General features: G+C 40.5%; 1 protein-coding gene across 2 annotated transcripts; it reads right to left on the reverse strand.

Moving 5' to 3' along the window:
• Positions 1-45,957: 45,957 nt before the first annotated feature.
• LOC121294429 (NT-3 growth factor receptor-like) lies at positions 45,958-120,599 on the reverse strand. 2 transcript variants are annotated; one of them, XM_041218109.1, is made up of 18 exons: positions 119,965-120,599; positions 109,810-109,884; positions 109,587-109,658; positions 95,351-95,419; positions 92,749-92,906; positions 92,113-92,255; positions 91,825-91,966; positions 90,648-90,944; positions 89,940-89,954; positions 88,623-88,687; positions 87,941-88,043; positions 68,801-68,989; positions 61,157-61,287; positions 60,507-60,563; positions 57,643-57,815; positions 55,700-55,943; positions 48,180-48,338; positions 45,958-46,661 (listed from the first exon to the last, which is right to left on the reverse strand). In XM_041218109.1, the coding sequence occupies exons 1-18, from the start codon at positions 120,204-120,206 to the stop codon at positions 46,476-46,478; spliced, it is 2,520 nt and encodes an 839-aa protein (XP_041074043.1). In that variant the 5' UTR covers positions 120,207-120,599; the 3' UTR covers positions 45,958-46,475. The 2 variants fall into 2 exon arrangements, with proteins under 2 accessions (XP_041074043.1, XP_041074044.1); XM_041218110.1 differs by lacking the exon at positions 60,507-60,563.
• Between the last annotated feature and the right edge of the window lie 23,580 nt (positions 120,600-144,179).

Consider the following 144,179-nt stretch of genomic DNA (forward strand, 5'->3'; position numbering starts at 1 on the left):
TTCAGTCGCTGTCCCCGCTGGCCTGCACTGGACAGGTTCACTATCCTTGACGTTCAGCTTTACCCTCATCTCGCAACAATTCATTGTGGGGATCGAGGATTAAGGATTTTTTTTTTTATTGGTCTAGAAGACAGATCACCCCCATTTAATTTGTCTCTGACCTTTGAATTGCTCACTTCTTTTTTCTGATTGAATTAATCACAAGTGCCTTGAACTTTGCAAATCAGGCAGGCTTGGCAAGGTGTGGGCAGGCAGGCCTGTGTTATATGCAGGCACTCTCTCTCTCTGTATGCAGGCAGTATCTCTCTCTTGCATGGGATTTACTCAGCACAGCTCATCTCACACTAGCACACAGGTCAATGGGTATAAACGGGGTGCTGGAGAAACCTGCCAAGAGGTTAAGAAGCAAACAGACTAAACTAAAAAAAAAACATCAATGAAGTGATCTATGGAATAGAAATGTCTATTAATTTAAGAACATGTGCATTATATACTCCCACATAACTGTAACATGTGACAAAATGTTATATGTGTTAAATCATCATCGAGAGATGATTCAGTGTATTATGTCATAAACAACATTCCACCCCCAGAGAAACAGCTCATGTATCTGTGTTTGTATCATAGTTACCATTAGAACTTGGAAGAAGAAACTAGCTAACTCTTGATTACCTATATTTTTACAAAAAAGTCAATTTCAATGTAAATTATTAATATTATGATACATTTAAATGTACAGAAAAGAGAAAGTTACACAGCTTTAAAACTTATTAAAAGATTAATACTGCAGATGAAACAGCTCTCTTACTAAACAATTGGGCTTTGAAACGTAACACTCTGCACTTTCCTACACTTTTCAAAGTAATCTCATTATGAATGGTAGTTAATTACCATCTGAATACTAGGTGGGGAGCTGCAATCTTTTAATGCATCACTTCTAGTTACCTTGCAGCGCTGTCAAAAAGGTTTTGTGTTTCAAATGCAATCTGCAAGTACAAATGGCATTTGCATTTACAGAGATTGTATTTAAGCTTTACACTTCAATTAAGATTTGAAATAGTTTCTTCACCTAGCTGAATCAACTTAAAGCCACATAACAAACTGTATTTCATACATCTTGTAATCATCTCATCATAGGTTAAATGATGTATCATTAAATAATAATTATGTGCTATGGTGTATTTACTTATATATATTATCTATTATATATCGATTCTGTTTGCATGAAGTAATTTGCCCTTTTTAGTGCTTTTTTGATATATACATATATATATATAGAGAGAGAGGGAGAGAGGGAGAGAGGGAGAAAGAGAGAGAGAGAGGAGAGAGAGAGAGAGAGAGAGAGAGAGAGAGAGAGAGAGAGAGAGAGAGGGAGAGAGAGAGAGAGAGAGAGAGAGAGAGAGAGAGAGAGAGAGAGAGAGAGAGAGAGAGAGAGAGAGAGAGAGAGAGAGAGAGAGAGAGAGAGGGAGAGACTTTTGACTTTTAAGATCCTTTATTTAAATATTCCAAATAAAATCCATTAAAATTCAAATAAAGGTAAAACACAACAAAAGTTAAGATTCCTACTGCCTGAGCAAAATTTAAAAAATCCTAAAATATATCGTGTTCTCCTTAAAAACAGATTTTAAACAAAATAAAAGGATCATTAAAAAATCAATATTAAACAGTGTTTTTTTCTTTGTTGAAAACAGATAAAAGCCAAAAATAAAACACTGTAAAACAAAAATTAAATAAAATTAGAACAAAAACTGGAGCTCCCCCTCCTCACTCACAGCACACAAGGCGTCTCCCACACACCACCTCTCCTGAAAGTCCTCCAGGTTACTGACCAGTTTAAAATACTCAAACTCTACTCTGATCTGGCTGACCACGAGCACCCTGAACTGAACCACTAAACTGGTCAGTCCAGAACCAGAGAGTTGATTTTTCCTTGTCTTTAAAATAGCCAATTTTGCCTGTCCAAATAAAAAATTAATAAGAACACACCTGTTTTTCATTTTAAAATTGTATAGAACCCCAAAAATAAAAAGCTCCTTACTAAAAACGACTCCTAAATTATTCAGGATTCCCTGCAGTAAATTAAAAAGTGGCCGCAGCCTCTCACACTCACTGTAGGCATGAAAGAGAGTTTCCTCTGCTGAGCAAAAAGCGCACTGCTCACTGATGCTGGGGTCCACTCTATGGAGAAACCTGCCTGTGGACACAATGCAGTGTAGAATCTTCCACTGCAGGTCCCCCACTCTCTTGGCGAGAGGCGGTTTGTACAGCACCCTCCACACCGGCCTGTGCCCCTCCTCTACAGCCAAGTAAGCTCGCCACTTAGAGTCTACCAGACCCCTTAGCCTACTATACTCTGTGGCTTTAACACACAATTTGTATATCTGTTTTCCATTCATTGTGTGAAAGATAATTTCCTCCACATTCTGCAATTTAAGCAAAGTCCCTCCATTCTCTCCACCGCCCTCACCTTCCTCACCTACTGCTGGTGACACGATCATCCCTGGAAATAAGGAAAGCTGTCTCTGCTCTGTGCCTCTGGACAACTCCTCCCTCAGGACTGCCTTGAGCCGCGGGGAGAGGCAGCCCCTCAACTCACCCATCAGTCTTTCTGCAAGCCTCTCTGAGTGCCAGCCTAGCTGTGCAGTTAGCTGGGAGGCAGTTAGCCAGCAGGAGAGCTCAAGGTTTAACAGGTGGACCATCCTGGTTACACCTGCTTTTAAAAAACTGGCACAGAGCGTCATCGACTGGAGGAACTTAACTGGAAAGAGTGGATTAAAAAATAGGGGCTCCTCAAACAGGTCCTGCCCTGTCAAGGACTCCACATCCCTTTCCACCCTCACCAGCTGCCAGGCTTTTAAAATACTTTGATAAAAAGGAGGAAGTCCTGCTTTACTAAAACTGGTGTTCTCAATTAAAAACAGGTGTTTTCCTAACCCCAGCCCCCCAAATCTATTAAGAAGGAAACAGGCCAGCCTCTTCCAATGAGCCTCCTCCTCAGTGTACAGGAGTCTCTGAACCGCCTGCAGTCTGAAGGCTGCCACCCTGCTGGCAATGCTGACTAGCCCCTGCCCCCCCTCATCACTAGGGAGGTAGAGGACTGCCGGCCTCAAACTGTGTCTCCCGCTCCAAAAGAACTCCAGCAACACTCTCTGGATCTCCTTCACCAGGCCCTGGGGTGGGTCCAAGCATACCAGCTTGTGCCACAAGCTAGAGGCCACCAGATTATTAATAACAAGCACCCGGCCCTTGAAGGACAGTTGAGCCAGCAGTCCCTTCCACCTCTGCAGCCGCCCCCTCACCCTATCCAACAAACCCTCCCAGTTCTTTTTCATGTAGTTTTCTGTTCCGAGGTACACCCCCAACACTTTAATACCTGTTCTGTTCCATTTCAGCCCCTCAGGCAGGAAAGGAGGGGTGCCCTCATCCCAGCCGCCTGACAGGAAGGTGTCACATTTTGCCCAGTTTACTCTGGCAGAAGATGCTCTCTGGAACTCATTTAGAGTCTGCTGCAGTGCTTGGACATCTGCATCCCCACTCACAAACACAGTCACATTGTCTGCGTAGGCAGACACCTTCACTGTGGCAGAGGAGGGTGTGGAGGGCGAGGAGGGCACTGTCCATCCAGCTAGCCTGACCCTCAGCAGGTGCAGCAGGGGCTCTATAACCAGTGAATACAGCATACCAGACAGGGCACAGCCCTGCCTTATACCCCTGCACACTGGGAAGGGCTGACTCAGCCCATTGTTGATCTTTAAAATACTAAAAATGTTGGAATATAAAAGCCGAATATAAGAAATAAAACCAGGACCGAACCCGAAGGCTTCCAGTGTATGAAAGAGGTAGGTGTGGTCGACTCTGTCGAAAGCCTTCTCTTGATCCAGGGAGACCATTCCTACATTAAAATCACAAATATCACTTACAGTTAAAAAATCTCGAATAAAAAACAAGTTATCAAAAATAGAGCGACCCGGTATACAATATGTTTGATCCATATGTATTACAGTTCCAATAACACTTTTTAATCTATTAGCGATTGTTTTGGATAAAATCTTTAAATCAGAACATAAAATTGACACAGGTCTCCAATTTTTAAGCTGGCATAGGTCTCCCTTCTTGGGCAGCAGTGTAACCACTGCCCTACGGCAGCTAAGAGGCAGTTCCCTGTGGCTGAGGCTCTCTCTCAGAACCTGGAGCAAATCCTCCCCCATTATATCCCAGAAATTATTATAAAATTCTGCTGGCAGTCCATCGATCCCGGGAACCTTTCCGCTGGAGAGCTGCTTGACAGCGGCGGTCATCTCCTGGTGGGTCAGCGGTGCGTCCAGCTGAATCTGCTCCTTCTCACTGAGGCTGGGTAACCCCTGGAGCAGCCGCTCAGTGTCCTCTATGTTGCACAGTTCTTTATTATAAAGTTCCTTGTAAAAACGCACCGCCTCTCTGCTGATTTCCTCCCGGGTGTGCAGTTCTTTCCCACCAGGAGTCCTGATACAACACAGCTGTCTACTGTCCGCTCTCTTCCTCTCCAGGTTGAAGAAGAAACTAGTGGGGGCATCCATGTCTCTCAACTCCATGAATCTGGAACGCACAATCGCCCCCTTCACTCTTTCCTTCAGCAAGCTCCCCAGCGCGATTTTCTGCTCCTTTAGGTTCTCCAGGGTCTGTTCTTTAAATTCTGAATTTAAACTTTCCTCTAGGAGGAGGATTTTGGACTCCAGTTCTCTCACGGCTGTGTTCAGTGACCTGGTTGCATTTATAGTATATTGTTGACAAAAACATTTAATTTGTATTTTGCCAATGTCCCACCACTGTCTTAAATCTTTATATTGTGCTTTTTCTTTTTTCCAAATTATCCAAAAAAGTTTGAATTGTTGCTTAAATTTTACATCTTGTAATAATTTTACATTGAAATGCCAGTAAGATGCTCTGTGGGGTTCTGATTGAATTAATACTGTAATTAATAGACAGTGGTGGTCAGAGAGACTACTGGGGATGATTCTTGCTTTGATAAATTTATTTAAATCGTTTTTTGAAGTATAAAACCGGTCTAGTCTTGCTCTATATACACAGTCTGTGTGATACTGAGACCAGGTGTATTGTCTTGAACTGGGGTGCAGGCATCTCCATATGTCAACCAGGTCACTGGACTCTAACAATGCAGCCAACTCTCTGGAGGACTGAGGGTGTGGTTCATCATTATTTCTATCAATATTAAAATTAACAGTACAATTAAAATCTCCTCCTACTACCACCACATCATTATTATTAATATTAAAAAGAGCTTGCTTTAATTTCTTAAAAAATAAAATTCGTTCGCCCCCTCTATTGGGGGCATAAATATTAATAAAAACATACACTGTACTGCCCAGCCTAGCTCTTACTTTTAAAATCCTCCCTTTCTCGATTTCATCTATATCTAGTAAAACTGCCCCCAGGCTGGGTTTAAAAAGCACGGCTACTCCTGCACTGGTACTAGCGCCGTGACTCATCACGCACAGCCCCTTCCACTCCGCTCGCCACGCCTCCTCATTCTCCTGATCCGAGTGCGTTTCCTGCAGAAACACCACCCCCGCCTGCTTCTGCTCTAAAAACCCGACTAGCTGCGCCCTCTTAAAAGACTGTCTGCAGCCGTTTAGATTAAAAGAAATAAAAACGCACCTTTCCATCATAGCTAAAAAAACTAACACACTAAAACAAGTAATAAAAGACGTTTCATAAAACACAGCCATTTTTAAACAAGAGATTTTGAACCACTTTTAAGATCCTTTTTAATTTTCTGAACAATTTTTTTTAATCTATAACGTTTTGGCTGATCAAATTCTTCTATTGTGGCTTTCCTTGTTATAACGTGAGCGGAGTGGAGAAATAACCTTAGATCAGGGAAAAAACTCTCTATTTCTACTCCCCTTTTCCCTTTTGTTTCTATCATAAAATCATTTACCTGCTCAAGTGTGTATAACTTTTTCTTACTGACGGGTTGGCTATCAGGGATGTCTGAGATAAGCGAGGAGTCAGAGAGCTCCCCCTCCATCTCATCCGCGCTGTCCTCTCGCTCGCCCCCGAGAATCCGTTCCTCCGCAGCTCCCTCCGACTCCCCGACACCGGTCTCTGCTACAGCCGGCACCATTTCAGGCGGCTGAGATTCAGCAAGCGGAGAGTCTTGCACCGCGCCTGGCTCACCCTGCGCTGTGCTCTCTTCCTCCGCGTTGGGAGGGACTGACGCCCCGCCTGGAGCCCGCAGTCTCCCTGTCTGCACGGGTTCGGAGTTCTGCACTGGCTGCGCTCTGCCATCCGGCAGCTCTGCAGCCTTCCGCTGAATTCGTGTCTTTTTCGCTACTACCTTGAATGATTCTTCACCATTCTCAGTAGTAGCGGTATTATCCTCCGAACCCGTCAGTGACAGGCTGCGGCTGGGTCTCTTTGTGCGAGGCCGTGGTGTTGGTGGTTCTGCTCCGGTTTCCTTCTGGATCGCCCCCTCCTCGGTCAGCACGGGCTCGCTCTGCGGCTGCGCTGGGGGAGCCGACTCTTCCTCCCGCTCACCCCCAACACCCCCGACTTCCTCCCCGCCAGCATCGCCCTGATCCTGCCCTGTCTCCGCTCTAGCCTCTTTTCTCGGGCAGGCTTTTCTCTGGTGTCCCTGTTCTCCACAGTAAAAACATCTCATTGTTTCGGAACTGACAAAAACTACACAATTCATCCCTTCCACGTTAAAATTCCAGGCAACATTAATGACTTGGTTAGGATCATTTAGTAAGACAAACGCCTGCCTTCTAAACGACATGACGTGCCTAACACTGTTATTTTTGCACCCCAGCGGGATTCCCTTAATCGGGGACACCAGTTTACCAAAACGAGCTAAATTCTTTTCTAATTGCTCATTTTTTAAAAACGGAGGCACGTTAGAAATAATAACTTTCGTAACCGGGGTTACTAGAGGGGAAACCTGAACAAATTCACCTTTCACTGTAAATCCTTCCTCTACCAGCTTGTGTACCAGAGACACCTCCACTAAAAATATTACTAGCGCTTTATTCATTCTTGACGCCGACATAATATTTTCAAACCCCACCACCTCTCCTACTGCCAGCAGGCACTCCTCCACCGAAACCCCGGGGTCAGGCAGGCAACGGACCCCGTGTCGGCGGGTGAGAGCCCCCAGCCCTCCTGAACGAGACCCCATAACGGGATCTCCAAACACCCTACAAACAAACAAACACACACACACACACACCACTAACCTACGAACAAACAAACACAAAAAAAAAACAACTAAGTAACTATCAAACAAACTAAATAAATAAATAAATAAATAAATAAATAGATAAATAAATAAAGTTTTAAATTTCCCGGTCCTACCGCACCGGCGTTCCACCTCTCTGCAAGCCCTTCCCACAATCCTCCACGAGAGAGAGAGAGAGAGAGAGAGAGAGAGAGAGAGAGAGAGAGAGGAGAGAGGGAGAGAGAGAGAGAGAGAGAGAGAGAGAGAGAGAGAGAGAGGGAGAGGGAGAGAGGGAGAGAGAGAGAGAGAGAGAGAGAGAGAGAGAGAGAGAGAGAGAGAGAGAGAGAGAGAGAGGGAGAGAGAGAGAGAGAGAGAGAGAGAGAGAGAGAGAGAGAGAGAGAGAGAGAGAGAGAGAGAGAGAGGCAGTGCTGCTAATGTCTTCTCTTGCTTCCCATTGACTCAAAGCACTGGCCAATGATAAGGAGTATGGATTGGTAAGAGCAGGATAAACACTGCACAGCATACAGGGGAGCTTACCAGTGCTGTCAGGGTGCAGCAGCCAACAAGTGTACCTTTCTTTTCATTTCTTAGATCTCTATCGAACATCTTCAGGCAAGAGATTACAAATAAAAGGGAGGGGCTCCTGTACTGCAGGCTGCTGTCCCCACACACATGCTGGTAAGTTGAATTGCACACTGGGAAATCAATTGTCTTATTGATCCGTCACTAATGAAAATGAAAGTTTAAAAATGATTTGCATGAAACCAACATTAATATGCTGGGCAGAGTGGGTTCGCGAGTGTTCATTTCTAAATGACTGGAGCCTTTAATAGAACTGAATCTTTTACAAAGGTTTCTGCTGGCGGCGATAGAGAGGAATGAACGTTTCAAACAACCTTTTTGAAGGTGCTTCGAATGCCAGACAGTGTCGACCTCAAAGGAAGAGAATTGTATGAATTAACCTTTGAAAATCCTCTCAGTTTCACCAGATAAGTTCTATACACTAAATACCATCAGATGAGCCGAGACAAGTTAAAAGCAACTTAAGCAAAGCATTGAAGACACATTTGATAGTTACATCAATAAATGTTGTAGATTGAAATGAACAGTGCGAAATCAGCTCTAGTGTAAATACTAGAACCATTATATCTGCTAAATTATGAAAGCATTTCATCAGTATTATACAATGCACATGCACTTATCCCAGAAAGCCATCACAAAGGTTCACTACTATGTTAACTAACACAAGCACAATCCATTCACATATATATATATATATATATATATATATATATATATATATATATATATATATATATATTATATATAATTTTCAAACATATTATGGGCCATACAGGATCAAACTGAATATTTTCAAGTTTATCACTCAGTAAAGACATAGACAGACAGACAGAAATAACTGGAACTTGAAATTTATTTAGGAGCCAAACAGAGAAACAGCTCAATTTAGTTGAGACAATCTCTGAGTGACTCTGTGGTCTGTATTGAAGTACTGCCATGCCTTTGTGCTTCAAATGAACAGTACTTACTTGATTTTTTTCAAGCACTTTAATGGTTTCTGATTTTATTATCTTTTTTTCAACATAAATGATGTTCAGTTTTAATTATATCATTATACAAAGTAAAACTTATTTTCTCCCAAGTAATTGCCCAGTGGACAATTGGAATCATTCAAATAATGAAGTAACCTGGAGCCGAGAGAGTAACAATGCAGGAAACTGCTGTAAGTGAAAATAATCACTCACCTTTAGAGGGGCCCAATCACAATTACAAATTACAATGGGTTTGATGACTTCCACTCCAAAAGTGCCACGTTAGAAAAAAGAAACCCCACGTTAAAGAGACACGTTCACAAACCCCATTTTAAAGAGACATGTTCAGAAACATAAGAACATAAGAACATAAGAACATAAGAAAGTTTACAAACGAGAGGAGGCCATTCGGCCCATCTTGCTCGTTTGGTTGTTAGTAGCTTATTGATCCCAAAATCTTGATCCCTTTTTCTAAACTCCATTTGTGACCCCTGGTCCTTGTTTCTTTTTTCAGGCTGAAAAAGTCCCTTGGGTCGACACTGTCAATACCTTTTAGAATTTTGAATGCTTGAATTAGGTCGCCACGTAGTCTTCTTTGTTCAAGACTGAACAGATTCAATTCTTTTAGCCTGTTTGCAATTGACATGCCTTTTAAGCCCGGAATAATTATGGTCGCTCTTCTTTGCACTCTTTCTAGAGCAGCAATATCTTTTTTATAGCGAGGTGACCAGAACTGCACACAATATTCAAGATGAGGTCTTACAAGTGCATTGTACAGTTTTAACATTACTTCCCTTGATTTAAATTCAACACTTTTCACAATGTATCCGAGCATCTTGTTAGCCTTTTTTATAGCTTCCCCACATTGTCTAGATGAAGACATTTCTGAGTCAACAAAAACTCCTAGGTCTTTTTCATAGATTCCTTCTCCAATTTCAATATCTCCCATATGATATTTATAATGTACATTTTTATTTCCTGCGTGCAGTACCTTACACTTTTCTCCATTAAATGTCATTTGCCATGTGTCTGCCCAGTTCTGAATCTTGTCTAGATCATTTTGAATGACCTTTGCTGCTGCAACAGTGTTTGCCACTCCTCCTACTTTTGTGTCGTCTGCAAATTTAACAAGTTTGCTTACTATACCAGAATCTAAATCATTAATGTAGATTAGGAATAGCAGAGGACCTAATACTGATCCCTGTGGTACACCGCTGGTTACCACACTCCATTCTGAGGTTTTTCCTCTAATCAGTACTTTCTGTTTTCTACATGTTAACCACTCCCTAATCCATGTACATGTGTTTCCTTGAATTCCAACTGCGTTCAGTTTGAGAATTAATCTTTTGTGCGGGACTTTGTCAAAAGCTTTCTGGAAATCTAAATAAACCATGTCATATGCTTTGCAATTATCCATTATCGATGTTGCATCCTCAAAAAAATCAAGCAAGTTAGTTAGACACGATCTCCCTTTCCTAAAACCATGTTGACTGTCTCCCAGTACCCTGTTACCATATAGGTAATTTTCCATTTTGGATCTTATTATAGTTTCCATAAGTTTGCATATAATAGAAGTCAGGCTTACTGGTCTGTAGTTACCTGGTTCAGTTTTGTTTCCCTTTTTGTGGATCGGTATTACGTTTGCAATTTTCCAGTCTGTCGGTACCACCCCTGTGTCAAGAGACTGCTGCATGATCTTGGTTAGCGGTTTGTAAATTACTTCTTTCATTTCTTTGAGTACTACTGGGAGGATCTCATCCGGCCCAGGGGATTTGTTTATTTTAAGAGCTCCTAGTCCCTTTAACACTTCTGCCTCAGTTATGCTAAAGTTATTTAAAACTGGATAGGAACTGGATGACATGTGGGGCATGTTGTCAGTATCTTCCTTTGTAAAAACTTGTGAAAAGTAATCATTTAACATATTTGCTATTTTTTTTTCTTCCTCTACGATTTTGCCATTTGTATCTCTTAAACATTTAATGTCCTCTTTGAATGTTCTCTTGCTGTTTGTAATATTGGAAAAACATTTTGGAATTGGTTTTAGCTCCCTTAGCAATGTTCATTTCTATTTCTCTCTTGGCCTTTCTAACTTCCTTTTTGACTTGCATTTGCAGTTCCGTGTACTCTTTCTGCGTACTTTCTTTTTGGTCCTTTTTTAATGCTCTGTAAAGTGCCTTTTTTCGCTGAATATTTTTTTTAATTGATCTATTAAACCATTTTGGCAATTTAGTTTTACATTTAGATTTGTCTACTTTAGGGATGTAATTGTTTTGCGCCTCTAGTACTACATTTTTGAAGAACAACCATCCTTCTTCTGTGGGTGTTTTCTCTATTTTACTCCAATCTACTTCTGTTAGTCTCTGTTTCATACCTTCATAGTTTGCTTTTCTAAAATTGTAAACCTTAACTTTAGTCTTTACTTTTGGGGAATTTAAAAAACACTTCAAATGAGACCATGTTGTGGTCTGAGTTTGCCAGTGGTTCTCTGACCTCTGTTTTAGTTATTCTATCTTCGTTATTTGAAAAGACTAAATCAAGGCATGCCTCCCCTCTAGTCGGTGCCTTCACAAATTGTGTTAGGAAGCAGTCATTTGTCATTTCCACCATTTCTATTTCATCCTTCGCGCTACCCACCGGGTTTTCCCATTTTATTTGGGGGAAGTTGAAATCCCCCATTAGTATGGCTTCTCCTTTGCTACACACATTTCTAATGTCATTGTATAACAGATTATTGTGCTCACCGTCTGAATCTGGCGGTCTATAGCATGCTCCTATTATTATGCCTTTTGAATTTTTGTCTGTTATTCTGACCCATATTGATTCGGTTTTATTTTCTTTGTCCAGGTTTAACACCTGGGCTTCAAGACTGTTTCTTATGTATAGCGCTACCCCTCCTCCTCTTCTGTCCTGCCTGTCTTTCCTATACAGTGTATACCCACAAATATTATATTCGTCCCCATCACTCTCAGATAACCACGTTTCTGTAACACCTATCACATCATAGTTACCTGTTAGTGCAGTAGCTTCAAGTTCTAGAATTTTGTTTCTGATACTTCTAGCATTTAGATAAATACATTTAATGGTTGTCTTACCTGAGTTGTTGTTCTTGTTTTGATGCGGTCTCCCTTCTGTTTTTTTGTTGATTTCTCCCCCCTTCCTTTCTAGTTTAAATGCTTCCGAACCTGCTCGAGGATCTTTTCTCCAAGTAGACTAGTTCCCTTGTTATTTAAATGCAGTCCATCCCGTCTATACAGATAGTCCTCGTTGTAGAATGTGGTCCAATGATCAAGATAGGTGAAGCCTTCCCGTGTGCACCACGTCTTCAGCCATTCGTTTTGATTAATTATTTCCAGCTGTCCATATGGTCCTTTGCAAGGTGCGGGTAGTATACCAGAAAATACCACAGTTTTGGTTTTCTCTTTTAATTTCCTTCCTAGCTCTCTGAATTTATTTTGCAGGGATTTTGGTCTGTCTCTTCCAATGTTGTTTGTACCGATGTGGACGACTACTACCGGGTCGTCTCCTGTTCGTTCTAGGAGCCTGTCCACGTTCTCAGTGATGTGCTTGACCGAGGCTCCCGGAAGGCAGCACACTGTTGTAGTAAGGGGGTCCAAACTGCGAACTGAACTTGCTGTGTTTCTCAATATGGAGTCCCCAACAATCATGACCTCCCTTCTTTTTGCTGTCTGGTCACCACTGTCAATAGGGTCCTGGATGTTGTTCCTTTCATTCTCTTGTTGTTGGTTCTGCTCATCACAATTCTGAAGTGACTCAAATCTGTTGGTTGTTTTGATTTCTGGTGGTGGTGTTTGACGAAGTTTCTTTTTTTCCCTGCTTCTGCCTACCTGAACCCAGCTGTTCTGACCTTCTATCTCCCTGGTGGCTTTCAGTCTGTTAGGGGTGATGCAGACTTCCATGAATTGTGGGTGTGCCAGTTCCTCAAGATCCTGTTGCTGTCTCACTTCTTCCAGCTCCATTTCTAGCATACTTACTAGTTTATGCAAATCCTGGATCGCGCGGCACTTTACGCACACTTGGTTTAGCTCCGCTGGGTTTTCTCGGATTTCCCACATCAAGCAGGTGTCACAGATTACAGGCTTGAAGACCATGTTGAGGTTTTTTTTTTTTGAAGTTTAGTTTCTTCTGCAGCTGTCAACCCGCTTTCAAACTGCTTCGAAACTGCTCTGTACTTTTCCACGCCTGTACTTCTCCCACTCGCTGTCGCTGGGAAGACTGCCTCGTTTAACTGCGTTGTTCTGCTGTGCTGTCGGCTCCTCCCCTCGCCCGTGTCTCAAAACGGCGCTGAATTTGAATCAGCTGCTCCGAGTTTCAGCTTGTTTGTTATCAGAAAAACACACGCGGCTGTTTGACTTTGAGCTGCTGCTGTGTTTCCCCAATGTCCTCTGTTTTCTGATTAAAGCAATTCAAGATGCAATTTCTCCTTTCTGCTTCGAAACTGCTCTGTACTTTTCCACGCCTGTACTTGTCCCACTCGCTGTCGCTTCCACTCGCTGTCGCTGGGAAGACCCCACATTGGGAAGACCCCACATTAAAGAGACACGTTCACAAACCCCAGTTTAAAGAGACATGTTCAGAAACCCCATTTTAAAGAGACACGTTCAGAAACCCCATTTTAAAGAGACATGTTCAGAAACCCCATTTTAAAGAGACACGTTCACAAACCCCATTTTAAAGAGACACGTTCACAAACCCCATTTTAAAGAGACAGGTTCAGAAACGTCATTTTAAAGAGACACGTTCACAAACCCCATTTTAAAGAGACAGGTTCAGAAACGTCATTTTAAAGAGACACGTTCACAAACCCCATTTTAAAGAGACGGGTTCAGAAACCCCATTTTAAAGAGACACGTTCACAAACCCCATTTTAAAGAGACGGGTTCAGAAACCCCATTTTAAAGAGACACGTTAAGAAACCAATTTTAAAGAGACACGTTCAGAAATCCCATTTTAAAGAGACACGTTCAGAAACCCCATTTTAAAGAGACACGTTCAGAAACCCCATTTTAAAGAGACACGTTCAGAAACCAATTTTAAAGAGACGGGTTCAGAAATCCCATTTTAAGGAGACACGTTCAGAAACCCCATTTTAAAGAGACGGGTTCAGAAACCCCATTTTAAAGAAACACATTCACAAACCCCATTTTAAAGAGACAAGTTCACAAACCCCATTTTAAAGTTACAATACAGCAATACTTTGTTAAAAGAACATACATGTAAGAAAAGGAATCTATACGAAGCTGTCGTGTTACTTAACATGTCCTGAAGCTTCACACCAGCTAAAATGTTTTTGGATTAAACCGTTGCTATCTTCTAATAATTGTCCAACCTGCATTATAAATGACCCTGTGGCAGAGCAAAGCTCTGCCCTTTTTAAATTGGCAGGGATGGGGTTTATTATGTTCAGGTGGCTGGAGTTGATCAGTTGATTAGATGATTAACTTAATTAATGATCAATCAGTGCCTAGCCACCTGACATAAAAGGAGGCCTCTGCTTCTCATTTGAGAGGAGGGAGCTGAGGAAGCAGGTTGGTTGTGGTTGTGGTTGTGGTTGTGGTTGTGGTTGTGGTTGTGGTTGTGGTTGTGGTTGTGGTTGTGGTTGTGGTTGTGGTTTCTGAATTTTGATAAATCCAGTGAAGGCATTGCCCAGCCTGAAAACCTTATTTTTGTAAGTTTTGTTTTGTTTCTTTCTATTTGTGTTTAAAGATCTTTATTTTGCCCTTGTGCACTTTATTTTTGTGTTTATTTATAATAAAATTGTTATTTTTTTGAACTGCAGACTGCCTCTGGGCCTCTATCCACTCACTAGCCTGCCACAGACCCTTAAACTAAAGTGGGAGAGAACTAAGGCTACACTAGCAACAGCATCCATGCACATGTTTGTGTCTGTAAACTGCCAAGATCTGAGAAGCAGAAGCCCCCAGATTAACAATAGTCAGGTGCTCTTCATACAACTTTACACCAATCGCTGACATTGAGGCATAACTCATTCGTAAAGAATTAGTGGCCCAACAAAACTGTTCCCATTCTGTGTGCTTGTACAGGTTGTCATGTATTATGTGTAAATCAATTTAAAAATATTTTAGCTACTATATCCAGAAAATAACCTTTTTGAATGACGCATATGCCAAATAATGAGGACGCATGAAGTTTGCTTTTGATCAGTTGAAAGTACAGCATTAATATATACTTGCAAGAGATTCCAGTGACGAACAGGCACAGTAACACAGATTAGACATATTTAGTCAGGCGGAATGTGTTCTGATCTTGCAGTAGTGGAAGGTTTGATCACAGGCAAGCCTGTTAGTGTATATTTGTGACAATTACTGAATGATCATTTTATTTGAACACTACAGTGCATTTGCTTTCACTATGTCTGAACAATGATACAACACATTAAAACACAGCTATTATTAGGTTAAATCAGCCTCCTAATTAATTACACGAAGATTAGTATAACAAGAATAATAATAATCTCATCATCTACATAAACACTGCAACTGTGTTTAATGAAAGGGTAGCCTGGAACAAACTGTTTATCAGATCAATACAGATTGTATCCTCAATAAATCTAATGAAAGAACAGGGAAAGGTTTTATTTTCCACCAGCCACTGCAGTCTCCTCTGCTTTTGTAGTATCTCTCTAATAGATCTAGTTAATGCACATTTTATTTAAAGCTTGCAGCACTCCACTAGGGATTAGCCCTTTAGGCGGCATGATAATAGCTATGAATCCTCCTTCATAAAAAAGGAAGAACAAATTGTCTTTTCGAAATTGACTTAAGATACTGTGAAACATGATGTTCTTCAAAAAGTACTTCTGTAAAAAAACATTTGTATATATATATATATATATATATATATATATATATATATATATATATATATATATATATATATATATATATATTTATGTGTGTGTGTGTGTGTGTGTATGTGTGTGTGTGTGTGTATATTATATATATATATATATATATATATATATATATATATATATATAATTTTGTCTTCGCCTTGAGTGGGTGTGTTTGTCAAAGGGGGCTTATTGAATGAATCTTTAAATGCAAGGTTTAGGATTAGTATTCAATCCACGCTGTTTCTCAGCGACATTTGCCACTTTCACTTTCCTGTATTTCTCTTCATCTCTTTGCTCCAATGTACATGGAGACATTTTCTTTGATCTTTAAAAAAAGAAAAAGAAACAATCTCCTTGCCATCTCCTGCCTCCTAGCTCCTAACTACCCTGATTGTGGAAGCCGGCACCAGAGATTTGCATCTTTCATCTGGTGTCCGCACTCCTGTGCTCTGCCTGCTCAACTCTTCTTCAGAAAGGCCCACAGGTTGCCTCCTCTGAACATGTTAGGGGGTTTTGAGAAAGAAGACTAAAGGTACATTTCTGACAGTAAATCAATAGGTTGACATACTGATACACTCAACACCTTTCAATGCTCTTATGTTTGCGAAGTAAAAAGGGAATAAAACCAGGTTCCTATAACAACAACCCAGCACCCAACGTGAGTGCCAGACTGTACTGGGTGCCCATGTGTTCCTACGTACAGTAATGGTACAATACAATCTCACTTTAACTTGATCTAGCATGGAAAATTCAAGGCTGGAGGATCTTCACACTCCAAACTAGAATTTACAGAAGGGCACTGTTAGCACATTCTCTCTCATTAGGAACTGTATGGTGCTGTCATTCCACATGGAACAACTGCAGATAGAATTATGGGTAAAATGTTTTCAATATTTAGTTCTATAAAGCCTGACAGGACTACAATGTTGCCTTGTCAAGAAAAAAAAAAAACTTTTAAGTTGCTTCTAATTTATTTAGTTGGATCACTGTTGACAAATGTAGCTCCAGTATTTGTGAAATGTTATTTTAACCATTGACAAAGTTTCTGGTATTCAGCCCCTCAAAGGATCAAATAATAAACTGAAGTAAGATGAACATGCAACCCCAATTTCAGAGTCAACCTGTCCATCACTGAAACACAGAAGGGCTTAAAATCAGCAGATCTACAGAACAATGATACAAGACTGTGTGGATCAGACACTTTAAAGATAGTAGAAATAAACACAGACAGCACTCCCTTAGATCTTACACAGATAGTAATCGATGTCCTGTACAATGATTCAATGGCAGGCTTTCTATTTAGAAAATCTCCCTCTGAACTCATTTCATTAACTTTAGTCCTCATCAGCTTGAAAATCTCTGTGTACATTGGAGCAAAGAGATGGAGAGGAATACAGGAGCCCTGTGATACACCGTCCCGATCGACTGCATCTCTCAGTCATACAGTAGATTTGGCTCAGGGACCCCCAGCTGGATCATCACCACATCATTATTTCATTCTGTTTCAATTATTTTTATAGACACATAAAAATACCGGCAAGACCTTTGAAAAATATAATTGCACACTCATCATTCGAACACTGATTCAGATCTGTACAGAGCCTCCATCATCCCAGCAGTATCCTGTAACTGCTGGTATGCAGCTCAGGGAAACAAGTACCATTGCATACTTCATGTATGTCTCAATTCCATGATAACCCATTGTAATGAATTGGCATCTCAGCCCAATGCATTGAATGAAAAGGCAAGAGCTAGACTCGAACCGTGCAACAGAAGATCATTTATTTTATTAAAGGCAATCATATTTCAAAAGGACACTCTCACAATCTCCTGATTAAACACTGAGTGATCAGGTTATTACACACATCACTTAGCCAATGCTGTTTTCAATACATATTGCACCTAGGCTACTCCTACAGCACATGAAAATAGTATCCTCTGGAAACAGTGTAATACACGGGCAAGAACGTTTTCAGAATGATTAATGAAAAGAAATCTCTAGGTTTGAATACAGGCTTGCCTTCCACAATATTCACAATAAATAACAGTACAGCATATCAACAAAAACAGAATGCTTATAGCTCTTTCTAATTTACAGTCTTCATCCCTTCTTTTTACATACACTGCTAAAACAGATGAGGGAGAGGTTGTAGAAACAAGCTTTGCTGAAACTAGAATGAAACATAACTCAGGACCAGTGGGGTCACGTCAGTGTCTGCCTGGGTCCTGGGTTCAGTTTCAGTCCCTTTATCATGGCACAAGACCGGTGGGGTCACGTCAGTGTCTGCCTGGGTCCTGGGTCCAGTTTCAGCCCCTTTACAGAGCCCTGCAGAAAAATATATCGAGACAACCGCTGCAGGTCAAAAAGGGCTGATTCACTCCTCTCTTGTGAAAGGAACAGAGCTCCACACTGTCTCCACCACTCCGGGAACAGGAAGAGGGATACTGGGGCATTTATTACTGTAGGAGGGACAGGTGTTCAAGTAAACCAATGGAAAACTGCCAGCCAGAATGAACTGTGAAGAACAATAAAAAATAGGAGACAAATACTGATCACTTTCAAGATGAGGGGTGAAAATATACTACATGCTAACTATTTTGGGGGATGACAAATTGAATTTTGCAATCACATAAGACAATAAAGAAATGTTACATACCAGTAAATAAAACATGTAACCCTAATCTTCCAACAAACCTTTTAATTCCCTTCATTGTACCTCAAAGCAGTTTATTTTTCATGCTGTGACCTGTGCTGTTAATAATTTAAGAAATAGTGAACAAAGCTCAGATTTCATACAAAGAGGATAAAACCATTATGGATTATGGAAGCTGTGAGAATGTATCACACTTTGATAAGTGGTCATATACCGAGCATCAAAAGAAACTGATCACTATTATTACAAATTTATTTAAAAAAAAAATAAATAAATAAGGTATATAAATGATGGACATTGACAATTTTTTTTTTGTTTCTTTTTAATCACTCGATCATTCATCCTTGACCATAACACGCTTGAGTGACTATGACTGAAGCATATGAACTTAATTAGTGAGACACTTGATTGGACACTGGATATGGAGTGATTTCAGCTGTTGAATTGCAAGCTTGAATAAAAGCAATAAAAAAAAATCACAGAAAGAAAACAATATGCCACATCTGTCAAGAGAGCAGCGCCTTCATACAATCGGCATGTTGGAGGCTGGACTAGGGCAGCGTACTGTGGCTCACAGTCTTGGGTGCTCATAGCCAGCAATTTCAAACCTGGTGAGACGGTATAACCAGACACACTCTGTCAATGACAGGCCATGAACTGGGAGACCAAGAATCATATCATTTTGCAGCATCTTCGTGATGTTAGTTGTTAATCAGCACAATAAAAAGTCACTGCACCTGCTCTAAATGTCATTTTTTCAATCTAGTAAATGTTATCCATATATAAGTGATACGTTTCTTTTGATGCTCAAATATAAGTGATAAGTTTCTTTTGATGCTGAGTATAGTAAGATTTCTATAAGAATGACCATTGACCATCTGTTACTAAACATGGCAATAGTTTAAGAGAACTATGGGGATTTGTATTTTATTGGTATGATATACTTTCTATAAATCAGCCTCAGGTCAACTCCTGGAATATCTCCCAGCCCCCTATTTGGCTGTTCATAACAGTTCCCACTCAATGGTTTTGTTGTAAATTGCTTCCACGTTTTAACTTCACTTTGTGTTCTGCACTTTGTGTTGATCACATTAATTTGTTTAAACAGTTTAATAGCTTTATGAATACATATGCAAATATGTGAAGTGCCTCAATGTTTAATGAAGTAACACCGATTGTTATTTAATCTTTTATTTTGCCTTCCTTGATATGTCAATCATTAAATAATTAATTAATCTAGTCCTGTGGATGAGGAGTAAGAAACAGTGAAAGCTTGTTTGAGATGAAAACCACACAATATTCTCATTGCAATTTAACATCCCTTCACTGGAACTGCATGCTGTCTGTACTGAACAGATGCAATTTAACATCCCTCCACTAGAACTGCATGCTGTCTGTACTGAATAGATGCAATTTAACATCCCTTCACTGGAACTGCATGCTGTCTGTACTGAACAGATGCAATTTAACATCCCTCCACTGGAACAGCATGCTGTCTATACTGAACAGATGCAATTTAACATCCCTCCACTGGAACTGCATGCTGTCTGTACTGAATAGATGCAATTTAACATCCCTTCACTAGAACTGCATGCTGTCTGTACTGAATAGATGCAATTTAACATCCCTTCACTAGAACTGCATGCTGTCTGTACTGAACAGATGCAATTTAACATCCCTTCACTGGAACTGCATGCTGTCTATACTGAACAGATGCAATTTAACATCCCTTCACTAGAACTGCATGCTGTCTGTACTGAATAGATGCAATTTAACATCCCTTCACTAGAACTGCATGCTGTCTGTACTGAATAGATGCAATTTAACATCCCTTCACTAGCACTGCATGCTGTCTGTACTGAATAGATGCAATTTAACATCCCTTCACTGGAACTGCATGCTGTCTATACTGAACAGATGCAATTTAACATCCCTTCACTAGAACTGCATGCTGTCTTCACTGAACAGATGCAATTTAACATCCCTTCACTGGAACTGCATGCTGTCTACACTGAACAGATGCAATTTAACATCCCTTCACTACTGCATGCTGTCTGTACTGAATAGATGCAATTTAACATCCCTCCACTGGAACAGCATGCTGTCTATACTGAACAGATGCAATTTAACATCCCTCCACTGGAACTGCATGCTGTCTGAACAGAACAGATGCAATTTAACATCCCTCCACTGGAATTGCATGCTGTCGGTACTGAACAGATGCAATTTAACATCCCTCCACTGGAACAGCATGCTGTCTATACTGAACAGATGCAATTTAACATCCCTTCACTGGAACTGCATGCTGTCTGAACAGAACAGATGCAATTTAACATCCCTCCACTGGAACTGCATGCTGTCTGTACTGAACAGATGCAATTTAACATCCCTCCACTGGAACTGCATGCTGTCTGTACTGAACAGATGCAATTTAAAGTTAGTTAAAAAAACAAACAAAACCACATTTGATTGGTGGGAATTTAGAGGGAAGTTGTAGTAAGTGACTAAATGAATGTAACTTCACTTACAAGCAGAGTTTAGTGCAGTTCAATTGCAGTTAGTCTAGCTGTCTGTATTTCAGACCTTATGGCTATTCTATAATCCGTTATTTGTTTTCTATCCCTTTCTGTTCATTTTTCACGCCTATTTATTTTGATATCATGCTTGTGCATGCCATAACATCTTGAATTATTTGAACTAATCTTTGTTTCTTGTTGGTGGTGTCGTACTTGATTTAGAGCATGTAGTACAGCAGCACATGGGAATCTCCAGGATGGATCTAATCAGGTTAGATTTGTTATGAACTGCACAGCCAGCATTAAAACAACAAACTGCTCTCATTAAAAATAAATTATAAAACCTTAATGTGCAAAAAAAAAAAAATACCCCACCCACAATATTAAGTATAACAACTTGAATAGCCACGCACTGTAATCACATGGTAATGACTGTGTGAACCTTCTAGGGTCTGTTATAAATATATGACAACCTAGAAGCACTTATATATATGTAGAACAATTATAAATAATGAAATTAAATACAATATTCGGAGTATCCAGTCATATACATGGGAAGGGGGCCTCACTGGCTGCTTTGCAGTAGAACAAGTTACTGAAACTTCATTCAAATCAATTGTCAGCAAGGAAACAAGGGTTCAAATGTTTAAGGAGTAAAATACCCAAATAATAACTCCCTGTTGCAATGAAAGTGAAATATTAGCATTGGTAACAGTGCATGTGTTTACTCATATGTGGGTGTATCCAGAAGCTATTTTGTATTGGAACACAATGCAGTCTCTGAACACCTTGAACAGATAGAAGCAACTGCATATTTCTAAACGATATCTGTAAATTATTAATTACATTTCTTTCGCATTTTTATTCACATTTAATCCATGCATCTGAAAAATAAACACATTGCATTTACGCCACTTCTTCAAATACATTATCACATTGAACATAAGGGATAGCACTATATAAACTACATTCTGCAGAGCAATTTGCATCTCAGGTTTGTCACAACCTTTCTACAGAGTTTAGTGAATGCATGTTTGTGGGCTGTTTTTATCGTGCAGCCAGATGTGTAAATGCCATTGGGAACTTTAATGGCATAATTTGGGATTCAGAGTCGTAGAGTAGAGCATGTACATACTGTACAGAGAAGAACCTGACCTGAAAGAACACCACATGGTTATTTACAGTGCATTTAGTTTAATATCTGTATTACTGGCTTAAAGGCTGAATTCAGAATTCACCATTATTACCATAGTATCTGCATATGAATGTCACAAGTGCATGCTGCAAAATGCATTGATAAACAGCCTGAAAGATGCTCCAGCAGCAGGGTTGCAGCTACATATTTATGTGGAGAAAATTACTTTTCTTCTTGTTGCAATCTTCAGACTGCAAACTGAGAGCCTCTGTGTGTGTGTGTGTGTGTGTGTGTGTGTGTGTGTGTGTGTGTGTGTGTGTGTGTGTGTGTGTGTGTGTGTGTGTGTGTGTGTGTGTGTGTGTGTGTGACGGACGAGAGATCACTTATTGGCATTGGCTGAGAAAGACAACACAGTAAAATATATTAGTAAGGAGATGCATTTGTGATGAGCACTTCACATCCAGCATGCCTTGTGTCCCGGAATGAATTAGTGATGAAGATGTTCCTGCTTTAATACAACACACAATAAAAAAATCAAAAAATACTCTTCTAATTATGTTATTTTTCCAGACTGGCACAGTTCATACAGTACATTGATGTTTTTGAAGGTTCTGCCCCTTGAAGAAGCCATTTGTTAAAATTCAATGAAACTTTTTGATTCAGGTCATCACAAAGGAAAAGAGCAGCGCTCTTTATTGCAACTCTTAAGACTTACCTGATCTTTTCCTTACAGCAAACCCAACTTAACTCCCTTACAGGGAACTCTTTCACTGCTGATCCTTGTGCACTTGAAAAGGGCTGCATTCATTATTCTCTTTAAAACATGGATCTGGTGAAAATTTCAAAACTGTATGAAAGATATTTTTGAATACCACTGATGACCTGTTCAATCAAGCACAATCTATCTGGAACTGCTGTACTGCAGTCTGGATACTTTCTGCTGCTACAATAAAGAAAAGTAAAAACATTATCAATAGTTCTAATAGCTAGGCAGACAGATGAATAAATACATAGCCCCCAGTGCCTTCTAATCCAGTAATCTAACTATACCTAATATACACTCATTGGCAACACCTTTGTCTGCCCCATGGGGATAATCTATAATAATCAGATTTCCATCTTTAACCGAGCTGCTATCTCATTGCACTGCTATCTCTCGCGGCTATCGTCTCCAGACGTTTTGACATTTTGCTCATATAGTGCGTGAGCAATCTCTGCAGTGGCAGGTGGCTTGTGGTGTGTTGCTGTATGTAATTACAGTGATAAAACACTATGACAGGATAGGGCTGCTGTAACAGAAATGGCTCGGCTGAATTGTGTGACAGTGCAATAGTTTCATGGGTAAGATAAATCACCAGTACAATGTGTTCTAAACGCAGGAGTCATATCCCAAGCCGGAGACGGCTTCATATTGACGTTTCATGACCAGTAGAAAACAGGCACTATATGGTGGTGTGCACAAGAGCCAGCAGGCATATCTTTACTGTACAGCAGACCAAACAGCAGACGGCATTTCTGTTTTCAGCATGAGACACATGAGAGTCTTACCATGGAAATGTAATCATTGGAGTAACTGGTGATGACTGCAGAGAGTCACTTTGCTGGGGTTGCACACTGTTGAAGTGTTGCTTGATGTAATAACTGTGTCGTCACCACCTTGTGTGATCCCTGGTTACCATCTACAGCTTTATTGTACTCGTCTGAAATGATTGTAAAGCAGTTCATATCAAAAATCTCTATTTAGCAGAGTTTTGCCAAAGCTCTGTTCATAAGTCTGTACTAAGATTCACAGGCTCAAACAGGAATACATACATACATGAAAAACAAACACTGGATTGCATTGAGAGAACATGAGTGAGAGTTGGAGTGACTAACTCTAAATTGAAATTCACAGGCTTGCAGCCCGGCTTGATTCAATGGTGTACATGCAGGGGAACCTGTGTGGTTCTGTGTGTGGATGAAATGGCTGGAACTGCATCATTATTAACTGTCAGGGAGGCTGAGAAGGCAGGTCTCCATATTGAACTGCTCTGTTAACTTTTAATTATGGAAAAAATCGCTGATATCATTTTAAATCATGTACACCTTTAGAAAAGAACTTAGACGGGAAATGCTTGCTGCATATTCTTGTCTATTTGATCATTAAACCATTTGTTTAATTTTAACATAATTTACTAAGTTTTGAAGCTCATATTCTATGCACTGTCAAATCATCTTTAGACAAACTGTGGTGCCCATATCCCATTTACTGGATGATCCTTCCTGTATGCAGCGATCCCTTTTCTCTTCTGAAATACAATTGTTTGATCTAAATGCTACAAAGGTGACTATTTAGATGACCGTTTTGCCAACAATTTATCAAGGTCCTGCTAGTCCCATCTGCAGGTGGGGTTTCCTGTGCTCCGCCCTAATGTGACTCTGACAGGCAGTGGCTTGGCTGAGCTCCCTCGATGACATAATATCTGCAGTGTGGGCTGCTCATTGGAGGACCCCCTTCCACCCCAGATCAATTTCACTCAACTCTTATCAAGATTTGAATATGATTCCCCCAGTTTCCCCTATGTGTAATCGATTGAGAATTGTCTGAAGGAACTGTGGTTCTTCGGTTACATACCACGGTATTTAGAGAGCAGCGCTAAACCCTTTAATTAATAGATCTAGTAACCATGCGCTGAACACATGTAGGATCACTGGACATTTTATGTAGCCTTTTACTAATTTGGTTCCGTCATTCTTTTAGTTACTTTATCTACCTTATGTAGTACACACAGTAAGTTTTCATCACAAAGCAAAAAACAGTGCAGGAATTATGAGAAAAGAGAGTCTCCCTAACCCCTGCCCCAGCCCCTCCAGAGACTCATGAGTAAACATTGGGGTCTGCTTCAGGCTTATCACCTCACAGGCTTCATTCTCTTTCTTAGTTTTTGAGATCAAGGGCACCAGCAGTAGATTTTACATGGACCAACTCCCTAATTAATGCAATTGAAACAATCAGCTTTGAAGTGCTGAGAACAAACCAAAAACATAATTCTCAAGAGCAGGTCTGGTTTGATATGCTAATGAGGACAATCTGGAGTTACAGCAAAGGCAAGCTAAAGTAATTGACTCTTTCGAGATCAAGATCGCATACGGGACCAGACCATACCTTACTATCAATGGTCTAAAAAGACAACACCCTTGAATGTATGTCTTGGGGAACTAGTGTAAAAAGACAGAGTTTATGCATACTCACTAAGGTATTATTCTGGATTTCAGAGTCAGTTCAAGTAATGCTTTTCAGATATATAGTATTACATTATCCTTTCCCTTTTGAGGCCTGGGTTTGAATCCGACAAAGGTCACTTGTGAAATGACGTTGATGGATTCAGCTTTAGCTGATATAACGAAACCAGCACACAGTCCAACACAATTCCACAGTTTCTGCATGAGAGAACCCCAGGAATGAACAGTGGGGTGCCACAGCCCTTCACATTCCATGAACGCTAATATTAACATGTCTCAGGAAAAAAAAAAAATCCTTGACAGTGAATTCTTTTCATGAAGAAAAATGTTAACATGCTGAAGCAGGCAGGTAAAATAAGTTTTGTTTTCACCGAGTGTCCTTGGGAGTGCAATTCAAGGGTGGCATTTATTCTCATACCGTACAGGACAATACATTCAAAAAGTGATCTTCAGAAACACGCTGCTAACAGTGGATTCAGAACCAATTTGTATCTGAAGAGTGACAGAAGTGTCTGTGATAAACGCAGACGGAAAGCCATTGCACCGCAGTGCTCTGTCTGCATGGATATTAGCTATTCGCTCAGGGTAACGACACTGCTGCTCTGAAATGCTTTGTAAGAAAAATGAGTAGTCCAGTCAAAACAAAAAGGAAACCGTTTCTTCAAGATACTTGTACAGACAGTGCACCCTGAACCACAGCTATTGCATTCTCCCTGTGGCTCTGCAGCATATTACTGTTAGCTGATATTTGAAGGGAGGTGAGCTGGTGCTGAGTGTTATCGAGTTTACAAACCTCCCACAATGCATAGCTCTCCCTGCAGGGTTTCAGTGGCAGGACAATTCACATGGAAGGACATTTATTATTATTATATTATTATTATTATTAATAATAAACCCCATAATCTATTAATTATTATTATAATAATTAGGGCGTGATACTTTTAAAATTGAACAACTTGCTTTGAACACGTGTGTTTCACACAAATTAGAAATCATTTTTAAGTACTTTTTATCATTATTATTATTATTAATTAATATTATTAATAATAATAATAATAATAATTATATAATAATAATATATATATATATAATAATATATATATATATAGGTGTCTGAGTGCAGCAGCAGTGAATAAGGCAGGATGATCTGACCGGAGGTGTCTGAGTGCAGCAGCAGTGAATAAGGCAGGATGATCTGACCGGAGGTGCCTGAGTGCAGCAGCAGTGAATAAGGCAGGATGATGACCGGAGGTGTCTGAATGCAGCAGCAGTGAATAAGGCAGGATGATCTGACCGGAGGTGTCTGAGTGCAGCAGCAGTGAATAAGGCAGGATGATCTGACCGGAGGTGCCTGATGCAGCAGCAGTGAATAAGGCAGGATGATCTGACCGGAGGTGTCTGAATGCAGCAGCAGTGAATAAGAGGATATATGACCGGATGTCTGAGTGCAGCAGCATGAATAAGGCAGGATGATCTGATCGGAGGTGTCTGAGTGCAGCAGCAGTGAATAAGGCAGGATGATCTGACTGGAGGTGTCTGAGTGCAGCAGCAGTGAATAAGGCAGGATGATCTGACCGGAGGTGTCTGAGTGCAGCAGCAGTGAATAAGGCAGGATGATCTGATCGGAGGTGTCTGAGTGCAGCAGCTGTGAATAAGGCAGGATGATCTGACCGGAGGTGTCTGAGTGCAGCAGCAGTGAATAAGGCAGGATGATCTGACTGGAGGTGCCTGAATGCAGCAGCAGTGAATGAGGCAGTTCGTCTCCATTGTGCTGCTTGGCACCGCTACTTGTTAGGGGGCAGATCTGATGAAAAGGGGAGCAGAAACATTACACAAGAGGCTCGTCATATCCAAGAACATCTGCTGCTCGCTGACTGTATTATTGGTTAATCCTCTGAAATGTCAGGTGTCGGGATGTAAAGCTGTGTATCCAAGGCAATATGGACCTTGCATACTAAGAGCCTTCACAGCAGCTAGAGGGGACTGCCCTTGAAAGCAATGTGTGGTCCAAGAAAGGAATCACTATGCAAAAAAAAACCCTTAAAGAGCCCCTGGTGTTCCAGTCATGGAGCGAGCTATCAGAGCTCCTCTGTGTCATAAGTGCTACGGAACACTGGGCTTGTTCGCTTGACACTTTGTACCAATAATAATAGAAAAGCTCAACCAATGTAATACTGTATTTAAACTCTTAAAACTCTTCCTATTCAATAACTCCAGTAACTTTCTCCAAAGACTATGCAAGCTTCATACTGACCATTATATTGTGTCTCATGGCAGTTGAATGCACAGTATTTACTGGTCTTGTGCTTTGGCTCAATCTTCTGCTAACACACCTTGCACTGCTCTAACCTTGGAAAGACCTCTCCTGGTGGCAGGAATGGATTCTACCGTCTGCTCATTTCAATGATATCATTGCACACAATGTACCCCCATGAACAGCATGTGGGAATGACGCACATTGTGCTGTAATTGTATTAACTTTGACAATTTGTTTCTCTTTTTCGTTATCACATTCTGCTACAGGAGACATGTCCCAGCTAATTCATACAGAATCACTTTCTGATAAGGGAGACATGTCCCAGCTAATTTATACAGAATCACATTCTGCTACAGGAGACATGTCCCAGCTAATTCATACATAATCACTTTCTGATACAGGAGACATGTCCCAGCTAATTTACACAGAATCACTTTCTGATACAGGAGACACATCCCAGCTAATTCATGACCCCAGATATGCAAACACAAATATTGAAACGTGATCATGTTAAAAGAAACTGGTATTATATAGAGCTGTGATTCCAAAGATATCACCCTGTCATTCCTTTTCTACCTAACCCACTCCCTTTCTTCTGTGAACATCCCAACATACAGGGAGTCTAATTTCCCAGGGTCTCTCTGTCCTGTGTGAGGGCTTCAAAACCAGGCAGGAGAAACCTGTACACTCTATAACCTGCACCATTTCAGACAGAATAACTGTGAAATTCCTATTTGTTTAACAGATAGCTTTTTAGCCCTTGACTTGAGCAGAGAAGACTGCTAGAGGAGGTGTTCACTCATCAATTAGTAAAGCCACACAGCTAGCCAATGGACTGTTGAGCAAATCTGGTGTGCAGCCACAGAAAAGCAATTGATATGCTACAGCGATCCAAACTGGCATGTCATTATAATGTAAAAGGGAGCCAGGCTTCCCAAAGCTGCAGAGGCAATCAGTACTAATCAGGTTGCGGTCTTGCACCTGCAGTGAATGGAGACTGAACAGCGACACCCCCCTGCCTGCACATGAAGGGTGCTGGGACACTGCAGTGCTGCCTGTCACAGACAGGGGGAGCTCCTCTTAAGAGGTCCCAGGGCACTGCTCAATGACATAACACTGATTATTAATGAACATACTATAGGGACATCACTGGTGAGGGCTTGGAATAACCCTGGCATATTCATGACAGACAGCTAATAATAATAATAATAATAATAATAATAATAATAATAATAATAATAATACATTATCATGATGATAATAATAATGTACTCAAACTAATAATGAATGGCAGAGCCAGACTGCGTGCTGATGTGGATAATGTTGCTGTAATAACCAACGAGATTAGCCTCCATCTCACTGCCTCTGTCGCTGTTAGCACTGCCTTGGTTAGTTAAATATTCCTGTGTGAGATGTCTTAATGGATATGGACAGCATCATTGTGAGTACACCAGAGTACAAATACTTCATAGAAAGTATTTAAAAGTAAGTGAAATGCTTTGGAAACATATCTGTAAGAACTAACCTCTCAATTCCCTCAGTCCTGCTGCAGTGGAGAGAGGGGCCCTCAGAAGCACCAGCCCTTAGAGACATTTCTGCTGAGCCCAGGCTCACTGCTCTTGCCATGCAGCTCGGGGATAGATAACAGATACACCCCACCCCCCTTCTAGGTCAATTCAGTTAAAGGCACACTAAACACTTCAGGATGGCTGCTTCCTGGGGTCCTGTTCCTTGCATGCAGTGCTCAGATAGAAGAAGCAGCTATAATTTTATTACCTAGATGCTATGTACCTGGAGACCGATCTTTAATAACTCTGCTCTGTGTCAGCATGCTTTTATTTTTATCTATTTTCTGCTCCACTTTCCAATCCCTGCGGGAGGCTTTTCTGTAAAAAGAAAAAAAAAAACTTCAACTGAGCAAGGAAGAGAAAGATTGAGAGTGCTTCTGTTTATTTATTATGTACTTATTTATTTATTTAGATTTTGTTTTGTTTTTAATGGAAATTAAGTACCAGTTCCATGTTTATAGACCCCAGCACAGTGTGAGAGTACTGTGCTGTGCTGTGCTGTGATGTGCTCTGCTGAGCTGTGCTGTGATGTGCTCTGCTGTGCTCTGCTGTGATGTGCTCTACTGTGCGGTGATGTGCTCTGCTGTGCTGTGCGGTACTGTGATCTGCTGTACAGCTCTGTGCTGTGCTATGCTGTGTTGTGCTGTGATGTGATGTGTTGTGCTATCTTGTGCTGAGCTGTGATGTGATGTGATGTGATGTGTTGTGCTGTTCTGTGCTATTCTGTGCTGTGCTGTGCTCTGCTAGGCTGTGTTATCACACAGTATTTGCTCCCAATGCTTTGTGTGGCATTGCTGGGAAATGGAATAGCCTTCCACGTTATGTTTTTCAGCTTGTCTGTTAGAAAAGCGCAAGCAATATTGAAGGTACTGTTTCAACAAAGTATATTTTACCATGTGCTTGTTTTTCTTGTTTACTCCTCGCTATTAAGTTGGTTGTATATAATTCTCTGTTGCAGTTTCTTTTACACTCATTATTGGTCATGCTTTATAATCATTGAGATGCATTGTTTATTTGTCCACAAAGAGTATATTTACAAGCAGAATTTACAACATGGACTGTTGTATGCTACCCTAATGCCTCTGCTGCCCTTGATTTGAGGAGAGCATTGTTCTCTTTCTATTATTTCACTGCTTCCTGCTGCATTTAAATTACACTCATCAAGATAAATAAAGTCAGAAACAATGAGATTGAATAAATGAACAAAAAAGGCAAACAAGTACTAATTGGTGAGGATCTGCACAGCTCTATTCTATATGCCAACACCTGACAAACAACAGCCCATCCTAACTGTGAGGATTGTAGTGAGGGATTGGGTTTGATCTTTTAAGTGACAGTGCCATTCCATGTGCTGAAAACTGCTTCTAACACCATTGACTTCTTCTTTTGTATTGATGACACAAGAACAATATTGCTCTAATGTAAGCATGTCGTCAATCATCTTTCAATACTTTACAGTCTAATAAAACAGTCCCAAGCCATTAGTATTGACCCAGCTCGCTCCTACACATTCCTTGGTATCATCTTACAAATCCCATTCCGTTTACCTGCTATCCATCACATATATGTGTTGTGGAATCGGAATTTTAGACAAGCTCTAAGTGTAAAGAATGCTGATATCAATTCCATGCACACACAGAGCACAACCCAGGGTCATTTTAAATGAACCCAAAGATGACAAAATAGATCTAATGTTGTATTGCTTCCATTCACTGGGGGCAGAGTTTGGGCATTCAGAATGCAGAGGACTGGATGGTGTTTCTACTGATCAGCACTGTGAGCTGATAAGGACCCCTTATGCAGTTTCCCAAAATAATGGCTAAAAAAGAAATACGTTTGGTAAGATAATGAAGCAGACTATTACCTAGCTGTATCCACTAGTATGCACAGGAAATGTTTTATGGATTGTACTGTAATTGCATATTATTGCCTAAACCCTAAGTATTGATTTATTCCCTGTTAATTAGGTTAGATTATTTGATAGGGCATGCTTACAAGCAATTTGATGTAAACATGATACAGTCTTGTGTTAGAAAACTTGAACATTGTAGTGAATGAGCATCTTGATGACACTTTGTCCCTTACATGTTCTTTATAGTTTAGTGATTCACAGCACAGCATGCATGGGATTTTATATCTCACCAGTAGAAACTTGAGATGAAAACATTCTGTACGCAGGAGTTGTTCTAAGAGGCAGCAGAAGAGAATGCTCCAGTAAGCTGCTTTAACACAGACCACAATCCCACTGCTCTGAAGGGATTGAGTTGAGACAAGGGGGGGAGGGGTATGTGTGAAGCTTTGAGTCCTAATAGAAACTTTGGTAGAAATGAAACGGAAAAAAAAACAATTGGGTATAACTAAAGAAATCGGAGTCCTTTACCAAGATACCATGCGAGTCTGCTGGATCGGAGTCCTTTACCAAGATACCATGCGAGTCTGCTGGATCGGAGTCCTGCTCCGGCCTGGGACACGGAAGCTGTGGATCACATGCACTTTTTAGAGTCTTTTTGGGTCAGTGTCTTTAACCAGGATTATTATCCAGTCTGTGCTTTAATCTTTTGTATCTTCTCCCAGTCCTGTGGCTGTTTTCTGCTGTATGATAATGTGACTATTGGGGCGGTGTCTTTTCATTTCTGTATTACATCAAACCCCTCACCTGCCCTGTCATACTACAATGAAGCACGAGATGTCTTATTGAATGCTGCATTTCATTCCATGCACAGTTGCTGCATTTATTCCGTTTGAAATGGCTTCTGGGACTATAAATAAAATGAAATCTCTTTTCTTCTCATTCTTTTTGTTTGCCCAATTCAATTTCCCATCTCAATATGAATTTGTAATAAATGCATAGCTTTTTTTAAAAATCTTTTACAACGTTATTGATTTTATACAGGCAGAATTTTCATGACAACATGCTCCCAGTCTGCTCCAAGTTTAACGCATGACTTGTAACACGATGTGTCTTTTTCATATATAACTGGATTATTTATCGGATGCAATACTAATGATCAACCTCAGTAGTGGTAATAATAATTTTGAAAAATACACAAAAGTAATAAAATGAATAAATACATACTAATGTACCAAAGCATTCCATGCAGTGATCGTTTTGTACAGAATACCCCCAATTACCCCCCCTGCTGCATCAGGGATTGTCTACTTCCCATGCAGGATTAAAAAAACTTCATAAGCACTAAGTAATGTGCTCTGTCATTAATCTGTATAAAACGACAGGTGCAGTCTTTGCAGATTGATGTATCATTGAATAAAGCATTTACCCTCACTCTGTTCTTTAACTGCTGTATGATTTTTTTGAATGTATTGTTCTGCTGTTAGGGTTTGGTTTGCTACATGCAATTGATGTATCAGTCGATCAATAAAGGAATGACTACATCCATGATCTTGTGGTTATGAACCAGCATGGCAGCTTGCTTTGACCAGCTTCCAGGCACTGTTCTTCTAACAGTGGTATGTCCTTGTCTTGATTGCCATGGGAACAACTTAGAACAGTATTCCTCCGACAACATGAATGTCGACATTATGCGCGTCTCCCAAAGCAGCAGCGGGGCTCCCAAGTGTATCCATGGGCCTGACTTCTCTGCTTCTTTTATTTGCTGTTTCTGATCTGAATTCAGATGAGCATTTGATGGATATAGAAGCATTAAAGAGAGGAGGGAATAGCTCAGACTTTGTGTTATCTTATAATAAATTATACTTTCTCTGTGACACTCCATGAAACAAGGGACCACAGGAGGAACAAATCTCAAGGGTATGTATGTATATATATATATATATATATATATTATATATATATATATATATATATATATATATTTATTTTTTGTGCATTTATTAAAGATGCTCAAGGGTCATTAGGCACACACACATGGTCTTTCTGTTTTGAAATGTACATTCAACAATAAAACACCCCACCTATTGTATACAGCAGGAACATTTACTTTAATTGATTATTCTTAGATCATTTTGAGCCATGTATTGTGTGTGTATAGTGTGTATAGTGTGTGTATAGAGTGTGTTTATAGTGTGTGTATAGAGTGTGTATAGAGTGTGTGTATAGAGTGTGTATAGAGTGTGTGTATATAGAGTGTGTATAGTGTGTGTGTGTATAGAGTGTGTGTATAGTGTGTATAGTGTGTGTATAGTGTGTGTATAGAGTTTGTGTATAGTGTGTATAGTGTGTGCATATAGTATGTATAGAGTGTGCATAGAGTGTGTTTAGTGTGCAGATAGAGTGTGTATATTGTGTGTATATAGTGCGCACCGTGTATTTCTAAATATATAGAAATACAGTATATGCAATGTCTATCTCTATTTGCACACAGTGGTTATCCATTACACGCTGGTAATCGTTATGTGTTATTACAGATTAAATGGACTGTTGCTTTCCATTAGTGATCTATGGCAGGGGAGGCAATGCAGCTAATACAACATGTCGATCAATACAGAGCCACAAACTCACTTACCACAAGGCATTGTAGAAACAGAGCCATCTTTGTCATTGACCTCAGCTGCATTTCATTTTCTAAAAATACAGCCTACAGGAGTCTTGTGTTCTTTTCAGAAGTATGGATGATTTCTGTTGCCACTTCAGAACAATGTGATCCAGTTTAAAGGAGACAGGTAGATGCTAGTAGTGTGTAAATGTGTTTGCTCATGATCTCCAATCCCCGGTAAGTGCTTTGAGACCAATGCGGGGTCCATTCCAGCAAAGCAGCGACCAGGACCACAGACATATATTATCTGCTGTCTTTTACCATCCTCATCCTTCACTGTGATGTTGTCTTTGGTCTTGAGTGTCTCTCACAGGGAGATTCTCTTCCCTTCATGCTCACATTGTTCTTTAGGGTTCATGTGCACTCTCCAAGAATAAAACACACACATTGGATTAACAACATAGTAGAATGCATGTGTCAATGGATATTTAAATTCATTTATTCTGCAAAGTAGAGTTAGTGAAAACCACACACTGTGCTCTCTGTGCAGCTGACACATCTGCTGATCACTAACTTATACAAAGGATAGAACGCTTCACTATGTCTATTTTTACTGTCATGACAGTCGTGTCATGTTGATTTGGGGAGTATATGTATATTGTATGATAATGAATGTTTTTTGCATACAACTCCTCCCTCCCATGTGTATGATGCGTATGATTCCTCCCATGTGTATGATGCGTATGACTCCTCCCATGTGTATGATGCGTATGACTCCTCCCATGTGTATGATGCGTATGATTCCTCCCATGTGTATGATGCGTATGACTCCTCCCATGTGTATGATGCGTATGACTCCTCCCATGTGTATGATGCGTATGACTCCTCCCATGTGTATGATGCGTATGACTCCTCCCATGTGTATGATGCGTATGATTCCTCCCATGTGTATGATGCGTATGACTCCTCCCATGTGTATGATGCGTATGATTCCTCCCATGTGTATGATGAGTATGACTCCTCCCATGTGTATGATGCGTATGACTCCTCCCATATGTATGATTCGTATGACTCCTCCCATGTGTATGATGCGTAAGATTCCTCCCATGTGTATGATGCGTATGACTCCTCCCATGTGTATGATGCGTATGACTCCTCCCATGTGTATAATGCATATGATTCCTCCCATCCCATGTGTATGATGCGTATGACTCCTCTCATGTGTATGATGCGTATGATTCCTCCCATGTGTATGATGAGTATGACTCCTCCCATGTGTATGATGAGTATGACTCCTCCCATGTGTATGATGCGTATGACTCCTCCCATGTGTATGATGCGTATGACTCCTCCCATGTGTATGATGCGTATGACTCCTCCCATGTGTATGATGCGTATGACTCCTCCCATGTGTATGATGCGTAAGATTCCTCCCATGTGTATGATGAGTATGACTCCTCCCATGTGTATGATGCGTATGACTCCTCCCATATGTATGATTCATTTGACTCCTCCCATGTGTATGATGCGTAAGATTCCTCCCATGTGTATGATGCGTATGACTCCTCCCATGTGTATGATGCGTATGACTCCTCCCATGTGTATGATGCGTATGACTCCTCCTATGTGTATGATGCGTATGACTCCTCCCATGTGTATGATGAGTATGACTCCTCCCATGTGTATGATGCGTAAGATTCCTCCCATGTGTATGATGAGTATGACTCCTCCCATGTGTATGATGCGTATGACTCCTCCCATATGTATGATTCATTTGACTCCTCCCATGTGTATGATGCGTAAGATTCCTCCCATGTGTATGATGCGTATGACTCCTCCCATGTGTATGATGAGTATGACTCCTCCCATGTGTATGATGCGTATGATTCCTCCCATGTGTATGATGCGTATGACTCCTCCCATGTGTATGATGCGTATGATTCCTCCCATGTGTATGATGCGTATGACTCCTCCCATGTGTATGATGCCTATGACTCCTCCCATGTTTATGATGAGTATGTGCCCCCTCCAGAGACAAGCGTCCCGCTAAACAGTTTCCAAATTCTGACAAGTATGGCACTCAATAAAACAAACACTGTTTTTGCCAGTAATGCCCTGGAGCTCCTTTCTAAGCCCAGCCTCTGGAACTGAGCACACAGACTCATTGTAACCTTTCATCGACACCTGCAGCACTGAAACCACATTAAACATGTCATTGATTAACCCTCCCATCAGAACCTGCAGCTTCCTCCGTCCTCCACCCCATCCACATTCTCCCATAGCAATGAACACGTCTTTAAATCAACACTCAAAATGAACTCTTTCTGAGTTCCATTAATATACACATTTAACAACCCAATGTAACCCTATTGAACACTAATCAAATAAAGCAAACCCATCTCAATAGGACTATATAGATAACAATGTTACTGGATGAACAGGGTGGAGCAATTCTGCTCATGTATACTGTAGAATATGGGAGTGAATGAAAAACAGGCACTGGAACAAAATAAGCTATTTACATAAATACACCACAACAATCTGTATTTCCATGTGAGGGATTTTCATCGTGTCACAAGCTGTTTGAAAGATGATGAAGTTTGTATTTGAATCTCGAGGCAGACAGACCTGGTTAATAATCATTGAACTCCAGGCAGCACTATGAGCATGCAAGCATATTTCTGTATTCATAGCACCCAGAGCAACAAGGCTGGACCTTTATTCTTGTGATAATGAATTTGGCATCAATTTCATTTTAATTAACTCTTGTCCTGTTTTCTACAGTTTATGTATTTCTTCATTATGAGGCATTTGTGAAAACTGCAAGAAAACTGTTGCACAATGAGCCATAAACCATTTGAATGCTATAAACCTGCTCTTTCTCAGTTTTGCAAGTGTGATACAAATGTGTACTAATAAATGCACAGCTGAACATACAGAAGAACTTTTGTTAAATGCATCAGCATGAAACTTGCTTTGCAAAATGATGCCTGCTTCGAGATGCTTCAGTGTTTGAAAAGTTCTCTCTATATATCTGCAATACAGAATTAAAGATCTCCAGATTCCCAGCACCTCCTCTGTTGTTTAAAGTTGACCTCACAGGACCTTCACTTTTCCTTTCCTGTGGTGTTTCGTGCTACTCACTCTGTCAGCACTGCATCATTACTCTCACAGTAATGGGGTTTGACTGTTGTATATCTCTACAGACACATTTATTAGTGCATGATACTGATTGTAGGACCAGGAACGATTCACAGTGAGGAATGTTATAAAACAGTCCATTGGACAGAGGAAAGTGCAGCATGCCTGCCTGGTTTACATTGAATTCTGCAGTGCCACATCCCGTACATGCAATTCAAACTAGATAGTTATGATGAATATGTTTAAAAACAGAATTGTTTTGATTTGTGGACTACTTTGATGTCATAACTTTACCTTAGAAGTTCCCTGTTCCAGTCAGGTTGTGATGGTTACAGGGTAATGCCAGTGTAGATACGTGATCAATCCTTACAGCAATGAGGTGATGCAGTACAAGAAGCTGCAGAAGTGCCACTGAAAGAAGTCAGGCTCTTGTATGCAGTGAAACCCCAAGACCTGTTTGAACCCAGGTACAATGCATTGAAAGGAAATGAGGACACAAAGCGGTAGTTTTTAGTTTATTTATAGAATAGGTCTACATAAATCATCATAGAATACATACATAATTACAGCTGTATTTAGTTTATAGATGAATAAGTTAAATAACCAAACACTGATTAAAGATGAAGAGTCATACACATAGGAACCATGAGTATTTGTCACCTTGTTCCCCCAGCACTAAAGAGAGATATGCACACACTGATAGGAATACTAGAAAGGACTGCAGAACTGTGTTCAGTTAGCACTTCTCAGGTGGTAATATACTTCAATGCCAGATTACACTACACTTCATATATTTCTTCATTTTCAAAACCACAGGAGCATTGTTAATGGGAATAGAAGGAATCTGCACTGCTTATACACAAGAGTTTAGAACATGTTGGGAATGAGAGAAAAAGAGGATAGGAGAGTAATCAGGTTTCAAGCAAGTTCAAAACATCCAGGTCTGTACATAGAGATGTGGGAGCTTGTATAGGCCTACCCCTTTTTATTTTATTCTTCAGTCTTATGAAGATAAAGCCCTGTTTTTCTAAAGACTGATGCTGTAGTCAGAAGCTGGCAGGGTCAGACTCAAACCACAGCCTGACTGCTGCCCAGTCTGAATCAGGTAACACCTGCTACAATCCTGACAGATCTATGAAAATGGAAATAGGTGTCAATTAGATGCTGTTCTGAGAGGCGTTGTCTGGACATGTTTTGGTGCTGCAGTGTAAGACATTTCATCTGCCATATACATAACCTTAAAAGCCAGCCTAATCTTTGAGGGATTTGCAAATGCTTTTAATATAAAAAGCTCAAAAGATAAGAAATGTTTGCAATGAGCAGTAAGCATGACGTGTAGAAGATGGCATGCACTTTGCATTAGGAGATTTACATTGTGCATAATATGGTACCCTTTGCTTTTAAACACCCATCACCTCCCACTTACACACACAAAGCATGCCATATGCTTTGTGTGTGTAATGGAAATGGATTCCTAGCTTACACAGGCCTGTCTGATTGAAAGCGATCCTGGAAGCTTTTACTCAATGTCTTGGCATCATGCTGGACCAGCGCTTGAAAATGTTTTAAACATTAAGAAATACATCTATTGTTAGCTTCAACAGAGACTGCTTTTGTTTTACAATAAATAAATACATTTACAAATAAATACATTTATAAATAAATAAATACATTCATTAATATATAAATATTTGTTTTGTACCTGGAGGTATTTGTGTCACCAAAGGAATTGGGATGAGGGATTGTGCATTCAGTTTTGTATGCTGTTACAGTTATAATGTTGCACTTCATGATTAAAGAAAGCTGCTTTGTGGTTTGGAAATGCATGTATGTGTCAGGAAAACAGAGAGCTGCAAAGGGATCTAACATTCCTGTCCTCAACCTTCTCTGAATTGGAACAAATACAAAATAAAAAGAAAGAAACACCCAGTGAGACACAATGAGGCCACTACGTCTCGACGTACAGGTGCCCCGTCTCTTTAGAAAGCAAATATGCCACGAACAGGGATTTCTGTATCGAGGCAGCGTCACTTCTGTCAGTGACTAATGGATGAGCTGTGCAAACACTGGAGATATGACATCTGAATATCCTTTCAGGTGCTGTGGCCAAGGAGAACTGACTAATAAGAGTCATGTCATCCAGTGCATTTGAACAGGGAGTCCATGTATACACCATAGTGGTGTTCTAAAAGAGGTGTAGGAGAGGGGAGAGGGGAGAGGGGAGAGGGGAGGTGGGGGTGGGGTAGACAAGAGTGACTTCCAGCCCTAGCTGTGTTTCCAGCGTCTGAACCAGGTGGAGGACCAGGCAGAGTTCAGATATCTGAACTGAGGCCCGTCATATACTGATATTTCCCCCGGTTCTCTACTTTTCTTTTTCATATAAAGACAATTAGATAACCCTGGCTGACCTGCCCAATTGGGATCTATGAACAGACAATTAGATAACCCTGGCTGACCTGCCCAATTGGGATCTATGAACAGACAATTAGATAACCCTGGCTGACCTGCCCATCTGGGATCTATGAACAGGCATTTCACGTCAACCCTACCGGAATGCAAATGGGGAATTCACTCTTTCAGTTTCCATCGGCTTTCAACTACTAGTGACAACCGACAAAGTGGGGCCAGATAACATACAAGCCTTTTCTTTTAAATTATAGCTCACACTACCACATGTCAATAATCGGGTTCACAGCATCAGCTTCATATACCCTACAAGGCTTTTTAACAACTGTGCTTACTTCTCATTACAAAACAACTCCTAAGAATTTTCACTCCTAACAACTTTCACAGCATTTAATATTCAGGTGGTATGCACTGAATATTCCATATGAAATGGATGAATAGAGTATGAGGTTGTTTAGTTCTGCAAATCATTTATATGAAAACAGAATTAAATTGAACGAGCGCATGGGAAAGCCCTCAAAGTACAGCACTTCATGTTATATAGTATCATGTTGTTTATTGGGATAATAACAGTATAATAAGTGTCTTATGCTTGTTGATCTCATAAAGCTGAAAGTGTTCACAATACAGGCTCACAGTCTCTTGGGTTAGGATGCCAAGGTGCAGAATGTTCAGAAACACTTGTCATGCTTTTCTCAAAGCTAACTCTCTTTGACTTTAATTGTTTACTCTCCTTGACTAAGAATTGCACTTTCTAACAGAACAGGCAATGCATTCAATCATTACAAACCCAGTTCAATTCATTAGAGTCAATTATGAGCTCATTACTTAGCCTATGAGTGCATGTGCTATGGGGGGTGCAGTTTAATGTGTGTGTTTTCTTTTTGTTTCAGTTAGCATTATGAATGTGCTTTTCAGATCCTTCTCTCACAGAACATGCATGTGACTCATTCAGAATAGACTGGTTTCCAGTGTACTATATTTCGAATCCTGTTATTTATTATATTAAATGTGTATTTATTGTGCCTGTTTAAGAGCATTTCCAATGGAAACTCTCAGAGAAGCTCAATTTGTAAAGATTGTCTAGTGCGTAGCCACATTAGCAATGTTTACAATAAAGGTCTATTAGAACTAATTTTTTCTCACAGATTTTATGTGACTGTACAGAGCACAATGTACCTGTAGTCATTGTCTTGTGTTTTTTTTTTTTTGTTCCAGTTAATAGTTCCAGTAGATATCGGCTCATCTACGTGTACTATAATATAACACAAGATAACTGCTGTTCTACTATGCCTCCAAGGTCTCCTGGATGTTTTATTACAGTTTCCCGGACCCACAATTCAGCATCTCAGAGAGCTGGGGTATAATCAGCCTGGTATCACTGCTGCATCAGCTTTTCTTATGGAAAAGTTCTGGTATCCATGACAACCCAACCTTTATGTCTGTTTGTGAACGAGACAGGCAAGCATGATGAGAATGATAGTACATTATTGATAACCGATACAAAAGGTCTCTGAAAGTTAGATATCTTATACAGTCGATTCCACTATGTAACACAATTTTTGTTTCTGGGTAGTAAGTCTTATTTCCTAATTGCTTATGTCTCAAAAATATATTAAATGGCTATTATTCCCCACAAACTTTGCTTTTGTGACCAGGACAGTGATATTTCATAATATCACTATTTCCAATGGGAAAACAGGTAAATACAGTATAATCGTAAATCTCGAAAAACTACTCACTTGTAAATCTTTTGTAGTCATTTTTGTATTACTTTAGTATAAATACATGTTAATTTGGATTCATATGTTGTTTTTTTCTGACTTTATGTGAACGAAAAAACACACATTTGCCCGTTTTCCCATTGGAAATAGTGATATTTTGAAATATCACTGTCCTGGTCACAAAAGCAAAGTTTGTGGGGAATAATAGCCATTTTCTATACTTTTGAGGCATAAGCAATTAGGAAATAACACCCAGGAACAAAAAAAAAAAAAATTGTTCTCATTGCAAGTCATTCCAATATGTATGTATACTGTCCATTACCATCCATTACAAGTATTCATATATTTTCTATACAAAACACTGGTTTATTAATATTAGTTTAAACTATTTTTTTCTAACTGTAATAAAAATGTAAAAAAATACTGCAAAATATAAATTTATTTCACATATCCCTATAACCCTCCCAATTGCCACCAAATACCTCGAGCCACGGGACAAGCCTTGTACAGCACTGTATATCCCTATAAGCCTGTATAGGCTTGCTTTCCTTTGTTCTATCCTGACATACTGCCCATCTTCAATGCTTTGCAGCTCTGGCTGTCCCTTTGCCTTCTCTGCTGATAACAATCACTCAGCTGCCAAGACAGAAACAGTCTACATCCGCAACGTATCTTAGGGAGGAAGGAAGGAATCAGAATCACACAAAACCAAACTACCCCAACAGCACACCATGCTTTCAGATGCCAGGAGACTGACAGCCAGTAAAGAGGGCAGGAGGCAGGAGGGTTCAGGACCCTGATTGGAGGAGAGATCTCTCTTGCATTTCAATGAGGCACTCTCTGAAACACTTGCAATGTGGAGGTTAATCTAGATGTCAATGTCTGCTGACAGCGCGAGAGATTGCTCCGGGGTGACAGCCTGTCTGAAGTCTTAATACTGCAGTCATCCATCCTGCCTTTGGGGAATGAAAAACTGTTGTGTGGAAATGCTTCAAAGCAATTTTTCCTTTGTTTTAAGTCCTGAAAAACAGCTGTGCCATTTCCCTCTATGGCAGAGCTTACCATTCTAGGGTAGCAAGCGAAGGCAGCTTCCAGTCCACTCCCAATCTTCTACAGCACTGGGCTGCATGAAACTTGTTATAACTGCGTCAGTGGCACAATACACAGATCCTTATGTAGGATGTTGTTTATTGCCTGGTGGTCTGATGTTCTTCAATACAGGGTTGACATGTGGTGCACATTACAAAAAGATTCAACTGTGCAGAGCAGCTTGACAAACAGGCACTAATACTATACAGACACAGAGCCCCTTGACAAATGCTGGTGGACCTGAAATAGGATGCAGTTCGACTGCACTGCCTGTGTATCCTGATATCAGATCACAGAGTGAGTATTGTGTATTGAGAAGCCTGGCTCACAGCTTTAAAGAGCTCACATAGCATTTCTTTGTGACGTTCTAGCTCTTTGCTTCTCACTTCCACCACTCTCCTGATGGTTAACTGTTGACTTGTGGCTGCACCTGACTTTGCTTTACTCAATATACCAACAGCCAGAGCTCCATTGTGAGAATGGGTAGCCTTCACTGAAAGCCCTGTTCGACCTTCAGCGATTAGCAAAGCAGCCCATCATATTTATAAGTCGTCCCGAGCTCTGAAAACTCATTTCGTAAGTAATTTCCATCCATTTTCGACAGGGGAAGTCATTAGAATCACTGCGATCTTCTGAGATGCTGCACTGACAGACTCTTGTCACACTCCCTCTCCTTTGATTATGTTGCCCGCGCCCTGAGTGACAATTATTTTATTTCTTTTCTTAGCTCCTGACCTAAAAGGTCAAGTCGAGTGTGCATGAAGATGCAGGATTTTTTATTTCTCTCGCCATCAATATAATATTCCTTATGGGTCAGTGAACACTGATTAGCTGTGGGGCAAATGGAGTGGAAATGTTAGGTTTTATAGGCCTTTCAGCAGTGCACACACACACGCTGTCATTTCAGAATTCTAATACTACAGTTCTGACTCTGAAAACAAATGGGATACAGGTTGGGGTGGGGTGGGGTTGTGCACATCATACAGACTCATACACTCCTATCCACACACAACCATGGTACTGCACAACACAAGAATACAGAGTTTGGACTTTTCACCATCATCATATACATGGACAGTAGGAGTCAAACCCTGTGCCTTCTACACTAAGAAATGCATCCTTACTTCTTCAGCTGTAAGAAATGTTTCACTCGGTTTGGTGAGCAGTTGGTCTCTTCTCCTGAACTTGGATCTTCATAGCAGATGAATGTCTTAAACTTGACCGTTTGTTCATGTCTGAAGTTTGATTGTTTTTTCCAGACTGATTTGTTCATTGAGATATGAAGCATAGTGGGCAGCAATTGCTTGCCAACCTTTTCCTTCTGCCAATTCCTCCCTCCTGTGATCATAAACAGTGATATCATTCCAGTGCTTCAGACCAGTAATGCAGACACAGTAAGATATCCACTGAGATGCATCTATTCCTTCTCATACAAAAGCTGGACCCTTTCATGTAAATGTAATCATCCAGTCCTAGTGATGAATGAGCACAAAGCCCAGTCAAAGAGCATTGATTTAGTAAGAAAAAGAGTGGAATTCGTCATACAGCAATGCAATATATAACTAAGACTAAAAAATTAACTGGTTTGACCAGTTTGTGACCAGACCGGAATTTCACAGTCTACTACACAATGGCTACAAGTGGTGTGCCAATGGTACAATGGCACACAGCTCTACTGAGCACTTCAGTGAAGCTCTGTGAGGGTTCAGCAGATCAAGGTAACGATAAAGGCCATTGAGATGCCTATAAGTTAACAGTAAGGTTTCAAAGTCAATTGTGTTGTACAGTTTACATTTGTAGAATACAAATGTTCTGCTATCCTCTTATGCAAAGATTTGTCTTAAGAAGTTTTCATGGTGACCAAACAAGACACCAGTCACCACAAGAGCTGCCCTGAATACAACAATGACCTCAAACAAATGAGATCATTTGGGAGATGCAGACAGGACCTCTAAGTGAAATTGATGTGCTCATATTATGAGATGAAGTGATGAAAGTGTGAAGAAATGGGTGCTCTAGGGAAATATGAGAAGATGCAAAAGACTAACTGGAAATCCAAGATGGACTGACCCTTGCAAAAGACATACTGTATGGATCTCAAGGGTTTTGTAAAGATGCATTAATGGCTGATGATATTCGAAACGAAAGATCTTCGGAATGATTAACTATTTCAACTGCTGTCTCTCTGCTGCTCCTCTAGTCATGTTGCTTCATAGAGACAACGGAAGTGACTGCAATATCCCATAATACACAGCACAAGAGAGTACACTGACCTCTGTTGCTCGGTTACTGTACACTGCTTGTCTGACATGTCCTACAAAGTTATGCACTTGAATTCTGAATAAATGAGTCTGGCTCAGTCACAGATACAGCAAACCCCATTGGAACAGTGTGGTCAATTTCTACAGCAACAACATCGCAAGATGCATAATGTTTTGAGTCTGGCTGGGGGCCCCAATCCATTCATTCTGAGTTAGTCACTCACTCTAGTTGCAAACTTTGCATTTAACCCTATGAATCCAATAGTGCATCTAGTTTCATATTGGTTCCATAGATAAATACACTGTAGACCAGATTACCATTCAGTCCAAAATATTCTACAGGTGAATGCCAAGATCACAAGGGTTTGGTTGTCAGCCTTTTCAAACGTGAACCCTCATTGTTATGTGGCTGTGTGATGTTTCCAGATGAAAGAGATTGCTACACCATCAGTAATCTTTGAAACAATGCTTCATGGCACAGTATATTACTATTTAGAACAATATTTACTTGATCCCACACCCCAGTATATTTGCCGTGCATCATATAGTATTCCGTCCAGTGTGATCAATAGCATTTCTACAATGTTCACTTTAATGGCTGCAAAAAGGCTCAGTCTATAGGCATTGATTAACAACCAACAGCCCACTTTGTTATTCTCAACTGTGTTCTGAAAGGTCCTGTGTTGTACTCTGGGGTCAGCAGAGATCTACACATGATTTAATAGAGAAACCATTAGGTAACATTTGTGTTACTTAACTCACCCATGTTTCTAGAATTGCTGTCAAGTTACCACTGCTTTACTTCTGAGAGTTGTTCAGCTTTGGATGTGTCCATCTACATACAATAAGTGTCTCTTCTAGGAAATGGTTTAGAAACAGAGCCTGGGATCATTGATCTGCACTGGAACAGGACCTGCAACACATACCTGCAACTCCCTCAGTCATGTCATAAAGAGACACTTATTATAAGTATTCTATCGTGTTTATATGTTAGACCCTTTCTGTGTGTGTGTGTGTGTGTGTGTGTGTGTGTGTGTGTGTGTGTGTGTGTGTGTCTGTGTGAGTGTGTGTGCGTGCGTGTGTGTAGGAGGAGGGGTGTGTGTGTGCGTGTGTGTAGGAGGAGGGTGTGTGTGTGTGTGTGTGTGTAGTAGGAGAGTGTGTGTGTGTGTGTGTGTGTGTGTGTGTGTGTGTGTGTGTAGGAGGAGGGGTGTGTGTGTGAGTGCGTGTGTAGGAGGAGGAGTGTGTGTGTGTGTGTGTTTGTGCATGTGTGTAAGAGGATTGTGTGTGTGTTTGTCTGTATGTGTGTGTGTAGGAGGAGGGTGTGTGTGTGTGTGTGTGTGTATAGGAGGAGTGTGTGTGTGTGTGTGTCAGTGTGTGTGTGTGTGTGTGCGTGCGTGTAGGAGTGTGTGTGTGTGTGTGTGTGTGTGTGTGTGTGTGTGTGTGTGTGTGTGTGTGTGTAGGAGGAGGGGTGTGTGTCTCACTCTGTCTTGCTCTGTTCTCTTTCTGACCATGTCTGACTTTCCCTTATACAGCATTAAAGTCTGGTTACATCATCTTAAGGTAGCCAAGTGCTCCAACAGTAGAACGTATATTCTCTGATGCGTACAAAAGTTGAAGGAGGTTCTTAAACATTTATAGAAATAACTCACCAGAACTGCACTCCAAGGAACTGAAGAAGCTAACTTGAAAAAAAAAACAAGTCCATATTCAGGAAATAAGTTAACATAATTCTGTGACAGCAATAGAAATTTACAGTATGTACATTCCATTATTAAATTAGGTTGTTTTATTGATTGGTGGCCGCCTCATTCCGAGGGCTCTTATTTTTATTTTCTCAACTTCTTTTTAATTATTTTTTTTTAATAGACCCCCCCACACACTCAGGATATCATCTTCTGCACCAAAAAGTGATCCAGGCTTCTGCAGGAAGTCTTGCCGCTGTGATGCTTTCCCAAACAAGAAGCTGCCGTTTCCGATTCGAGACACTCGCTTAGCAACCAATATGGTGGACATCCACACTTGGATGAAGAATAATAAATAAATTAAATAAAAAGCTATAAAATAAAAACAGTAGGGTAGTTAACTCTTCTGTTATGTTGTCTAAATACCAAATTTGACCAGTTGGTTTTTTTGTTTGTTTTCTTTTGATGGAGGTCATTTCCAAGGAAAAATTCCTCTTCATACAGTAGAGTTCAGTGCATTTCATGTGCAGGTAAACAAAAGCCCAAACTGCATTTCCCTTGGTGTAAAGAAAGGTTATCCAGTGTATTGAAAGGTGTAGCAGGCACTTAAGTCCATCCCCATCTCTTGGTGTTTGACTGTGGAGTAGTAGTACAGTAAGGTACATATTGTTGTTTGGTTATTCCTGGATCGTAGTTTGTTTCACGCAGGCAGACAGGCCTACGCTAGCCCAGAATGTCCAGGTAGACTGGCGTGGCCTTGCCCAACGCGTACAGGATCTTCTGGATGTCCTTGATGTTTAGTCGCTGCTGCGGTTCCCTCTGCCAGCACCCCAACATCAAGTCGTAAACCTCCTTTGGGCACATCCGAGGCCTCTCCAGCACCCGACCTTGCGTGATGCACTCGATTACCTGGGAAAGAAGAAAAACACATGGCCGATTATCTCTCTGAGCAACTGCTGGGTTGGAATTGTAGTCTGCCTCAAATCTGATTAACTCTTTTCTTTTCTAATTTTAAATGGACGTTTTCACTGGCTTTTTCATATTATTTCTGTAATTATTTTTGTGACATGTTTTGTTTTTTGAGGATTTTAACATAATACATTTTTCCCCAATTTCATGGCATATTATGCTCCATTTGAAGCATGCAAATGAAAGCACTACCCTTCAGATACTGAGTAGTCATTTGAAGAGGCTTATAAAATAGTTAGACATGTGAAGCTCATGAACACATAAGCAAGACCTATGAGTATTGCATTATTGAGAAGGAATGGTGCGAGGAATACATAATACATTTTCTTACAGATTTCCACATTTTGTCTAAAACTGGCTAAACTGCCTTGACATATCAGATGAACACATTTAGCATTCACAATAACATAGATATTGGACAGACAAATATTTACAGGGGGTAAAAATGTATCATTTTTTAACAATGTTTTGTATTTCCTTTTTGTATGTGCAGGTCTCTTCTCTCCTACGGATTGTAAAAAATAAACCACATGTCATCTAGTTATACATGCTATAGTTAGTGAACAATCTAGCATAACCAGTAGAAAACTACATAGCTAACTAACAATCTAACCCATTGAAAGGTTTTACCCTCGTTTTAATGCATACTCCCTAATATACATACACACACATATTACACTTAGACCCCAAGAATAGTTGTAATTTTACAGCACTGTAGGAAAAAATAAGTATTAATTAGTATTAATGTATCTAACTGTGCTTTAAAATAATCTTTTTCATCAAAATTTCTATTATCAAATATTGATGACAGCTATCAAAAAACAACAGGTGTGTTATACATAATTTCATAAATATGTCTCAATTTGAGACAGATCTAGGGCATTTTTAATCAAACACAACCGACTGCATTAAAAAAGGAATAGTTTGAAAGCATCAAGTCATGCTACTTCGGTGTCAACACCACTGAATTCATATTTTATTACAGCAGATTCTGGCTGCACGAGCTGAAGCTGGAATGCAATTTTCCTTCCATCAGATACAAATCAGCTGCAGTTTGGAGTCTAGTTTGAGTATGTTTCTGCAGGATATCATTCAGAGCATCTACGCTGCAACCTGAAACTGTAAAACAAAAGGACTACTTGAACCTCCCACACTATAGTCTAGGTCAAGGCTACTCAAACCCACTGCTTCAACACAACAGCCTTGCACTCTAATACCTTATACTGCAGACTGGTGTTCATAGCAACGAGCTACAGCACTCTCACTCACTACCGGCTATCTCTAACCCCTTACACTACAGTCTAGTGCTCATAGCAATGAAATACAGCACTCTCACTCCCTACCGGCTATCTCTAACCCCTTACACTGCAGTGTGCAAGTAAAGGAAGGCTGTGTGTTGTATCTGTGTTTCTTCTAGTGTTGTAAGTAAAGGAAGGCTGTGTGTTATATCTCTGTTACCTCGTTGTTAGCGAGTTGGAACCAGGGCTGCTTCCCATAGGTGAAAATCTCCCAGAGGATGACTCCGAAACTCCACACGTCGCTCTCTGTGGTGAACTTGCGGTACATGATGCTTTCTGGGGGCATCCAGCGGATTGGTAGCATTGTGTGGCCCCCCACCTAACAGTCAGGAAACAGAGAATATGTGTTCATTTCACTCCTGGTTCACCTTACCTAAGTTAACATCAGGAAGTCTATGATCTGTGCTAAACAGGGTCTGAGACACTCATCATAAACAAAACAAAACTGGTGCACATTTTGCTCTGAAATTAAATAACATGATTAACTGTTATAACATTTAGCATAGTATCATTTAGATACTCTACGTGCCAATGCACTCCTCAAGGAGCCTAACAAGTGACTGCAGAGCTCATCTTTATGGGCATCCTGGTCTTATTGCAACAGTTATAATTAGTAACCGGTACACAAGTTAAAATGACTTATTCAAGTTCAAATAACTTAAGAAATTGAAATGGGGTTAAGAGAAGAAAAAGAGGCTCAGATATCTGCTCTTGAAAAGGTTGAGAGAGCTGGAGGCAGTGGGGGGCCTATGGGTTTAGCTGAGTGGAGCGCTGGCTAAATATGAACTGAATAAGATTTGCATGTACCCAAAGGCTTGTGAGGAGACAGATCTTAAGCTCCCAGTCTGAATGTGGAAATCAATGTAGAGGAAGAATGCAGGGCATGAGGAACAGTCCTCAAAATCACATGACAGCTTTAAACTGAGCATGTGCTGAAATGCAGTCCCTTGCTTAGCCATTCACTGCCAGATATTAATCGACTAAACAGCAGCGCATTAATCATCCTAATGCTTAGCCTTCATTAGGTTAGATTGTTTTGAAATCTATTTTCTATTCATGTCAATTGTATTGTGTTTATCATATCTGCTCTGGGATGAACAGGACTGACATTTCAATGGGACCATGGATGTTGTAGCCTTCAACCCTAAGTGGCAGTTCCGTATAAACGACAGTGCTCATTAACTCCATGCACACTGAGGGTCAAGGCATTGATCAAGCTTCTGATTTCACTAAAGCATATATTAGCCTGCACGTTTATTGCTGCCATGACAGTGCTAACATGTAACAATGGCATCCCTTTCTCACAGTGTTTACAGTTCACTCCCATAGACGATGACAAGCATTACAGATTTGGTTTAATGTATTCATGCATCTTGACTGCCTGTCTCTTGACAACACAGCATCAAACTCATCTCAAGTATTCTTGGTTTTTAAACTGCTGCTGGTGTGCACACATCATTTTCAGTTCAGGGTGCAGACTTTGCTTTGAGATGTTTTAACTGCCCATATCCTCTATATCCCCTTGGATCCCCAGCCAAGATGTGTATGGCACTAAATACTCTGGGAGCAACCTTAGGTTAGCGAATCATGTGCTGAAAGAGGCTGCAGGAACATCCGTGACTCCTAGGGGTCTGACTCAAGCATTAGGTTGCTGTTTTGTTACTATTACCAATTTCTTTTAAAGCAGTATACATTTGCATTTGCTATTTAATTGTAATCCCTTGTCTAACAAAACATTGAAGGTTAGGGTCTGTGTCAGTTTGACTGGGGTTTCGTTGATTACCACGAGGGGTGGAAACATTGACATATTTATATTTTCCAGTTTAGAGAATTTAGAAGATTAGGTTAAGGAGATATGGAAGAGGAAGATATCCCAGGAGCTGCCTATACATTTGTTCCAGGTATTTTGCTAAAAGGGAGAATATGCCAGGAGCATCTTGAGGACAGAGAGATGCGTTTCTGCACAGAAGCGCTGTAGCTGTGCTCAGTTTGTCTGTAGATAACCCTGTAGTCTTTCACAGTGGACACATCAATACAAACTCTGAAAACATCTGTACAACAGAGAAGGGAGTTTCAGTTGTCCCACTGCAATGTGCAATGTGATGATGGTGATTTTAAGGTTAGGATTAAGTTAAAGGTTTTGGGTAGGGTTACCCTTTAACTGAGTTTCGTGTGTCTTACAGCTATGCCAGTCGCTTCTATTTCTGTTTAGCTATCGTTTCTGCAGATCAGTGATGTGAAGGCCGAATAGCTCAGGCTGCTGTAAAGACATTTTTTCTAATTGGAGAATGGCTGAAATGAAAGAATGTGTACAACAGCACCATGAGTTTAATAAATACAGGAAGCTAATGGACTGTCTTAACCAACATGTTTTATTTGATAATCCGGTTGATGTTTTCCACTACATGCGCAGTAATTCTCAGAAGCATCAGTGGCAGAAGCAATAGGAAACTCAAGTGCTTTTTGTATGGGAAAGATTTTATTATATATATATATAGTTCTTCCGATTTAGTGGCTCATTTCAATTATGTATTGCTTTTAATAATATAAAAAAAAAACTTCTCCTGCCTCAATTCAGAAACATAACATTACCCCCCCCCCCCATATTTACAAATACAACGATTCTCCTTTCTCCACTCTTTATTCATGGATATAATCATATAAGCCCAGAATTTGGCTGCTCTATTGTATTGGGATAAGAAGGGGAAAAACACACAATTTGGCTCAGTGCATCTCATCTTTCACACTTGCACACACACATCTCTCACAACTTAAACTCACATACACACACATCTCTCACATCTCAAACAGACAAACACATCTCTCACATCTCTCACACTCATTCTTGATTACAATGGGCAAACTATAAACATTTCAAAAGAGAAGAGAGACGTTTTTGTAAATTGCAGAAGGCCATCGCTCAAAACCTGTGAGAGAGGACCAATCTATCAGACTCCATTTAGACACATTCTAGGAGACAAGATGTGTGAGAGAGGACCAATCTATCAGACTCCATTTAGACACATTCTAGGAGACAAGATGTGTGAGAGAGGACCAATCTATCAGACTCCATTTAGACACATTCTAGGAGACAAGATGTGTGAGAGAGGACCAATCTATCAGACTCCATTTAGACACATTCTAGGAGGCAAGATGTCCCCGGCCAGGATTGAAAGGTCTCTTGCAAAACTAATGTTGTGTGAGAATCCATCACGGAGCCCGTCACACTCCCAGGAACACATATTTTGATAGATGTTCTCCCCATTATGACCAGAAATACTAATAGAAAAGAAAAGTTGTTGACTGCGGTGCACACTGCTGTTCTGATCACGGTATTAAATATTAATAACATGAATGTGACTTCTCAATGTAAATTCTCGATGTAAATAACATCAAGCCTCTCTTTAGTTCAGACACACAAATAGGCAGATGCATGTATATGAAGCATGTATGTGATTGGCTTGTTAAACACACGTATTGCTGCTATCAAGGGGACTCGGTCCAGCCCCTTCACATGCACTGTAAATGAGCTGAGATTTTTCTCAGCCAGACTCACTCCAGATCAGTGAGTAAAAAACCAAAGCCTGCAGCTGAACTCATGGATCACTGCAATCTGATGCCTGCCACAGCAGATTTAGGAACCTGCAGTCTAACTAGAATTGTTCCAAATGGGACAGCAAATTGCACATTTGGGTAGTTTAGTTGTTATTGGTCACAACATGATGATCTCTTGATGATATGGGACCTACAGTAACATCTACATTACAATGTACATCATGCTTCTCACTAATGGTTATTTGTCTCTGCTCCGGTGTTTGCCTGCTGCTCTATAGTAAAGCCCACTGGAACAGTTGTACTTTGTTGTTTTTCACTTCCCTGCTACAAGGCAGACTGTTCCAAAGCCTGCTCTGTTCAGTTCAGTGCTGGGCACTCCTCTGCAACCCATCTACTGCAGCAGTGCTTTGTAAATGAATGTGTTTCACATTGGGAGCAGTGAATTGCTCTGTATAGAAGCCCCTGCTGTGCATTCTGATAGTGGCATGGCAACCACACACTGTTTCTCAGAGAGATTGAGTTTAAATACAGCCCCCCCCCCCCAGGAGCAGCTTCTTCACTGTGCTCAGTTACTCCCCCCCACAGCAGGGCCCATTTGCCTCTCTCTGAATAAGCAAGGGATTGCAGCGTTGTACATTTCCACTGCTACCAGTTACACGTTTCTACACACTTCAATATTACGTATATATATATATATATATATATATATATATATATATATATATATATATATATATATATATATATATATATATATATATTCTGGTTGCAGTTGCAGTAAAAACATATTGAATCTTGGTTTGTAAATATGCTTATAAACACAGAGAGAGTAGAGGGTATCAAGGTACATACATGATCAATTTGCATTAATATACAACTAACTGTTAAGGTTACTGTGGCAGAGCTTTGTTTTGGCCCTTGTGCCCTTTTATTTTATTATAAATACACACAAATAAAAGGGCACAAGGGGCAAAACAAAGCGATTTAAACACAAAAAGAAAGACAAAAAGCAAAACTAACAAAAATAACAATTTCCAGGCTGGGCAATGCCTTCACTGGATTTATCAAAATTCAAAAAATCACACACCAAAAACCACCAACCTGCTTCCTCAGCTCCCTCCTCCCAAATGAGAAGCAGAGGCCTCCTTTTATGTCAGGTGGCTGGGTGCTGATTGATCGTTAATTAAGTTAATCATTTAATCAACTAATCAACCCCAGCCACCTGAACATAATAAACCCAGGCAGGTAGGGGAAATTAACCCCATCCCTGCCAATTTAAAAAGGGCAGAGCTTTGCTCTGCCACAGTTACATAAATATAAATAAAAGATTTAAAAAATCTACCTGTATATCTGCATACAAACACCTATCATTGTACACAGCCCCATCTATTTGCTTATGACAAGTGTACATTAGAGCTTTAGCAAGCACTCCTAACTCATCTCCATCTCACTGCTTCCTCCAGGGAGCCATGTATTCCATATTCATATTAAACATGCTGGAATTGTATTGATGTTATCCCCACGCTCCGTGCATTATTCAACTGGGAGCAGCTCCAGAAGCAATCTCAGAGAACACCTTGTTTTTGTCTGCTGGACCCCATGCAGGAATAGTGTGGATATAAAAAGTCAAGGGGTCAATCTGTGTCTATCATACAGTATCTGTTGTTATATACTGTATAGCTGGATATTATTATTGGAGAGGCACATTATCTTATAAATGAAAAAAAGATTTAAACAAATGTAAAAAAAAAAAAAAAAGAATGACTCTAAATAATTTTTCCCTGGTACATTCCGCCCACTTCTTTCAGCGGGTAAATTAGCGCTACCATCCTGCTAATTAGATGAAGCCCACTCTTAAACAGAATTAAACGGGCTAAGCAGCGAGGCAAATGTCATCACTATCACCTTGGACAGAATGGCAAAACATTTACAATTAGCAGACACTGAAAAAAATATCATAAAATAACAGACTGTAATCATCCACCTAATTCCATTTGATGTCATGGCTTCATCAGAAGCAACCCTGATAAGACAAATTAAAGAGCTTTTGGTTAAAAAATGAAGAGGATGACAGAGATGTGTTTTCCAGCTGGTTAGAGTAATGCTTAGATAAGTCTATGTGGAGATCACAAAGCTGACTTGAAGAGTCATTCAGAGCCCTCAGAGGGAATAGGCCATGTTGTTTAGTGGAGCGCTTGGCTGCAGCCACAGGGTATTTCCCAGATGTGGCTGCAGATGTCAATGTACACCTACTTCAAATCATGGAGGTTAATGCACATGGCTTTGCCAATATCACCTGTTGCCACAATACTGTCACAAACCTATTAAGAATAAACTGCTGAGACTGTAGGTGCACAGCAGTAAAGTGGGAGTAACAGTGAGTCTGCGTGTCTGTGGGTGTAACAATGGATCTAAATAAGCAGATCTCCCATCTAAATCAATCCCAGCATGGTGTGTGGGCCCTGAGACTGCTCCTCTACCACTGAGGGCATACAAATAACAGCAGCAGCAAGGCTTTCACGCTTAACACGACACATGATCCAATTAGGTAGGCTATAAAGCAGTGCTGCTCTGCATGCATCAACATGACAAGACCAATGTGAAATCCCTGGCAGGCAGGAGTGATATGAAGATGGACAGTAATCCCAGCTCCTGATTCCAATGCACACCTCTCCTGGTGTACAGAGGAGAACACACATCAATATTGGAGGTCAGCAACGCGAGTACAGGGCAGCTTCTCCCATCAATTTAAAAAAATGCTCTATAGAGAGAACACGTCCAATACTGTTTAAGATCATCTAATCTCTCGGCTCTGTCAATAGCAAGAGCAGGTAGTGAATCTGGCAAAGCCACTATCAGCCATCAAAGGCCCAGTGTGGGAATACTCAGCAGGCTTGCTTTGAAATGCTCTAACCTGGCAGCACCTGGCGACACAGGCTTGGGTTCACATGCATTGTATTATTTGATTAATAGGTTTAATGTTACATTTAACAATGGGGCAAAAATACACAATACAGAGGGAATGCAGGTTTGGATTTTATATTTTGCTGTTTTTCTTTGCTGGGGGGGGTTGTCATTTTTCTTCGTTGTCTTTGTGGTGTGTAGGGAGCATTTCTCCAGCTTCTCAAGTGCTATCAGGGAGGCTATCAGGGACCTGTTTTTAGTTAATGAGCTTTCAAGTTTTCCAGCGACTGACATAAAGAGCAAGCAAACCTAAGCCAGTCATAGGAGTAACAATGAGTGAAGGTTGTCAAGATATCAAGCAGTGATGTGGAGGATATCAATGCTATCATGACAGCAATGTAGAGGAAATCAAAGCTATCATGACAACAATGTGGAGGGTATCAATGCTATCATGTCAGCGATGTGGAGGATACCAATGCTATCATGACAGTGATGTGGAGGATATCAATGCTATCATGACAGCAATGTGGATGATATCAATGCTATCATGACAGCGATGTGGAGGATATCAATGCTATCATGACAGCAATGTGGAGGATATCAATGCTACCATGACAGCGATGTAAAGGATATCAATGCTATCATGACAGCAATGTAGAGGACATCAATGTTATCATGAGAGCAATGTGGAGGATATCAATGCTATCATGACAGTGAAGTGGAGGATATCAATGCTATCGTGAAGCTAAACACTGCCAGTGCAAGTTTTGAGATTCTGCTTAAGATAGTGCCCGCTCTATTGAGAAACTGAGTGACATGATGCATGGTTAAGTTCAAAGGCAACCATCTTGTGGACTAATTTTAATAAATCAGTGTGTTGTAAGTCTTTGCAGAGCTAAAAGAAAAAACATAAACACAGCAAACTCCTGATTCCTTTAATAAAATACTTTTTATCACTGCTCATGATGCCAACAGTCTTTTTGTTGAAGAGAAGTCAGACACTTGCATGGGTTTCTCACTGCAAGCAGGTAAGAGTGTGACCGTAGTCCTACCTGAAGGGCTTCGATTGTGCTGATAGACGTGAATGCTGATGGAATGGAATCAGCCAGTTAAGCTGAATTGTATTTTATTACCGCTGTGGAATGTGTAGTGTAGGTGTGCTTCCTATATGAGGTGCAGATTGTTCCTGTCTCGGTACACTGCAGTAAATAAAAGCCTCACCCTGTAGTAGTCGGTGCTGTAGATGTCCCGGGACATGCCGAAGTCCCCGATCTTCACCAGCAGGTTGTTGCCCACCAGACAGTTTCTGGTGGCCAAGTCACGGTGGACAAAGTGCTGGGAGGCCAGGTATACCATCCCTGAGGAGATCTGTGTGGCAACGTGCAGCATCTGAGACAAGCCCAGCTCTCCCTGAGCCTGGTGAGCCTGCCCATCCACCAGGATCATTGCGTCCGGCCCGTGGGCTCTGAGGACAAAATAATACAGAGCATCATGCTGTTAGGTGTGGAGGAGCTGGAGACAGAGCCAGCACATCCCCTGGGACCAGCCCTACCAAAAGAAACATACATTCTTAATATGATATTGTTTTAATCTTTTTAGTGCATGCAAACACTTTAGAGTATGTACAGTCAAGGCTCCTAATTGTGTATTTCCATGTAGCTTTGGAGAGGAGAATGAAAACAGAAAGAAAGGGAAGAATCCACCTGTCATAAACATGATACGGATTATAAACATGATTATTTATGATCGAGTGCTTCTCCCTGGTTTAATAGTATCTCATACAGACATTGCTCGGAAAACCTTGCAGTCCTGTAATACAACCCAAACACTACAGCCACTAAACTTACAACGTTTTAATAGAATCAATTCTAAACATTTCATTACAACACAACTTCTGCAGTGTGTTATTATATAGACCTCATCAATTGTTAAATTCTGGTAAAATGTCATTTGACGCAAGTAAAAGCAAAATATAAACTGACACTGATATGAAAAGATAATAAGGCTATTAAGTGCCTGTCAGTGTGAGCTGTACTCCAGTATCTCATCCTCCATAGCTCTCCGAGAATGGAAATTTGAGGCTATACTCAGAGCTGCTTTCATTTTCCTATTGTCGTCATGCCTTCTCAGCCATTGGCCCCTTTTTTGGAATACATGTCATGAAACTGCAACTTTCTAATTAAACTTTGAATGGATTGCTTTTCTTTCACTACCATGGGATTGTGCTTTTTAAGTAATATAATGTGTTACACTCGGTTCTAAATCAATAAGGAGGAGTTAAAAAGGGAGGTAAAGCTAAAAACATAACAATGAACAGTAACAGTTTAAATGACACATTTCTTTTGATAAGTCGTTCTATGGGTAAGGTCGGTGGCACATTGCGCCATTACCTCGGGTTAGAGTTAAGGACTTCGATTTTAAGCATAACAACATGTACTGCAATATCCAAATGCAACATACAGCATGCAAATAACAAAAAGGGCTGTTTCCTGCAGAAACCCAGGTGGTTTCAGGTGGTCTGGAGTGAGCTCAAACAACTCTGGCTGATGATGCTGTGTTTTTGACACTGTTAAATACTTGGGTGTGCTTTTATCAGACAACTGTTTCTGTAGGCTTCTGAAGGCTGGCACATGGAACACTTCACTGGGCTTCTGTGGTGTGTGTTCGGCATGTAAATCTCAGATTCTTTTTTTAAATCAAGCAGTTTTAACTGCCAAGTTCTCAAGTACTGTACATGACTTCTGTGAGTTGTAATTTGTGAGTTTTATTTCAGATTTAAGAATGGATTTCTGCAGGTTACTATACATTCAACTTGCTCAGAAATGACATAGAAGCTAGATGAAATAGTGCATAAAAAGCAGCATACAATGTCTGTCATAGTGTGCAGTGATGGGTGACATATTTCACTGGCCAAATTTATATTTATGAAACTCACTGTAAATGATTAGATTTCAGATATAGTTAGAATATATTACATTGAGCCCCTAATTAACTATAAGCACCGGAGATTATCTCAGTACAGCCAAACTCCTTTCAGTGTCTTATTGCTTACAAACAGTGAGAGTCATTAGAGGCTCACCGCTGCATAATGGCATGCCCTTGGTAATGAAATGTTAGCATATCTGAGGCTGTGACAGAGCAACGCATTGAATGCTGCACAGTACCTGAGGAATTTGTTGAGGTCTCCGTTCTTCATGTACTCGAACACCATGATGAGGGGGTCCCCGTCCACACACACCCCGTAGAACTTCACTATGTGTTCATGCTGCAGGTTGGTCAGGAGCTCGGCTTCCCGCTGGAAATCCTTCCGCGCAGAGATCGTCGGGTCCTTCAGTGTCTGGATCACAGAGACACAGACACAGCTCTACTGTATAACACATCACTGTAAGAGAGTGGAGATCAGAGGACCATGGAGGATGCACCAGGGCTCCTGTCAGGGCAATCAGAGCACAAGTGTGCCTTTATCTGCATCCTCTACAGCAGTAGAAGTACAAGTACAAGTCCTTCCCAATGATGCACCACATCTTCACTTTTCAAACATGCCAACTTCAAGACACCTGGAATGTCTGCTTGACAAAATAATATTTGAATGTGTTTGTTTTTGCCTTCCTGACATTGTAATGTTGCCAACGACCATCTTCATTTTAATCAAGTGGGTTTAAAAACACCTTGACCTTTTCATCGCTGGTACAGAAGCTGTTTAAAATCATACAAAAGCAATCTTCTTGTATTGTACTAGCCAAACAGTATGGATAGCCAGCCAGATAGACTGACAGAGAGAAGGAGCCTTTCAAGAGCACCTCCTTGTGGAGAGGTAAAGCTGTGTTTCAAAGCAGAGCTGCATTGCTTGACAGGGAAGCAGCAGCTAATGCAGTGTGCCCTGTGCAGCATTCTGAGACACCATTACTTTCTAATTGAGTTTAGCAACACATGGTATGATTTTATTTTAATTAGGAACTCCCAGCGGACTCTCTATCCTGAGTCTGGGAATATTTAGATGGATGATGGCTGTGCTGCACAGATGACAAGTCATCCATCCCTATTTGGGACAAGCTGCCCTCAGAGCCTGCCATAGTACCAGAGGCCTGTCCCCTTCACACACCTCTGTATAACAGACACATGTATATCCTCAATGGAAATGTATTGTATATACACATGACATATGCATACGCCCATGTGAGGATATTAGTCTCTCTTTCTCTCTCTCTCTCTATCGACCCTTGTATTCCACAAGTAAAAGATCATCAAAGGACTTTCTTGAGGCTGCAGCGACTCCCTAACGACACTCTAGTAGATAACAGGACAGCTTTCCTCAAAGGAGTTTAAATATTTCATACCAGATGACTCATTTTCAGCTCTCTTCCAGTTTAAACAGAATAGCTAATGGCCACCGCTGGGATCCCATATAAGTGCACTTAATCCCACCCACAGCTCCCTTTGTAACTGCAGCCCTATCATGAATTGACTAATTAATGATTTAATCAATCCTTTGATTACTATGCACTACTGAAACGTTTATTAGAAAAGTTCTCCATGATAAACTGTCAGTTTTCCCATGCTTTTCCCATGGTTATACTGCATTTATCATAGTTTACTGTAGTTTGCCTGTTTATTAAAATGCTTTCCCATACCTCTCTGTGCTTTACAATGTGTACCTATACTTTACCATACCTCTCTGTGCTTTACAATGCTTCCCTATGCTTTAAAATGTGTGCCTATGCTTTACCATACATCTCTGTGCTCTATAATGCTTCCCTATGCTTTACTATACCTCTCTGTGCTTTACAATGCTTCCCTATGTTTTACAATGTGTACCTATGCTTTACCATACATCTCTGTGCTCCACAATGCTTCCCTGTGCTTAAAATGCTTCCCTGTGCTTTACAATGTGTACCTATGCTTTACCATACATCTCTGTAGTCTACAATGCTTCCCTATGCTTTACTATACCTCTCTGTGCTTTACAATGCTTCCCTAGCCATCAGTTATTCAGAAAGCTGATGGTTAGTGGGTGATGCCTGTGCTTTACTATTTATATTAACAATACATTTAATCTCAAGCACCACACTGAGATATATATAGAGCAGCGTTAGAAACAGATCCTAGCAACAACCAATAATTACACACAGTGAGCTGTAATGTGTGCAAGCAGCATTGTGTACCTATTAGTATCAAAATATTGCTTTAACAAAGTGGATTTGAACTTCAGCTTTTGAATGTCAGAAATATGATGTCACAACGCTAATGAGGAAGGGCTCATTACACAATGACCTGCAATCCAACGGGGTTGTCCCACTGCAATCCCAACACCCTAAACTGAGGGGAATACAGATATACACAATCGCCACCTGCTGGACATGCAGCCCATTAGCACACGCTGTAGGGCTCCGGAGGACACTCAGCAACTTCAGGTTAGTGTAACAATTGAACCCATTACTTGTTATTGAAAATCAGCAGAATGCATTAGTGCCTTTAAAAATCAAATTTTAAACAACATATTCTGTGAGTTTGATGGGTCACAGTTCTCCAGAGGTGTCTCCATCGTGAAGTACTGCAAGAGACTGATCAATTCTCCATTAAAACATAGATTACTAAGTCACAATGATTTGCTCCGCTAAATTGCACTGCTTGTACAAAGGAATGATAATCATGCAGGTTTGTTGAGTAAAACAAGAAAACAGCAAAATTATTGAACCCCATGTCTGTATGTATAGTTCTTCCCACTATGCAAAAAAAAAAAATCTATTTCTGTGAAATCCAAAAATACGGAATCATAAAAAAAGTTAAATGTAATCAGATTTCATGGTTAGAGTTCTGAAAAATTAAATAAACACATAAATATTTCCGGCCTCAGCTGCTTTGTTTGATCCATGCATGCACTGGTTTCCGGTGCTACTGCTGTAAAGTTACCTCAACTGGGGTAGACAAACCCTAAATAATGAAGCAGGAATATGTTAGTTTATAGCAGATCCCGGGTGTGCTGGCGAAAGTGAATATGGAGCAGCTCACAGAAATGAATGAATAGTACCTGTGGAAAGTGGGGTCCCATCTCAATTAATGGCTGATAGTAGGCGGATCCAGGAACCTGAAAGAGCGGGTAATGGTGGGTATTATCTGGTGGCAGTTTGCATTGGCAGGCAGGTCACGACCCACACATCTCTATTAGGGAATCTCCTGTGTGATTCTCTATAAGGAATCTCCTGTGTGATTCTCTATAAGGAATCTCCTGTGTGATTCTTTATAAGGGAATCTCCTGTGTGATTCTCTACAAGGAATCTCCTGTGTGATTCTCTACAAGGAATCTCCTGTGTGATTCTCTATAAGGGAATCTCCTGTGTGATTCTCTATAAGGGAATCTCCTGTGTGATTCTCCAAACTAAAGCAAGGCCTTAGGCAGGGGCTGCAACAACGTCTCTCTCTCTTTTCAATAGTGTGCATGTGTATCCATCTCTTGGAAACCCAGCTGAGCTACACTGCTGTTTACTAGTTTACAGCATAGCAACCGAGACAGATTTTAACATATTACATGAGCCACTGTTAACAGACTGCTTTTGTGGTTGTAAAAAGAAAAAAAAAGGTCAGTTATGTTTGAAATAGTTCACTACTAGACAACTATTGGCACCAACTAGTGAAGCCTAGCAGGTGTTGCAGCCCTAAAACAAGCTTGTTAGCACTTACCTTGACAGCCACTAACATCTTCTCCTTCGTGGGGGACAGGTTGTAACATTCTGCCAGGAAGACCTTTCCAAAGGCCCCTTCCCCGAGCTCTCGCTTCAGCACGATGTCTCTGCGCTTGATGTGCTGCACGTCTGCAGAGCAAGATGAGAATGAGACAAGCTCACCGTCCTGTAGAGTGAGATCACATTCACTACAGCTAAACTACAGCTGAGTGTCATCACATATACAGCAGCACCTCTTCAACATGAATGCGTGCGTGTGCTATGTCTATTTAAACACCGAATAAAAAGTGGCTATCAGTACAACATGACTGCAAGTAGGTAAGCCCACATCCAGTCGGAAACAGAATGCACAGCTATGGCCAGAAGTTTTGCCTCGTTCTGTAAAATGAACTAATTTTGCTTCATAAAGTCAAATGAAATCTGCTGAATAATGTAACATTAACATATTGAATTACACACTGCTTTGTAGTTTGTTCGTTTTTTTAATGATGACTCAATTCTAAAATTTAGGTGATGTAAAACTTAACCACAGCTGTAGAGTTCCCTACAATCACCTAGGCCAGCACCCTTTCAGTGAAGCCCAGCAGAGAGTTCCCTACAATCACTTGGGCCAGCACCCTTTCAGTGAAGCCCAGCAGAGAGTTCCCTACAATCACCTGGGCCAGCACCCTTTCAGTGAAGCCCAGCAGAGAGTTCCCTACAATCACCTGGGCCAGCACCCTTTCAGTGAAGTTGCTAGTTTCGAATGAGTAGAGTTAGGGTTGGTGATAGAGGTGGAGGTCTGTGTTTATCTGTATCTGTATCTGTCGTAATCATTCCCTTATGAGACAAAAAAAACCAATAGGTTTACAAAAGGCTGTTTTCTTAATCCTCTCGCTCAGTGCAGAAAGTTGCTTAGTCTATTTATCACTGACTCTATGAAAAGCACCCTGATTTAGATTCATGTTAGTTTTGTGCATAAGAATGAAATAAAGATGAATCTGTGAGAAAAGGTGACTTCAGCCTGTCCTCAGATGAATTCTGCACAGACGGCCCACAGGAATAGAACGACAAAACAGCTTCATTTCTTATTTAACAAGAGCCTTGCTGATCAGAGACAGGCTTCTTTTCTGTTTCTTCTTCGTTTTATTAAAGATTTTGAAGACGAAAATATATTAGGGGCATATTCACAAAACGCAACAGCTTGTGAAAACAGCCAGTGGCCTTTTTTATCATCAAATTAACAGATTTTTCAGCACTGCCTATTTCACAACCCACACCAGCAGGGTTAAAGCACTGAGCTTGGTGCTTTTTCCTCAGGGCCTTTCGCAGTAGCATCATAATGATAAAATAATCATTTGAAAAAGAAAGGCATTCTCAAAGCCTGAACACATACTAGCTGGTCATCCTGACATAATACTAATACAAGCAGCATTGCAGGTGAATTAGCACACCTGAACACATAATAGCTGCTCACACTGACCTAATACTAATACAAGCAGCATTGCAGATGAATTAGCACATATGAACATATGAAGTATTTTGTGTTGAGTGCAGCTTGGCTGCTTCACTATAACCGTATATTTTGCAATACTTAAAATAACATGCAGAAGAGGCTTTGCAAAGCTGTCCTCATTTTGTAGATGTAAGTGTTTGGGGGGCACTGAATCCAAACATTACAATGACATCAGCCACAGTAACGAAGAGGGCTGCTGCATACAGATGGTCAGTCAGGCTCTGTGAGGACACTGTTCAATATTGGATTAGCACTTTTAAATATGCTTATATTCTTCACTCATTCAAATTTATTGTTTTTGCAGGGTCACAATGACCCATTTGGAAAATGCTCCCAGTGACAATACTGTAGCTCAATGTGCCCAAAGGAAACTCACTCTTCTAGTGTGTACATTGCATCCAGAACATGCTACATTATGAATAACATGGAATTACAAAAAATCCATGGAAACATTTACCAGTACAGAACTCGAATTGAGATCATCCAGAGGAACTGCACTGTAAATACTAACACTACAGCACACTAATACTAATAACCCGTGAGGATGCTACTTTATATTTGGGATGCACAAAAACATAATCCTGTTAAGAGAACAAAATAAATACAGCTGAGGAAACCTTGCATTTAATTACACCAAATGAGTTGAACAGGAGCACCTTGAATGGAGGTGATTGTATCCATGTGCAGGCTTCCATTCCTATGGTAATGAACTAAAGGAATGCTTTGTGATTAATTAGGCTTTGTAATAGTATTTTAATCAAGCAGTAATGCACCATGTAACAGCATTGCTGATCCAAACCTGCATGCACAGGCTGAAGTGGGGACAGAGTCAAAGGGGACAGTGCTTAATGAAGGTCAGCTAGCTGGAGTGAGCTCTGCCAGAGCTATTCTAATCTACCATGTGCTTGACAGCACATTTCGTTTTTAAAGATGTTCCCACTGTTATTAGTATTGTTAGATTTGACTTTGCATGGGAGCGCTTCTGCTTGGATTTATCTGTGTCAACATGTTCGATTTCTTTTGTAACTGTCTAAAATGCAAATGCTTTACATTCTGTAAACCCTGTGATAGAGTAAAGAGTTTCCTTCTAATAATCCACCAACAAACCGCCAGATGTTCTATTGCTGCTGGAAAGTAATCTGGTGTGGAAAACCACATGTAATTCCTTCATATTTCTGCAGTTATTCAGCATTATCAAGACATCTATTGTGTTATACATTGTAATTATACTGGTTTATAAGTGAGGAAATGAAAAACAGTGGGGGAGCTTTAATAACCTTACCATTTCAACACTCAAACACTTCAAACACTAGTCTTCTCATTAGTCCACTTTTCCCATTAGTTATGGGTCTGGCAAAGGGACGTTATGACCTTCCATCACACACACGTGGAGCTGCAGCTCACTGCAGGGCTTTCTGTTAAATATCTCATTTTTATTCCCTTGTTCCATCATTAAGTGGCCTGCTGGTTCACGCTGTCCTATCTGTGCCTTCAAAGCACACTATTACACATGCACCTGCTGACCTCGAAGAGGATCTGTTTTCTTAACCTTCAGCTTCGCTCCACATTAGGAGCCGATACTCTGCATTCTATGTACAGACCCTGTTTGTGCTAAAGCCTTGGGATTAAAAGGCAATATTCAGAATCATTCATTTCCCCTTGTTTCCCTGGTTCTTTAAAGCCCATTCATGGTTCTTTCCAGGATGGAAGGTCAGATTGGTATTGGAGGTGGAATCAGTGCAACTGTGTGCAATATTCAAATTTGCTCAAGGGAACGATTTACAGGAGCTTACATAGTGATTTTTTTAATAATTGTGCTGAAAGCAGTTTTAATGAAATGATTGTATCTACTTATTTTAGTTAAACGTGATGGTCATTTTGGAACCAGGGCCCAGTGGGCCCCCCAAACCACATAACAGACGACACAGAGCAATACACTGTCTAGCCCCTGAGCACCACTTGAAAGCCGACTCCGTTCTGCTAGTCCTCTTTGAAAATATGACTTTTCAATCGCCCTAATTAAAAAATGTGTGTGGATAAAGGGTGGCCTTTGCTGGCTGTGTTACTATTTCATTTCTCCAGCTAATATTATGCTTATTATGAAAGGGCTACATTTTATAGAAAACTTAATCAAAAGGTTGTCAAATTTGGACTGGCGGATTGTGACCAATCTTTAATTAAAACAGCAGACTGAGTGATTAAACAAAGAGCTTGGCTGGAGAAATAATGGAGTTAGCTAGATTTGTATCTGTCACTAGGCCAGATATTTAATAAGAGCTCATTTCCCTGCATTTCTGCATTTTGTTCATAACAGAAACATGGCTGATCACACAGTGTTTTTTTTAGTACAGTATCTCCTACCACTGAGCTACACAAACCTGCTACCTTACACGCTGCAGCCCAGTGCTCTAACCACTGAGGTACTCAAACCCATTACTTTATACACTGCAGCCCAGTGCTCTAACCACTGAGCTACACAAACCTGCTACATTACACATTGCAGCCCAGTGCTCTAACCGCTGAGCTACTCAAACCCACTACCTACCACACTGCAGCCCAGTGCTCTAACCACTGAGCTACTAAAGTATATCTTAATTCCTCCCTGTGAGGCTGTAAAATGATTAAGTAAGCTTACAGGGTTATCCTGCATATATATCTTGCAGCAGCAACTCAATTACTACCTCTGATTTCTTGATTTTCTTCAAGTACTGTATAAAATAAACCACTCAGCAGTGACGAAAGGCAATTCTCATGAGACTATGCTCCAGCGAGCCTCTGTTAAACAGCACCAGTTAACAGAGTGGACATTTCCCTGGGAAGACCTTCAGGATTCTGTTAAGTCACACTAAAGAGGGGAAGGTGTTCGACACAGACAGAGCTATGGCTGGAGCAAGTCTGAATGCCAGATGGAGGATGTTTATAACCAACCACAGTGAAACACAAGTGCATTGCATTCTTAAACAAACACCTATATTCTTCAGCCTCAGCAACTTTATCTATTTGTTTTTTAAACAAGCTACAATAGATGTGTCCATATTTCACTGCTATGCGAGCAGCCCTGTTAGCTTGATTAGGAAGATGAATGGACAGACAAAGAAAGAGCCACAGACAGTCTAGGAACAATTTCATAGAACAATCTCAAGATTGAAAGAGTACAGAACTTTGCTTTCTTTTTTGCACTTGGTACAAACACAAATGGTACATTACATTCTGAATAACAGTAAAGGGTAGCGCTGCATAGAAAACACACAATGAATCTAATCAAGGCATGTTTCACTGTGCTGGAATATTGATGCAAGTGACTGGTTATAAAGGGGTTGCTGCCCTGTGAGATATTGTTGGAGAGCTGGTATGTGTATTGTGGCTCATGCATTTCAAGGATGGACACACCACATCGATAAAGACACAGTTCAGGAGTGTATTTGATTTGATTGTTCCTAACGGACCTCCTGATCTGGGTAATATCTGCTGGAAGCCCCTGATCACGCTGCATCAGAAATCATCCCAGAAGAGACGGCTGTAAAATCTTGACAGCTTTCCCATGATTTTAATATTAACAATATATAATACAATATAAATATTAGGTATTCCTAGTATATGAAACTGAATGTTGGAAAATGGTCCTGCTTATTTCAATTAAAAATGATTTGACATGTATTTAAGTAAATGCATATGTAAGAACATTTCTCTAATTGTATCTATGGAAAGCACTTCTAAATCAGTTCATTCTTTTTGAAGGAAGACTTCATTTACAGATACAAAAGAGGAGGCTCACTGTTTTTGAAGGAAATCTTCTAGTTAGGCTGTTACAGTATAGTTCCAGCAGAAACTCAAAGTTTATCTGCTGGAATAAAGAAGACCACCATAAGAAGAATACGCCTCCTGAAGCACTCCAGATGGAGAGGGGAGATTACATAGCCAACAGCAAAAACCTGATGTGTCTCATTGCAACAGCGATCAACCATTAAACAGCAAAGCCAATGAAATACTTTTATTTTCTGAATGCCTTGCAGTCACCCCCCTTCATAAATGAATCTCCTCATTCCTCCTCATCTGAATTCCAGGTACATGAAAATTAAGGGTGCGTTTAACACACAACCCCTGTCATGTATTTATGAGCTCAGGGTCTGTTCGGCTACACACAGGTGCTGGATTATAAATCAAGCTCTTGTCATTAAGAATTCATACGATTCATAATGTATAACTCATGGGCATTGATTTATTAGTGCTAAATGAGAGTCTTTTTTTGTCCTGTTCTTGCACCCCCTTGCAAGGTGCAGGGCTTAATGTGGGTGAGACTTTACAAACAAGCAGCTCTGAGCTGGAGAGAATCCTGCAGCCAGGAGCCTGTTTGCCTCCCGTCAGCTATACTTTTTTTCTAAAATGAAGCCACAATGATGTAGATAAATAATAGAAAGCTTGTAATGGATGGTACTGCTGTTAACAGACACAATTTGCTGCTCACGTCCAAGTTGCCGCCGGGGAACTCCGTCTTCTGAACATCCAACAACGAGTAAAAACAGCAATGGAACAGACAAAGGATTTGAAATTTGAAAGGCCTTGGCGACAGGCCTAATCTGTGTGTGTCAATCCCAGAACAACTCCCTTGACTTCATTCCTCAGCCTGTCCCTCAAGCTGCTGGGACAGCGCTGATCATGTGAACGGTCTGCTAATCTCTGCTGAGATCACAGCACTCCAGCAGTCTGCTCACATCTGCTGGTCCTGAAACTGACCAGGGAAAGGCAAGCAGCTGCCCTGCAGGACTCACAGAATGCAGGTCCCACTGAACAGCAGCCAGGTCCCCATTCTGAACAGCAGCCAGGTCACCACTCTGAACAGCAGTCAGGTCCCCATTCTGAACAGCAGCCAGGTCCCCACATTTTTAACTGCATTGCTGAAGCAGACTAAGCTAGTATATTATCCAGTCATTAACCAATAAATAGTTCCATGTCTCCATATCTATAATATGATAAGACTGAAATTCTGTGAACACAGTGATGGTGGCACCACACGGTCATAATAAAAGGGCCTAAACAAGCCTCTTTGCTTTGGATTCAAGAGCATCTACAATTGCTCCCCTAACAAGCAGCACGAAGGAAAGTGTTGTTTCTGTTTTATTGAACAGAATCGCTTTGTTATTCTATGGATGGCATTTAAAGAAAGGCCAGTTCTAGAGAGAGAGGGAAATTGGCCTACATTCAGAAGTGAGTTTCACATTGTGATCACAGGCTCTGCAAATAGAATATTTATGGGGAAGTGAGGGAAGAAAGATCAGAGTTCAGAGAATCATTGTGAAACTATGAGACGTTTAAAGCCAGAAAATTCAATAAAAATAACTCAGTTTTGGTAATCTTAGCCAGGAAGTCAAAGCATGGGACTGCATTCTATAGAGCATTAATAGAAGTAATCTAAGAGCCAAAAACCAGCCTTTATAACTAGGACGCCACAACTAACAATTGCCATATGGAGAAATCTGTACCAGGATCTTAGAGCCAGCAAATTGAGTATTTAGAATTTAGAGCTGGATACTGGAGCCAGCATATATATATACAATATGGAACACACAATGTTGGGATTAATCATATAGCCAGCACAATCCACACTGGGCATGCAGTACTAGCAATGAGCAATCCAAGAGACTCTTTTGACACTGCTGCCCTGTTCATTTACTTCTGAAAGAGTCCCCATAGTCAATACTGATTGGGCTACACTTCAATATAGAATACAGCAGCACAGAAAATGCTACAAATATGTCTGAGATCGTGCATCTAACCACTTCATTACAGATAACTGTGGGAATAAGAAAAATGAAGAGAGAACTAAGTACTGTACTGCAGAAAATCAGAAACAGCTAATTCAGTAAATACATCTTAATACTTTGCAGCATTTTCATACAGTGTATTTATTACTGACCAAATCAATGGCTAGAGTACTGTGGGTTATCAGCGATTATAGATCTAAGAACTGACCAATTCAATGGGGCACAGAAAACGTCCCTACTGGTTCAAGAGCCCCCTGGATGGGGACTAATTAGCCTCACAGCCTTCTCATGCATATAAAGTTCCTCTCTTCTATTCATTGGTATTAAAGTTAGCACATGAATGTTGGTGCAGAGCGAGCTGGCATGGACACAACAGAGTACTCACAGGTGGCAGGTTTGGTGCAGTTGTGCCCGTGCCGGAAGTACTGTGGATTCTCAATGACAGGGATGCGGGTCATTCCGATGACCACAGCGTCAGATCCTGCGTCCAGTGTGCAGGGAGCCATGATGCCGTGATTTACATGATGAAGTGGGCTGGCTGAGTCTTCCTCCCCGCTAATGACCGCCACTGGTCCTGTGCACAAAGACATACATACACACAACAGGTCAGAAAAACAGCAAGCAGTACTATTATACAAATATGTTTGTGTTAAAAAGATATGCAGTATAAAAAGAAACATGGAAACATCTCTATTTCTCCCTCCATATATAGATAGACATAAAAAATCATAGCTGAATAACAGAGCCCTGGGAAGTGCAGACCCCTGGACGCATTGGATGGGGTGCACACCATTAAAGATCCTCCTCCCACAACACAAATAACCTTAATTTACAATGCATTCGTTTTGCACATAAAACACTGCTCATGAAGAAAGGTGAAAATGTGGGGCATCACCCTAACTACAGCCTCATTTTGGAAATAAACTGAAAGAATGATTTCCATTCACAATAACCATGCAAAGCAGGTCCATATTTGCCATTATAGAAAGAAACAGGACTTAGGTGAGCACCGCAGGATTCAATGAGCCTAGAAAAAAGATGTAATAAAAACAAAGGGAATTCATCTTTTTGGTTGAGCGGTAAGATAGAAACTAGTCCTTGACTTGCTATAAAAAACCTAGTTTCTAAATGAAAGATGCCTTCTGTTTCCTTTATTTGTGTCCGATATTATTCAGCCTTGTCTATATAAGGGACAGACCAGTGCTGTTTAACTACAATGACGGAATCTCCAGAGAATGTAGCTTCATCCACTTCATCATATGTTCAGAATGGACTGGGTCCCATTTGATGCTTATAATATCATTTGCATTTAGCATTGTCTGTAATGCTTCAAAGTTGTAGTTCATGCAGTATAGTGTGATAGGCAGTTCCACCTTATGACACCTGACACCTTATTTTTGCTGACAGCACAGTGTTTTTTTCCCACGGTGTAAATTTGCAGCATAAATTGAGGTTCAATTATAGGGACACTTTGGCATAACCATAACACTGGTTTATTGAAATCAAGCACAACATTATTTCAGTGGCAAAAACTTCAACTGATCTTTACAAAAACAGGCTTTCAAATGTGCAACTTGGCTTAAAATCTAGCTTTCAGCTCACTTCATCCATGACTTTCAGATGCCGCACTTTAAGTCTTGCTAACACATTGAGATTTTTTATTACAGCATTAGGTAGTGTTTTCATTTGAAAACTACAGTCCCATGTGCCAAGCCGTGTGCTGGAGTGATCTATACCCTCTGGGAAATGTTTGTTGGCTGTTAACTTGTTTTCAAAGACATGAAAGATTGCTAGCCAGCCTATTGATCAAATCTGTCAATCACACATTGCATTTCTCTACGTATTCTAATAGCTTCAGCACATGTTCGCTGAACCCTTGACTATAAGAAGTTTTTGACACTTGTACTACTCTGTGTACGCTGAGTATAGGAGCCTCCCTCTGCTCTGTGCTGCAGGAAAACTGTTGCCTGTACAGTAAGTATAGGAGCCTCCCTCTGTTCTGTGCTATAGGGACATTGTTTCCTCTACAGTGAGTATAGGAACCTCCTTCTGCTCGGTGCTGCAGGAACACTATTGTCTGTACAGTGAGTATAATAGCATCCCTCTGCTGTGTGCTGGAGGAACACTGTTTCATATACAGTGAATATAGGAACCTCCCTCTGCTCTGTGCTATAGGGACATTGTTTCCTCTACAGTGAGTATAAGAGCCTCCCTCTGCTCTGTGCTGCAGGAACACTGTTGCCTGTACAGTGAGACATACTTTGTATTGCTAATACTGCAACAAACACAGTATAATTGAGTTTATTTTATATTAAGATACAACAAACAGTGACTGAGAGCACATTCAATACTTTCTAATATATACAGTTAATATGTTTGTATCGGCTGGTTTCACAAACCTCATTTAGCACTAATCTTGGATTACCTTACCTTCGATAAAACTAGGTGTTCAAAGACTAGTGTTAATCGAGGTCTGTGAATCTGGAATGGACTTTTACTCCAGTTTCCCGCTTCATGGTGGAAGCTTCTTTTTTTCTTTTGATGTCCCGAGTGCTTTAATCGCGTTGCACGTCTACTTTCAGTCAAACTAGCTTTTTGTTCTGCTGTGTAAAAAGCGTGAAAAAGGCAAAACTATCAATTTCTAGAGGATGGTTTAAATATAACTGTTAGAGAACATCATCCCGTTCCTCTCTCTCTCACCTTTATCCTCTCGCACATGTCAGTAAACACATTGGAATCAATTCCTCTGAGTGGATTCATGCAAGACAGGGCTTTAACAAATCTCTCTTGTGAATATGTAATGCACATTCAGATAATATCCTTCCTCTTGCACTGTACCTGGAGCTAGCTAGCAGTACTTGTCATTCTGGTGTAAAGAAATCTGGTTTCATTCTGGTGTAGCCCTAACCCTAACCTTCCTAAAATGCATTACGGTTTGTTTAACGATTTAAAATCAGAGAGTAGCTAGCGCACATTGATTTTGTGAATCCCTGTACACTTAACCAGGCCATTAGAGCTTCACATTTCTTAAAACAAGAATTGAAAGAAATGTAGTTTCTGCTGCTGCCTGCATTGTCCCAGTCTCTCCTGTACTCTGGCAGAGGTGTCTGGGGCTGGACAGCCATCCTTTTAGGAAGCTGAACTCACCTCCCCTGAGGACCAGTGTCTCCACAAGCACTCCCAGGGGGGCCTTCCAAGCAGTGCAATTTGAATCTGTCATTCCCTCAGGGAAACCTACCTATTACTCAGCCCATCTGCCGGCCTGCAAAATGTCATACAGACATTCGATAATCCTGATTGATTCCCCTAATGAGAAGTACTAGAACCATTCTTATTAGGCTTCCGAGCCAAAGGCTGGGAAGCCCACTGTTATTGTTAAAGTTTTAATTTTTTTTAATTTTATTTTTTTTTCGATCTTCCCAAAACTTTAAACTGCTGCTGTGTGACTGATCAGGTTCCGATTTGGCAGGTAACAAGCTAGATACATTGGCTGTCAGATGCTGAAAAAACTTTGCTGCTGTGTCCTTGCAATTGGCGCCGTGATGCATTTTTCGATAAAACCTTTCGAAATCTTCTTCTTGGGAACCAGTGAAGCGATTGATCTGACAATTGGCATATATCATCAGCATTCAAACCTGCATCAAGTTTGCAAAGCACAAGTTTCTGTGATAAATTTTAATGTCAAAATGGCTGCCACAAATCTTATCGAAACATGCCCTTAAGAACAAACTGCTACTATTTGAAAACCGTTTCACCAAAACTCCAAACATGGTAGTTATTGTCCCAGTAACAATGGGATAAAAATATGTCAAAATGGTTATGTTTTATAAAACAAGATGGCCACCAGGTGTATGTTTGCGTCTGAAATTTCAAACTGCCTCAGTTGACAAACGATTTACTTGACTAATTTGAGACTTCACAAACATCATCCTTGACACTATAGCAATACAACTGACTTTTAAGAAACTTGTGTTAAAAACTGAGTTGAGAACTAAACTAAAAATTGAGAGCTAAACATGCTTAGACTGGTACTGATACTAGGGCTTGGGAGCTGTAAAACTGCCTGGCAGTTCTAGTTGTTTTTATTATTATGATTATTGTTATCTTTATTCATGCTTTAAGAACAACAGTGTATGCTAAATTAAACAGACTCATTATTTACCAGGAACAGATAAGGTAAACAGGGTTGCATTTAGTGGAATAGATTTATTATAGTAGCTGTTTTCTATCAAACTGCTAAACCTTTTCTGTTTTTAGGCTGAGGTTCTGCCCTATTTCTATGTATTTTTGCCTATGTGTGCATGCTTAAGCAGATGATAATGCTTTCTCATAACAAACAACCCATCACACATCTGCCATATTGTGCATGCTAGACTGCCTGTGGTGAGAGGTAAGAGACAAATACACTGCCATGATCCAGATGTGAGAAATAACAGTATAGTGAATAAATGGTAAGCGAACACAGAAACAAAACTATAGTGAAGCACACTGAATCGACCCCTATGTTTGGAAGTTGTAGGAATTCTGATACTTCACAATTGAAATATCAGTATAGTGAATACATGATAAGAGAACACAGAAACAAAGTTACAGTGAAGCACACTGAAATGGCCCCTATATTTGGAAGTTAGGAATGTTTTACAATTTCTGCTTTTGATTTTAAAGAAAAGGAAGACTGGTAAACTTAAACAAAATCTCCTTTTAAAGAATCATTCTGATTCTGTTAAAGATTGTTTACACCCCTGTCTTAAAAACCAGGGAGAGGGTTCATGGCATTGTTATGAATCAAGGGATTTTTTAGAAAGCCACCACTGACACCTCTACACAGAACCTGTTCAGTCAATGACCTAGAACCCAAACCCAACTGAGCAAACAAAACCGTTATTCTAGATCTGGGCTCAAACTGAACACTTTGTAGGCATCCCAGAACGACTACCTAAAACACACATATTGATAGCTTTGGTTACTCAAAAGGGGGCTTCTAAATAACCAAACAGTAAGGTACTTTTAAGAAAAACACAGATGGTAGAGTGTTCAGGGCTCCTGTACTGTGGAGCGCTCTCCTTGGCTCTATATGTGATAAAGCGTACAGTTCTAGGCCCCCTGCACTATGGAGCACTCTCCCTGGATCTATAAGAGATAAAGCGTACAGTTGTAGGGCCCCTGCACTATGGAGCACTCTCCCTGGCTCTATAAGAGATAGATAGTTCAGTTGTAGGGCCCCTGTGCTGTGGAGTGCTCTCCCTGGCTCTATAAGAGATTGAGGGTTCAGTTGTAGGGCCCCTGCACTGTGGAGCGCTCTCCCTGGCTCTATAAGAGATAGAGGATTCAGTTGTAGGGCCCCTGCACTGTGGAGCGCTCTCCCTGGCTCTATAAGAGATAGAGGGTTCATTTGTAGGGCCCCTGTGCTGTGGAGCACTCTCCCTGGCTCTATAAGAGATAGAAGGTTCAGTTGTAGGGCCCCTGCACTGTGGAGTGCTCACTGGCTCTATAAGAGAGGCCTCAACGGTTGCAATTTTTAAGTCAAGATTGAAAACCTGTTTTTATGATCTACTGTTTCCATTTTAATCTGACTGTCAATTTTTATTTTATTTTTTACTGTTCTTATATTTTTTTTTTATGTACTAGAGTTTTATTACTGTTTTTACAGTTTTATTGTTGATGTTTTGAAGTGGTGTTTTCTGTTAAGCGTCTTGAGATGGCTCTGCCTGAAAAGCGCTATACAAATAAAGTTTGATTTGATTTAAAGGTACAGATGTCACTAAATGTATAATACTGCATTTACGAGAGTGTGTGATAGTCTGCAGTGGCAGGGGAGTTGGGGCTTCTTGACACTGACCCTCCCCAGGGGCCCTGCTTGTAAGCTGCTTATCTGATGCTGGTGGGTTCAAGACACTCATCTGTCAGACCTGAAAACAAATATTCCAGTTGAGGGAGCTCTCGACAGCTCTGTCTTTTTAAGGTGACCCTGCTGTCACTCTAAATTACACTAGAAATGTTTCCAGTGTTAGAGTACCCTGGGTCATTATTTTTGCCTTAATATTTAGTGTCACTGTCTTTTATTCCCAACCAGAAAACATCCATCCTCTTTATTTTTGAAGCACTCTTGGCCACTGAAACGCCTTTGTATATCTTTTGTTAAGGACCGTATATCTTGGAGGGTGGAGAAGGAGAAGGTGAAAATGGGTTATAAATGGAATTAACATGTCCTGGTTTCATTCCAATAGAGTGAGAAGGACATGAACAGGACTACATTTCAAAGCAGGTACAGAGCACTTATGCTACAATTTTGTTTGCAGGTTTTTCAGACAGTTAAATCAAAACACAGTTCAGGGCCTTCCAGTAAGGTAAAAGATGTATAATGGAAGTAGTCATATACAACAGTAATGGGCTCTTTCCTAGATAACCTCCAGAAAGAAGTGAGACTGAGTTCTGATCCTGCCTCATAACTTCAACAAGCTGAATCCCGTTTAAAAGGGGATTGGCAGTTTACTTCAAATGCACTGGAGAAACATTTTGTTGAACAAGGAGAAGCATGAAAGAACTGCAGGAGTGCTGACAGCATATTGTGTCTGGCACATGTGGGAGGAAGCTGGCTGGAGCTGTGCTAGGCCCATTCTGAATGCCAGCTGCTGGACCACCTGCACTGAGAGGTCGGGTGCAGCTGACTTTGAAATCACACTCTCATTCATACCAGCCCGCCACCCTGCATCCCAATGAGCCTTTTACACCCTGCTCCACTCTGCAGAATAACAGCACTGCTGAGTGCACTGTGCATCCCAATGAGCCCTTTACACCCTGCTCCTCTCTGCAGAATAACAGCAATGCTGAGTGCACTGTGCATCCCAATGAGCCCTTTACACCCTGCTCCTCTCTGCAAAATAACAGCACTGCTGAGTGCACTGTGCATCCCAATGAGCCCTTTACACCCTGCTCCTCTCTGCAGAATAACAGCACTGCTGAGTGCACTGTGCATCCCAATGAGCCCTTTACACCCTGCTCCACTCTGCAGAATAACAGCACTGCTGAGTGCACTGTGCATCCCAATGAGCCCTTTACACCCTGCTCCACTCTGCAGAATAACAGCAATGCTGAGTGCACTGTGCATCCCAATGAGCCCTTTACACCCTGCTCCTCTCTGCAGAATAACAGCACTGCTGAGTGCACTGTGCATCCCATTGCATTATACCTGCAAGCATATTTCATGGAGTCAGTATCTACAGGGACTGAACCAGTTTGCAGAGCATTCTTCTTTTCAAACTAACACCTGAAATGCACTGGAAATGTATATGCATTAAACACTACGCTGTGCTTTGGTTTCAACTGTTACCTTTTCAAGTTGTTTAAAGCTCATGGTGTGGTTGAATGGCATTGGCAGTGACTAATACAGGAGACCCCAATCTAAATGAATGTTTCCAGTGCAAGTATCTTCAGCTGGAACACGTAATTCCCATCCCCAGTGCAGATGAAGGGTTAAACATTCAAAATGAAAACAAGCTCATCCCATCCGTTATGTTCAGCAGCCAGTAAAACAGGGAGATAAAAAATGATAATGTTGCATCATGGCAGGCGGGCGCCCGTGTGCGGTTATTGAACACAGACCATTAAACATTTACCTTTATTACCAGCGCGAGAGGGAGAGCGGAAAATGAAACATCCAACGCCGGCTGCTGGACAGCAATCAATCAGGAGTCCGTACAGCTCACCCCCCCCTCTGTCTCTCTGTCTCTCTCTCTCTCTCTCTCTCTCTCTCTCTCTCTCTCTCTCTCTCTCTCTCTCTCTTTCAGTGAATCACACTTCATATTCAAGACCAGTGCAGGCTGAATCAATACAAATCTGTTTGTTTTCAGCTCACCTTTGTCAGTCAACTGGGAACAATACCTTTTTTTTCAATACAACAAGCATCTATGTCCCTTTCTAATATTTTCAATATTATACAGTGCAAGCCCCCTGCATTTATGTAATGGCATTCATTACATCGCCACAGTCCTTCTGGCTTTGATAGTAAAAACAGTTCCAGTGTCAATTCTAGAAGATATACAGCTACTAACATATAATAAACAGAGAGCAATTTAATCAAGCTAATGTTTTCATTTTGAAGCTGACTATATTTCAGTCTGACGTGACCTACAGAGCCAAGCCCTACAGCCTGAACAGGGACCATTGGAATGAACAGTAACAGCAGATAAACTACAGGGAAAAACATATAAAGGAATCCATACAGTAACATAAGCAACACTGTGCTTCATACTAGATCCAACATTGCACTGTACTGCTTCTTAAATGGCTTCTACCCCATCAACAAGTAAGAGCTGATTACCCTGGGAAGGAGCATCGATCAATCAATCTTTATATTGTATAGCGCCTTTCATAATAGCCCACCATCACAAAGCGCTTGTTATTGGGCTTGTCACATGAACGCAGCCTGTCACTGGGTGGGAGAGATATTAATCTAGGATGCCCCCCTCCCTTACTGGGAATGATATTCCTGCAGCCCCTCCGCGAGGTGATAAATAACACTGGCACTGGCTTGGCTCATGACAGACAGAGCTTTTATGGGCAGATGTGAGTTGCCAGTGTCTTGAGGAACCCTGGCATCTGTTTTTATAGTCATTCTTTATAAGGAAGAATTAGTGCCTACTTAATATGATACAGATCTTCTAAACATTTTCTTTACTGTTACCCTTCCACCAGCACCATCTGTTTTACAAACCGGTCTCTTTACAGAGGGATGCAAATAATCCCAGACCAAGAAAAGCAAAGGTCTCCAGATAATAATAACAAAGTGAATTACTTCAGTAAATAATATTAAAATATGAGATACAGTAAACATACAGTACAGGCATAGAATGGAACAATTTCCATATCCATTCAAGTATTGATACCATGTATTCTTAAATCCTTTTTATCAAGTTTTTTAACCCCCTGGTGGTGTGAACCCACTCACTGTAGCATGGTGTAGGGATGTCTTCTCTCACAGGGTGAACTGCAAAACTGCTCAGACTGGATCTGGATATTACTGACTGTGGTGTGAACCCACTCACTAGCGCATGGGGTAGGGATGTCTTCTCTCATAGGATGAACTACAGAACTGCTCAGACTGGATCTGGATATTACTGACTGTGGTGTGAACCCACTCACTAGCGCATGGGGTAGGGATATCTTCTCTCATAGGATGAACTACAGAACTGCTCAGACTGGATCTGGATATTACTGACTGTGGTGTGAACCCACTCACTGGCGCATGGGGTAGGGAAATCTTCCCTCACAGGGTGAAATGCAGAACTGCTCAGACTGGATCTGGATATTACTGCCTGTGTAAGGCTGAGGGTTGAACATTGTCATGCAGTTTCACAGCTTTCACTAACTCACTAAGGGAACACTGTTTTTTTTCACAAATTTCTGGTGTATATGTGTGAAACACAAAATCCATCAAATCTATTAAGCCCATGAATAGAGAAAGCTAGCCTTGTTCTGGCATTGTGTTTTCTGGGAGTGTTACAAGGTGCCTCTTATCAACATGACTTCTCACACTGGCCGTGACACTTATCTTTTTGCTACACTCATTTGGGTTTGTTTTTCTGCCCCAAGACAAGACAGAAGAGGGAAGATGACAAAGTGAGTGCTTTGAGCAGAAAGTAAAGAACATATATTACTGAAATTATTACCAGGGGAATAGGCTGTTTACCAACACATTTTATTAACTTCCTGTCAGCAGAAGAAAATCTTTCTTCCTTTCTTCCTTTCTTCCTTCCTTTCTCTCTCCCTCCCTTCCTTGAGTGAGCTCACATTATTTCAGATTAAACCTCAAACATTTAATATTCCAGTTATATTTTTGGTAATAATGCATGCAAGCAGCCTGCCTTGTAAAAGAAAAGGAATATGAAAGTGCTTTTAGAGTTTAAACACATGCAATGAATCAGCTTTGTTTCTCTTTCTTTGCTCTCTTATTAACACCTTCCTTTTATCAATCATTTCAATGGGATACAGCATGGAGGACAAAGGCAGCCAATTCCTGGCAGGACCTTTCAATGGTAACTGTACAGTTTTAACAGTGTCCTTCTCAAACATGCACAACGTTCTACAGTGTACCTCCAAAACCCAAGCCTGTTTACTCACTTCAGGTTTGATAACCCTAATAGAAACAGTAGCGATTCATTCTTAACACATGTTTCAATCCTATCATTTGGAAACACGGTGCTGTTACTGCAGTTTGATTGCAGTGGTTCATATTATATTAGTAAACTATATGCAGTGTTGATTATATAGAAGATGATGAGCTCAATCCCCCATTCCCTCTCCAGTCATGTGGTACAGTTTGGCAGGGGTGGCTCCCCATGATGAGATTAGTTTGCCATGCATTATTTATAGAGGCAGAGAACGACGGAGGCAGGAGGAAGTTGGGGCTGCTATTCAGGATTGATTATCCTGCTGTTGAGGTGTTGGGAAAGCCTTCACACTCACCAAACTCCACACAATCTATCTCTACCCAAGAGCTACAGTCTAAATTTAGAAGGCAGTATCCAAGCTGAAAGGAGAATGGTGAGAGCTTGTGTGGGTGGGATGTGTGCTGGGTGTAGAGTGTGCTGTGTTCTATGTAGTGTGTGCTGTTTGCAGTGTGCTGTGTAGTGTGTGCTGTGTAGTGTGAGCTGTGTGCGATGTGTGCAGTGTGCTGTGTAGTGTGTGCAGTGTGCTGTGTAGTGTGTGCTGTGTGCTGTGTAGTGTGTGCAGTGTGCTGTGTAGTGTGAGCTGTGTGTGGTGTGTGCAGTGTGCTGTGCTGTGCTGTGTAGTGTGTGCAGTGTGTTGTGTAGTGTGTACAGTGTGCTGTGTAGTGTGAGCTGTGTAGTGTGTGCTGTGTGCTGTGTAGTGTGTGCTGTGTGCAGTGTGCTGTATAGTGTGTGCTGTGTAGTGTGTGATTTGTAGTGTGTGCTGTGTGCTGTGAGGAAAATTAAACGCGTGGTTAAATTATTCAGCTTACTTTTTAGTCTGTGGTTTTATAGTGACCCCATTGCCACAGTAATGTGTATATTGTGTGATTGTTACTGATCACGGACTATCTGATACAGTATGTTGAATAATGAAGAGTCCAGGGACGTATTAACAATATGCATCCTCTTATTGAATTTCCATTCTTTAGCACCATGGACAGCTCACTTCTACATTTCACAATACCCTGTGCACAAGCTGAAAAAGCTTTTAGTATTTTTTTTTAAGTTTGTATATATTCCAGATAGCTGATGTTATCACAGTGTGAGTACAACATAACAAAAAAACTAATTATTATTTGTGATCTGCAGCAACATCTTTCTTTTTCTCGTAAGGTGGTGCATTATCCATCGCTTTCAATACCTCTACTTTTGTCTGCAAGGATAGTGCAGGTTTTTGTGTGAGCACTATGGCAACTCCAAATGCATCATAGGATCTGTGGTCCCCAAACAGCTTTACAAGACAGGGCAGAGTCGTTAATTTGGATGCAAATGAATACATTTGGTGTTGTCCTCAGTAATGGGAGCCCAATGGGTTTTTACACATTTCTGAGCACATGGTTCTTTGCGTTTGTAAATGGCTTGTACATTGTTACTAATTATAACGCTCAATGAGTACAAACAGAATAATTTGTTACCAGCAGACCAGAAAAAAATGACAAGGAAAAGAGACTTAGGTCATGGGAGAAGCAATTAAAAAAGTAGGAATGCTAGAACATCTTCATACAGTGTATTATATTACCATGGAATTGATGTGTTGAGAAGTGGCAGTTCTCTTTACTGTTCTCTGGATTCGGTTCTTCTCTATTTATTCAATTGGGTTGTACCCAGTATTTGTCATGTACTGTACAGCTCTATTTATTATGAAGCCCCTGTGACTCAGTCCTCTCCACTCCAGCATTGTCGGTGATGAAAGGCAGCTTTCTCCATTCCTCCCAAGTCTATCACTGCCTGTTCTGTGGAGCAGAGCCCTGACTCACTCTGCCCTCATTAACCAGCACCTCTGCTACTATATTAACATTAATTTTGAATTATAATGAATAGATCTCCAATCCTACAGCTATTTTTATGAGCAGGTATTGTCTTGAAATGTATGTCTTACATATACAATGTCAGTCCTCTCACAATCACCGTGTTACTTAAGCTGATTGTTATGCGCAGTTTAAGTGATTCAGTCACACCTGCTGTTTACTTTTCTCCAGGCCCCACTGCTCAATGGGAAGCATGCCTGCACAACATGGTCTCTCGCTGATCAGCAACTAAAGGAATTCACCTGACAGCCTTCCCATAATGGTGCCACTCTCGTATTGCTAGTGATGTACAGTAGGGGCGACCTGTAATCCCAAGAGAACCCCACTGAACGATTATTACAGCTGTGTGAGTAATCACCCCATATACAGAACAGCAATAGAAAACATTATCCATCTGTTTCAACAGCAGTTTGGTAAACATGTGTGTGTGTGTGTCAGTGTGTGTGTGTGGGTGTGTGCGTGTGTGTTTGTGTGTGTGTGTCTCCCACATTATCCCCAGCTCTTGATTGATGTCAGAAATCTGCTCAGTGTTTGCTAATAAATTCATAAAATTCATTTTCCTTTCTCTCTCCTACACTGTGTCGTGACTTTCTCTGAGGCATGAATAGAAAGAAACATAATTCAAACAGCCCAGGGGCCATCTTCTGCTATAGACACACATTCTATAGGTGCTTTCACTGGCTATAGGCTTGGGTTAGACCAACCTACCAGTAGAGCCCCCGGTGCAGCCCTGGTTATTGTGGGGCTGGCCTCTGTCACTGTCTTTCAGTGCTGAACAGTTACCGAAGCAATCTTGAAAACAATGCATGCATTGCTGTGCAATGCACTTCTCTACTACGTACGCAATACATTACTTCATCCATACTGTACTCTTGTAACATACACACACGTGTTGATTTGTAAGTGCATGATAGCTTCTTATTCTATATGCTCTTGTAGATGGTCTGTGTTTCTGTTTATTTATATTAGATACAGTGCAAGCCTAAACACCGAAATATTCTACTCACATCTCAGAGCATTAAAAATATTTTGATCCAATTGCATCAAAAAACAAGCAAAACTAAAAGTTTAACAGCGGAATGGCCAGAGGCTTAATTTCTGAAAAATTCTAACTCTTTTGGGTATGACTAGGGGTGGATTTCATTCTAGTGATTAAGTGTGACCTCACAATTTGAAGTGCTAATACATATCTGTGCTTTATTATTAGGAGTTTCACACTGGTAGCATAAGAGAATGTGTTTCAATGGTGTTTATTTTTTCAATAAGAAATAACAAATGTTTAATGATCAGTGACTTTTCTCGACTTTACGGCAACATTCAATCAACTTTTCATTTTTGTATGATGCCAAGGTATGTTCAGGGCGTGTATGGAAATGTAATTTAAGAGGGAAACAACATGTGTCATTTAGCATCACCATATTTAATCTACCCCTCATGAAGAATTCATCACAGTGCTGAACTGCACATCAATCCACAATAAACAGTGCTGCTGTTTGAGTGCCCAGGTTCAAAGCACTCCCAACACTCTTTCAATCAGAAGCTTCCAGTGATGGGTTGCCAAATATTCAGCCTCCAGTGCCATTGCTGCTAACCAAGGCTCTGTTGGCATGGCAACATGTAACATAGAGCCAGCTGCCCTGAGCTGAGCAATATGCACCGTCCAGCCAGTCCATTCAAGCTCCTTCAACTGGACTTGTATTGTATCCCCCTTGGGAGACCTGACTGGGAAAGAGCTGAATCTGCTAGTTTAATAAACAGCGAGGGAGAGTGTGTAGAGATGCAGGTTTCTAATCCAGCCAGTTTAATAAACAGCGAGGGAGAGTGTGTGACGTGTGTTGTTTATAAGCAACACAATTAAAATTCCACTAAACTGCTGTGCAAAGACACTCCTACCCAGCTCCATCCCCTCTGCCCAATTGAATCAAGCTATTACCTTTCATCTGTTTGTAAAGATTAAAGACCATAAAACCTGGGGTGTCACCTTTGATAATCTTTGGTGCAGAGAGCTAATAGGAAATCCATTCACTGACAGATTTGTTATTCTTTTTTTAAGAAGGCCCCACTCATCCCTTCCGCAGCCAGACAGTCGTTAATTGTCCAGCTGGCTAAGAAGGAGCTGGAGACAAGGGCTCTGTTGTGGCTGAAAACATCAGCCTGGCAGTTTCTGAAGCAGTCCAGGATGCAGCAGTACACTGGATAAATAATTAAGGCTGAGGTTATGATTACACAACAATTACTTTCAGCTTCTCATATATTAAAAGCCTCTCATAAAACATAAACACCCCCCCCCCCCCCCCCCCCCCCCCCACTGCCCTCTCTAAATCATGGGTCCCCAGAGGCCAGCATTAAGCATGTCAGGAACTACCTCTCTGAGCCAAGGAATAGCTGTCTTTTAACGTGACAGTTAAGAATACTAGAATTAGAATCAAGCTGGCACGTATATCATTCATATATCAGACAGAGATTTCAAATGAAGGTAGTAAAGGTTCTAGAGTGTTTCAAAAAGAGTAGTGTGTGTTTATGAATCTCTTATAAGGTTTTGCATGTATTTCTGCTGCCTCCGATGCCTTCCCCAGAAAAAGAAAATGACTGTTTCTGGTACTGCATTGTGACCCTCAATTAAAAACCATTGGAAGCAGTGTTTAACTCACACTTAATGTGCAAAGTCTGCACTCTGGTCTCTCTCAAGTGTTCCAGTGAGAGTTTTCTGGATATCTCAGTTTGTATCCCCCCCCCCCCCCCCCCCTTCCCCGCCTTTTGCTGAGGGACCCTCTGTTTAATAATTGATAGAGGCTCCCTCAGGTAAAAAAAAGAAAATGTTCTCATAAAGACAAACGCTCATAAAAGACATTGAAAAAGCTGACACAGGCCTGGAGAGCTTAGACAAAATCAGCCTGGAGATTATTGCACTGAGACAAACAGCTGACTAGGAAATGTGCTTTAAACACACACACACACACGCACACACACACACACACACACACACACACACACACACTCACACACACACATGCTCAGTAACCCCGGTTGCATCAGTAAACCCCAGCGTGGAATAACTGGCTGACATTTCTTATTTGGATTATGAAGTTTCCGAAGTGCAAACAGTTTGAGAGTATCACTGAATTTTCAATTTCACGAGTCTCAACACCACATAACACCAATCCATAGCCAGCAACAGGTCTCTAACAATACTCTTTACCATTTAGCATTTTTGAAATACATCCGAAGAAAATGACCAGCTCTCTATTAGCATTGTTTTAACTCAGTCTCTTCGGTGGTCACAATGGAGGGACTCCACTGTATAATGGGCATATTTTTCCCAGTTCCAGTTGCTAGCAGAGAGAGGAGTTTGATTACAACACACAAAGTAAGATTTTGCGGTTAGTTGTCCATTTTGTGTACTTTCCTAAATCCTGTTCATTCCACTCAATTGCAGATCTGAAACATGTTAAATGCATAGATCAGATGGTTAGCAGCATCGCAATAGGTTGTGAAACATGTAGATTAAACTGCAGCTGCATTCAAAAGAGCCAGGCAGAACGAACACGTAGTTGTATCTGTGGCTTCTAACAGAGACAGGTGAAGTCTAATTTTGATGGATTAAATGAAGTATGTTTTTCCTAAAACTGTTTTAGAATAGCTACTTTAACATACCATAACAGTTTCATACACACACACAAAAATCATTCAATCTGTCAAATTCATCAATAAAACGTGTTCAAATGCCAGAGCTATCAGTTTCCTTTGTAATCCCAATGCACACTACAGTACATACAACATAAACAGAACACCATGGTTAATTACCATCTCTCACCAGGGAAGCCTGTAACTAACTTGGAACTTTGCCGCTTCTGAATTATTTATTTCCTCTTTTAAAATATTTCTGCTGATTTCAATCTGAACTATTGTGTATCCTTGATATTCACTGCATTCTATAAAGTGTATGAAATCCTCTTTAAATACAATTTCCCATAGCTAGTGTCAACACCAGCATCCCTTTGCTGTGCTCTCATGCAGTAATTGCAGCTTTTCTTCCATATTTCACCCCTGAAATAACGAGGACGAGCAAAATGCATTTGCACACAGCATAGAGAATGTCATAATGCTTAGATATGTGCCAGCAGGAATAATTTGATATATAATTCATACAGTATTTTTAAAAAGGGCAGACTAAGAACAGAGATGGAAGATACTTTTATATCTTTAGCGAGGATGTAACAGCTCGGGTAGAGACTTTAAACAAACACAGCAGATACAAGTATAGCTAAGAAGCAACCAGTAACACTGGTGTGTCTACCATCTTCCACTGGCTATGAACAGATAAGCCTTTAGACTGGAAGAGGTGCACTTTGGGAGTGTATTGCACCCAGTTACCCAGTTACACGAGAGGGGCTGAGAGGAGATTGTGGAGAGAGTTGGGGTGGGGAGGGGGCTGGGAGGGGGGGGGGGGGGCTTAGAAGGGAGGGGGGGGGCTGGGAGAAGAGGGGCAGGATGGCAGCAAGACCTGTACAATTCTGTTGGTCACTGAGGAGTAAGAGATACAGTGAGTGTCAGTCCTTAAGCCACATCTTTTCTTGCTTCATTTCACCACATGTACAGGATCTACAGTCTGCCTGTCACACTGCAGCATCCAGAATCAACTGACAGCACATTGCAGACAGTGAGCGACTCTGAGACGTGCAGGTGAACAGGCAGTGAGACGCACTGCTGGTATTGATACGACTCACTCCTTTGTACAATACTTAAGATGCAAAAAGCATATACAACAGCAGTACAATTTCCACTTATCATGGCAGAGAACTTCCGACAATAGGCACTTCTTAAAAAGATCTACGTTATTGTAATGTATCTGAACTATGAATGGTGGCGTTATTTCCTATTGTTCTGTTTGTGAGACTATTACAGTTTTACCAATGTTAAGCTTGCTTATACTGTACATTCAATGTCTTCTCATGATTAACCATGGTTTGACTCAAACTCTACCACACATATTAGTAATTTACTTTGCCTACCTAGGTCTTAATAAGCTTTTATGCTTGATATTCCACTGCAAACGTTTTTTAGGGCAATTTTTTTTTTGGTCTCTGCTTAGCCCTTGGATGCAGCCGCTCTGTCCTAATTATAATAATAACCTCCCCCTGCAGGCTTGAGGAGACAGGCATGAACTAAACAGGCTGGGACATGAAATTAGATCTGATTTAGATAAAAGGCTATTGCTTAAGACAAACACAATTGTATTAAATTTCCTCTTTGGCAGACAACACTCTTGTAGGCAAGGATACAGATGCCTAGTGAAACAGATTTTTGTAATCTTTTTTATGTTTTTCATTAAATTGATTCTTTTAACTGAGAGCTCTGTGGACAGGGTGCAAGACTGCAAGCAGATTCACAGACCCTAATACTCTGAAGGATGCCAATAATCTTATCTAAAAAAACTCTCAGTGTTCCCTTGTGCTGCAGGGAGGCAGTGTGAATCCATACTACAGTATTACTGCTGAGAAAGGCTTGTTCTCAAAATCACAGGGCTGGCTCTGAGCCTCTCCCAATGCTCTTAATCATGAACTAATATCTGAGTGAAGAAATAAATCAACTGCCCTGGAAGAAAAACCATGATCTCTGGATGATTGTGTGGCACTCAAGGTTGAAGTGCAAGCAAATCAATGCAATGCAGTAGAATACGCCATGGCCCCCTTTTCCACCAGAACACAACAATCCCCATAGCAGCACATCATGATTGTATTAGACCTGGAATAATCTGCAGCCTATCTACAAAATAACCAGGAGCTGATTTAGTGAAGTGAAAATGCAATCCTCTTCAAGGCAATGATTCTCCTGAACCCTCCAGTTAAATTCTAGAACTCAACAAGGCTATTCTGTATGTATACTGCAGCTCTGGATGCTGAATTCTAGAATACAACAAGGCTATTCTGTATGTTTAGCACAGCTCTGGATAACACTTCTACAGTACCGTAAATGGAAGGTCACATACCTCATATTAAAAGTGGGGAACCATAGGAATCAATAGGAAACAATTCAATCACATATAATTACATTTGCAACTTTACTTTCTATCTACCTTGCTGTACTGTACATGTGTAGAACTGGTTATTTTTTAATGCTCAATACATTTTTGAAAAACATAACATAACAAATCTGATTGAAAGTTGGCTTAAAAGTGGACAGTGATTGCTTTTTGACCTTTATTAAATCTCTATGTTCTATCAAAAATCCAGAGCCTTCACTAAGTGAGACAAAGGAGAGTCCAAAATAGCCCTACTGGTATTGTGTTTCATGCAGTTTGACTGCCATGGCAATGCAGCTGCTATTGTGTTTCATGCAGTCTGACTGCCATGGCAATGCAGCTTCTATTGTGTTACATGCAGTCTGACTGCCATGGCAATGCAGCTGCTATTGTGTTTCATGCAGTCTGACTGCGATGGCAATGCAGCTGCTATTGTGTTTCATGCAGTTTGACTGCCATGGCAACGCAGCTGCTATTTGTTTCATGCTGTCTGACTGCCATGGCAATGCAGCTGCTATTGTGTTTCATGCTGTCTGACTGCCATGGCAATGCAGCTGCTATTGTGTTTCATGCTGTCTGACTGCCATGGCAATGCAGCTGCTATTGTGTTTCATGCAGTCTGACTGCCATGGCAATGCCCAGACTCTGCGGAACATGCAGGGCAAGAGGGCTCAAGGCCTAGCAGTGCAGTGAGAGGATTGCATCTGTTACTATTTAAATCCCCCCACCACATACTGATCCAAGCAATTCAGGGAGGTAAAGGCATGTCTTATTAAAAGGCATGGATGGTGGGAGAATCACAATGAGAAAATTAATTAAAATGTAAATTGAGCCCTGATTCAATGCTTCTGCCTTCTAGCCAAAATAGCTATATTCATCCTGTGCGTGCATATAATTCCATTTAACACAGATATAAGCAGCAACATCTCTAAATGCCGGTACTGTACTGTATGAACATGTATAAGCAGCTGGAGGTTAAACGAGCCATATCGCACATCAGTGGAAACAGATTTCTATCAAAACATGAGACATTTTGTTTCTTCCCTTGTTTTTGAGAATTCAACATCTGCCAATGGTATATTCTAAAACTTTTTTTAATTAACTTTGTTTATGGGAACAGGAGACTTTGCTGTTGTTATATAACCCTGGGTGTCTTCGCACAGAAGGGCAAAGGATAGGAAAAAATCAAGAGAAGAGTGGCGGCTCCCGTAGGAACTGCAGTGAAAAAGATAAAGTCAATGAAGATGGCACAGGACCAAGCCAAACACACACAGCTAGCACTGAACGCATTCACTTAGCAGACAACAGCCAGCACAGGAGGCCACAAGGTATTCTAATGTAGTTAAGTAGAGATACAGCAGGCCATTACTGTCCCACGGGGGCAGAAAGAACAAATACATAGCCACAGGCTCCGATACTGTATTCAAGGCAGTGAAAAAGTGAAAATCCAGCTCACACCCAAGGGTACTTAGAAAAATCCATCTTACCTTTCATTCCAAACTTGGAGCGGCGTCCATATTTGTTGATGAGGACAAAGAGCACCACAAGAAGGACACAGGCGAATCCGGCAAGGCCGACTGCAATCGAGACCTGCAGTGGAGAGAGAGCCCTGGGATATAAAACACTCCTGTGAACACAGGAACACCACACTGGTCAACTCGCCATATCCCTTAGAAAAGTTTACCACAGCGTTTGAAGTGTACTCTGTCATATGAACAGGTTAGAAACATGGCATTTAAAAGCGCTTCATTGGTCATTAATAGAATGCAATCCCTATTACCCACACAGCTCAAAATATTCCAGATGTTACCATTAATAATGCAGCATTTAGCCTCGACTAGGTCTGCTTTTCTATTCATATCACAGAATATTTTTTACTAAGTTTACAGCAAGATTTACATAAGATACAAAATAAATGCTCAACCTATGAAAAATCTAAACTTCAATAACACAAGAATGGAAATAGCAGTTTGAGCTACTCTGGAGTTTAACTAATGTATGATTGGTTTAATTTCATTTAATTTCAAGCTTACAAAACCTGGAATGAATCAATCTGCCATGCAGTGGATGTCTGAAAACCTCCAGACAGAAACAGTCAGGAGATCTTTATAATGACCTGAGGTTCTGTGATAAACAAACAAAGGCAGTGGGGTTTGTCAGCACACTCACCCCGAAAGTGTCCTCTTCTGGCTTATGAGTCACACTTATAGGAGGCGTGGGGGTACTAGAATACACTAGCAGAGAGACAGAGACCAGGTTAGATGTCCCTATCATCAAATTAACCTCACTGTCCTTGCAGTATGCAACACATTCCAACAGTGCTGTAAAAACTAGAATAATGGGGCTATGATAAATTCTTTGTTTCTTATTCTTAAATAGTTAATGGCTAATATTTGATCTTCCAGATACATATTTCTATGCTGTACTTTACATACATGTACAACCAATTCAGATTTTCCTTTTTGCTGAAAGTCACAATATTAATCACTGCACAAGGGACTGCATAATTCCAAGCAGAACGTATATGTCCAGTAATTAATGTCTGTTCAGAGAAAATATCTATTTACTTACAGATACTTAACAGACATTTAGGGTTAGGGTTTTTTTTATTATTACCTACAGAGTGTATTGTTTTTTGTGAACTTGTCACATTTCAAAAACAAACAAAACAACACAAAACAAATCAAGCTGAACCAGTATAGATCTGAACTATGTAACTGTGGTATTAAGTGAGCAGGTATAGCACTTGAGAGACGAGGGGAACTGGATGTTTTAAAGCCAGTTAATTGGCTGTTGGACTGCCATGGGCAGAGTTCAACAGTGAAGAGAATCAATGCAGCCCCCCTCTTGCATTCCAGATACCCAGGCCTGCTCAATAATAATTAGCATCACTGCATCACATCTGTTGAACTTTCAATCCATTCATCTTGGGTTGATTTGGACAAGTTGTAGTCTTTTCCTTCACTGGGACTGCTCAGCACACCTCTGCAGGGTTTGACTGTGTGTAAACCCTCTGTGCTGTTGAGGGAGTCAATCCACTTTATTGACAATCCTTGCCAGTCACCAATCTCATGAAGTCTGCATGTTTTAACAAAGTGATCTGAAGGGGTTATGGAGGTGCTATGAAGTGGACATGAAAGGTGAAAGATGAAGGTCAACGTCAAAGAATGCACTGCCTTTCATTTTCACACAATGGTTACATTGGCACAGAAACCACACTGTGGGTGTCAAGTATGCTTGTAGAATACATGACCAACCAAGTCAGAGTTCACCTTCAATAAAGGAAGTGTTGCTACTGTTAACTTAGAATAACGACTTACTGATAGCACCATGGTTTGCTTGAACCCTTAATAAACACATGAGGACATATAGCCTTTTTGTTCAACTGTTTTTCATCCTGTGTCCATTATATCAATGTATTAAGGCACAGATTTACTGGGGTCTTCAGTTACTGTATTATATCAATGTATTATAGCACAGACTTACTGGGATCTTCAGTTTCTGTGGAGGGAAAAACAAGGAAAAATCATGTGAATAAAAACTGCAAAAAGAAAACCTCAATAAAACATTTTCAACACAATAGTGATGCAGAGTGCTGTAATTACACCTATAGTTGTTATCTGACCACATGAAAGCCACACAGAAAAATTGAAATGCTGCTTTATTGTTTCACAGGGTTGTAGGAGTCTTAAGTCCATCTAGGTTTCTTACTAGAGGTATTCAATACAATTGCTTGTGTTACCTTTCCCAAAAAAGGTTAAGGTTGCAAATTGGAGTAAAAACCTTTTCAAACGGGCCATACAGCAATAGCTGCTCAGTGGTTAACCAAGGTAATTCAGCACCATACATCTGTGAGTATCAATATGCATATTAACAATAACAATGACATTGGATAAGGACTAAAGAAGATCTTAATTGCTATCTACTGTATTAACTTGTGTGGTTTAATATACACGCTGGTGTAGCTTATTTCATTCTATAATACTGCTGAATGGCATAAAACTTTAACATAGAATTTACTGGTATTTTTCAATTTTATGTTTCAAAAACTTCCTTGAACCATAATATACTGGTAATATGGTGCAACTAAAAAAAACAGCAGCTCCCTGTGTAATGAATTGTGGGTTCCCTCTCTCCTGGGATTTCACCCTAACCGGAGCAGTCAGGCATGCCTCAGGAAGTGCTCCCACTCACCCTCGAAGGGGGCGTGCAGGAAGTGTGCATAGATAGTGTCGTTGACGAAGCCCAGCCCATTCCATGCCTCCAGGGTGTAGTTGCCGTTATTGTAGTGTGTGGGGTTTATGAAGATTAGGCAGCCCTCCTGGTAGTCCTGGTAGTCTCCCTTGTCAGTGTAGATGTATCCATTGTCCCCGATCTCCACTCCATTGTGCAGCCAGCGCAGCTCTGGAGGAGGGTTCCCGCGCACAATGAATTCCACGCATGTGTCGTGTCTGCGCTCAGGCTCCACCAGCTTCACGATGTGTGGGGGGTCTGCAGTGCAGGGAGGCACGGGCTTTACAGTGAGGCAATGGACTTTGCTGCTTATTTACTGCTTTTGTATTTGTTTAATTTCTGAAAGATGTTGTCCTTGTCCTACCTCCCCTGTGCACAAGGCTCTGCTACACTGTGAAGCTATTGGCTGCTCAGGTGAAACTAGGCCTGAGGTCCATTCCTGCAACTGAGGACCTGCTGCAAGAGCTGAGTAGAGCATCAGTGAAATGAATCAGAACCTCAGAACACAATCATTTCAATAAATTAATTATTAGCCCACCAGTGAATTGACCTTCTCATACTCAGAGTCAGAGTCTTAGAACAAGACTAGAGTGTTAAGTATATAAACCAGCCAGCAAAAATCTTAATAATTCACATCTAGTGAGACAGTCTCCCCTTGTTATTGGTTTCTATTTTTTAAATTTATTTTTTATAGTTTCCAGTACCACAAAATGACCCCATATAATTCTGGTTTCCAATATTGCTCAAATGTTCAACAAGAATCTTTAAAGAAAAGTGAAATCCTGACCAAACATTTTCTGACTAAACTGATAAGTTTGTTTTTACTCTACTTTCAGAGGCTTTGTTATAAAAATGCAGCTGTAGAAAAAAAGAAAGTAAATCTACCTATATCCACCCAACAGGTGCAGGAGACACCTCAGTCTATATTTACCCAACAGATGCAGGAGACATCTTTACAGCACTGTTACTCATCTGTGTGTGAGTGTGAGTGTGAGTGTGAGTGTGAGTGTGAGTGTGAGTGTGAGTGTGAGTGTGAGTACGGTGTGCATACCTGAGAAGCAACTTCAACAGAAGTGTCCTCGAGTGGCAAAGAGCCAAAGACATGGGGCAGAGATGAGCACAGCTCAATAACACTCACACTGAACGGACAGCAGGACAGTGGAGTTGGTTATCCCCACCACATTCTCCGCTATGCAGGTCAACTGAAAGCCATTGTCCTCCCAGCTGACATTGAACAGAGTCAGGTTGATGGAGTGAACATTCGGCCAGTTCACGTTGGTCTGGGGGTAAGGGGAGAGAAAGAGCGAGTCAATGCAAGCAGCAGTGTGCAACAGTCTGGCTTTGTGAGAACTATCACATTGCTCAAACCCATCTATCACATCCACATTCCAAGCACTCCAATGAGCGCTCACAGCACTGCTCTCACCTGGTGTGTGTTTATGGAGTGAAGACCTGTGACAATCCAGTCGACGTCGGGCAAGGGGGACCCCGAGCCGTTACAGGTGACCACCACGCGCTCTCCCTCCATGACTGTCAGGTTACTGTGGCTCACACTGATCTCTGGTAGGTCTGGCAAGGAAGAGAGGCAGGGAGATGAGTCAGAGGCTGCAGTGTGTTTAATACCCTGCTTCCATTTCTTTGTAATAGCACAGCTGCAATGGTATTTAAATGTTGAAAACTATCAACAATCAGCATGTTACTGGGTCCACTGGTATTTTTCTAAGGTTGTTTATGATTACATGGAATATACAGTAGAGTAGAATTTGTATAACTTTCAGGTGTGTCTGACTACATGGAGCTACAGTGTTCCCTGCTTAAAAGGTAACCTCTATTGCACAGAACTCGTTATTCAGTAACTGCATGGTGTAAAAGGTAAATGCGGCAGGAATGTTTTGCTTGTTAATGATCCAGGCAGCCCTGGGCAGGTCAGTAAGGCCTATTCAACTAATTCCAATGCACAGGACATTGTGTTAATTCATCAGAGTGATCCTATACAATTGTCCATAGTGAGTACTGTTTGTTTGAGTTGTTTTGAGTCTTATGAGTAGATAGCATGCCCTACCACACAATGTGATGTTCATGTCCTGGAGTGGAATCACCTCCGACTCCCCAGTCTTACAGAACAGCTGCTGGGTGTGCAGCCCAGCCTCCCCTCGCTGCTGCCACAGCTGCACCCAGCGAATGTCACAGCTGCAGTTGAACAGGATGTTATCCAGCCTCCTGCAGGAAAGCACACAGCTTGGTTCAGTCACACGGGAATGGAAGTAGGTTAAGGACAACGATGTCTCATCCCACTGAGTGGCCCCAAACATCCATCACATTGAGACTGGAGAACAAAGCACACGTTCCATATTCAAGCAGCCCAGCCTACACCATGTGTTGCCTGCTGCTGTGTGTACTGCACAGGGCACAGAACACCACACAAACACACACAGTAAACAAGGTGCACGTGCTGCTCCTGGAAGTCTCTATGGGAATGCTTGGATTTGTACAGACACCAGTATTTTTAACTCATTCTTTAGAGCAATAAAGTCATTTTTCAGAACAGCCTCTGAATTTAAAGGTCTGTTGGGTAATAAGACATTTGTATCTAATGCAATGATCCTCGTACACTAAAGGGTTAATTGTGGAAAGGCCTATCTCTGTGTAAAAGTGCCCCAGCAGGAGGAACACTTCTATTGATAATACTGGTTTTGAACCTGGTTGCTAGGAGAGGAGGAAGCCCCCGTGCTGAATGTGTGAAGTGCTTTATTATAACCAATGCTTGTACCTGTGAAATTCTGCTGGGCTGTCACCAGTTTTAACAAGCAAACCCGTTGAAACTTGGCAGGCAGCCTCTGCCTCTTTCCTTTCTACTCAGAAATGTTTGAAGCTGTGAATGAACTTGAGCAGAAGACACTGGTCTACAGAAACATTTGAACTGGTTGTAAATTAATTCAATTTATAGTGTTGCTCAGTATACCTCATTTCTAAAATATAATGTCTCCAGATAGTAATGGATTTTTTCCAATCCTTGGTGACAGTTATTTTAAGTTTAAAATACAGACTGGCCTTAGATTACTACAAACAGCAGCTCTGGTAAGCCAATGAGGATAAGCATTGAAACTGCAAGTTAAATCTTCTACTGTATAAACTCCTGGAGGGAGTCATTTTATAGCATCATTTTTAAGATAAATGAGTATATATATATTGTATAGCCTGTAAGAAAATAAAAAACGATCACTCAAAACAGTATAAGTGAAGTGATCTTTCACTGGCACACTGTCAGTTTTTGATTAAGCGTCTGATGTGTTTTCCTTGGTGTTGTATTGTGCATCATCTCTTTCAAAGCCAGCCAGGATGCTGTCAGTTTGATTAGCTGTTCGGTCCAGACCAGTTCAAATAATGCATACTTTGTTTTAGTACACAATAAAAGATTTGGGTTTGGGTTAAACATTTTTGGATGGGATGTGCTGAATAAATGTTACTCCAGGCTTCACAAGTGCTTTCCCTTCAGTATACTAACAGTTTTCAGTTTTCAAGATAGGAAGCAGCTTGGAGTATTTTTGTACATTTCTGATTAAATATTTCTCTAGTAAATGTTAAAAAACTTAGGATTCTGGCTGTGCGAGTCCCATAAAAATGTTCCAGTATTTTTGTCGGGCACTTTTTCTTGAATGATGGCATTTGCAGATTCAGTTCATTAGCACGATTTTCAGCTTTTAAAAATAATTCTCTCTCTGCAAAAAAGTGCTAGCATAAAATAGCATAATTAAAAAATGTGCTGTTTTTCCACTAATTGTACTACTTCAGCTGGATTCAAACATGAAGGGGACACACGCTCCAGTCCTTAACTTCACTTATCAGGGAACGTGTCCAAGTACAAGTGCAAGTAACAGCACGTTATGAGGAAATCTGTTCAGTTTATGAGTGACAGTAAGTGCAAATGCAATACATTGATAAGCAGAAATCAATATTCTGGAGATGATTATTGGAGGGACCAGTGTCCCTGCTTGACCCCCTTGTGCACACCCCTGGTTCAGAATGTAATATATATACATGTTTTTTTTTTTAATTTGTCTGTTTTTTGTATTTTATGTGATGTGCTATGCCGCTGTCTGCCTCCATTTCTCAATGCAATCCCCATAGAAATAAACCTTCAGAAATGAACAAAACATAAGAATGATTAACTTGTTGATCATGCAGGGAAAAAAAAAAAAAAACCTATTTCCCTACCAAAGAAATATGTTTTAATTCCCTTTCATCATTAAAATGAATTGCAATGTAGCAGTTATTTCTTTATTTCTTTTTTATTGAGGGCTTCATATTTTAGTAAATATAATGTGCTGTTTGGAGGTGTACAGAGAGGTGCTGTGTTGCTATATCCAAGTTTGAGATTTCTATTATAGCTTCTTCTCTCTATTATATATGTGAAGGTCCCTTATCCAAGTTACTGAACTCTACTGAGAATAGGAATCCTTATCTGCAGATATAGATAGCCCTTGTCTTTGTGCGCTGCCCCATTTTAACACAGACCATTGAAAAGTAAGCTTTGTTCCAGTGTCTCAGGAAAATGAGACTGTAGCATTGTTGAACCCTCTGGAATGATTCTGGGTTAAGTTCCCTCTGTCTTGGTGCAGCCTGTGGGCTTTAAGAATTGGAGAATGTCTTCTTTGAAAACTTACAGTTCAGAGAGTTGCAGCGTCTGGAAGAGCTGCCATGACAGGGTGCTCAGTGGGTTCCTGGAAAGATTTCTGTCAATTAAAAAAGAGAGAGAAAAGAAATGACACACTGCCTGTCTGTGATTGTCTAAACTGCCAATGCAATGAGGGGAACTCAGCAGCCATTTCAATAAAAAGTTCAATATCCATTTTACATAGAAAGAAAAGAAATAACTCAATAGTCAAGAAGATAAAACGAACATGAAAGTTAGATCCGGGATCCACGTTGGCTGCTGAATGTTGAAATGTGTGCCATGGGGTTGCAGACAGAGCTATGAAACAAACAGCCCTCATTATCAATATTTATTGAATAGCTGAAATCCTTAACACCCAAACACTGCCGTGTTAGACCTTAACAGGCCTGGTGACAAGAAATCGATCCACTCCATTATTTTTATTACATTGCATGCCCCTGCCTGGGCTGCTGTGTACAGTGTGCAGGAAGGCTGTTGAGAGGCCTGGATGGTTGCCCTCCATGCATGCCCTGGCCCTTCAATTCTGAAGGTGGTTCTGTGTCCATTCTGTTGCCGCACCCTTGACATGTTGTTGTCTCTGAACCCACCTTTCTGAAAATGTACAGGGTTTAAAACTCTCACCCTCACAGTATAATGCCACAGTGTGCTTGCTGAGGCAGCTTTTTTGGTTTAAAAATGCAGTTCATGCACCAGAGTTTGGGTAGTTTATTTAATGTTTGGCCAAGATGGCATAAAAAATACAAACGTCATTACCTTGAAGAAGTCTAATCAAATCAAATTGCAGTGAAATAGTTGTGTTAAACCAGAACGGTTATAACCCCTATCCGACTCTCTTGTTTTAATTGCGATGACAAAACCACCACCAGGTTTACAAATCCTCAAGGTTGTATAATTGGTCGTTGTGTTATAACAGGAATACATTCTGTTATTGCTGTAAATAAGCATGACATCCAAAATTAGATATTGCAGTGAATTGTAACACTTAAGTTATTTTGAAATCTAATAAGAACCTAAAATGCATACAATTCAAAACTGCTTTGCAAATGATGCCAATGTTCTTGCTAGAAAAAATGCACTAATTGATATTGGGGGTTATTGATTTTAGTACTGATAACATCTCTGGACCATGTCCATTTGATGTTTTCTTTGCAAGTTTTAAGGGCGTTATTGGTCTATTTGTGGTGAAACAGTTTAAATAGATATACATACAGCAAACTATACCTCATTTCCAACAAGAGTTGAAGATTGGCATCTCCCCTAATTTCTCTCCCAGTTTCATCACAGGGTGCTGTCTGTAGCTCTTTAACTCAAGCATATCAGTGTCACTAACTCAGAGTTCATATCAGGGCTGGCAATGCCCTTCTGCTGTGCATCTCATTATCACTCCTGACCAAGAGAGAGGAAGGGTGCTATGATTCCTAGCCCTCTGCTTTCGGAAATCAAGGCAAAACTACAAATGAATAAAACTGCTCTTTCCAAAATTCAAAAGTGGAACTGAAGCTTGCAACAAGCTTCACACAACATGATGGTAGTGGCCAGTGTGCTAATATTGCACCTCAATACGATCCATATGCCTGTACAAGAAACAATTAGGCAGACTAAGCTTTGCAGTTATGCAGCCTCCTCTTGTAATCAAGCTCATGATAATATACAGTGGCTACAGAGTGCTGATTTCTGTGTGCAGTGCACTGATGTTGTAATTGTACAGCACTGTAAGGGCTTTTCTCTATTATAACTTACTTTCCATGCTGTCTACCTGAGTACCTTTAGAAACAGGGCATGTTTATTCTGTGAGAATATTTATAAATTAACAAATAAATGAATACTTTCTCCAGTGCTCAAATTTGATCTGCTCTCTGCAAAGTTCATTTAGTTTCATTATTTATGTTTAATGTACCATCTATTGATTCGTACTTGAGTAAATGTGCGAACAAGAAGCAGCTATTCAGCACATCAGCGTTTGTCCAGTTCCTAGCAGCGGACTGATTTCAGAACTCTGTCAAGTCGAGTCTTAAAGGATCCAGCTGACCCTTCCTCAACAACATGACTAGACACCCATTCCATACCTCAAACTAATACTTTGTTCTAGGCTGAACAGATTCAGTTCTTTCAGCCCATTCTTATAGCTCATTCCTTTAAGCCATGGGATTCGTCTGGTTGCCTATTGTGGGACTCTCTCCAGGGCCATAATGCCCCTTTGGTGCTGTGGTGCCCATAGTACCAAATTTGACAGGCTTGCTACTTATCCCCTGATCTAAGTCCTTGATGTAGATAAGAAACATCAGCCCCAGTTCGAGGTTTCCCCTCTTACAAGTACTCTCTGCTGCCTGTGTTTTAACCAGCTTTGTTTCCACTTGTATGTGCTACCAGCACCATGGATTGCAGTTCAGTATATTTACCTTTAATGTACCTTTAATGTGTCTATTGATTTGTATATGAGATCTAGCCAAGGCATCTAAAGGCCTTATCACTTCTCAAGCACTTAACGAATAACACAGTTTGTAGAGAAAACTATAAAACTGCTACTTGTTCTTCTTTTAAAGTTACAACAATCAAGTTCATTTTAAAATCATATGCAAAGAGGAAGTATTACTGTAACCTATCTTAAAATCTGTCCTTTTTTAAAATGTTCTGTTTACCTTTCATTCCCTGGCTTGTTAGAAAAGCAGAACAATGAATTTTCATATATTGAGATCCCCTTTACAAAGCTCCCTGGGAAGTCGTGTGCTCTTCATTATCAGAAATATCAGAAGAGTAATACCACACCCCAGCTCTCTCGTGTGCAGAGCAGACGTTCTATGATAAGCATGCAATTCAAACCCAGGGCCCCAGACCTGGTAAGTGCCTCATTAAAGTGATAATGGGGGTATCAGACTGGTCCAGAGGCACCTGCTGGGGGTGGTGATGAGGATGGGGTATGAATGGGTTTTGTATGTTTTTCATACTTATCCAATCTCCATTGCTGTTGTTGTTGCATATAGCAAGACTACCAGGGCACACTTTTTATTTTACATTTGTAAGGAAGCAGAGAAATAGATCATTCTTAATACTAGATAGAGCTTGACAGAAGTAAGCCTTTTTCCCACATAGAAGCAATGCCCTTTAAGGACACAGATGCAGAATGTACTTTATCACATTTAGGCAGTTAGTTCCAAAGCGGTAAATGTATGTGTGATAAGTGAATATGCAGTGTGTCTCTTGGTGTATTCAGGAGGTGTGATCTTGTGCAGCTCTGGGTGATCAAACTGTGCACAATGATTTCCTTTATAATAACAGACTCCACAAACTACCACGTGTTGTAAATCACAATACCAAAGATTTCTGTCAGGAACTTCTATTAAAGAAAAAAAAATGCTTGTGGTGTTTATTTAACTTACAATTTTGCTGCTTGTTCTATGCACAGGATGACATATGTGCATAGGATGAGAAGTGTTTGAACTGTAACACAACCTTAACTTGATTTTTTATAATTGTCTTCCATTTAAAAAATCATTTTACAGTTATAATAAAAGTGAACATAATTGGAACAGCTAATATAGTTTACTGTCCTTAGAGAGACAAATAAAGAGCAGATGCTGTTAATAAGAAGATTATCGAAGCCTAATTAGTTTTGTGCAAACAGCACCTGCAATAAATACAGCTGGGTCTCTCTGTAAAGAACTGGTATTTAGATAATGCTGCTTTGTATTTCAATGTGACCAGCAGCTCTCTGCTGTCAGGAATAGGTTACCAAGCTACACTGCTGCTAGGAATTAGCATGTTTCCAACTTCAGATCTTCACAAATCATTTATTACTAACCTGTCAACTGGATTGGCTCCCCTTCTTCTGTAGTATAACAAAAGTAATTCAAACTGTACTGATACAGAGACTGAGAGGATCTGCAGTGTCTTTCGCATGTCATTCTGTGTGCTATTCAGCACATTTCAAAAGTAATTCAAACTGTACTGATACAGAGACTGAGAGGATCTGCAGTGTCTTTAGCACAGCGTTCTGAGTGATATTCAGCACATTTCAAAAGCAATTCAAACTGTACTGATACAGAGACTGAGAGGATCTGCAGTGTCTTTAGCACAGCGTTCTGAGTGATATTCAGCATGGTTGGAATAATGGTGGCTTAATAAAATCAATAACCATGTGTGCTGTACATGGAACTGGTGGAAGAGTGCCAGGCCTGGGCAGTGCATGCTGGACATGGAGGATCTCAAAAAGACTGGGAACGATTCAGTTATACTGGTCAAAGGAAGATGAACTGGAGCTTAAAGAGAGCTCAAGCCTGCTTTCATACTGGCTGAGAGAAGCACACTTTCCAAAGGTCACCTATCATATAGAGAGAAGAAATGTCAGCTTAAATTGGATTTGATGGGAAATCAGCCATCAAACGTAACAACAGCCCTCGCAATGAGCAGTCACAGTTATTAAAATTGAGAAATGTGCACCAAGGCAAATAAATGAGCATGGAAATAAACAGAAATAGCTTTCATCATCAGAAGATGCTATTGGAAGGATAACCTTTTCCACAAATATCTCAAAGATGAAAGCAGTATATCTGTCCATGTTTAATGTACTATATGTAGTTTACCCAGATAAGAACACCCATTCACACACATGCAGTTCTCTTTCCCCAGTTCCCAGACTCCTCTGTACTTTCAAATTCAAATATGTTGTTTTTAATACCTGAATCTCTTACAAAAAAATCCTATATTACAAACACACTGCCTGTGTATTGCTAGATTGGTACTCATAGTATACCAATACTCAATGTACAACTTTTTTGTAAGGAAAGTAAAAACAAACAAACAAAAACAAATGCAAGGATTGGTCATCATACTTAAACGTTGCATTATGCTTGTTAATCGTGTAGCCAGATGTTGGCTTTATTTCAGACAGCCATAATGTGAATGCAATATGCCAAAACCGCTCCTGAGACCACTGCACCATTATGAGAACAAACTATCACTACTGACACCACTGCACCATACACCAAACTATCATTACTGACACCACTGCACCATACACCAAACTATCATTACTGACACCACTGCACCATACACCAAACTATCATTACTGACACCACTGCACCATACACCAAACTATCATTACTGACACCACTGCACCATACACCAAACTATCATTACTGACACCACTGCACCATACACCAAACTATCATTACTGACACCACTGCACCATACACCAAACTATCATTACTGACACCACTGCACCATACACCAAACTATCATTACTGACACCACTGCAACATACAAGACCATATTCATACAGAATACATTTTGTTTTGGCAACAAACAGCATAACAGTCAAACTGCCTTAGTTTTATTATTCTGTTAGCAAATGTTTTATTCATAAATCTGTGCCAGAAGGCATAAAGTGTTGTTTATAATTGTATAACATACAAGATGTGCACCAGTTAAGAAAAGCACATTTCTGTGGGTGCCACACAAATTTTTATTGGTCTTTTTTTCAATTTTAATATTCGTGAAAAAAACATCTTTTGTGGAAAAGTTCACTTTTCTTAAATATTTGTAAATGTTCAGTGACACAGTTTTTCTGCAGTTGATTTTGGGTGCTATAGTGGTCTTTACAAGTAGCTAGACCTTGGAACTTGTCAGAAAACTCTTGCACCCATCTGATCAGAGAGCAGTGAACTTTGCAAATGCCACCTCAAGAAACACAGCCTGGACAGCACCAGCTTCTCCCAGATCCCACATCAGGGACAGAGCGAGAAGCAGTTTTGGCTGTCTACATTCTTTCACTAAGAAACAGCTTGACTTGTCAAGTTATCTCTCCTGAGAACACCCCAAGGGTGACCTTCACAGGGTCATTGTCAGTGTTTAATTTTCAAACACCTGCTCTTCCTCCCAACACCCTGTATTCTCTAAATATCACATAGATACAAATAATGCATTACCACTTACACAGTGATAGCTCATTTAAAAAGGCATGAAACAGATCAGGTACCTACTGGCCTTACACAATATTGTCTGCACCCCAGAGCCATAAATGCCAGGCTCTGTCCCACTTACCTCCAGCTGTCCCTGAATTTCTTGAGGCCATGTCTCCCATACAACCCACAGATGCAGTACCTGTCAATTATTCATGACTTTTCACTGTCCCAAATACATTCTAACTGCTTTAAATGTAAATTGAGGTGTAGCATTAAAGTAAGTTTCTCCACAGCTATGGGAAATACAATTAAAATGGGATAAAATGGCAGCATTCTGTGAGCCTGGCAGAGTGATCTGGATTTTTCTTGCTTATTGTATATGGTGGTTGTTTCTGAGAGGCACACACCATTGATATTCTAATGCATTCTGTGCCAAAATCTATGCAAATTTGCACATTCTGTTTTAACGCTCCCCTGAATTAAAACAGCCCCTGCAAATCTGAGAAAGATCTCCATGATTCAACTCTAAGCAACAGGGTGACTAGTTAATCTTCCTTCAGGCACACATGTCTATCAGATCCACCATGGAAGACTTCTTCAAGTAAGGGATCATTCACATGTTCCCTTGTTTGAGTAATATATAGACCCAGTAAGGACATTAATCGTTGCTCAGGTCTCAACCAGACAAGCCTCTACACAGCCCTGACAGCACACACTGTTTCATTATTTTCTTGCTTGAAAGCTGGTGGCACAATCCACATGGCAAGGCACTCCTCCATTTCCAAAGGGCCCCTCCCTGGAGCCTGGCAATGTTTAGCAGTCAGTCAGCCAGGATGAGAAAGATTAATAGCAACCACAAACAAAATAGTTTTTGTGTGGCTTTGAATACACAGAGTCTGGACCATGTGACAATAAGTAGTATCCTATTTACTGCAGAAGCTGCTACTGGGTGTTTTACCTGGGTGTTTCTTGAAGCACCACAAAGACACATATTCATTTAAGAAATTCTGTGCATTCTGTTTCCTAGGCAGATAAGATTAGAAGAGTCTTTATTTTGCTAAGCATAATAATCCTCTTGAAGGGAAACAAGAGGGCATGATGATGTCATACTTTAAGTGAAATAAATGAGCAGGCCTTTCCAGGCAGTGTAAAAAGCAAGGAGTTAGCAGAACAGCAGGCAAGATGAAATTGGCAATATAAGTGTTTATGGCTTCCTGCCACTGCAACCCGCAATCCTTCTGCCACCTCATTGGTATCAGCTCTCCCTACCAGCGAGTCATTGGCAATAATGGTCAGGGAGAGTCTGTGGATTGAGGAGGCGCCCCATGGCCTGCTTTTCTACTGGGCAGCTGTTTTAACACCAGGGGAAATATAACACTGGTTCCCTCATTTATCATTACACCTGATTTCAAATCATTCCCCTGCAGCATTCAATCTCATGCATCTAAGAACAAAACACTTGAAAAATCTAAATAGCTTGTTTTCAGTAAACTATTACAGTACAGTTAAAGCAAATTCAATAGCTGTTTAAAATGTCCTTTGGTAGAATCCCTTAATTCAGGAAGAAGCATTCACTAGGCCTCCCAGCTTGTGAATTGAAATCCTCATTTCTATTTCAAATTTCAAACAACTAACTAGACAGGAGATTTAACAAATACATCTTCCATGATTAAGGGCTTCTACCTGTAAGTAAGATTGCCTCTGACCAAAACTACCATATTTATACACTGCTGCACTACAATAAAAAAGGGTCTGGGTACTTCCACCTTAACTGGGAAAGCACTTGTAACACATCTTCTCTGCTAAGAAGAACTGTACATTTAGTAAGAAAGTAGCGTTCAAACACAAACCCCAATGCCATCATCACTGTCCCTTTGCATCTGCCCATTGTAACGTTCATACACAAACCCCAATTCACCACTTCATACCCACTGCATTATACAGATACATCCACCACTTCATACCCACTGCATTATACAGATACATCCACCACTTCATACCCACTGCATTATATAGATACATCCACCACTTCATACCCACTGCATTATACAGATACATCCAACACTTCTAGGCCAACAGAACGCATCTCTTTTTACACTGTGATTGGCTAACGGTCACTGTCTGATTTATAAAACTACTCAGGGAAAGTGCTAGCAAGAAGTCACGGGCCATTACCCTGTCCCCTGGCTGCCCTGTTAGTTTGAGAAACAAACAATTCTCTGAGAGGCAGACCTGAATCTCCAAGCTGACCTCCCTGTCTCTCTGTCTCATCCTTGATTCGTGTTCATGGTGACCGATCGATTTCTCTTGATTGTGTGCTGACAGCCAGGACAGTGCAGAGGAGAAATGGCAAGAGAACCAGTTCATCATTGTGTGCAGGGCTGGATCGGACCGACAGACCCATCCTAAATTCTTAACACATTCACCCCCTCCCCTCTAGCTCTCAGTCAGCTGAACAATGAGTTTACCGATCCTACACCAGCAAACGCTCTACTCCACATAAACCTTGAGTTACACCGCAGTGATGTTTAACAAGCCATTTCAGTTCTTTACATCAATCCAATACGATCACAATCTGACCCAAGTAGCTCTTATTGCCTTTGTGTAGACACAAAGAATGAGGCATGATCTTTCCCAAGAGGTTATGAATTCTACAGTAGCCCAGTCCTGCTTCTGTATGCAAACAAATTCCTGATCTCTGTCCAGAAGAATATTCATATAAATGTGATCATTATTATTAATTACAAGTGTGCAGGTCACTCTCAGATTTTTTAATAATGTAATACACATTCAAGTAATATCACAAAACGCAACAGCTCTGTTGAGGATTGTGTCTACAAGCAATCCCTGACAGTCTGGCCCCTGATTTTAGTCCTCTAGATTTCTAAAACCTTTCTTTCTGTAAGACAACATTACAGCACCGTCAAATTCCTATTTGTAAGACAACACTATAGCAATGCTACTGTTAACCCTGTCTGAGAAACCCCTGTGCTAATTCTTCTTCTAGTTTTATACCACTAAGAGATACCTTTGTCCTCGCACTTGCTTAAAATGGGATCTTCGAGTTCTGTTTGATGTAGATTGCACTTCAAAAAGACTTGCTTTGAAGGACTTTGTGTGTAATGAATACATACTCATGCAAGCTGGATTGGAGTGAATGAACCCTCTGTTTAAGAACAGATGAGATATGCCCCTCCCCCAAAACACATCACATCTCTTTATTTGCAATCTGCACAGTTTGCGAATTCTGAATATTTCTCATTGGTTTACCATGCTTTACCTTCAAGAAGGTTCCCAGTAGGGGCATGGGGGCACTACAATGGACTGCCTCTGGACTGACTCTGACCAGCATTGTGTGGGTAAGAGGTTCTCATTGGGGGCATGGGGGCACTACACAGGACTGCCTCTGGACTGACTGTCTACCAGCACTGTGTGGGTAAGAGGTTCTCAGTGGGGGCATGGGAACATTACACAGGACTGCCTCTGGACTGACTGTCTACCAGCACTGTGTGGGTAAGAGGTTCTCAGTGGGGCCATGGGAACATTACACAGGACTGCCTCTGGACTGACTGTCTACCAGCACTGTGTGGGTAAGAGGTTCTCAGTGGGGGCATGGGGGCACTACACAGGACTGCCTCTGGACTGACTGTCTACCAGCACTGTGTGGGTAAGAGGTTCTCAGTGGGGGCATGGGAACATTACACAGGACTGCCTCTGGACTGACTGTCTACCAGCACTGTGTGGGTAAGTGGTTCTCAGTGGGGGCATGGGAACATTACACAGGACTGCCTCTGGACTGACTGTCTACCAGCACTGTGTGGGTAAGAGGTTCTCAGCGGGGGCATGGGGGCACTACACAGAACTGCCTCTGTACTGAGTCTGACCAGCATTGTGTGGGTAAGAGGAGGCTTTACGCATACAGGTACTGTACAGCACAAGTTCACATCTATCATTTTTATAAAGCATTCTGTAACAGTGTAAAGAACAGAACAGCCTAGGGAGTATAAATCACAGTTAATTTCATTCAGCATAAAGTCATTTTTCACTTCAAATCTAAAGCACGCTAGGCTGACCTAATGCTCTATTTTCACACCATTTTCCAGCGTGTTCCATGAGATAAACCTCCTTAACCACAATAGATTGTCACTGGTTTTGTCAGAAGAAGGAAATGCAAAGAGGATTTGAGATTGTGGCTGTTCCAGGATTAGAGACAGTGAAGAAGGACTCTGCTGTGAGGTTTCACACAGAGACAAGTGGGGGACACGGTTTATATACTTAAGGAGCGTCACTAAAGAGATCTGAGCCCCCTGCAGCCACTTCCACTAATGTGGTCTTATAAAGGCTTTTAAAGAAGAAACAGGCACACTACATGACATGGCAGTGTTTAGCTCAATTAATGTTAAGTGCATCACTCTTTACTCTTTACTTAACATTTCTTCATTCACAGAACATGTTTTATTTTAACATGAACAGTGCAGTGTGTGTTAAAAATTGTACTTGGTAAAATTGGTGTATATAATAGCAAAATCTGTTTTCAGAGAACAGATGGTGCATAGCTCTGCTTGTGTATAATCCTGAGGACTAGCAGCAATATCTTCCTGCTTCTTGTTAAGACTTTTCTATCATTGATTCAAAGCTAGATGCTGTGGAACAGAACAAACAAGCAGCGGCTCGGTTCCACTACCTCTCTGCAGGCTTTTGATGCTTTTCCAGCCTTTCTTTATCCCTGCTATCTCTGGCACTAATGATGGTTTTAAAGCTCACTCAAAGTTCAGATGCTTCACTTCACGTCCCAATGTTGGAGGTGATTTCAGTGATGTGCTCGCCCCAAATACAGAACATAAAACCCCAATAAGAGTCTGGGCAGCTGTGCACAATAGCTCTCTTCCAGAGAGCCCCAGATAAACGCCACATCTCCTATCCAGTTTAAAAGACACGTGAAAAGAGAGCACAGCTTCAAAGCAGCAGTGTAATAGACTCTTGGTTTCCAAACAGGTGTCCGTTTCCTTGTTTAAAGTGAGTGACAGAGCAGCAAGCACGCTTCCAGCTGCTATGCACACAGCGTGTTAGTCAGAGCACTGATTGAGGAGGCAGGGAATGCTGTGTGGTCTGTTATTGTATGAAAGCCTGAAACTAGCAATGTACCTGCCTGCAGTTAAGCGCTACAGAATACCCTCTTTTATAAAATTCTAATAAGTACTAAACGGAAACCTCATTAAACATTTTGCCTCCCACAAATAAGAATCATTTACTTTCACATTCCTGTCTTTTGATTAATGGCCCCCATATCATCCATGCCATTGATCTGAAGTAGAGTGGGTCCCGCGTATTCCCAGGTCAGACAGACCGCTAGTCGAGGTATTGCTCTGCACATGATGCCATACTGGCTGGCATGGTCTCCTACTGCCAGTGAAGTGACAAAACAGTACCTGTCACCCTGTACTCTGAATCGAACTGCTAGAAATCCTGAGGTGGAAAAACTCACTGCCATGGAATGGACTCAGACAGCCACAGCACAATGAAAACACATATTTAATTCCAAGAGATACACAGATCCAGACAAACAGACACATGCAGGCGATCACCGAGTAATGCAAGGAAAATAGTGGTCTGCAAGTCTATGGCAACTGTGGGCAATGATTGGCAATAGTACTGAAGATGCAAAGGCAGTAGCTTGGACTTTTTTTTGCTGCGAGTGCAATTGATAGAATGACAGCTCTAATTGGCACAATGGTACTTCTAATTGTTACAATTTAAATCATGGAGGCTTAATCTAGGAACCTCAAAGGAACGTTGCTACTGACAAATGATCTGCATATGTGATGATGCTTAATTATGAGAGAAAAATGTAAATCTTGTTGTTATTTTGAAAAAATAAAGCAAAGGAATATACACACCCTCTTACCGCAGCTAAATCTTGTTGGAGCTTTATTTAAAACCACAGTAATTGATTTGAATTCATTAGTCTTGCTAGGTGTTGTATTCACATTGCTGGAGAGTGATGAAGTCTCTGTTTATAACCCATTTAAACAAAAGCTGCAATATATTCTTTCCACACTGCCTGCCCCCGGGCAATGTGGCTCAAGTCTGTCATAAAGGAACCCCTTTCTGACAGGGAGAGATGGCAGTTCTCTCTTCATTGCCATCTCCTTGGCCTCTCTGACACTGAGCAAACAAGGGAGCCAATTAGCACCACTTAGTACATGTTTTTTATGATGTATTAACTGAAAAGCAAAAAGCAGGATATCATTTTTACAGCGCTGATAGTGGTTTCTGAAGAAATACAGTACTACATTGCTACAGTGATTAAACCTATCAAAGGTACTGGTTGTTGCGCACTAGCTACACACAGCTGCCCCACAGCCACATATAATAAAGATCTGGGGTGTCAATGCACAGCCCCCTGTGCTTCCACTGAAATCAGAATATAGTGATCCAGTGCTGTTAAAAGGCAATGAAACAAAGTAAATGGGTGAACTCCAGTGTAAAGTATAGCAAGGCTACAGAGACAGCAGAAGCCTCCCTCTGCTATAGAGACAGCAGAATCCTTCCTCTGGTATAGAGACAGCAGGATCCTCTGCTCCACCAGGGTGTGTGTCACTCACATCAAGCAAGAAACGAACACATGGGCTGTACAAACATTGAAACAGGAGAACAAATTATAACATAGGAATTTCAGTGTTAAAATAATACATTCCTGAAGAAAATATAGAAACAGGCAAGCAAACTACCTCCTGCGGCTTGTTTAATACACAGCACTGCTTTTTATATCTTTGTATTATTTATTTGTGCAATATATTTCTGTTTCAGTCTCTTGCCAACAGGTACCTTTGTGAATGATACATCTTTACGTAAGCTCTCATAAAATGATGAATGATCAGGAACCTTGTTATAGTACTAATAACCTGCTCTACGCTGCCACCAGTCACGAACAGCGCTGTTACTGGGTGACTCAAAGTTATTACTAATAAAACACATTTCACATGCACCATTGGGGTTTCTCCTGGTCTCTGATAAAGAGTGCCTGGATTTCTTTGCAGTTTTCTGCGTTGATATTGAGTTCAGCTGGATCGGTATATCTACACTCTTTGTTTTAGGTTTGGCAGTAGCATGTTTCATATAGACTCGCACACAAAGGGGTACCCGAGTGGCTCACCCAGTTAGATCACAGGATGAGTCACACAGCTTGTGATTACAGCATCCTGATGCCCATGTTCTATGCAGTATCCTGATGCCCATGTTCTATTCAGTATCCTGATGCCCATGTTCTACACGGTATGCAGTATCCTGATGCCCATGTTCTATGCAGTATCCTGATGCCCATGTTCTATACGGTATGCAGTGTCCTGATGCCCATGTTCTATGCAGTATCCTGATGCCCGTGTTCTATACGGTATGCAGTATCCTGATGCCCATGTTCTATGCAGTATCCTGATGCCCATGTTCTATACGGTATGCAGTATCCTGATGCCCATGTTCTATACAGTATCCTGATGCCCATGTTCTATATTGTAGTACACATTGCAAGTGTTATATAGACCCTTCCTTACCAACGACACCTAATTGAACCCCCTCCCTTCTGCACCCCAGAATTAAGTCTTCCACACCACCTCCACAGTACCCCAATCTGCATTTATAAGGAGGTACAATTAGCTGCACATCTGCTGCACTTGTTACTAAGTGGACGGGGCTGTCAAGACATTCTCTATTCATAGCATGTTAATGAGTTACTCCAGTTTAACTTGTCCACTCCACTGTAATTGAAACGGCTTCAACCCCCCTCCCTCACCACACATATACAGCCACATCTTCTTATTATAATCATACAAGAAACAGCACCCCCCTTTAATTGAAATGATACTCAGGTCCGCTAAATGAGCCAGGGATTTGATCGACGTGTCGATTGGCCTATTTGGGTTATAGGTGGCAATTCAATCCTCTTGCTATTTACTGACTCTTTGGGATATCATAGCCTGCTGCCATCCTGTGTGACACTATCCTCTGTGAAAGAAGTCACATTTGAATTCACTTTCTATCTCATAGCTCTTTCTGCTACTCCCTCTCTCACATAAATACACACACAATCTGATAAAGCTGCATTACAAAACAATTCCTCTAGTCACCACTGGGGGAGCTCAATTTGGAAACACCTTGCTCCCTCTTTCTTAAGGGACACTTATTAGACAGGAGAGCTGAACAAACAATTTCTTATTTGCCACCTTCCTCCCCTGTCTAATGTGTACACTGCTCAAATCCCTGCAATGCATCTAAACAAGTCATCAAGAAGTACGTAAGTGTTGTTTGCATTAGAACCCTTTTACTCACATGTAGCGCAGATGTGGATTCTTGCCAAAGGCTCGTGGCAGTATGCTTCGAAGGCTTGAGTTAATGATGGTGCTGAAAGCAATAAAAACATACATTTCAATGCTTTTAGGATGGCATTAGTGATCTCATGCTGCAGATACACTACCTTGACCAGGGCAATTGATAAGGATTACAATAGGAAATATCCCCTGAAAACAAACAAATCCGTGTAGTCAGAACTCACAGTCTTTGCAGTCCAGTGTAGAGCTCCATGTCTACTGAGTTCAGTGTCTGGAGACCTCTCCAGTTCTCAATGTGTCTGTGTGAAAACAGAAGACCATGTGGTTAGTGTTTGGGGTTCATCGCCAAGACCAGCCCACTTAAAGCTTAATGATGTTCACAATGTTTTATAGATTACAGAGCCCAATGACTGGGATAGAGCCTGGATCAGCCCTGGGACTGCTCCTTATTACTAACATAATGAATACTGCTGCTCTATTAATATAGATAACAGAGCCCTGTGACTGGGATAGAGCCTAGAAGCTTCAGAAATGATGTCCACAATGTTTTATAGATAAGAGCCCCATGACTGGGATAGAGCCTGGATCAGCCCTGTGACTGCTCCTTATTAATAAGATGATGCACACTGCTTTTTGAATGATTTTTTCCTGTTAGTACAAAACTGAGTCAATGTCTTGCATGTACAGTGGGTGTTTTGTGAAGGGGTACACATTGCAGCTAGAGATTTGGGCTTGCTGTAACCAAGCAGTAAACTAAAATCACATGTGTATCGAAATGGCTTGTAAAAATCATAATCAAATCAATATACAGTATTGTAAAAACATTCTTCCCCTTCAACATTGCACCTGAGGGAAAGGCTCATACACTGACACACACACACAATCACACACATACACAATCACACACACACACACACTGTGCTTTCGCAAAGCCGGGAAAATACAATAATAATCTCATAATACACAAGAGAGATGGTTACATTCCAGTGAAAATGAAGTGGAACAAGACAAAAGAATAAAAGAAACAGAGGAATGCCGGAGCACAGGAACTAATAGAAATCAATACATCAAGAGCTACAAAATGAAAATGAATGACATTTCAATTGATGTGGAGCTCCTTTCAGACTGCACAGAAGCCTTTCCTGTGGGGACTAATTGACCCATTGACTAATTGACTAACTGATGAGTTGAGCCATTCAGCAATTAAATGAGTTACAATGTGGATACAATGCTACAGACTGGTAGCAAGCACTGCTTTTCTTCAGTGACTGCATCCACACCACCCAGTCCGAGACAGGCTTGCACATTCTGTATTTAGGATGTTTAACACACACTGAGCGCAAATGTAATCCTAAAAGCCCAGTCTATTACATAGTCTTCTATTTGTGTTCTCATAGCGTATCTTGTATCAAATCCTGTACCATTCAAATTCAACACACATGTCATAGCAAACATGTATTTTCTTTTATAGAATATGAATCTGGTAGCACACTAGGTGAAAGAAAGTTTGTATGATTGCTTTACTTTCTTCAACATAGCATGGTGCCGGCTACAATTTACTCAAAGGAAGGAGACATTGTCTCCACTGAACATACAGCAGCTGAGGTGCCTGATAGGTAGGATTACAGGGAACATTATTTCATTAGGTAAAAGAATATTTGCTAGTGGTCACAGATTTCTGCTGGAATATATAAAGTATATATCTATATCCGAGAGGTTTGCCAGAGCTCAGTACCAGCATGGTCCAGTAGAATACATTCAGAGGGGGCTGTTTGCCCTTTAAAATGAGACCCAGCACACAAAACTTGGGAATTTAGTGCTGTCACGCCCTTTTTATAATGCAAAAATAAACAAAACACAAACAAAAAGCTAGCTCCACTTTGGAGTGCTAACTACACACTTTCCAGGAACCTTTCTATACCAGACAGATAAGCTGTTTACCTGTCAAACACACAATTCATAAATCAATACACACAATACACACAGTACACACAATACACACAGCACTCATAGCACTCACAGTACACACAGCACTCACAATACACACAGCACTCACAGTACACACAGCACACACAGCACTCACAGCACTCACAGTACACACAGCACTCACAGCACTCACACTACACACAGCACTCACAGTACACACACCACTCACACTACACACAGTACACAAAATACACACAGCACTCACAGCACTCACAGTACACACAGCACACACATCACTCACAGTACACACAGCACTCACACTACACACACTACACACAATACACACAGCACTCATAGCACTCACAGTACACACAGCACACACAGCACTCACAGCACTCACAGTACACACAGCACTCACAGCACTCACACTACACACAGCACTCACAGTACACACACCACTCACACTACACACAGTACACAAAATACACACAGCACTCACAGCACTCACAGTACACACAGCACACACATCACTCACAGTACACACAGCACTCACACTACACACACTACACACAATACACACAGCACTCATAGCACTCACAGTACACACAGCACTCACAGTACACACAGCACACACAGCACTCACAATACACACAGCACACACAGTACACACAGCACTCACAGTACACACAGTACACACAGCACTCACAGTACACACAGCACTCACACTACACACAGCACTCACAGCACTCACAGTACACACAGCACTCACAATACACACAGTACACACAGCACTCACTGTACACACAGCACTCACAGTACTCACAGTACACACAGCACACACAGCACACACAATACACACAGCACTCACAATACACACAGCACTCACAATACACACAGCACACACAATACACACAGCACTCACAGTACACACAACACACACAGCACACACAATACACACAGCACACACAGTACACACAACACACACAGCACTCACAGTACACACAGCACACACATCACACACAGTACACACAGCACACACAATACACACAGCACACACAATACCATTGTACAGCACTACCCAGTGAAGCCCTTATAAGAGTTAATAATGGGTCAGAAAGCATCCAATTATGTTCAATTAAACCGTAACCAGTAAACTCTAACTCTGAAAACCCACATTACAAAATGAATATTCTTTCAAAGAAGACCAGAAACAAGTGAAGATTTGGTATCATCCTAAAAAACTGCATGGTATGTAAAACCTTTAACATGCTTACACTTGTTGAGTTATTTTAGTTTATTAATCAAGTCATTGTTTTTGAAAAACGATGGAGACTTCAATATCTAATCACAACTTCTCTTTCTCTTACCTCATTGAGTACGTTTTACTCGCTTATTTTATGACAAGTTGAATAAAAGCGATGAGAGGTCATTTCTTTTTTACACAGTCTTTCTGCAAAGTTAATTTTATAGCACTCAGCTGGGCCAGTGCCCTCGTTCTTTTTAAATACAGATTCACGCATGAACCTCTTTTACTCAGGCTGGTGATGCAGTTCATCCTGTCAGGAAGGGGAGCATTTCTTTAGCAGACTTTACTTTTCTTCATTTAGCAGAATTGATTGTACTTATTTAAATGTTTAGCAAATATCAAATTTGCAACAGCCTGCTGCCTCATCCCAATTTTAGGAGTAATCCATATAATGCCTTTCATAGCTTTCCATTCCATATCCCTGCATTCAGCATTCCCACATACACACAGTACATACACACAGTACATGCACACAGTACATGCACACAGTACATACACACAGTACATACACACAGTACATGCACACAGTACATACACACAGTACATACACACAGTACATGCACACAGTACATACACACATACATGCTTCATAAGGCCAGTCATTTGTTTGTATAAAAGTGCGTGCATGACTCCTTCTTGGGTGATGCAAGATCAGAAATGTAAAAATACTGTATAAAATATACAGGTAGAGTTTTCATGGACACAGGGGTCCTGACATCTTCAGTGTACAGCTACTGGACTTGTTTTCAGAGAAACAGGGCTCTTGAATAAAGCATTGAGCACTTTCCATCATTTATAATCAATAGGTATAATAAAGCTTTTCAAACTGCAAGACTGAGACTTAATGAAACACATTACATTTAAAGTGAAATAACTCCAAACTGTTCGAGGTTATATCTCCCTATACTGTATGTACTGTGTGTGCCCTAGCTATGAATAAAGCCCACAACTTTCTGACCCACAGCTATCATTCTAAAGCTATTCATCTGGATGAATACAAATATTTGTAAAAACAGTCTTTGGCAGAGAAACATTTTGCATGTCAAAAGCGATTATTTTACATGTGAACATCTCCCTTGTAGTTGTGTCCTTCTGCCCCCGAAGCCCAAGCGAGGATTTTAGAATAATTCTGTCACTCAATACAGCTAAGGTCAATGTAATCAAAGAAAGTGTAAACTGCACTCATTAGCCTCCACACATGATGGCACGTAATCCTCATTAGACACTTGACTCTTAGAAGCAGGCCAACACCAGCAGCATGTGCAATGAACAGACGCTTGACTTGCAGAGCTCAGCACAGACAGCCATTTATGAAAAACAACTTACAATTACTTTATAACATGACAGTTGAACGCTTGCAATGTGTCATTAAAATGATGTTATGCTATCAAACGTTATATTTTATGATTAGTAATAAAACCTCTGAATTGCAGTGCACTTTTAAAATTGTATATCAATAAAAATCCATTTGATACCATTGAGGACTTTGTGTGACAGGTTGAATTTAATTGAATACCCCACTCTGTTTGCTATCCACAGGTTGTGACCTTTCCAGTTCACATTACAAGCAAGTGAAATAAACAGCCAGATAGGACAGTATTACACATTCACAAACACACACCCATCTTGTCATGTGGCATGTCTAGGCTGAATCTGCCTGATCACATTATGACTGCAGCTAACAAGGCTGTTGTGTTGTCACTCCTTCATCTATCCTCTGCATTACATAGTTTCTGAATTGTAAAATATTGTATTTTTTTAGATTTACATCAGCACAGAAACAAAGCAATTTAATCCCTGTAACACTTCTTTGAATAAAGTTATTTGGATTCAATGGAACTGATATAATTACCAGTAGAGCTGACTGGCTCACTTGATTTTTACCCCAAAGATTACAGAAGAAACAAACACAACTGAAAATGCTATGGCAATAAGATTCATGTGCTGCTCTCATCAACGTGAGCATGCAATTAACTCACAGACCTCAGACTTCAGTACTTTCCTTGCACTCTACCACCACGGCAACAGCATTATGAGACAGCCATGCACACCTGTTCCCTGGTAAGCAGTCTGAGATCAGCAGAGTGTAATTAACACAGGATCCCATCAGTGCTCCTCCTTGTGTGGATTTCAAACAGCAGCATGTTGTATATTGTAGGTTAAATATAAACTCTTCATTCCCTACTGTTATTATTGGGAAGTATTGTTATAAAATAGATACTGTTGTAATGAATAAGTTAACCTGGACTCCACTTTTCAGGTTCTCACAGAGCTAAAGGAAATTCTGCACCCCATGTTCATCAGTGTCAACACCTGACAGCACTCTGGTCTCATTAAATGCAATAATTCAATTTGCATATTAATGCCATTTAGAGGATATGACAGAAAACAATTAGCACCTGCTGAAATAAGCAACCTTGCCTGGGTTTTTTTTTTCATTTTAATAAAATTCACCAAATGTGCTGTTTACAGGGATCATTAACACCTAGGCATGTTTTATTTTCTTGTTGTAATTTTACAAAGGCTGTGCTGCTTTCAATTCAATTAAAACTCCATTTCCTTTCCATGAGCTCTGTGTGTTACAGTGTGTTCTGTTAAAACTCCCTTTCTGTTCCATGAGCACTGTATGTTACAGTGTGCTGTTAAAACGCCATTTCCTTTCCATGAGCTCTGTGTGTTAAAGTGTGTTTTGTTAAAACTCCCTTTCTATTCCATGAGCTCTGTGTGTTACAGTGTGTTGTTAAAACTCCTTTTCTGTTCCATGAGTGTTGTGTATTACAGTGTGTTCTGTTAAAATTCCCTTTATGTTCCATGATCCCAAATTAGACAGGTGTGTATATGAATATGTATTTTTCCATTTGTGCAGTAATGGGAAAACAGGATGAATTCAATTCAATTAAACCAGGCTTTGTAGCTCCAACATGTATTCAGAATGAATCCCAATTTCCTGATTTATTTCATAGCCAAGTGGAATAAGTATGTGAGACAGTGGAGTATTATTAGGGTTACTCCTGCAGTGGCTCTCTAGTATAGCATCAGCAGTTTCCATGTATATTATAGTTTTGCCATTGCTTTACTTGTCTCAAAGGGTAGTTTACTAAATGAATAATGGCTGGTACAGCAGGTGGGTCAGGCTGTGGGGAACACCATCTCCAGCTGGCAATTACAGTCCTCTGTCTCTGGAGGCTGGACCATGAAAAGTGTGTGTAGAAATCATTATGGGGAGTGCTTCATTTCAGCAGCAGTGGATAGAAGTTGTGCTGTTCCCTTCTCGAGGAATGCTCATAAAAATCTAATAGACTAAACAGGTTGAAATGGGAATACTGTTTTCCTTTGCCAATGGCATTAGAATAGGTAGCTGTATCTACAGGATCTTAATTTGCCCTGTTCTAGGTCTGCAGGACAAGCCTCAGCTGCACTGCAGTGGCTGGTTGTTCTTCATGGGGGTGGGAAAGTAAATGTAGTGTCTACCCACCTAGTGTACATTAAAATAATACATGATATGACGTCATTTATTTTCAGCAATAGAATACAATGAAGAAAACACAAAGGGACTACATATATTATCAATATATTCTGAGAGAAATTGCTTTGAAATATAATGGGCATGTCCTAGACTGTGTCTAATGGAATATGGGGAAGGGGTTGTTATGCATGGAGAGCCATTGAACACAACAGCAGCTCTGAGCAGTGAGACCTGCAGGCTCTCATACTACCAATCCATAATGGAACATTAGTGGAAGAGCTGTGATATCAATCTAGATGGAGGTTATTAAAAAGGGGGACCGTTTCATAATGGCATTGTGCATAATACATAAAAGACAGGGGTGAGCGGTGTATGCTGCCACTGCTGTCTCTGTGCCTCAGTAAACAAGAACATGTGGAGCAGGCAAGGGCACCTTGAGCTCGATTACTTTTATTCTCTTATTTATTTCTTCTCATTTCAAATATCCTATTTAGTTTACAAGTGAGCCATGATTTGACGAGATTATAACCTAATAAATCATTTAAAAATGTTTCTAGTTGGGCCACAGCTACAGCAACAGGGACACCTGCAATATATATATATATATATATATATAATCACGAGTGCTCATAATGCGTATCACTCCTCATAGTCAACCCTCGGTACAACCGAAGACCTGGCTACGATAAACACAAGGCGGAATTATTACCGGCCTTATCGGAATATTTTCCCGATGACATTACCGTAATACCTGATTTTGCACTATAACGTGATATTGCTTCGAACAATATTACCCACTCGTGTATATATATATATATATATATATATATATATATAAAATTAATATATAGGATATAATATATATATGCATATGAATAGCAAATGAAAGTCCCAAAATACAAAATATTTGTTTCACTTCTGCGCCTGAGGCATTGTATAACATTTCCAGAGTCCACAGTCCTGTCTGTTGAAATGAGCTTCTAATCTGTTCCCTAAGTGAATGGTAGCTGCATTCCTGCTGTTGTCCAGCTGATCCATAATGACTATCAGTACCCTATATAGGAAAGCATGGCCTGTATATAAACAATTGTGGTGCACACAAATGGGATCTGTTAAATTGCTCATCAGAAAAAAAGCACAGAAGACGTTAGATGGAAAGTGCAAGTCAGTGGCGTTTCCTATCATGAAGTGATCAGGAATAGAAACGCTGCTGTCACTTGATTGTCATTAACAGTGTTTTCCAATGTGCCCAGCGTGTTAGTTATTGAATTAGTGGCACAAACATTGTTATTGCGGTCTGTACCATTGTTTAAAGTAAATACAGCATAGCATGGTTTCATTCCCAAGCAGCTGAGAGAGCTGGTGGAGGTGTTACACTGTGAATAAATCTGGGTTTATTTCATAACGTCAGACAATCAACACACAAATTGTGTTCTGCTTTTACACGCGCCGTGTGCAGTGTCTGTTACTGCAGCCTTGCTCTTAAGTCTGCGGTCCTTTGCTTTGCGTCAACAGGTTTGAGCTCAGAAATTCATGCGCGTTTTTTCTCTGGGAGGAACCGGAGATCAAGCAAATGGGTAACGTGCATGTGAGATCGACTGTGCGGTACCGCAGTACCGAGAACATGATGCCCAACTCACGCTGTTTCTGAATCGGATAAGGGTAATTCATTGTGGACGCGAAAAGAGTAATAATACAACCAGGTTTTCCACAGTGACGGCAATAAGAATTAAAGTGGAAAAACAGTGGAACAATGACATCTGCATGTTCCGCTGCTGTAATGAAAAAGCTGGCATGAGAAGAGCTCTCTCTATAAGCGCAACTGTTTCAGTACCTGTATGTGAGACAATAATTAAAAAGGACAGCCTAGGAGCTGTCTGCAAGGATGTGGTGCTGAAGTGACTGCATGAGTTTAAAACAGATTCATCAATAAAGGTCGCTTCCTTTCGATCTGCCAAGTATTTTTTTAACTTAAACCACGAAAGAAACTGCTATTTTAAGATCAAATGACGTTACAGGAAGCATCGCTGTAAATTTCCATACAGAGTTTACCTGATTTCCTCGTCGGTACAAATTTCATTACTCTATATATATACAACAAGATACCCTCTAGTGGCGTAAGGGAGCAAGTGTGTCAGTCCAGCAGAAAAATCAAAACAATGTCCTACCCAGTTACTATTCAACGCTAAACTGGTGACACGGTATTAGCCTGACAAGGGGAACGTGATACCGGCCACTTCATTACTTTGCATGCATTTTAAAAGTTGTAACAAACAACGATTTAATGGTTCAAAATAGAATTTTCCTCAGTTCACAGATATTAACTAAATAATGTTCTTTAAATAAGTAAAACCAACTATTATATTCTGTAATGTGATATTCTATAATGTGATATGTTGTGATAATTGTAAGCCTGCTAAGAAAAATAATAATAATAATAATAATAATAATAATAATAATAATAATAATAATAATAATAATAATAATATACACAGAGCAGTGAATACACTCAATAAAGCAGCATACGTCCATAATATTGACTATTTTGTTGACTAGCAATACACATCGATCTGATGGTGAAATTAATAATAATAGACCAAAATAAATCTGATAACCTCTGAGAGCTTCGCTCTAGTAGTTAATAATAGTTAATATCTCTCACTCGGAATCTTGTTTACTTGTAACATATGTTATCTTCAGACAGACCCGTTTTCTATCAAACGCTTCAGATGTAATCCCTGTTATCCTAAATAGATTGAACTATTCTCTGAATAGGGTCTTTAACTATAGGCCAATCATAATGTTCCGTCTGAATTCAAAATGCTGCTTGCATTCTGTTTAATCTGTCTAACACCATATTGAAAAACACAGTACACCTCTGAACAACGTGTTGACACGCAATACAATTGTAGCATACTGATTCTAGTAAAAGCTAGTTACTTCCATAGTTAATTCTTTATAATAACTGTAAATGCAGCCCGTATCCGTTACGGACTGTTTTTTTGTTGTTTTGTTTTGTTTTGTTTTTTGTGTTTTTTTTTTTTTATTTACTTATTTATTTTTTTCTGTTTTGTTTTTTAGTAAAGGTCTGTAAATGTAGTCACAAAATACGTCTTTTTGTTTCTTAATGGTGTACGGTGCCATAGGATAAACTAAAGACCCTACTAAAAGCAGGACACGGTATTCTTTACACGTTTTGTACGCTAGAAACAGCCCTGGATATTAGAACTGGTGTGTTATGTTTTGAAGGTAAGAACCTGGAGTGAAACGTCTCAATCTGCAATGACCAGCTCTAACCGAATAGCCCCCAGTATCCAGTACAGATTATTTTAACCTTTCTTTTGTTCCATTCTACTTCTATTCTTGTGCTACATTGCGCAAAAAACTTAAAAAAGAAAAAGAAAACTAACGCAAAGCAACAAAAAGTACTGTTGGTTTTACAAAACAGTAGTAATTCTCACAATATATGATATTTTAAAAATGTAGTTTCCAGAACCAATGCAAAAAACTTTCAAACAATTCTGAAATAAGAGAAACAGCCTTCCTTCTGAAATAAGTCACCTGTACATATTGACATAATTACAAACGCTGCAGCCGGTATCCCTTGCATTAAAAAACAGAAAGGTAAGTGAAGATTGGACGCCCAAGTGAGTTTGTGGCATCAGCAATCTCTCGACTTACATGGAGCTGATGTTCTTGAACAGCTCGGTAATGGTGCTGCTGTTACCATTGTTCCCCGGGTCTTGCACCTCAAGCAGAGGGAAAAATTTCCCGCTGTCGGACTTATTGCAATATATCTCCATTAACGAGCAGCTGCAGGTCGGCGGGCAGTCCAGAACAGAGCTCAGGTAGTCCTGGAAAATGCTCAGGAGAAACAAAACCCTCCACCAACAAATTGGTGGTGTACAGAACGATAGATCCATGGTGTGTGATTCCCGCTGACTGTCAGTGTATGTGTGTCAGCGTGGGTTTGGGTGCGGTATCTCGACGTACACGAAGCTTGATTTAAAAAAATATGAAAAATGAAAAAAAATGAAAAATACTCCGTTAGAGACGATGGCGCTGAACTATGAGTACTCCCGGCGTGTCTTCGGCACTAGACTGCATGATGTGTCATATATTCTGCTGCCCTTCGATTCAGAATTCCACTTCTCTCGCACGCATCTCTAGGACTTACAAGGATTGCATTAAAAACAACGAGAAAAAAAGAAATCTGATGTTCCGCGCATGAAGTCCCACCTACTGGGCAGAATTAAAAGTGACACACCTGCAAAATAGGAAGAGATAAAAATCAGATAGCAAACGTCGGGAAGCGTCCAACAATAACGGAGGCAAATAAAGAGCAGAGCAAGAGTCACAGCCTGAATACTAAACACATGCGGGTGAAGGCACGCCTCTCTATTGATGTATTGCGCGGAAACCAGAAATTGTAGTTCATGGGATTCTGCGAAATGCTCTGTTTGCAATTACAGTAAGAACGGCAATGAACTGGTTATGTGGATAACAATGTGATTTTAAAGATTAACATGGGTGTTCACAATTGTAGGGTGCGTTTGGGATACAAGCTGTACTGCATTTCAAAACCTTCAAAATATAAAAATGAATTCTAAGACTATACGATCACATGGATCAAGGCTTGCTCTTATTAATAACGAGCTATAATAATCACAGGGCAGACTAAAACATGCAAACTGCTTAAGAAGGGACTGGTCTGCATTTTACACAAACAAAATGTATGTGAAGAGAGCAGGCTGGATCAGAGTGGGGCAGACTGAACGGAGAGGACTATTCAACTGTAGACAAAATGACTGGTTCAGATTAAACTGTTAACATATACAGCTCTGTTATTTAATTAACAAAAGGAACCATGAAACAATACCTGATTTCAATTCTTTATTTGCTATGCTGACCTTGAAACCAATATGGAAGTCATGGAATTGCAAACCCATGTTTTGTCTTTTCACACTGAAAAGCATATAATTCATTTATATTCTTTTCTGCACACTCTATGGAAAAAGAGTCTTCTTTACACTCTATCTGGAACCCGATGGACCCTTCAGTCCTTCTCTGGGACCCATATTTGTTCCAGCAGATGTTTTTATAGAATAGGTTCAGTATGAAACTCAATGGTTCTAAACAGAATCTAGGGGTTTCATCTTTGGATCCCTGAATTAGTATTCTATTGAATCAAATGGTTCTATTTAGAAGCCAGTATATAGAACCATCTGTTGTTCTGAGAAACAGTTCTATGTAGAACCCTAACACAATAAGTGTTCCAGAGAATGTTAAGAGGAACTCTCTGGTTCTGTATAGAGTGTCCAGACACTCTGTTTGGTGCACCATAAAAACAAAGGGCTATTGTGTGCTCATTTTCACTCAAAGCTCAAATCGGTCTGTATTTAACGATAACTAATGAGACAGTTTAACGGCTGCTGTCATGTCTTTACTGTTAGTGTAGCGCATGCGTCTGGAGGGTGTCCACAGTCAGGTTCTTTCCACTGCTATAACACTTGTTTAGAAGTTCAGTCCTGTACAGTTACTCATACTGTTTTCTGTCCAGGAAGATGCTATGAAGCAGTAACACAACCCCACCCCACATACAGAATAACTCAAGTTGAGCTGGTGCAGCTTGTCCCCCTGACTGCAGGGGACACAGACAGCATGTCCAGTATCAGCACCTTTAGAACTAGAAGCAGGACACAATTTGTCCCTGACTGCACTGCTCACAGACACAGAGTTACTCATCTGTGTTCACTTTCCACACAGTCCCTGACTGCACTGCTCACAGACACAGAGTTACTCATCTGTGTTCATTTTCCACACAGTCCCTGACTGCACTGCTCACAAACACAGAGTTACTCATCTGTGTTCACTTTCCACACAGTCCCTGACTGCACTGCTCACAGATACAGAGTTACATTCAGGAGGCTGGTATGAAGTTACAGAGCAGTCCCTCGAGGACCCAGGAGAATGACACTAATGTGTCTTTAATTGCTGTTTGCTCATCATTGCTTCCTTGAGAAAACAAAGATATATATTTTCGTTTGAATTAGTAAGGCATTCAATTCAGTGTGATGTATCTGAATCAATACTTCTCAGAGAAGAATGGTGGTCACGGTTCCTGATCAAGAAAACGGTTTCACTCTTAAAGCACGGCCACAATTCAAACATGGCACCACAGCTTCCTGCTTTGCTGTTTTTCACAGCTTCCTGTCCAAACCTTGTTATTTGCTTAAATTCATGGTGCTGTTATGAACACTTTTATGTAAAACATCACAATGTGAGATTATGAACTATGGATGTGAAATATTTTAATAACTTTTGAGAAGAATTTTTCTTAACTCTTTATTAAATCCTTTGTATTGTTTAAAACTGAAAGGTAAAACTGAACGTAACTTTGTACTTATTTTTAAAAAATCACACACTGCACACACATTTCAGGTTTTACACAACATTGTTGTAAAGAATTTGAACTCTGTGTTTTCCCATTTTACTTGGAGCTCTTATATCTTGATCTTTCTCTCTTATTTCTGTTTGTTTCGTTGTGGGTGAGCTGCACTCAAGACATTGGACTGCAGCCATTTGGATTAAAATGGCATCATACTTGTGTTTAGATATCTGCCTCCAGCTAAGGACCAGGGGAACAAAAATGTACTGTGAAAAAAACACTGTTGAACTTTAATTTAAAATCCTCTGTATCTGAGTGTTCAATCCTGGGGGAAATTCAAACCAATTCGTCTTTGCAGGCACAAAAAGGCACTTGTACATGATCCTCAGTCGAGCGAGTCTTCTGTTCCTCATCACTATGCTTTTGACTACAGGGGTTGTTCCTATTAATCTGCTGTTAAACATTTAATAAATGGCTGAAAGGTACAGAAAAGAAATGGACACCCACACACAGAGCTCTGACTGAGTGCTGGTATTCTCCATTCCCCAAAGAACCAGGAGAGGGCAGGCTAGAGACGAGTTTCGGTCTCAGAGGCACAGGGACAAGAAGAAAACGTAAAACAGAAGGACAGGGAGAGGGGGAAAATGAGTCAGACACTTGCCTTGAAAATGCCTCAACCCAGGGGAAAGGGAAAGAAATAATGTAGAATAAAAAAAGAAATGTGATTCTTTGTGTCAAGGAGCAGGTCATTGCAACAGGGCCTCAAGGCTGGCTCAGTAGTGTAAGAGAAGGACTACAGATCCTGGAGTATACAGTATTCAATACTGAAGTGACAGGGCCTCAAGCCAGGCTCAGCAGTGTAAGAGAAGGACTACAGATCCTGGAGTATACAGTATTCAATACTGAAGTGACAGGGCCTCAAGCCAGGCTCAGTAGTGTAAGAGAAGGACTACAGATCCTGGAGTATACAGTATTCAATACTGAAGTGACAGGGCCTCAAGCCAGGCTCAGCAGTGTAAGAGAAGGACTACAGATCCTGGAGTATACAGTATTCAATACTGAAGTGACAGGGCCTCAAGCCAGGCTCAGCAGTGTAAGAGAAGGACTACAGATCCTGGAGTATACAGTATTCAATACTGAAGTGACAGGGCCTCAAGCCAGGCTCAGCAGTGTAAGAGAAGGACTACAGATCCTGGAGTATACAGTATTCAATACTGAAGTGACAGGGCCTCAAGCCAGGCTCAGCAGTGTAAGAGAAGGACTACAGATCCTGGAGTATACAGTATTCAATACTGAAGTGACAGGGCCTCAAGCCAGGCTCAGCAGTGTAAGAGAAGGACTACAGATCCTGGAGTATACAGTATTCAATACTGAAGTGACAGGGCCTCAAGCCAGGCTCAGTAGTGTAAGAGAAGGACTACAGATCCTGGAGTATACAGTAAATACTGAAGTGACAGGGCCTCAAGCCAGGCTCAGCAGTGTAAGAGAAGGACTACAGATCCTGGAGTATACAGTATTCAATACTGAAGTGACAGGGCCTCAAGCCAGGCTCAGCAGTGTAAGAGAAGGACTACAGATCCTGGAGTATACAGTATTCAATACTGAAGTGACAGGGCCTCAAGTGTGGTATGCTAAAATGGAATTCAAAGAAACCACACTTACAACATTTATCCACCTGGAGAAAGTATGTGCTATGAAAAAAGATAAAGAAAATAAATTGCACTATTAGCTGAGTCTGCAGTACATATTTAATATATGAGTCAGTCAAAATAATAAGAGAGGCAAGGTTGGATAATAAATATGACTTTACATACCGTAAAGCCATAAATATGTATCAGCCTTTTATATATGTTTCTTTCGTTTCTTGCATATATATATATATAATATAATATATATATATATATATATATATATATATAATATATATATATATATATATCATTACGTATGCTTCATTACGAACAGAAGGGGTGGCATTTTGTTCTACAGTGAGCTGGAAATGCTGTGCTTTTTCTCATCGCAACAGCACACAAGGGCACCATCTACTTGGCCCATGTGTGCTACTGCTTGCTATTTATAATCTCCCATTAAATCCTGTGGGGGGAGGGAAATAAATCTTTCATTTCAATGTGTTGATTTAAAATGCACATTTTAGTGTTGCCATGTTTTTTGCTGTGCTGTGATTGCTTTGAACTTTGAATGCACCTGCTCAATGGTATAGCACATCGCAGGTAGTTATTAAACCAGGTGAACACGCTCACTGCTGCACATCCCAGGTAGTTATTAAACCAGGTGAACACGCTCACTGCTGCACATCCCAGGTAGTTATTAAACCAGGTGAACACGCTCACCGCTGCACATCCCAGGTAGTTATTAAACAGGTGAACACGGCTGCACATTCCAGGTAGCTCACGCTCACCGCTGCACATCCCAGGTAGTTATTAAACCAGGTGAACACGCTCACTGCTGCACATTCCAGGTAGTTATTAAACCAGGTGAACACACTCACCGCTGCACATCCCAGGTAGTTATTAAACCAGGTGAACACGCTCACTGCTGCACATCCCAGGTAGTTATTAAACAGGGCGAACACGCTCACTGCTGCACATTCCAGGGAGTTATTAAACCGGGTGAACACGCTCACTGCTGCACATTCCAGGTAGTTATTAAACCGGGTGAACACGCTCACCGCTGCACATCCCAGGTAGTTATTAAACCAGGTGAACACGCTCACTGCTGCACATCCCAGGTAGTTATTAAACCAGGTGAACACGCTCACTGCTGCACATCCCAGGTAGTTATTAAACCAGGTGAACACGCTCACCGCTGCACATCCCAGGTAGTTATTAAACCAGATGAACACGCTCACTGCTGCACATCCCAGGTAGTTATTAAACCAGGTGAACACGCTCACCGCTGCACATCCCAGGTAGTTATTAAACCAGGTGAACACGCTCACTGCTGCACATCGCAGGTAGTTATTAAACAGGGCGAACACGCTCACTGCTGCACATTCCAGCTCCACCATCCAATTTAAAACCTTCCTACACATGTTCTTTTCACTCTTGCATGTGTCAGTATAGGATGCAATACTCCAGGCTGTAACTAAATGATGCATCAGGGCATCACCATCATTGACTAGGCATTGGTTATTCACAGCTTGGTTAGAGGCAGAACAGTTAACATTTTTTCAACTAGCACCATTTAATTTTAAAACTTTAATATTTAAAAAAAGAGGTTGAATATATTTTAAAATATCCAACCAATCAGTCAATGAATAAATAAACAAATAATCATCCATTTTTTAAAAGATTTTTTACTTTTTCTTTTCATAGTCAGTTTTATCAGTAACTAATTGGCTGGACAAACAGATGCATCACAGTAGCCTATTGGGATTCATCTATTCATTCTTGTAGACAGATAGAGACTGCAATTACTTTCATGTGCATTGAAGAGCACAAGGGAAGAATACATTAAAAACACAACAAATTGAATAGTGGACTGTCACAAAGACGGCTGGAGAGGGTGACATCAGACCAGAAGCAGGAATAAGCAACAGGACATGTGGAGTTTGATGGAGCTGAGCAAATGGGTTCGCTCAGCATTTAATGAGTGAACAGAACAGGCAGAAAATAAACGGTTGTAACAAACAAAAATACAGCACACGGCACATTCACCAAAACAAAAGAGAGAAACAAAACGGACTAACACTACACAAAACACGGTGAGCAGATATTTTAAATAGATTATTCTTATCACAGATATTACCTCCGTCTCCAATCCATGTATCGTGTACTGTGACTTGATTGCTAATCAATCATTCGCGGTACAACTGCATATGAATTAATAAAGTGCAATTCCCCTTGCTCACATATTATTATGTTTTACTTGCACGTGAAGTGCTGTGCAATCCTCGTGCCTAAATACACATTTTAAACACTCGTGTTACACAGACCCGTTTATATCCCGTGTACCACAACATTAACACACAACACATAACACAAAATACATACAGGGGCAGGCACTTTGTCACATATACACCCCCCCCTTGTGCAAAGCACACATGGCCTGAATGGCCACCTCCCCCCTTAAAATCTCAAAAGTCTCGTTCAAAGTCCTGGGCCAAGAACAGGGACTTTAAGGGGTTGATGGGCGGCAATGTTGCCAGTAGCCAGACTGCTACTGGCCATGCTGTCAGCAGACGTGCTGACAGCGGGGCGAATCTCTTCTCCTGCTGTACCACTGGCAGCAGAAATGCTGCCAATGGTGCAGCTGTCAGCAGACGTGCTGACAGCTCCCAGACGGACTCCTTCAGCCGGGGTAAGTCCAGCAGCAGAAAAGCTGCTGGGGTTGGTGGTCTCCAGACCTCCCCCAAGATCTCCGGCAGCGAAACTGCAATGGGGGAAGGTGGTCTCCTGATCTCTCCCCCCTTTATAGCTGGCAGCTCCCTCTGGGGGAACTCCATCCCCCAGAACTCCTGCAGCAAAATTGCTGCGGGGAAATGTGGTCTCCTGATCTCTCCCCCCTTTTTCATAGCCAGCAGCTCCCTCTGGTGGGGCTCCGGCCACACTGACCCCTGTGGCCAAGCAAAGCTGACTGCAACCCCTGGAGAAGCAGTTCCAGTGACCCCAGGCGATGCGGAGCAGCTGGAAACCCCAGGCGATGCGGAGCAACAGGCAACCCCAGGCGATGCGGAGCAACAGGAAACCCCAGACGATGCGGAGCAACAGGAAACCCCAGACGAAGCAGTTCCAGTGACCCCAGGCGATGTGGAATGGCTGGCAACCCCAGGCAATGCAGAGCGACAGGCAACCCCAGGTGATGCGGAGCGACAGGCAACCCCAGGCGATGCGGAGCGTGGCAGGCATCCTTAGGCAAAGCGAGGCAGGCATCCTTGGGTGAAGCATGGCAGGCATCCTTGGGTGAAGGGAGGCAGCCATCCTTGGGCGAAGCGAGGCAGGGAGTCAGGACAAGCTGGGGTGTGGGTGTTGACCCTCTTCTCAGCCACTGCGGCTGGGCGGTTCTTCCCCGTGCTTCCCTCAGTAGCCTATGCAAGGACTGCTGAGGACTGCCAGCGTCTAGTCCTGGTCCTTCTGGTGAAGGGAGAGACAGCTCCTGCTCCTCTCCCCCTGTTGGTGATGGAGGCAGAGGCAGCTCCAGCTCCTCTCCTCGTGATTGTGGGGGGAGTGATACCAGCAGGTATTCATCTGCTAGTGGGGGGAAGTGATACCAGCAGGTATTCACCCTCTGCTGGTGGACAGGGACCCAGCAGGCATTCATTCTGTGTAGTCTCACCTTATTACAGGGGACTGGTGTGGCTCTCCCTCACTTGCAGGGGAAGGTGATGGAGGCAGAGGAAGCACCTGCTCCTCTTCTTCAGGTGGTCATGGTAGGGGAAGTGATCCCAGCAGGCACTCACCCTCTGCTTGTGGAAATGGGAACAGCTCCCTCTCGGGCTTTGGTACTCTGCGGTCCCCCTGCCTGGGCGCTGGAAACCCTCCTACCTGGGCTGCTGTTCTATTTATATCTGCCTCCAGGTAGCAGAGGACCAACTCCACACCTCCCTCCAGGGAGTTTGGGGTGTGTTCCCTCTTGTATGCCTCCCATCGCTCCCTGTCCATCAGCCACAAGACCTGGATGGCTATGGGCATGGACTGTGCCTCCAGCCCAGCATTGTCCCAGATCCAGTCCCTCAGCCTGACGGCGTCTTCTGACATTTTTTTTTTGTTTTTGTTTTTGTTTTTGTTTTTTAAACAAGAAATTGCTGTACCTGCTCTGGTCTGCGTCTAGGGGGCGCTGGTAATCCCGGTTCTGACACCACATGTCACAAAGACGGCTAGAGTGGATGACGTCAGACCAGAAGTAGGAAATAAGCAACAGTAGATGTGGAGAATGGCTTCGCTCAGCATTTAATGAGTGAACAGAACAGACAGAAAATAAACAGTTGTAACAAACAAAAATATAGCACATGGCACATTCGCCAAAACAAAAGAGACAAACAAAATGGACTAACAATACACAAAACACGGTGAGCAGATATTTTAAATATGATTATTCTTATCACAAGTATTACCTCCGTCTCCAATCCCGTTCTCCACTCACCGAACACACAACCCCGAGTGGGTGAAAACATGTAGCTTTGTCACATGGACTCACACTAAACAGGCTTTGTTATTAGTAATAAGAAGATATATTGAATATTTAGTATTAAGGTGCATATCCCTGCGATACAGTATTATCACAGATTCAATATTAAAGATCTTATGAAGTACTGAAGGTTCTTACCAGAAGGAATTGAGGGAGGTCACCAGGCTTCTTCCAGTTATTCTGCCATTTTGGCAATGTTATTCGAGCTCTGTAGGGACCAGTATAAACAATGGAATGACTATGTACCCCATGCCTGCAATTGCAGTGTAAAAGTGGCATGCATTTTTACATGGGGACAGTGATAAATCAATTAAATCAGTTTAATTCACTGTAAATCAAAGGTTTCTATTTGCTTGAAGATGTTTAAAGCCAAATGTTTTTGCAATTACCAAAAAAAAAGGTCAGCCTTTCCTATGCAAACTATATCTGTATTTATACCTGCCTTTCACAAAAGCTAATCTCTGAAACTTCTGCTAGGGGATGCAGGTTTTGTTAAGAAATTACTACTTTCAGTGCATGTCAGGTGATGTGTATAATCATATTCCATTTTCTGCCTTTTCAAATTGCCCCTTATTAACAGAAGCAGTTTTCTGTGCTGCCACCTATGTGGAGGTTGTTTTGTGACACACCATTCGAAGGTTTCCAAGACAATTTGCTCTTCATCTGACTGTTATACCTGTGGCACATGGAGAGCAGAAACTCATGGAGAGATATGGGGAGCTGGGACACTTCACCGGGTATGAAGTTGCAGGAAAGGGTCTTTGTGTTTGATGGGCCCAACCAGAGGATACACAAACACTTAATAGGCTCAAGTATGGACCTATCCCATGTTGAGACATATGTAAACAGACAATCAAGGACCAGTGTGTCACAAGTCTTAAAGGAAAGGCAAACATCACAAAACTCAACAACTCATTGATCTATATGTGACCTGGAAGAGACTGGTAATTTACACAAGCTGTGAAAAGTGTCATACATCCTGATATATTGGGGTATGCCCATGCTGTAATGAAGTACTGCAAACTTTGAAGATACCTGTGTAGGTTCCTACTTGTTCAAAATTTCAAAACTGTTTGGGGCGGTGGACATGAAAACAAAACATATCCTTCAGTAGTACAATGGGATGAGCAAGCAGAATAATAATAAATGGATGTTTTCCACTTTCCTCAAAGGCGATCAATATGTTTGTTTAGTAAAATGCTGCCTTAAATTGTGCCAAGTTGTATCTAGCATATAAAAAACCCACAAAACAAAATCTTGAAATGGTAGACAAAAAATCCTTGCTGAGACAAATTGAAGGTGGATTGAGTTGCACTATAATGGACATTTAATTGGAATCACTGGTTTGCTTAAATTGCTTTTGTTCAGGTAAAAGGGTGTTTAAATTGCACTGTGGCTCCAACTTTTTTTTTTCTTTGCTGTTGTTGTTATTGCAAGAAGTCCATTAATTCTGTTGATGGGAAGCATCAAAGAAACACCAACTTTAAAAAACTGAAACTGTCCCTGCCATTGAATCCTGCCTAGCCACGGCAGTGTAATAATACACTATCACCAGCAGAGAGAAAGAATGGAGAAAAATGCACTGGGCAGAGGCCAGGTCATTTCAGTGGGGACTCACAAACACAGACTTCATTTACTTTGTATTGATAGCCAGGAGCACAAGTTAAGACACACTGACAGTCCCTGTGGGATAAACGGTTAAGAAGCTTGATGGAGGTTGCTATAAAGAAGCAGATTCACAGATGATGAAGGTGTGGGGTTAGGGTTGCTGCTGGGAACAGGGTGTTTGAGAGCGGGAAGAGATGTAGTGCTTTAGAGTGCTCTATTTCTGGGCAATGCTAAAGATTAAAGAGATGAAAGAGGGGTGGAATGGGGTTCATTTTGACCCCCCCCCATAGTGTGATTACAGTAGGCCTGAATGATTTGATTTGTCAGTTGTGACAAAACCAACATCAACAAGCTTAAGGTGACTAAGTGAGAAGTGACTTGCCCAAGCATAACGCCAGCATCAACAATAACAGAGCATTGAAACCATCAGCATTCAGTTTGCACTCAAACAAACAACTTTTCTTTCCATAAAAAAACTGAAATGATAATTGCAGATTGAGATGATAATTATTCTGCAGGTTTTCCCTTTGCTGTAAGGAATTGTTACTTTCTGCACAGTCAGTATTCTGGCAATGTGTCCCTTTCTTACTTGTTTTCTGCTTATTATCTAACCAGTTGCTGTGACTGAGAATAATTGCAGTACACTTACAGTACAGGGAACATTATTGCACTTGTGCTGTCAGTGAAGATTATTCTTCAGCCCCTTGTTTACAGGAAAATGGAATGTCTTGATTCTGCAGTGCTCATAAAAGCAGCCCAACAGGTAATGAAAGCTGCCAGAGACATTAGCAGTGAAGCTGTCACTCAGAGAAAAAGAAAGGGCAACTACGCAGATATTGGGAGAAAAGAAACAGCAACTACATGCATTAAATGCAGTAAACAATACATCAAAATGTACCCCTTTAAATGGGGAGCGGGGCCCCTCACAATAAGGTGGCTTGTTTTTCTCATTTGGATGCAGGGCTTGTTTTGTTCTAAAAAGTTGTATCTCAATGAGCTCTCATACTGCTGAATACCCAAAGTAAGTGGCAGTGACTCAGTGAGAGCTGGCACCACAGGGCATTAATCACAAGGCTTAGGTGTTCTGCTGGGTTTAGGCTGCACAGCACATCAGGCTACATCATTACCTGAAGCTTGCCAATTGCAAATGGCTGCTGGAAGAGCAGTTTCACACAAACAGGTAAAATAATTGGAAAAAGCATTCATTCTTTAATGCAGTGGAAAAGTAAATCTTGTTAATGACAATAGCTGGAGTCTTGTTATATAGCAGCTAACAAAATCAACATGACTTTGATTCTAAAAGCATTTTAAGGCATTAATCAGCTGTGATAATTAGCGTCTATTCTACATTTCAGACACTGTATCAGATACCAGCTTTCTATACAGGGCATTCACATTATCATCACATTGTCTTGTGTTGTTAGCTGAAAAAACCTTGATTCTACACCTAATTTTTCTTTGGTAGCTGTAGTATTATTAAATCATGTGAAATCATGTAAAACCATCACATTTGCAATTATCTTTTTTTTGACTTGTGAGATTTAATACTATTGGATTTCATTACTATTTTAATCAATCGTAATCTTAAATCCAAATTCAGCAGGGTGCTGGGTGAAATGAGTTCTTTCCTTGCTGCTCGGCAGGGCGCTGGGTGAAATGAGTTCTTTCCTTGCTGCTCGGCAGGGCGCTGGGTGAAATGAGTTCTTTCCTTGCTGCTCGGCAGGGCGCTGGGTGAAATGAGTTCTTTCCTTGCTGCTCGGCAGGGTGCTGGGTGAAATGAGTTCTTTCCTTGCTGCTCGGCAGGGCGCTGGGTGAAATGAGTTCTTTCTTTGCTGCTCAGCAGGGCGCTAGGTGAAATGAGTTATGTCCTTGCTGCTCGGCAGGGCTCTGGTTGAAATGAGCTCAGTGGCAGGGTCAGGTTACTGAGGCTGAACACTCCATAGGTCCAATTAGCCTATTCTTTGAAGAGTAAGAAACTGCACTGAAAGAGCTATTTTATAAAGCTGACTATTCAATGCACTCTAAGCCTGGAAGTGTGAACAAGCACAGTGAAGAGATCCACATTACATTTTTAAATGTACAAAACTAAAGTATTCAAATCTATTTCCAAGGCAATAGCAAAGCCCCCTCTTTTGGTTAACTGTGTCATCCTAATGATACAGAACCTGTCTTGATGATATCGGTCATTCACCATGATAGGAACCAACACTTCCTACACAATATGTACTGCTTTTTTAGTTTCTCAGAATGTTAAAAACAACTAGATCACGAAACAGCAGTTATAAACGATATCAACAGCAGCTCTCTGTGAGCTACTCTGAGTTTAGCTTTGAAAGTGTTTTGAAGAGAGCTCCTCATCATACATATGTGGGTGGATTTGCAATGAGTTAATTAAGCTTCAGAGACAAGCGTTTGTATGGCGCTCAGGAAGCACTATTCCCAGAGACTGAGCGTCTCTTATTGAGCATGTTCTCTTTAACACTCCCACCCACCCACAGTGGGCACAGACAAGACAAAAAGACTTGCTGTTCTGAACTGTTCTAAACTAACCATTCTGTACGCTTAAAGACACATTATTGTTAAACGACACAAAATGGAACCTGCCCCTGGTTAGTTTGAAACGCAGGTTTGCCCCATCATCAAATGTGGGTCCAAGGTTATGTAAGCCTGCTGTGTGTGTCTCTGCAGTGCTTGGGTACATCATTCAATATTTGAACTCTAAAAATATATCAACCTTTTTTTTATATATAATATTAATCAAAAACAAATGAACTTTAAATATGTTTCACTGTCAAACAAAACCCTTAAATATCTCCTGATGAAAACCAGGTGACCAGAGAGAGTGAATTTCTTCAACATGTTTTTATTGCAATGAAAGGTGACTCTGTTCTCTGTAGAGAAGGAAGGTCAGAGTCTAGCTGATATACTGCCTTCTGAACCTACCATGCTAACCGTACCACACTGTACAAGGCTATTTCTAATTAAAAGAAAAAAAAAATCCCAAGACATTCTGTCTGTCAGGGTGTCTGCCATTGAATGCATTGGTTTTACTAACAACAAATTGCAATATAGTGTTGTAAAGCAGACATATACTGTACAATATTGAGAATTTAAACTGAAGTTTTTGTATGTCTAAAAAATATATAATTAAAATAACAGCAATTTTAAAAAATCCTATAATAATGAATGCCTCCTCTTAAATCTAGAATATGACGATTTCTGGAAATCTCTTCTTAAGTTTAAAACAAAACTGTAATTTTCAAAATAAACCACTTAGGAATAGGACCTTTCTGTACTATAAAATTGCAGTTATGACCAAAGGTTTTGTATCACCCTATAGAAGTAACACATTTTGCTTCATAAAGTCGAATGAAACCTGCCGAATAATGTGACGTTAACATGTTGAATTACTCCCTGCTATGTAGTTTTTCCACATATTAACAAAAAACTGACAGCTTTAAAAACTGTGACATTTCAAAATCTAATATGAAATATTTACTGCTATGATGTCGTCTGGTAGACCTTCTGGTTCAATACAATATCTAAATTGGCCCTAGCTGTAGATCAGACATTACCTAAAGCCCATTAAAACATGAACATTGATTTTATTACCCAAATAAACTGTCTTCATATTACTCACTTGGCTGTACTAATTTCTTCTATCTATAGCGAGTTCTCTTTTAAAAATTGTATTTAGTTTGAATTAAAGTGGGGTCCAAGGATTGTCCATTAGATGTGCTGGGTTGCATCATTCTGTCTCCAGTGTATTTTGAAAATCTTTTTAAAAACAAAAAGCATCAGCAATTATGTGTTTTTACAACCTGCCTAAATGCAATAACCTGCCCACAAACCAGACCACATCCATTCCCAAATATACTCTTCTTGTAATGGCAGTGAATGGAGGATAGTGTACCTTGTTTGAGCAGAATCTGATCCAATGACTCACCTGGTAGTAATCCATTCACATTGCCCTCTCTGATGAGTGGCTGGCTATTACTGCCGCTACTGTCTTGTGGTTCTTGAAAGCCCTACTCTTCTCCAAGTTATGTATTTCATAATAACCAAACATTTATGGAGCTCTACTCCATCATCAGCCTCTCTTTCTAATGCAAGGCTGTCCATTGCTAATGGCACTACTTCTCCATAAAGGACACTATTGTCCATAGAGGGATAGACTGAGGCATTGTATTCTCAGCCACGTTCAAAAAACAAGACACAGGTTATCTGAAAGGCTGCTACATCAACTTACTGCATAGCGTTCTTCAAATGATTGTATCCTTCTCAAGAAGATCAGTTCAAAAAGTGATTATTGCAGGTTGAAAGGATCCCCATGGTGAACACATATTACTGCTCATGCCAATATACAATCTGTTTAACAGTCAACAGCCGCTTTGTTTTCATCATATTTCCAGTACCTAAAATATTTGCCTACTCTTGTATTTTGATTGAGCATATTCAAATGAGGGATTATATATTAATTTGTATTGACAGGCTTTTTGTTGCTTGGTCCAAGAATGACTGATGCTTCCATATGCATGTGGATACAGTAACTGATAGGGTAACCAGGTGGAATGTGTGTGAGTGCAATATCACAACATGCTCTTTCTTCTGTGTTCTCTTAGCGACCGTCAGCACAGCAGTGGAATATGACAATAGCTAGCGCAGGTTCTGCATCTCAAAAACACACTCAGCATTTTATAGCAGCTTTTTGACAGTGCAGAGTCTGAGGTCTCCTCGTACCCTCTCTCTTGGTGATGTGGCTAAGCACAAGTTACACATTCACGGGGGTCTGAGTGGGTCCATCAATAAAACAATCAGCGTTTGTAAAAGAGTGGGTGCTCTGCAGCCAGTGTATCCCCTAAGACACAGACAAGTGTAGATAACTCCTTTCTGTAAGTATTACAATAAACAAGGCACAGAAAAGGAGATCCTCGAAGCACTGGAAACAAGTGGACACAACACGAATACATCTGAAGCATTGGAAACAAGTGGATACAACATGAATACATCTGAAGTCTGTTGGAAAAGTAAAACCATTTTAAACAACTGTAGAAATGCTGAATGAGAACAAGATTACAAAGCAAAGACTGGGAAAAAAAAGACACTGGGAGGGGAATCCATAAAGGATGGCTGGGCAAAGTTGAGGAATATAGTGTTGAAAATACAGGACCAATTCATCTCAAAGGATTGCCCGTGGAATATTGTACTGGCACAACCTGAAACCCCATTATAACTGCAGCTATATAGACTATTATATACATTTACATTGCAGTTGTTAATATCTTACTACACATTCTTATACTTTTATGCATTAATGAATAAGCCTGTCACTGGCCATTAGCCACTTCTCTAATGGATAACTACTCCCCCCACTTCCCCCATGCTAAGCTGTTACATTTATAGTATATAGACAGCTTATTATAAAGCTGTAACATTTACACCACTCTGACTAAACGCCAACTGCTCCCAAAAGTAACATAACGATGATAGTGGTTTGCTGACAAGAATTACTTTGGCAAATGTGTAGTCTGAATATGCCTCCATAAATATTGATACAAATTATACTTTCAAGTTGAAAAACCAACATTATCCAAAAAGCAGTGTGAATGTGATTCAGCGTTTGGTTTATTTGGCTGACAAAACATTGTATTATTGTCATTTAGATAAGAACTCACAGGGGAGCAGAACCCTGAATCCCTGTTTCTGAGTCATTTCTAAAGCAGCAAGCTGCTGCTGCTACTCAATGAGCTCTCCTTTTAATTGTTGAAGACGGGAGTGACAGGGCTGAGACCCTGCATGCATAAATAGGGTGGTTTGTTTTTTTATTTAATTTATAAACTAATTTGTTTCATTTGAAAGTCAAGTTTGTGCTAGATGTGACAGGGCTGGTGGCCAGAATTCCATGCCTAATTTAAAACCATGCTGATTGATTCATTGATTGCCAGTCAGCCTTTGCCAGATGCCTTTAAAAAGGAGCTGAAAGCCAGTTTCTTTGTTGTGCACAAGCTGAAGAGGAAAGGCTTTTGGAATCCAGACTGCGCACCCAAAAGAATGGCTGACTAGTGATCACTGTGTCATCCTGGGGGTCATTTAGGGGGTTTGAATCACACCAGAGTATCCTTTACTGTTAGTGCAGAAGGTTCCTGGAGCGGGATCTCCCTTACTGTGGGAGCAGAGCTCGGCCACCTGTAGGACAGCTTTTGCTTTCTAGTTGTGTTTAAACAGTGTTTTGTTTTGAATGTTTGTTATTGTTTTGCTTGCACTCCAGTTTGTGTATGTGCCCGTGCTCTGCTATTGCTGGTACTGGCATGCAGTTGAGTGTAAATTGTCAATATAACCTGGAAGCTTGAGCATTGATTTCAAATCCAACCTCTGTGTCTCTCCACTCTATCAGCAGATACTCATAACAACAGCCCTGTTACAGAGAGGAAGATGTGGCTATGGGAGATGTGTTGAGGCAGTGAACCACCAAGCACATCCACACCATTCATTTAAATATTTCCATTGTGAAATGTTTTGGCAATTCCAACAAAAAAAAAAGAATTGTTACATAGATTGTTATTGTATAAAGTAATTAAATATACAACCCAATTGAAAACACACAGCACATGAAAGCACACGTTATGGCTTTTATTCACTTTAATCCCTGCCCAGAATTACAGTAGATTCCATTTCATCCAGTTAATGCATTAGCGCTAGAAAATGTTCTGTACCCTTCTGTGCTAGCAAAGTAATATATAATTGCTAATGTCATTAATGCATTATACCACCAAAAATGCACATGAGCACCTTTGACCCAACCAAGCCATTATGTTGGGTGCAGTTTCAAACAGAATGGCTTCATAAGTGCTGTCTTTTTCATTCCAGGAGTCAGTGGTTTCCAATATTTCTCTGCCAATGTTTTTTAATGCATTTGTGGTCATTTTTATGACTTTACTTCAGCTCTGTGTTGACTGCAAGCTAAAGGAGACTCCAGGGTGCCAGAACACAGCACAGGACTAATGTGTGGGACATCCCTGGCCAATCCAAAATCTTTGGTGATATTTATAGGAGGTTTGTGGGTTTGTGTATATATACGTGCTGCAGGCATTTACTCTCTTTCCAGGAAAAGTGGAAATACTAATGCACTGCAGAAGATGTAGGTTAGGGTTGATATGTTCCTTTCACAAAACATACACCGATGAAAAAGATTAGAAGAATGTGTAAAAAAATTAAGGGAAATGGAAAATCCTGCTGTGAAATGCTTTCCAAATACCTTAACTATTTAACATGTGATTGTGAATGTTTTCTCATGTCACAAAACACCTTTGAAGTGTGTTCTTGTTTTAATCAACTGAGGTTCAGCTGTTAAAGGCTACATAAGGACCTTTTTATTTTACTGTGTTATATGTTCCCATGTGTTGCTACGACTGTTTTCGTAATGTGTGTGTGTATTGTTTTAATTATTATTTTTTTTACATTTTGACCACTTTTTTAAACTTTTAAATTGCATTCCCTTCCTCAAGATGCCTTCACATGTACCTGCATGGACCTCTCAGAACTACATTTGCCATCATCCTACTGCTCACATATGTAACTGAGATGGATTAACCAGTGAGGAGGAGGATGATGGGAAATATAGTTCTGAGATGCATTCGAAAGGTAATGTTTTTCTTCTTATTTATTCACTTATGTAATGGGGAACCAGCTCTGTTCAAATGTTGACCCAGACATGATTTATATTTTTTGCATCGTTTTGCCTTCTTCAAAATACATAGAGAGCTAACCAAATACTTCCAGTACATTATACTGCAATGCACTGCCGTCACTGTGTATAGCTCACATTCTCCTTAATTAAAGATGTGCGTATTATAATAAATGCTTCCTTGATTTTTCTATATGTTTCTGGGGTTAGTGTTTAGGGTTTGGGGTAGGGGTAGTGCTAGGTGCACATTAAATTAATTATTTATTTGACCACTGTAAATAGAATGCAGGTCATACTAGTAGGGCAGCAATGAGTGATTAGCAAAATGTATTCATTAATATCTTTAAAACATCCCATATAAAAGTATATATTTACAGTATTTAGTATTTTATATATATATATATATATATATATATATATATATATACATACACACACACACACACACACACACACACACACACACACACACACACACACACACAGAGGTAATATTTTCTCTGGAGTTGTTTTGTTAAGCTCTGTGAACTTTGATATTATTCCTCTTTTCTAAAGGAGGAGCCTCTGGCCTGTTCCTTTAGACCCTCCCCTCGGTTTTCATTCAGAAATGATGTGTTGGTTTCTTAGTAATGCAATAATTGTCAGGCCATGTATGGAATTCGGTGTATTTAGACTTATGGGGTGCAGGACATCGTCAGCACAAAAGACAAAGGGACATTGAATAAGCACTACTATACTGGACATGTGTCACAGTTTACAATATATCAGGAAAACTATCTATCCAATTGTGATGGTATGACATTATTATAACCCTAGAGCCCTAACACACAAGACATTCTACATACCGTGAACACAACACATCCCTGGACCGAAACACAGAAGACATTCTACACCCGAGCACACAACACATCCCTGGACCAAAACACAGAATGCATTCTACACCCCGAGAACACAACACATCCCTGGTGTCGCAAGTAATGTTGAATCAGCTAGGCTGGTCAGTAAAACGTTTAATCCCTTTGTATGGATAATCTCAGTAGCTAAGACTCATGGTTCATCAACTCATTCAGATTCAGTTGTATTGCATCTGCCAACTGATGATGTGAGGGAGAACAGTAATTGGATACCAGAAAATATGAATAACAGTGAGTTTTGGCCTTCTTCAGTATTTTGGATGGAAGGCATACCTCGCAAAGTGACCTTGTGTGAGCAGAAAGAAATGTATAGTAACAATGTGTACAGATCCAGAACTATTGTATATGGTACAGAAGTAACCCTGACACACAAATTAAAACATAATCCTCTTGTTGAGCATGTAATATGTGCCAAAGCAAATCAACAGTGACTGGGCCCAGACTTTGCCCGGCCTGCAGTCATTTGGTTAAACAATGTAGAATCTTTTTTGAATGCAATGATTCTACAGGAGTTTCTTTCTCTCATTTAAATGTAAACCCAAAAGATATTAGATTGAGCGCATGAGTTGTGAAGGAGGTCACTTAGTGAAATGGGCATATCTAGTTAAACTGGAATATGTAGAAGGTGTCCCAGCTAAACGTGTCCAAGTATCTTGTAGGTATGAAATGAGAAAGATGGTGTCTCACACCTGTGATGCTAAACTTTAGATAAAGAGACCTGTGATGGTATTTTTGGAACCAACCAGAGCTGAACCCGGCACAGGAGTTGAATCCTGCTGGGAACGTGGGGATATGCTGGACATGGACTAGGCAATTTCAAATATGGAATGAACTTTGATATAAAAATGAAGTGTTAGAGGCTTTTTGGAAGGAGGGATAAGGAGGGAGTATCCTTGAACAACTAATAGATGGCTCTCTTGTTCCATGAAATAGGTCAGTCTACACATGTTTTTAATTAAGTACTTAGTAAAATGGGAATTTCTAAGAAAATATATAATGAATGATTTACCACTTGTATATCTTATCTTTAGAAAGCATGATGCTTGATAAAAAGCAGCATTTCGGCTAAAAAGTGAATGTTAATCTACAAATTTATGTTTCAACAAAATAAGATAAGAAAGGGATTCTTTACCCCAATAAATTAATATGAATCCTTGAACAACCAAAGTCTTAAAAAAAAACCTGTCTCTGCTGGATTTTGTATGAACAAAGAACAGGGTCAAGCCTAGTTCAGTCATTATAAAAATATAAGAGTCGAATGCAGTTAAACTAGTTGGTGTTTGGATTTAAATCTTAGAGAGAATCACCAAAGAAATAAAGTGATATTATAAATTCTAGGAGCAACTGTTTAACTAAAGTAAATTAATTGAAAGATTATCTTATAATGAAACAGGTTCAGTACTAATTGATACTGTTTATAGTTCATAATAGTTAAAGAATAGTAATTAGACACAAAGGTATTATAAATTAATAAAATAAATGATTAACTACTTTTTAGACAGCATGATATTTGAAACTAAAAATAATTATTTGATTTCATAAGATTAATAATATGTTTTAAGTATTTGCTATAATAAAAAACATATTATTTAAAACTGACAAGTATTATTGCTTGTTCATGACTTTACCGTATTGATAAGAAGATTAAAAGCTGGAGCAGTATTCGATTTAATTAAATGGGAAAATGATACAGTTTTTTTTCTCCTTCTATTGAACAACAAGACCTCTAGACATTCTGATATCCATTGAATTATAGAATATAAAAGACGTTGTGATAGCCCTTTGTGTTAAGTTTGTAATGATATACTATAATGTACCTTGCTGTTAATCCACTATACTATTGTCTAATGATGGTAGATGGAGTCCTTATAATGTGGTTCTTTGAAACTGCTGCATTGAAAAAAGGGGGCCACTCTCCTTATCCAAAAAAGGAGGAATGTCCTTGGGTTCCACTTCAGCAAAGCTGCAAGTCTTATAGATTTGGAAATTTAAGGTTTATGGAGTTAGTGGTTTAGCACAGATAAGAATATATCTTGAAATAATATGCAAAAATTATGGCTTAACAGACATTCATAGGTCATAAATCTAAAAAGTGTTTGCACAGACTGTGGCTTTGTAAAAAGCAAGAAACTGTGGAAAACTGCTTGGAATAGCACATTCAAAAGTCAGGTACAGGTCAGAGCCTGGTTAATACAATTTTTAAGGGATAAATAATTCTGATGAAAACTATTACCACTTAAACTTAGTGAAGCTAATTGACTTAAATAATCTTTTGTCAAATACTCTGTTAGACATTGGTATATGGAATTAAAAATGATGAAACAATATGAGGTTAAAAGAAACACATACCTTTAATTTAGTAAAATATAATCAATTAGAAGATGATGTCACATATTAAGAACATCTCTCATATATACACATATAAAAATACTGTTTTGCATGCACATATAACAGTAGTGTTTTTATATTATATTATAAAGCAAGATCCTGGGAACATTGGTTCACTTAACTTTTCAGATAAAGGAAAGAGGAGGAAAACAAGAAATTAGATCATAAGAGTTGAAACAAATGTGAAGTTTTGATTTTATTTGAGTACATGACACCTATTAATTCTGAAAAGTTAGTCTGGAACTTTTGAAAAACTATTATTTGTAAAATGGATAAGAACTGTCTCACTGATTAATGATTGGATTTAATTGAACCGATATAACTCCTAGGTAGACTACAATAGACAACCACACTTATCACAGACAGGGTAAGGTGGTCCATCTTCTGGAAACCAAAACACAATTGAGCTGAATGAACTCAGTTTTTAATTTGCCTGGTGAAGACAGTCCTATCCTTTTACGATCTATATTCAAGGGTAAGCATTAATCAATTATGATTTAATCTCACATGTATTGCATGTATTGCTATAAGGGACTCACGCTATGTTTTAGAAATAAGAGAGTGATTTGTTGAATGTGCTGAAATAGACCATTGGGCACTTTAATTGACATGTTCTTGGCCTGCTTGTCGGCCTTGAATACATCATATATACATGTATTAATGTGTTAATGTTGATATCTGTTAAGACTCTGGACTGCCCAGTGTGTCTGTAAGCCTGTAACTACTCTATCCAATATTTAACTGTTAATAAACTGAACGAGTACTAATAATACTCAGATTCGTAAAAAAATTTAAATACATGAGTCTGTCAATTTCTTGGGTGCTATATTAGTCATCTGGATATATTGCGGGTCCAGTGCAGAACAATACCCCACTAGGAGTAATATCATCTCTGTCCTCCTAACCTCTCCCCTGAGATAAGAGTATATGCTGAGCGATATGGAAAGAGTACGTAAAGAAATCTGAACCCACGGATTTCGTGACACTGGACCAAAACACAGAAGACATTCTACACCCCGAGAACACTATTAGTTGCTGTTTTTGTTATTTTGAACGATCTTTCACATAATGTTTATATAACACTGAAGAATGTACATAACAATTTCAAAGGATATGCTATGGTCCTATTTTTAGCCATTCTTCCAATACATTGTCCTCTGGGCCTGCCACTACAGTACTTCAATATATGTAGAAAACTTTCTCAAAGTACGATGTGATTCTGAGGTCTCAGACTTAACAAAGTAATATGTGTGATTTACTCCTTTGGTGGCTTCTCTTGTGAACTTGCAGATAAAATGAGAAATTTGGGTGTGATCTTCGACCCAAATCTTTCTTTTGAGACACACATCAGGAATATTACTAAAATGTATTTTTTATCATCTAAGAAATATTGCCAAATTGAGACACATTCTTTCCCACTCTGATACACAGTAGCAGTTTGTGAAGTGTTTGGAAAGCTGATGGGCTTGTCATCACTGTTGATCTCATATCTGCTTGCCCCTCTCTGTATTTCTGAGGGCTCCAGTAAGTTAACACCACTGACCAGAATGTCCACGCATGGATAATTAGCAGCATTCCGAGGTGATCAATGGTCTTCTCCAGAGTTCCTGGCTTCCTGTGTTAATACCTTCCAGGCACTATTCAATTCCATCCTCTCCATTCACAATCCCTGCATTGACAGTTTAGGTTGGGGGCTGTCTGGTTGCTTCTGAAAGCAGTGTCCACTAGGTGTAATTATGATGGATAATGCAATTTAAGCAGGTTCCCTTTGCTGAGAAGGTCAAGCGAGCATTGCTTTCTCTTGACATTAATGACTTTTTAATAGAGCATACTCACAAGACAGGGGCCGCTTTGTGGTGGAGAAAGAGGACCGACAGAGAATGAGATAGCTACAAATCATGTACTATTAAAGCTGCTAATGGATCACACATCTCCCTGTTTATGCTCTTAATGCTAGCTGTGGTTGCTTTTGTTTTAGGCCGCATGGATTGTGCATGTTCCAATCTGTCTGCCTGCCTGTCACCACTGCTACAGTAGCTAACCCTGTGCAGTACAATCAGCTCTCTCATACAATTTGCTCACATTAACTTTGTTTTACTGGCTTTTTTCCATGATATGTAATTGCGCTAAGATACCAATACTGTACTTAGCTTAGATTTTTGTCAATTTTTCAAAACAGGTGTAAAGTAAGTTTCTATGGGTTTCTAAAGTAAATTAATTATCTTCTTCCTATTCTTGTTATTGTGAAGGGATGAACACTGCAACAGCTTAGCAGTATTATGTCTTTAAAATAAAGAGATACGTGTGTTGTGGCTGGGCTGAGGCCCTGTGCCTGTAAACAGTGGGCTCTTTTGTTTTTGTTTGGTTTATAAATCAAATGTTTTTCATTTGAAAGTCAAGTTTGTGTTAAATGTGGCAGGGCTGGGAGGTAGCATGCCTTGGAAATTCAAAACCATGTGTTAATTGATGGACTGATTCTCAGTTAGTCCTGGCCACATGCCTTTAAAAAGGAGCTGCAAAGCCAGTTCCTTTGTTCTACAAGCAGGGATACAAACTGTCTGCAAAGCAGGCTGTGGCTGTAGGAGTCTCACAGCTATGTGGGTGTGCCATCTGGGTGAGAAACTCACAAGGAAAAATGTATTGTATTTGTGATCACTGTGTGTGTTACCCAGGATCACTAGCACTGGAAGGAATAGGATAAATTTTGGGGGATTTGAATCCAACCCAAGTACAGAGAGGAGGGGAACCTTCTTTCTAGGGGAGTAGT

The sequence above is a fragment of the Polyodon spathula genome, chromosome 19 (genome assembly GCF_017654505.1).
Source record: "Polyodon spathula isolate WHYD16114869_AA chromosome 19, ASM1765450v1, whole genome shotgun sequence".
NCBI lineage: Eukaryota > Metazoa > Chordata > Actinopteri > Acipenseriformes > Polyodontidae > Polyodon > Polyodon spathula.

Bases quoted from the DNA above. Each gene is read 5' to 3' on its own strand.
- LOC121294429 (XM_041218109.1), bottom strand. From the start codon at position 120,206: ATGGATCTATCGTTCTGTACACCACCAATTTGTTGGTGGAGGGTTTTG. The intron at 92,256-92,748 runs GTAGGGCATGCT...CTTCCTTGCCAG, and splicing joins CATGAACATCACATTGTGTG to ACCTACCAGAGATCAGTGTG. The intron at 46,662-48,179 runs GTAACAGAGATA...CTTCTTTCCCAG, and splicing joins TCCAACTCGCTAACAACGAG to GTAATCGAGTGCATCACGCA.